At 39.4% G+C, this 144,179-nt stretch overlaps 1 protein-coding gene across 1 annotated transcript; it reads right to left on the reverse strand.

The window, feature by feature from the left end:
* Positions 1-13,624: 13,624 nt before the first annotated feature.
* tcf7l1b (transcription factor 7 like 1b) lies at positions 13,625-77,896 on the reverse strand. Its single transcript, XM_051654218.1, has 12 exons — positions 77,002-77,896; positions 76,838-76,910; positions 76,626-76,753; positions 35,069-35,152; positions 22,669-22,801; positions 22,477-22,579; positions 22,214-22,297; positions 20,420-20,560; positions 18,227-18,386; positions 17,809-17,916; positions 17,554-17,605; positions 13,625-14,973 (listed from the first exon to the last, which is right to left on the reverse strand). Exons 1-12 carry the CDS (start codon positions 77,185-77,187, stop codon positions 14,501-14,503), a joined length of 1,725 nt encoding a protein of 574 aa, XP_051510178.1. The 5' UTR covers positions 77,188-77,896; the 3' UTR covers positions 13,625-14,500.
* Positions 77,897-144,179: the final 66,283 nt, after the last annotated feature.

Raw genomic sequence — 144,179 nt, forward strand, 5'->3', positions numbered from 1 at the left:
AATCTTCAGTTTTTTGGCAATTTCAAGCATTGTATAGCCTTCATTCCTCAAAACAATGACTGGCTGAAGAGTTTCTAGAGAAAGCTGTTTCTTTTTTGCCATTTTTGACGTAATATTGACCTTAAGACATGCCAGTCTATTGCATACTGTGGCAACTCAAAAACAAACACAAAGACAATGTTAAGCTTCATTTAACGAACCAAATAGCTTTCAGCAGTGTTTGATATAATGACAAGTGATTTTCTAGTACCAAATTAGCAATTTAGCATGATTACTCAAGGATAAGGTGTTGGAGTGATGTCTGCTGGAAATGGGGCCTGTCTAGATTTGATCAAAAATACTTCTTTCAAATAGTGATGGTGCTTTTTTTTACATCAGTAATGTCCTGACTATACTTTGTGATCAGTCGAATGCCACTTTAGTGAATTAAGTACCAATTTCTTTCCGTAACAGCAAAATCAGTACATTATTCCAAACTTTTGGCTGCCGGTGTACGTGTGGCACAATTATTGGTACCCTTTTACACAATACTTTGTGCAACCTCCCTTTGCCAAGATAACAGCTCTGAGTCTTCTCCTATAATGCCGAATGAGGTTGGAGAACACATGGCAAGTGATCTGAAACCATTCCTCCATACAGAATCTCCCCAGATCCTTCAAATTCCCAGGTCCATGCTGGTGGACTCTCCTCTTTAGTTCACCCCACAGGTTTTCTATGGGGTTCGGATCAGGAGACTGAGATGGCCATGGCAGAACCTTCATTTTGTTGTCAGTCTACCATTTTTGTGTTGATTTTGATGTTTCTTTTGGATCATTGTCCTGCTAGAAGATCCAGCCACGACCCATTTTAAGCTATCTGGCAGAGGCAGTCAGGTTTAGATTTTTCATCTGTTGGTATCTGATAGAGTCCGTGATGCCATGAATCCGAACAAGATGTACAGGACCTCTGGCATAAAAACAGCCCCACAATGTTAAAGGTCCACCAACATATTCAACCGTAGGCATGAGGTACTTTTCCATATAGCTACCTCTCTGTGTGCACCACACCCATCTCTGGTGTTTGCAGACAAAAATCTCTTTTTGTTCTAACCGACCACAGAACACAGTCCATTTGATGTTCCAGTAGTGTCTGGCAAACTGAAGATGCTTGAGTTTGTTGTTGGATGACAGCAGAGGGTTTTTTCTTGAAACCCTCCCAAACAACTTGTGGTGATGTAGGTGAATTCTGATTGTAGTTTTGGAGACTTTCTGACCCCAAGACCCAACTAATTTCTGCAATTCTCCAGCTGTGATGCTTGGGAGTGTGGAGAAAATAAAGACTCACGTCCTCTTCCAGGCCGATTCATAACATCTCCAGTGGATTGGAACTTCTTAATTATTGCCCTGAAGGTGGAAATGGGCATTTTCAATGCTTTGGCTCATTCTTCTAGGTACTTCCCATTTTGTGAAGCTCAACAAGCTTTTGCCCCACATCATAACTTGATTCTTTAGTCTTATCCATTTTGATGGATGACTAAGAGAATTTGGCCTGTGTGTTACCTCATATTTATACCCATGTGAAACAGGAAGTCATGGCTGAACAATTTCATGTTCCTAGTCACCCAGGTGTACTAACAAATTTAAAATATGAATGGGAATATACTTCAGATATATTTTACTCATAAGAATTGCTAGGGGTGCCAATAATTGTGGCAAACATGTTTGGGAGAAATATATTTATTTCAATTAGATTACTTCAATTAAAGGTTAGATTTTTGTGAATATTTTGAATGAAATATCAAAATTATAAACAATAAAGACATATTTTTCACAGACTTCTTTGCTCATATTTACAAAGGGTGCCAATATTTTTGTCCACAACTGTACATCACATTTATAATCTTTATCTTGCATGACCTTAATGACTGCCGTGCATAATTTGTTACAGCGACTGAAGATCTTGTAAAACATGCAAATAATCATGTTAATCAATGTTTTCCTTCCTCAGCTGGAGACTAAATAACCCCTGCAGCCTCAAATACTCTAACAGGCCTAATTATAGTCCTGACATTTAGTACTGAAAACGATCCCTCTTATTCTTCATCTGCATTTCCTTCGTTAAGTTCAAATTGTTGTAAATTAAACATTAAAAGGCAGTCTTGGGCACACTGCCAAGTGTTACCTGGAGTTGCTAACAGAGATTTTGCCAAATGTAATAAAAGTGTTGACGAAACAATAAATGAAATTGTTAGCAGGAAAACATACTCTCTGTATACACTGTAAACCCTAATGCTCAAAATAATATTTTTAAGTAGGGAAAAATTAATCCAAATTAGTGCAAATTAATTAACCTTGATGAGTATTTTGAACATTCTCTTTCTTTTGAGTTTATGAAACTGACACCTTTTGAGTAACCTGAATTGTTCTATTGTTTTGAGCTTAAAGAACTTGTCTCTTTAAATTTACAGGAACTTAAATTTAGCTGAAACTGGGCATAGGTTCTCTCTCCTTGAATTTATTTACGTTGAGCTTATATGGAAATTATAAGTTCAGCTAGAGTTAAATTAAAAGTGAAGTGCCATTAAAATATATCAATTTGCTTACTCAATATTTCAGTTTAAGAGCAATTAACATGCATGTGTAGTACAAAATAAAAATCTGAAAGTCCTATTTACTTAAATTTTGGAGTTTTATTAACTTACATTTTATGTAACGTATTGGCTCAAATATTTTGAGTTCTGCTAACTTATTAGGATTTACAGTGTACATTGTGTCTTTTAACTGCTGTATTAAAGGGATAGTTCGCACCCCCAAGCACCTCCACACACCTAACCTAAAATCATGTTACAGTATGACATATCATACTACAATATTCATCAGTTTGAAATCAATTATTCCCATCGGCAATAACCACACACGAATGAACTGTTCTGTTAATCAGCAAAATGAAAATGTCATTTTTTTCCTCCTCTTTAAGAGACACACAATCAGTCTATTAATTTTGCACTTCACCCAAGACCTACTCAAAGGGATTTATGTATTCTTTTGTCTTAATATTATTGTCACAGTAGAGGAATGTAAACACAATGTCAAGTGATTCAGAGACATCAAAGGCATAACCTGGCACGAATTCAACATCAAAGCAGGGCCCACCGGCAGAAGCTTGGCCAGGGGCCAGTGCGCTCTAATGAGCTGAATTAACATATTAATTCTGACCTTGTGAGGAGCAGACAGATGTGTCTTATGAGAGAGAGTTCATCACACTATTCTTTGTTCAATACACACATTTAAAGGGGACGGTCTCCCATTGTGTCCCACTGGCTGCATCTGATTATTAAATACAGCCCTTAATGAAAGAGACAACAGCTGCAGATTCATACAGTTTTTACAGTGAATTCCTTTGCTTTTTAAAATAAATGCAGTATATATTTTATTTTTAATTAAAAATATATTAATTCATTATTTTAAATAATAAAACTCAAAGTGATACATTTTAATAAATTGAATAAATATGAAGAGTTAACCACCACTTTAGGTCGACTAATTTGATTAGACAAGCGGCATTCCAAGGACGCTTATATTTTGTGTAACAGCACTGGAACATTTCACTGTTTAAATGTCTCCGCTTGTTTGCGCTGAAAAAACGTGAAAGAGCAGGTTGTCCGATTTACTAAATTATATTATTTGTGACCTACACACACACAAAGAAAATTGTGTTTCTCTTCAAAACTATTTTCTTTGCTTTCGATTAATGTATTTCTCTAAAATGTGCACTCTACTAGATTACATTTTGTAGGGTGAATGTGAACAAAATAAGTATGCTCAACAACATGGGCAACGGGATTTGTAGTTCCCAGCATGTGTTGTATGGAACGAAGAGTATATGTTAAATTAAGCGTCATTTTATTTATTTTTAAGCAAGATAAGGAAAGGGAAAGACTTAATAGTGTTTAATGTTGTTATTTTGGGATTTAGAACTGATTCTGTTTCGCTGGGTTTCCATTGTGGTGAAGAGTGGAGCTTTTGCTAAGGTTGAGGACAGGTACACAAATAGCACTCTGTATGTTGCTTTACTCAAGAAGCAAATACTTTGACTCCAGCCAGGTCTCCTAAGCAACCAAATTGGCCCAGTGCTAGGGAGGGTAGAGTCACATGGGGTAACCTCCTCGTGGTTGCGATTAGTGGTTCTCGCTCTCAATGGGCCACGTGGTAAGTTGTGCGTGGATCGCGGAGAGTAGCATGAACCTCAAGGTGCTGCGAGTCTCTGCGGTGTCATACACAATGAGCCACATGATAAGATGTGCGGATTGATGGTCTCAGAAGTGGAGGCAACTGAGGCTTGAGGTGAGTAACCACGCCACCACAAGGACCTACTAAGTAGTGGGAACTGGGCATTCCAAATTGGGGGAAAAAGGGGATAAAAAAAATAGAAAAAAGAAGCAAATACTTCTTAGCAATAAGCATGCTAATGTGTGCTAATGCTAATTAAATGTTAGCTAATTAGCATAACTTTATAACATAAATCAGTAATATGACACAAAAATATTAAGTAAAACCGAAGAAATTAATAATGTTAGTGACTCATATAAAAACACTTTAAAGGTACTTAACTTGGTCATTTAAAAATAACTTTATTCCATTATGTTGAAATTACATGAACAAATGTTTTCTGACAAAGAAATAATGTGCTAACCCAAGTGGAAAAAATTTGTTGATGTAACTTAATTGATTCATGTGGAACCGATGTACATGATTAAATAATGTAAATTAAAAGCATTTTTTCAGTGTGTACTCTCTGCTTGATCCTGCTTTTTTTGGAACTACACTGAAAAATTGTTGGTTTAACTTAATTCAATTGTGGACATTGGTTCCACACAATGAAAATGAGTTTATTTGATATGAAATTCAAATGTAGGATCTACTCAAAAACTTTGTGTAGCGAAAACCTAAATGAATTGAGTTAATACAACTTAAATTTGATCTGTTCGAATAACTCTTTGGAACCTTGCAGCTTGCTGCTACAAACAACAAACATATTAGCATATTATAAACTATATTTTTTGTACTATATAACAAATATAGTGTTGCTGAGAGTTTACAGATCCCCAATCAGTCATTATACTAATGATTCCTCAGTTTTTGCTTCATAAGAAAAGCAATATACACTGATCTTTCAGTATAATGTAAATTGGGTTGTCACCCGTCCCGTAAAACGGGATTGTCCCATATTTAAAGATGAAATGATGTGTCCCATATCGAACCAATACGGGATGTGATTTGTCCTGTATTGAAGCTGGTCACATGGCATCATGGTGAAATCGCTCCAGATCGCTAATTTAACATTGATTTAAGTTTGAAATTTTCCTATGGTGGGTAAGGGACCATCTGATATTGTGTTAAAATGTGCTAATACTGTGGATGGTGTGGAAAGGGACCCTCTGAGAAGTCCAAACCTTGTTCTAAATCTGTGGATTTTTTTTTTCTATAATGTTCAGTAAGATGTACAGAATTACACAGATCGAACAATGTACGAATACAATCACTGAGTCATACAGACAAGAAGTATAGGTGAAGAAAATTAAAGATTACCAAAAAAATCCTTTTTTCTTTTTTATATGTATACATAAGCTAAAGAAGATAAATAATAATAAATATATATATTTATTTATATTTATACTATATATATATATAAAAGATGATTTTTTTTTTTTTTTTTTATAAGTCATGGGTAAGGAAAGTTCTCATTTTAGCATGTAAGAAAGGATATACAATTTTATTTGAGCGTCCCTTACTTTACAATTTCAAAAATGGCAACCCTAAATGTACACAACCTCCCCTGACTGGTTTCAGCAATGTATTGATGCAACAGTATTATTCACATTGTCCCAGCACAACTGGATTAAGTGAACATAGATAGATTGAACCAAATGCTAAAAATTGTGTTGCGTTAGCTCATTTTAAATAAGTTAATTGAGAAATCAGTAAAAATCACGTTGAGTGAACACCATCCATCCATGATGGTACATTTGAACATTTCATAGCAATGTGATGATATCACTTGGACTTTACATAATATAATTATGTTCTCATTTCAAACATAAATGTATTTAGTTGATTTCAAGTGTACTGGTTTAGTATTTTCAATAGAGCTGCTTTCCCTTTTTTCCTGATCACCCTGTTAGGTTAATTTTATTATAATAAATGACCAGCTGACTGTACATTATCTCGTACTACTTACTTTCAGAACTGTTGTATAAAAGCAATATCACCATCTTAATCATGCTGTTGTACTGTATATCCATCATTGTCTCATGACAACTCAAAGAGTTGTTTTAGCTCATATTTTAGCTAACCTGTCTAACACTATTTTAAGAAAGGAAGCATCAGTGAACAAATTTGGTTACTCATTCCACATTTATATATATATGCTATACAAATGACTGATGTATGTCAATAACCTGTAATATGCTTCCCTCGTCTCCAGGGGCGGTGTTACGATTTCCATAGCACCAAATCGGTGTCCTCTTGAATGTTTCCCTGTCCGTTGGTTTGCATGATGGTTAACACCGCTACTGCTTGTCATGTTCGAAACACTGATATTTTTCTTTCTTGCATGGTACACAAAAGATAGTTTTTATTAAAATCATGATTAGGTTTAGGGTTTGGGTATGGGATTAGACTTTATGGTTAGGTTAGGGGTTAAACTAAAAATCTTTATAACATTGTTCGTTGGTTTGTTTATTCGTCTCTATGGAGTAAAAGTCATAAAATTTTGTTATATGATTTTGCCATCTTGTACTAAGTGTCATGACTTGTCATGAGACCGGGCTGGAATATCAGCACAGGCATGCTGATATTCAGTACAACAGAACTCTTGCATGTGTGATCCTGCTTAAATATTTTGTCTGTGCCCTTTGATGAAATTTTGCTGGTATTGTAGAAACAAATTGTTCCTTGCTCAACAAGTGCAGATAAATAAAAAATATTGTTCATCATTTTATGAGTTTATACATTTATTTTAATAATAAATATTTAATAATAAAATATTAAATAGTTATAATTAAATTTAATTAATTAATTTATTATATACATCATGATATATATATATATATATATATATATATATATATATATATATATATATATATATATATATATAATATATATATATATATATTATATATATATGTATACATATTTTATTTAAATATTTATCATAAAAATATCAAATGTCAAAATAAAATTATAAACACATGAATGATTCAAAAATATTTATTACATATGTAAACAACAAAAACAAAAATCCAGAAAGTTATTTTCAACTTAGAATTGAATTTCAACTTGGACTATTGTAAAATGCTAAAGCAATGAAGTGAACCACAATTAAATAATGTCTGAGCTCATAAGGTAAACACAGAATCCTGCTGTGCCCGCAACTCCAGCGGAGTTAACAAGCACTTTTCCAAGAATTGACTTGGAGAAAACAAGCTTGGGAAAATAATCACAGATAACCTGGCTCCAGCCAATCTCTCTAACAGGCCAGTCATATTAAAGTCACTCACCCTGGCTCGCTGTTGGTCGCATAGCATGCACGCGTGTGTGTTTGTGGGTGTATGGAGAATAGACCAGTGCATCTGAGTCCTATCCTTAAGGAGCCAGGCCTTTTTTGTGTCTGACAACTCATTACCTTTAATTTGGTTGATGGGTCTAGAGCTAAGTGTACACACAGACACACGGGGCCCCAGAGAGCATTGCAGGGCCCGGGATGATGCAAGGCATATTTCTTGCTTCTGTAATGACTGCCGAGCAAAATAAAATATAAGCTTTAGTGTGTATCTGTGTGGGTGTGACTGACAGGCCTGTGCCTCACCTGAGGGCATAGAGGGAAATGAGCACTCAACGTGTGTCAACCTGTCCCATATTAAATCATATGGGAACTAACACACACTGTAAGGCATCATTAAGCAATTAGTGAAAATGATGGATTGAATATCCTAATACTTGACTTGATTGGCTATCACTGTGAGTGTGAGGGAGGTTGTTTAACTTGCTGGATGGAGCTGACCTGAATCTTATCATCACACATTATTGCAGTGCGATATATTAGTGTACACACAGACACATTAATGATTACACTAGGGGAGGCGGGAAGGGTAAGTATTTTAGGACTGTTGAGGCCAACTAACCATTGGTGAGTCTAAGTTCACCATGTTCAAGATGAATTCTGAGGCAATACTTTTTGAATGTAAATTTCATGCAGAGCTGATATGCATCGATGGGGATTTTATGTATTTTAACAGATTTGAGGATTTCAGGGCCATTATTTACCTCGAAAGTGAGGGAGTCTGAATCATTTGGTTTATTTAAACAGTTTGTTTAATGCACCAGTAAAAAAAAAAGGCATTGGTAATTTTAAGTCATTGCATGGTCACTGATATTCCAGCGTGGCATATTGCATGCTATAAAACGTTCTAATAAAGTCAAACATACACTCACCGACCACTTTATTAGGTACACCTGTACAACTACTTATTCATGCAGTTATCTAATCAGCCAATCGTGTGGCAGCAGTGCAGAAAAAATCATTCAGATACGGGTCAGGAGCTTCAGTTAATGTTCACATCAACCATCAGAATGGGGAAAAAATATGATCTTTTTGATTTCGACCATGATTGTTGGTGCCATACATGCTGGTTTGAGTATTTTTGTAACTGCTGATCTCCTGGGATTTTCACACACAACAGTCTCTAGAATTTACTCAGAATGGTGCCAAAAACAAAAAACATCCAGTGAGCGGCAGTTCTGTGGATGGAAACGCCTTGATGAGTTGATGTCTGAAACAGATGGCTTTGGGTTCAATAAATCAGTGGCTGCATCCAAAAGCTAAGAGATCAGCCTCACTGCCTAGTCAGTCAATGACTTCACAGACAAAGTTTTGTGTATGAAGATATCTCATAAGGGAACTAGTTTCAGATAGCATTCCAAGGCACCATAATGTCATGTCTAATGATCTAAACAATTTTAAGTGAGCTTTAGAGATAACCAGCAAATATTCAGTAACTACAATGCTTATTTCTTTGTAGGATGTTGAGTTACAAGTTCAAAAATTGAAAAACTGGACATTTCTTTTCTGGGGGGGATTTTTCTCCTTTTTCTCCCAATTTGGAATGCCCAATTCCCAATGTGCTTTTTTAAGTCCTCGTGGTGGCGTAGTGATTCGCCTCAGTCCGGGTGGTGGAGGACGAATCCCAGTTGCCTCCGCGTCTGAGATCGTCAACCCACACATCTTATCACGTGGCTTGTTGAGCGCGTTGCCACGGAGACATAGTGCGTGTGGAGGCTTCATGCCACCCACCGCGGCAACCACGCTCAACTCACCATGTGCCCCACCGAGAACAAACCACATTATAGCGATCACAAGGAGGTTACCCCATGTGACTCTATCCTCCCTAGCAACCGGGACAATTTGGTTGCTTAGGAGACCTGGCTGGAGTCACTCAGCATGCCCTGGGATTCGAACTAGCGAACTAGTGAACCCCAGGGGTGGTAGCCAGCATCTTTACCACTGAACTACCCAGGCCCCACCCCCCCAAAAAACTGGACATTTCTAAATGAATATAGTTCTTTCAACCACTCCTTTAGACACCAATTGTATTCGTTCAAACATCCAGCGAAACCCATACGCTATTCTGCCTTTAAAAACCGACCAGGTGAAGGCCTCTTGATTGACAGGTTAGTCAAACATTAGATTCGGGATTTGAACATGCCTTGATGCCTTTCTACCTCCGTATAAAACCTGTGAAGGCATCATTTTCCAGCCGTTGGCCACAGCCAGTGAGTCTTTGACTCGAAAACTACTCATGAACGAATTGTTTGTTACCGGTTAAACTGATTCATTGAAAAGATCTGACTCAAAAGAATGATTTGCTGACAAATCAGACTTTGCTATAGAGAGAAACAGTCTGGTTCTGGAAGTAAAAATCCCGTTTGTTTTTTCCATAGACAAATTGATTTTTAATGATCAATTATAAACCTTTAAAGACAGACCCACCGTGAACTCCGTGGTTGTTCATCGATGGTATATTCCTTTGTTGAAGCCATCAGTCCGCATTAATTTAACTTTGTTGCTTAAAAATCATGTTTAATAGTGGAACTGGTGAACAACTACACTAATCATGGTGCGGCAGAGAGAGATCCACCAATCAGAGAACAGCAACAAAGCCTGCCAAATAATTCCAGCAGCAAGCACCTTCCACTTCACTTTAAACATCCACTTGCTAACTTCCCTAAGCACACTTAAACTACCCCACCCCCACACAACTCTAATGTATGATGAAAGTAAAGTTAGGTCAATTAAGCAGTTTAGAAAAGTTATACTGAGATTTAACAGCATAACGCTTGTAGCTACCTTAAACTGACTGTTTGTTGCAAGCCATAGCCCATGTGTTCATTGTAATGTTACCATTTTCATTTTTGTTCAACTTGATCAAACAATTAATTCTAAAATAAATAAATAAATAAATGTAAACATATGAGATTTATACATAAGCCTCTGAAATTACAACTAAACTTTACCTGAATCTGTGATTGCATCAATCTCTGAAGATGCTGTCTTCTCAGGTGCAAAAATCACTAAATAATTCCACAGTTGGACCCTTGGTCCGCATTCATGAAGTGGAAGTCATCTTAGTTGGATAAACTTGAATGGCGGTGAATGGGGGACCACAGCTAATTACATTTTTTCTTACCCATTTGCTCCAACAGCAAAAGAAAAATTCAACTATTATGCTTTCACAGTTTTGCAAAATAAAATAAAAATATAGAGTGCTGGATAACAGCAGTAAGAAGAGAAACAGGACAAATTTTCTGTCACTCCCTCAGCAGCTGTATTAGAAGCCTCATCGCTATAGCTATGGTAACAGATTTTTTAAAACGTATTCCAGCGTAATATAAAGTACAATGTTATAAATGTACATTTATTTAAAATTGGAAATATAAAAAAGTTTGCTACATATACATGTTAAAGAAGGTGCACACGTGTCATAACAGGTCTGTGAAAAGGGTCCACTGACATCAGTCCTCAACGAGCACCAGATGGTCAAGGGCTTTGGCCGTTCCAGTTAAACCCATCGCACGGATTCCGCCAGTATTGGGCACTCGCGCAACGTAAGCAATGATGTACATCCGAGTCCATGAGATGGAGGGAAGTTAGTGAGAGGAGGGCATAAAAATTTGAAGTGGAACGCAGACCATGACGCACTGTGAATGACGCAGTCGAGTCGGTCTCGCCACACTCTCAAACTACATATATATTAGTCAGAATAAATTTAGCAGTAAACCTAAAATAAATAGTTTCTATATTTATAATCAACTACCTAAAATCAATAGTTAATATATTTTCATTTTTTATTCGATTACGCCATTTGCAGTGCTTCATGGGATTTTAGTTTGCACCCTTGTGAAAGACGTTAAAGGAATAGTTCACCCAAAAATGAAAATTTGCTGATAATTTGCTCGCCCTCAGGCCATCCAAGATATATATGACCTTCTTTTTTCATCAGAACAGGATTTAATATTTTTAGGAAAGTATCCCAGTTTTTAGCTTTATCCAATGCAAGTGAATGGACACTGATTTTTGACGGTCCAAAAAGCACACATAGTCAGCATCAAAGTAATCCACACATATCGATATGTTTATGTGAAAAACAAATTGGCAATTAAAACATTTTTAACTTTAAATCGGTGTTTCCGCCAGCTCTCTGTAGCTGTTTGAATTGACCTAACTCTCGCGTGAAGTACTTTCCTCTGTGGTAAAACAGAGCGGAACTTCTGAATTCTCGCGTGATGACGTTACACGACAGCGAGGTGAGGCATTCAGTGTTTACAGGAAGCGATTTTTTTTAAGTTAATAAAGTTTTAATTAGCGATTATTTTTTCACACAAACGTATCGATTCACTTCAGAAGACATTACTTGATCGGTGGGAGTCTTGTGGATTACTTTGATGCTGACTATGTGTGCTTTTTGAATCGTCAAAAATCGGTGTCCATTCACTTGCATTGGATGAAGCTAAAAACCTGGGATACTTTCCTAAAAATATTAAATCCTGTTCTGATGAAGAAAGAAGGTCATATACATCTTGGATGGCCTGAGGGTGAGTAAACTATTCCTTTAAGTAAACAGTGTCGTACATTTATTTTTTTGTCTGATTTTCAGATTTGTATATTTTTGCTTCATATTAAAGTTTGTAATGTTGGGATTCACCTCGGAGCTGGGTAGTTTAGTTCATGGCTTAGAACTCTTTTATGAAGAATTTTATTAAAAACCACGGGGAAAAACCCAGACGGCTAAAAAGTGGGCGGGCACTGTTGCGCTAGACACGGTGCGAATTCCCCACAGGAATACGCGGTCTGTCAGGGGTGACAGCTCCACCCGGTTTCTCTGTTGGAAGGGGGAAGTGAAAGGGAGCGTTCTTGGCATCTCTCCCCGTTTCTAAAGTCCCTATAAAGCAGAGGACTCTACCTTGTGTATTTTCCACTAATTGAAAAGACTAATGAGCTCCCTGGAGCTCCATCCTATTACCTCTCATTTAATTACAGCGCCAGCAGCTAGCCATACCACAAATAAAGACGCGACGTGAGAAAGCGAGAGTGAAAGATTGGGTCTGACCTGCTTTTGTCGTTGTTTTGGGACTTTGCATTCCAGGAAGGAACAGATGTCTATTATTATTTTATTTTTTTCCTAACCGTGTTTATTTTTGGCAGAATATTTCGTTGCTCTGGCTCAGCTGTTTATTTTCCAGTGCGGTTTGCCTAAATTCTACCTATTAAAGATTTAACTCCAATGACGCTCAAATATCAGTAGGGTTCCTCGGTACTTAAAATGAGCTTACACATCCTGCAGCTTACTATGTTATCATTTGATAAAACGTGTCCTCTTTAACAAGGGGTTTCAAACGTTTAGATGTGAAGGACCACTAAATATGTTGCAAGGGACCCTTTCCTAAAATATAAAGGCAGCTGTATCTTTTCACATATAATGACCTATTTACAGTATACTGCTTAAAAATATATTAGTATAGGTCTATTATAAAGACAACATGTTAATTTAAATAACTTGCAATACTACATTAATTATGAATTTGCAATATTGCATTATTTTAAAAAGCTTTTATATTGTCATTGTTCTAAAGCCAGAAATATATTCACATTAACAGCATATCTTGTTTCTGCCCACTATTAAGATGCATTAGAGTACCTATTGCCTACTGTTAGATGTATATAAACTTAAAAAAAAAAAAAAAAAAATCAGCTGAAAATATTTTGTATTTTGCATTTTACAGTAAATATTGTTCCAAAGTAGCTTTACAGAAATAATACTGTAAGCAAGGCAAAAATGGCGAAGAGAAACACAAGTATCAACTATTCTATCCGAAAGCAAGATAAACACTAAACACACAATAATAATAATAAAAAAAACAAAACAAAAAAAAGAAAATAGTAAAAAATAAAAAATAAAAAAAAAAAATCACAGAAACAAATACAGATTTATTTTTTATTTTTGCTTACTGTTGAAAACTGTGACTGTCAGTAGAATAAAATAGGCAAGTATTAAATTAAGTAGAATATTAGATGTTTCGATGAAAAAGTTTCTATGCTTTTAACACAAGAATATACAGGGCTCATATTGTAATGATTTTGTAATAACTTATTGCAATGATATTGTAATATTGTAACTTATTATAATATTGTAATTATTTCATTTCATATGTAAGAATATAAAAATACACAAATTTCCATTCCACTTTTTAATGACTTTTCCAGTTGTTTGTGAATACTGTAAGTAATAATAATTATTATTGCACTCACAAAGACCAATTTTTAGCTGATTAAATATTTTAGAATTCACTTTGAAATATTTCTATTGACAAGAAATTTCCAAGACTTTTTCAGGCCCTAATTCTGGCAATCCTGGAACTTTCTCAGCAAGACAAATTCTGTGATAATGCATAGTTTTGATCATCCATGCCACATAACTGTTTAATTAATAAATGTGACACCAGAAAGACAATGCCATCCTTTTTTAGAAACAATTTACAAGTTTTATTTATCAAGTTCACACACTACAAAACTGGGGTAGAGGGGATGGATGGGTGGGATCATTGCAAAGAGGTCTAATAAATTGCCAGTACTAGGAATTAAACTCCAAAACTACCATTAATACAGGCAAGCGTAAAGTTTTTTGTTCCTTCTCGTCTTTTAAAAGTAGTTTTTAATACATGTATTCTTTACACAAGTTTACTGAATAAATGCATCAAATAAGAAACCAGTTCCAAAGTAGACATTACAAAAAATACATTGTTTTATACAGACACAGAAAAGCACATGATCAAATATTGACCAATAATATTTATTTCCTTTTCACTTATCAAAAACGTTAACCTGACATCTATTTCTCCAAAAGGTAAAAAGCAATATACAGCATTTTTTAAAAAGAGATTAAGAGAGAATTGCTTCAGAAGAGTCAGTCAGCCGATTTGGTTACCAAAGAGAGCGGCTGAGACTGGAACAATGCGTGATGGGACTGTAGGGCGGCATGATGGAACGGGGAGGGTGGGGACAACAGCGAAGCATGCAAGGAAGCGAAGGGGAATGGCCGAGAAAGAAGGGGTGGAGTTGACTGACGGCCCGAGGAGCTAATAGGTCGAGAGATGCTAGGCTGGGAGGAGGAGGATGCTGATGATGTAGATGAGGATAAAGAAGAGGGTTTGGAGAGAAGAGAATAATGAGGGTGGTGGTGGCGGTCAGGTTTGGTAGTGAGTGACAGCGGCTGAGCCTGCTCCGAATGAGTGGGAGCAGGAGCAGCGGGCGAGGCCAGGGCCGCAGAGGGCGTGGCTGGAGAGTCCAGCATGCTGCCGTGGGAGGAGGCCGGGCTGTCAATCATTTGCTCCTGAGGGAGGTACTGTACACACGGCTTCTTATTCCGTGGGGAGAAATCTAAGAGGGAACAGAAAGTCGACAATATGAATATCGAAATAGTTTTGGTGCTTTGTCTTAATGTAATGGTAGCCAGTGAATGATAAAACCACAGCAGTGATAAGATCCGAGTCTTTCAGGGGTTTTTCCTTAAAGACCTGATATTCTATGCAATGACATCATGATACAAAAACCTACTCTGGAATGAAAAAAACAAACAAATTTGTTGGGTAAGTTTGTTGGGAAATAGTTATTACTACAAATGACTGATTATTTCATCTAAAATTTTAATCATATTACTTAATTGAAAAAGTAATCATATTACTAATTACTTAAGTTACTTTCTAAAACACTTTTCTGCTCAACAAATTCAAAATAATGTCTATATTTCTTGTTCATTGTTACAAGCCATAACTCAGCACCTCACATTTCTCCTTCACAATGATTCATTATGGGGCCATAATTCAAGTGTTCTATAGAAATAAGCATTATAAATAATAATCATATACTTAAAAGTAATTAAATTAATTGAAAGTCAGAAACTGTAATCAGATTACAAGAATTTACAATGTAATGGATTAAACTACTTTTTGACAAAAAAGTATTTAGATTACAGTTACTTATTATTTTGTAATTGGATTACACCCAACACTGTAATTACACAGTGGTCAATTACACAAAAACATGTCCAGGTTACATTTCAACCCAAAATTTAGAGGAAGAAAATATTTTGCATAAAGAGAACTTAGTTTTATGACAATAAAGATTGTTTTATTGTGACATTATTTGCATTACAATTAAGCACATTTCCACCAAATTCTCATTACCGTAATTTTTTGGTTGAATTTGTTTTGTATTTCTCCGTCTTCTAAATGTTGATTCTCTTTACTGTAATACAGTTTTTTTACAGATATTAAAATCATTATATTCTCTTTTTTTCCTAGTCATTATTTGTTGTGTTATGGATGCTTTGGCAATATTGTATGTAAACACAATCATGCCAATAAAGTACTTTGTGTGTTTTTTTGATCCAAAACACATTAAAATCACCATAAATTCAAGGTAGTACAACAAATATTACTTTTGGGGTTAAATATGTCCTTGACATGTTCTTGAACGGTTTCATGATACAATACTGATCACAAAATGGAAATGGCATCAATGTGAACTCGTCGACATCACAGTATTCAAATGAAGTGCAAAGATGCTGGTCTTGGATATGACCACAGTGAAGAGTGGGCAGTGTTCTAGAAATTTTTGCCACTGGCTGTCTAAAGATGAGGTCACACTAGATTTTAAGCATGCAACATTATTTTAGACCCAACAACTAATATGCACAAAATATGATGTCATGCTCTAAAGCTTCCGTTTTGAAATGAATAAATTATAAATAGCTAGAAATGTAAATGTTCAAACATTCTACTACACTTTCCCGCAACACTGCAAACCATGCAGCTTTGAAGTTTGTTATTTGTATTGAGCCAATGGTGTTTAAATCTTCTTTATTACATGACTTTCATGAGTACTCGATTTTGATTGGTCAATCACACCATCCAGCGTTCTGATAATTCTGAATAATAACCGCAAGTATTTATTTTGCAAGTAGTCTTGTAATAAGCTGGATAATGAGCAGTCGGACGGTCATTTTCGCAATATAAACACAAACTACGACACAAACCAGAGGTGGAATTCAGCTGTTTCTGAAGACTCCTCAGTTTCTTTCTTCTCACATAATGTAATTTCAACTCAAATCAATATTTCATGTCCATTTATTTATTTTGCGAGTAGTCTTGTAATAAGCTGGATAATGAGCAGTCAGACGGTCATTTTCGCATTATAAACACAAACTCCGACGCAACCCAGAAGTGGAATTCAGCTGTTTCTGAAGACTCCTCAGGTCCATTTATTTATTTATTTTGTGAGTAGTCTTGTAATAAGCTGGATAATGAGCAGTCGGACGGTCATTTTCGCAATATAAACACAAACTACGACACAAACCAGAGGTGAAATTCTGCTGTTTCTGAAGACTCCTCAGTTTCTTTCTTCTCACATAATGTAATTTCAACTCAAATCAATATTTCATGTCCATTTATTTATTTATTTTGAAAGTAGTCTTATAATAAGCTGGAGCAGTCAAACGGTCATTCAACGGTGGAATTCAGCTGTTTCTGAAGACGCCTCAGTCTCCTTCTCACATATCGTCATTATCGCAAAAGAAACCCCTTCAGGGTAATACAAGAATGCATCAGAGTACTGATCACCCTGTCTAGGTTTATTTTGTGATAATGACAGGCTGACTGTAGATTATTCCTTACAATCATATCGCTAAACTAATTCAGTTAACTTAGGTATGCAGCGAAAGACGAAACTTCTATGTATATGCTTGCATTGCCGCTTTCCTGCATTAGCATGAATATGAATGGAGGTGATCGGAACTCAAAGTCTAGTGTGATCGCCCCTCAAGCCTGCAGACATACCTGCCTGTGCTAGCACTGGACTTCATAAGCTGCATGTTACGGAGCAAGGAGGAGAGAGCGGGGTTAGAAATGGACAAGGCGAGACAGAAAGGCTGAGTGTGTGTGTATATATGTCTGTCCTCACCCTCTGGAGTTGAGTCTGTCTTATTATCTCTCTTCCTCTTCTTCCGCTTGCCCTGGAGAGCAAAAATACAGAGAGACAGAGAGAGAGTAACAGATGGCGAGAGAGATGGAAAGACAGATAGAGTCAGAAACAGAGAAGACCAAAAATACAGTAAGGAAGTGTGTAGAACAAATTGTATTTTTTGTTAATCAAAAGCAGTGTAATTAGGCAATGTGAAGGAGGTATTAAATGTGAGTGTGTGGCTGTGTGACTCACGTAGTTATCTCGGGCAGACCAGCCAGGGTAGAGTTGAGAGTGCAGCTGCCTCTCTTTCCTGGCCAGATCATAGTATTTGGCCTGTTCATCTCGAGATAGAGAATGCCACTGCAAACACAAACACCGCAGTCAGCCAAAGGGTGAACACACACACACACACACACACACATATATACTGTACATAGAGATACTGCTTTCACTAGCAAAAACAGTCACTGAATTTACACACAAAACACATACCGTGACTGCACACCCAATATTGTGTATACACGCAACATACATGTAAAAAGAGTTGCGTCAGACCAGACTATAACACACAGGCCCCGTTTACAACTGGTACTAACATCTTCTCAAGTGGTCTCAAGAGACACAAGGTAATATGAGATGTAAACGGGTCATAAACACCCTATCTGCTCACCCTGCGGCCCAAGATCTGGTTGATGGCGGCACTTTCTTTCAGCGTGCATTCGGCCACAACCTTAGCCCTCATCTCTTTCATATAGAGCATGAATGCATTCAGAGGCTTCTTTATGTGAGGCTTCTTCTCCTCTTCCTTCTTAGTCTGGCATGGAGACTTCCTGTTTACATACACACAACAGGTGGGTTAGTCTTTGACACTGAGAAAGAGGGGTGTGAAGGAGAGTGTTTACCATGGTGATAAGTTGCTAGACAAAGCACATTGATAAAACTTTTTTCTTTTTTCCAAAATATTAGTGTCACAGGAGGTGAGACTGTGATGCTAATGTTATTAGCTGCTTGCTGAATGGAGCATCAATAATGTGACTGCCTGTTAAGAAGCAATAAGCCACTTGAGGTTGTGCAGTACAGCGATTTTACTATGGCTTATTGCTATTAAACTAAAACTGTAGCAACATTAATATGATAAAAGACACCCTTGTTTTAGCTGTGCTAAATAAACAATATAGTAACAGCTATGATGCAAAACATACCTCCCTACCCTAAACCTTAAACCTAAACTTAAACAATAGTGATATAAAAGTCAAATGTGCAATTGCTGAAGCAACCACGTCATTTTGTGGTGCTTCTATGACACTTTCTGCTCACGTGTCAGTGAGCTATCATGCAATTTGTTCGCACTTGAATGACCTGACAAACGTAGTTGGTAATATAATGCATACATTAAAAATTATCGTCTTAAAAGTCATGCACTATAGTACAAGAGTTTAAATGCCATAAGATAGCATTATGTAAGAAACAGAAAAAAAATTGTTTATGAACTGATAATTGTTTTACTCAGTGATTTTTGCAAAAGGGAATACAAGTCATTGTTGTAGTGGCAAAAAATGCAAAAATGTAGGTATAGTAACGCTATTCTAGGAGACCAGGTTGAAAATGTGTCTTTTTTACACAGCCTGGCCAACAACAAAAAAAAGTTGCATACTCTAATATTTCGTTGGACCGCCTTTAGCTTTGTTTACGATGTGCATTCGTCGTGGCATTTTTTCGACAACATTATGCAACGTCACAACAATTATTTCCATCTAGAGCTGCATTATTTTTTGGCCGAGATCTTGTATTGTCCACGGGAGAGTCGAACCACTCCATACAGTCTTCTCCAGCACATCCCAAAGACTTTCAATGGGGTTAAGGTCAGGACTCTGTGGTGGCCAATTCATATGTGAAAATGATTCCTCATGCTCCCTGAACCACTCTTTCACAATTTAAGCCCGAGGAATCTTGGCATTGTCATCCTGGAATATGCCCGTGCCGTCAAGGAAGAAAAAATCCATTGATGGGATAACCTGGTCATTCAGTACATTCAAGTCAGCTGACTTCATTTTATTGCTGCATAACGTTGCTGAGCCTAGACCTGATCAACTGAAGCATCCCCAGATCATAACACTGCCTCCAGAGGCTTGTACAGTGGGCACTATGCATGATGGGTACATCGCTTCATGTGCTTCTCTTCTTACCCTGATGCACCCACCGCTTTGGAATAGGGTAAATCTGGACCCATCAGACCACATGACCTTTTTCCATTGCTCCACAGTCCAATCTTTATGCTCCCTAGCAACTTTAAGTTGTTTTTTCCAATTAGCCTCAATAACAAGTGGCTTTCTTGTGGCCACACAGCTGTTTAGTCCCTATCCTAATAACATCTCAGCAATAACATCTTTTCCACAACCAAGGGATACTTATTCCAACATTGTTGTTTAAGAAATGAGAAGCTACACACTGCATCAGTTAGGGTTAAAAGAACTGTTGCCAGCTGAAACATATTAATCACTGCAATAATGATCCAATCATAGGCTCTTAAGTATCTGCTTATTTAAATCCAAACGGTGAATTTTTTTAATTTATTTTTCGGCCAGGCAGTGTATTTGTATTATGTATTAATCTTTTTATGAAATAAATAAGGGACTTGAGAATGTGCTATACAATATAGCTAAATACACTCAATTGCGCACCTTCTTGCTTAAATACAGAATTTAATTTTAGTGCGGTCACAGGTGTGCATATAGTGGCTGTTTTACAACAGCTTTGAAAATGATTCCTCCAATCAGATTTTAGAGTTGGAACTAAAGTGCTCATACATTACATCCTGTACAACTTTACAGTAAAGTAGTGTGTTGTATGCGTGTGTACTTACGTGTGAGCTGCTGGACTGAGTTCTCCATTAGGTTCTTGTTTAATAGCTGGAGAGACGATGGCTGGGTGAGGAATTCCTGTCTGATGAAGACTGTGAGGATGATGAGGAACCATATGAGGGGAAAAGCGACTCGACACCAAACTACAAAGGGTGAAAGAGACAGAAAGGGAGAGGAGTTGACAAAGTGAAAGCGGTAAACTATCATGTTAACTTGACACCATGGGAAAACTAAAATCTAGATCCAAATCTTGAAGACCCCTCCACTCTTGAAGAATCTCTGGACAGACTTGAACCTGGATTTCCCATATGAGCACCAAGGCTCAATGTCTTTGGTCCATGTGTGCTAATCACTACACCACAGCTCCAACTAAGAACAATATTTACCAGCAAGCACGGTTACCTCCTTACACTTCAGCCCATGTGCAAGTACAGACTTAAACCTGATTTCCCATATGAGCACCAAGGCTCAACGTCTCTGGTCCATGTGTGCTAACCACTAAACCATAGCTCCAACTAAGAACAACATTTACCAACAAGCACGGTTACCTCCTTACACTCCGGCCCACATGTTAGTCCAGATTTAAACCTGGATTACCCATATGAGCACAAAAGCTCAATAGCTCTGGGCCATGTATGCCAACCACTATTTCCACAGCTCCAACTAAGAACAACATTTACCAGCAAGCAGAGTTACCTCCTTACACTCCAACCCACGTGCCAGCTCACACATGTTGACCTTTAACCCTTAAAGGTCCCTTAAACTCCCACAGAGATGCCCATGTTATTTCACATTTAGGTCTTTATGCTGCGTCTAGACTTAAACACACTCTTTTTTTCTGTTTATATGTCATATTCAGTCTAAGTAAAGACCTACTCAAAAGCTCCTTTATCCGCTTCTGTTATATTTATAAGTGCCGGTTGTGCAGTAACCTTGGTAATGTAACAGAGCGCGACACCTGAGACCATTTACCCCCCCAAACACACACGCCCTTTTCCAAAATCAATGGAAACCACTTCCTACAATGGGCTGAATGGGACACTTTAGAGACCTCAGTGCCATGCGTTTCTCGTGAGGTGAACGCACAATGAATCATTGTCATCATTGAGCACCGGAAAAAGTGACTGACGCTCTCTCGCCCCCTTCTTCTCTGTTTCTTATTAAAGTCATTTTTTCCATAGAAAGACTGACCACTGCTTGCTCAGGTATAGAATAGCAGACTAGCAGGTATAACCTCCTCACAGCTCAAAACCAGCCCATTTTAGAGGTGAACGTAGAAATGACTTGAGACACAGACAGACATAATATGATATCATAAAGGCTTTTTTGACTTTGTCCTGTAGACTTTGATTGTAGCATCCTGGTGGCAAGTTTTGCATGGGTAAGCACTCTTTTCTTCAAAAATATTCTCCTATGAATGGACCCTAACTATGAATAAGGTCTTCTGTAACAGGACAGAAAAGCATGGTCATTTTTAAAACACAAAGGCCAATGAAGAAACAAGAACGGCTGGGCTTGTGCAAGCTTGTACTGACAATGGTTGTAAAGGTCTGCAAGAGGACGGAGTATTGATCAATATGAACTCTGTATGAATAATTCAACATTCTCTTACACACATAACAAGGGAAGCTCAGTACAGGTTGTTTTTTATTTAATTCAGGGCTATCACTGAATTAAGATCTATTCTTGACCAATTCAGATCTTTAGTGTGTATGAATGAACTCCAAATTGGGGTCAGTGCAAGGAGTTGGAAATAACAGTATGAGAAAATGAATCAGGAAACATAACACACTCACCTGGACATGGATGCATTCATGGCAAGAGCTGGGTAAGGGTGACGGAAACCACCAGCAGTGATGGGGTACATGTGTTGGCCCTGTCTGAGATTGATAGAGATAAATAGAAAGTTCTTTGAGGAATTGAAACACGTTCTTCTGAAGCATCAAACTGTAAAAACCTTTTTGATTCTAATTGGTCCCTTCACTTTTAAAAGTAAATGTTTCTTGAGTTTGTGAGTGTGTATATGCGTATAGTAACTGATGAGGTTTGGGATACTCACTGTGGAACAAGCCACCCCAGAGGGTGAGGGATCTGCCCCATGGCACCTGGTGAAAGAGGGTAGTAGGGGGACAGCTCTGATGGGTGTGGGGTCCGTGGAATACCTGAACAAGTGATATACAGTCACTCACATGATGGGACACACAAACGTCAGTGAACCGAAATGAAGTGTGCGTGAGTTCGTGTGTAATACCTGTCTTTGGATCCAGTATCTCTGGGGAGAGGTGGGATGGAGGAGTCCCTGGAGAGAAGTGTTCATTGCTGTAGGTGATGAGGGGGGTCAGGGGGTGCATGTGAGCATGCTGGACCACTGGGACCTTATTAGACTAAGAAAGGGGGGGGGGGGGGTTAACTATTACATCACTTAATTCTGCAAGAAACATGAAAGATCTCAATTTGTGTTGCCTGTTGAAAATATTTTTGTAGGCAGAAGATAGAACTAATGAAAAATAATCCCTTAGCCTATTAGCCTTTGTCTGACATATTTTTTTGTCTGTTTTATTGTTTTAGCTAGGGACCAGAATATCAGAAATTGGGATGTGATATTTTTGTTTGGGCCAATAAGCAACCATCAAGAACACCCTAGCAAGAATCCAGAACTCTCTAGCAATGGGCTAAAAACACTCAGAACTAGAAGCTGACCAATATTGGATTTTGCCAATTCTGAAAATAACTAAACTCAAAAGGCTGATAAAGGATTAATCTGCTAATAATTTTATCGGCTACGATTTTTTTTTATTGGAATGCTTAAAAAAATAAAAAAATCAGTTCCCTTATGCTCCGTCCACATTAATCTGGATACATTTGAAAACTGTGTTTTCGTTTTTGAAACATTCTCCGTCCACGCCGGCATTTTCAAGCGTTTTCCAAAAGTTTCTCGTCTACACTGAAACTTATGAAAACACAAAGGAATAGTTCACCCAAAAATGAAAATCCTTATGACTCCAGTGGTTAAATCCATGTCTTCAGAAGAGATATGATAGGTGTGGGTGAGAAACGGATCAATATTTTATTCAATGTTTACTATAAATACCCCTCCCTGCTCAGTCAATCTCCTCTTTAACTTTCACATTCTTCTTCTTGTGTTTTTGGTGATTCACATTCTTCATGCATTCTCTACTGGGCAGGGAGAAGAATTGCTAGCAAAATTGGACTTACAGGAATAGTTCACCCAAAAATGATGGTCCAAAAGTTACATTTAGGCAACAGAAAAGTAATCCATGCGACTCCAGTCGATCAATGAATGTCTTCTGAAGCAAATCGTAGGTTTATGTAAGAAACAAGTCGATAATTAAAATGGTTTTAACTTTAAATTGCCGCTTCCATCCAGGGCTCTGATACTCTCTGAAATAGCCGAACACTCATGTGACGTTCGTTCTTCTGCTGTAAATGTTTTAAAAAAGCGCCACTTCCGAATTCTCACGTGGACACGCTTACGTCACACTTCGTATCAGCTGATGGCAGGAAGCGCTTTTTAAAAGTTAATAACATTTTAATTAATGATTTACACAAACCTATCGATTCGCTTCAAAAGACATTCATTGATCGACTGGAGCCCTCTGGATTACTTTTATGCTGCTTATATATGCCTTTTGGACCGTCAAAGTGCTGGCACCCGTGTACTTCTAAAAATCAATCAATGGAGCACCGGTGGAGAGAGTCAGCAGCTTCAAGTTCCTGGGTGTCCACATCACAGAGGAACTCACATGGTCCGTCCACACTGAGGCTGTTGTGAAGAAGGCTCACTCTTCTTCCTGAGACGGCTGAGGAAGTTTGGAATGAACCACCACATCCTCACACGGTTCTACACCAGCACGGTAGAGAGCATCCTGACTGGCTGCATCACTGCCTGGTACGGCAACAGCACCACCCTCAACCAAAAAGCACTGCAAAGTATGGTGCAAACAGCCATACACATCATTGGAGGTGAGCTTCCCTCCATCCAGGAAATCTACACCAGGCGGTGTGTGAAAAAAGCTCGGAGAATCATCAGAGACTCCAGCCACCTGATCCATGGGCTGCTCTCACTGCTACCATCAGGTAGGCGGTATCGTAGCATCAGGACCCGCACCAGCCGACTTCATGACAGCTTCTTCCCCCAAGCAATCAGACTTTTGAACTCTTGATCTCCCACGATCAATATACAGGTGCATCTCAATAAATTAGAATGTCGTGGAAAAGTTCATTTATTTCAGTAATTCAACTCAAATTGTGAAACTCGTGTATTAAATAAATTCAATGCACACAGACTGAAGTAGTTTAAGTCTTTGGTTCTTATAATTGTGATGATTTTGGCTCACATTTAACAAAAACTCACCAATTCACTATCTCAAAAAATTAGAATACATCATAAGACCAATAAAAAAAACATTTTTAGTGAATTGTTGGCCTTCTGGAAAGTATGTTCATTTACTGTATATGTACTCAATACTTGGTAGGGGCTCCTTTTTGCTTTAATTACTGCCTTAATTCGACGTGGCATGGAGGTGATCAGTTTGTGGCACTGCTGAGGTGGTATGGAAGCCCAGGTTTCTTTGACAGTGGCCTTCAGCTCATCTGCATTTTTTGGTCTCTTGTTTCTCATTTTCCTCTTGACAATACCCCATAGATTCTCTATGGGGTTCAGGTCTGGTGAGTTTGCTGGCCAGTCAAGCACACCAACACCATGGTCATTTAACCAACTTTTGGTGCTTTTGGCAGTGTGGGCAGGTGCCAAATCCTGCTGGATAATGAAATCAGCATCTTTAAAAAGCTGGTCAGCAAAAGGAAGCATGAAGTGCTCCAAAATTTCTTGGTAAACGGGTGCAGTGACTTTGGTTTTCAAAAAACACAATGGACCAACACCAGCAGATGACATTGCACCCCAAATCATCACAGACTGTGGAAACTTAACACTGGACTTCAAGCAACTTGGGCTATGAGCTTCTCCACCCTTCCTCCAGACTCTAGGACCTTGGTTTCCAAATGAAATACAAAACTTGCTCTCATCTGAAAAGAGGACTTTGGAACACTGGGCAACAGTCCAGTTCTTCTTCTCCTTAGCCCAGGTAAGACGCCTCTGACGTTGTCTGTGGTTCAGGAGTGGCTTAACAAGAGGAATACGACAACTGTAGCCAAATTCCTTGACATGTCTGTGTGTGGTGGCTCTTGATGCCTTGACCCCAGCCTCAGTCCATTCCTTGTGAAGTTCACCCAAATTCTTGAATCGATTTTGCTGGACAATCATAAGGCTGCGGTTCTCTCGGTTGGTTGTGCATCTTTTTCTTCCACACTTTTTCCTTCCACTCAACTTTCTTTTAACATGCTTGGATACAGCACTCTGTGAACAGCCAGCTTCTTTGGCAATGAATGTTTGTGGCTTACCCTCCTTGTGAACGGTGTCAATGATTGTCTTCTGGACAACTGTCAGATCAGCAGTCTTCCCCATGATTGTGTAGCCTAGTGAACCAAACTGAGAGACCATTTTGAAGGCTCAGGAAACCTTTGCAGGTGTTTTGAGTTGATTAGCTGATTGGCATGTCACCATATTCTAATTTTTTGAGATAGGGAATTGGTGGGTTTTTGTTAAATGTGAGCCAAAATCATCACAATTAAAAGAACCAAAGACTTAAACTACTTCAGTCTGTGTGCATTGAATTTATTTAATACACGAGTTTCACAATTTGAGTTGAATTACTGAAATAAATGCACTTTTCCACGACATTCTAATTTATTGAGATGCACCTGTAAGTACACTGCACTTTATTAATCTTACACTGGACTGTCATAAATTATATTCTCTCTTACAACACACTGGCAACTGACTATCAACCAACAGCCTGAATGTCAATACAGCACAATACAACCTACTGTATATTTTATATATACTATTTTTATTGTATACTGTGTATTCTATATTGTGTGTATTGTATACTGTGCATTGTTTATTATTATTTGTATATTGTGTTGTGTGTAATTATGTGTATAACAGATGTTTAAATTGTGTTGTGTAAATCTGATGTTTATTGTAAATTGGTATATGTCTCATCACTGTCATGACTGCTATGTTGCTCAGAACTGCACCCAAGATTTTCACCCACTATTGCACTTGTGTATATGGATGAGTGACAAAGTGATTTGATTTGAAAAATCTGCGTTTTCAAATGTATCCACTTGAGAGTGTTTTAGAAAAGCTCAGTTTTCAAAAACGCTGTCTAAGTGTAGACAGAAAGCCAAAATGAAAAGAAAAAGATGCGTTTTCTAACAAAAAATAATTAATGTGGACGTGGCCTTAGTAAATTTCCCTGGTCTTATTTTGATTGATTTTCAGAGCATGTTATTCTAAAGAAAAAATATAGTTGGCTTCCTCAAAATGTAACAACTTTCTTCACTTCTGAAATAGGGAAAAAATAAAAATTCACCAAAAATATCATATCCCAACATGTTCTCACTTTTCACAATCCAATCAAATCCAAAATTATTTAATCTAGCTCTGCCTATTTTATTTCTTGTCACTTCACAAAAGTTAAATTGCTTAACATTCTTAAAAACAATGCTGGGAAAACCATTTGATGTTGTATTTAAACCAAACAATTAGTGTGTGTGAGACTAGTGTGAATGTGTGTTGTGATGTAAATGGTAAACGCAATGGTTCTTGGGCAAAAAGAGGCCAGCGATTGTTTATGTATAAGAGTATATTTCTGTATGTGTGTGTGACAAGAAAGCATGAAGCAATCTGGCCCTGCACCAAGGAATGCTGGGAGAACGGAGCCTACACTGCAATACTCCAAATATATCTAATCAACCTAAACAACTGATTACATGACAGTAGATTATATATATATATAAAATCAACTGAACATTTATGTAAGTAGATTAAAACCTAATCTACACAGCAGACTGAATTTATGTGGACTAGTTTACACTTTTTGGCTGTTTGTTAGTGAAAGCGAGGGAGAGATGTTGTGGTTTGGGTTGCACATCAGTAGGACTTAGGAATTACTGCATCAATATTTCATTGTGAAAACATTGCTGAAACCACAGTGAAGTGATTCTAGACTTTGGGTGTAAAGAGAACTACTTTATAAGGTGAGGAAAGAATATATACAGAATTCCTTCATACTTATTATTACTATGCATCACTCTACAAGTTTTTCTCCATGTGCACACTGTATAAATTTTTAAGGTCTTTTACAATTGTTGCTAGTCTGACTGTATGATATGATCCCAGTGAGATGTTGGGTAAAAGCCATGGCACACTGTGCGACATTGTCAGACTGTACTAAACACATCGTAGTCAAGACCCGTTTGATAGCGCTGATTGGGTGTTTTAGCTCATCTGTCGCAATACACAACTGCAATGCAATATTTCTGACACTTACAAGCCAGGATTCTTCACAAAAGCAATGAATCAGCTGTCTGTGAGCATGTCACTTTAAGCATTTAAACACTGTTGATTTTGCCCAACGAAAACAGAAATCTCTTATGATTCCCGAAATTTGTCTCAGACGGCAAAATCTTGGCCAAAATTGTACCGTGTGAGCTTTAGGTTTTTGCAGAAACAAATATTGACAAAGCGGTGCAATGGCTTGTTTTGGTGTAATGTAAACAAACTACCAGGGCAGTTTTAAAGTTTAAAGGTTTCCAAGCCACTAGCCTCATCAAATGGGAATTGCAAAAATGATGACCATTTTCAAATGGGTTTCCCAAACACTCCATCTGCCACTGGTTGGTCAAACAGGTAGTCCTGCACCAAAACTTACACCACTGGTTGAGCCAATTTTTTTTTTTTTTTTTTTTTTTTTTAAGGCCGCTCGACCAACCACAGCAATGTTGAAAGTGCAACATAGCCAAAGTTTGGGAGGAGAAATCAACCTATGAATGGCTTACTTATAGCTCACTCTGCATATTAATCTAGGAAAATATAAATTATTTTAAAGTCAACATCAGACGATGTTCCCAACCCATTTTACCTGTATAATATGATACAATTCTGAGTGAAACACAACATTAAATGAGAGAAATGTAAGAAGGGACTTTATCAATCAGGAATTGATTGAATTGTGAAAAGTGGGCATTACATATCAAAATGGAGTCTGGCATTTGGTGGGGAGGGGTTGAAAAGTATGAGGGCTTAGTGACATCAGCCGAAAAGGCAGGTCGTTTCAGAGGTAAAGCATGTTATTAGATTTTGATTAAAGATTCCAAAGACAAATATTTTTTTCCTTTGGAATAACATGCACAGATGAATCATTCACAATAAGACCAGGAACATGTATTTAAGTAAATAGGGTTAATAGTTTTGATTTCACGTTAACTTTAATTCTAAGTTTGTTTGCTGATGGCTTGATCAGAAAATGTGTAAACTTAAAGTGGGGATGGTAAACCTGTGGTTTTGAAAGACCCAAGTTTTTAAAATTCACTAACAAACTGTCAATGATTTCTAGACAGTCCCTGCCAAGTTGAGGGCATTTTACAAGGTATTCAGCATCTACAGAGGCATGAGAATGAAAGAGCATGGCAAAAATCAGAGCTCCAAAAATGCAAAGATTTGCAGCTAAAAGGCATTTGTGTTAGCCCAGATTTGGTGGTTTTGCACAGATTGCATGGTGGCGGTCTGGCCAAGAGGGCACTACTCTGCTGGGCCAGGCTGAGGAGACAGGCCTGCTGTTGGCCGTGGAGTCCGTGTTAAAGAGGGGAGGAGGACTTCGCTCAGCCAAACATGATTTTGAATGCTTCACATCTGCGATAAATTACTAGGCAAACAGCCCCTGGTTACAATAGTTACCAGCAAACCAAACAACCTTCTCAGCTCTGTGTGTGTGTTGCTTTCTCTTTTTCAGTGGGAGGTTCTGGGTCTTTAAAGAATCTTTTCAAAAATTAAGCAAAAAAAGGAGGAAAAGAAGGAAAAGAGGAGAGTGCATGGCATGATAGCATAGCAGAGGCTTGTTTGTCACCCAGGCAGGAAACGGATATGAGAGTGGGCAGAGCATGACATCAGCATTTATTGGGACACACATTAACACAAAAGCAAATACTCACAGAAAACTCAAGTGATAGTTTGGTTTCTTAGTGTATGTGGGCATGTTTTTGTCTTTTTTTTCCCTGTTCCAGGGATCCCATCAGCTTAACAAAAAGGCAACATTAACAACACACCTGACAATCACACACATTTGTACATTCTATTATGAATCTCGAGTCAACCTAAGGGGTCTAATTCATGAAACAATAGCAAAGAAAATTTGATCTCAGTTAATTAGACCGTGGCATGATTTTTTTGGTGCCAGATGTGCTGATTTAAGTATTTCTGTAACTGCTGATCTTCTGGGATGTTCACACACAACAGTCTCTAAAATTGAATCTGAATGGTGCCAAAACCAAAAAAAACATCCAGTGAGTGGCAGTTCTGCAGACAGAAACGCCTAGTTAATGAGAGAGGTCAACAGAGAATGGCCAGACTGGTTCGAGCTGACAGAAAGGCTACGGTAACTCAGATAACCACTCTGTACAATTGAAGTGAGCAGAACAGCATCTCAGAATGCACAACATGTCAAACCTTGAGGTGGATGGGCTACAACAGCAGAAGACCATGGTGGGTTCCACTTCTGTCAGCCATGAACAGAAAGCTGAGGCTGCAGTGGGCACATGCTCACAGACACTGGACAGTTAAAGACTGGAAAAACATAGCCTGGTCTTATGAATCTTGATTTCTGCTGAGGTACAAAGATGGAATGCCCACTGGATAAACAGGCTTTTTGCCTGCATAATGGCATAGTTAATGTATCTATCAGCAGGGGCTAACAGTCTATGCTAACCATCCAAACACTGACCTCTTGCGCACACCTATATACACAAATGTGTGCAAAAAAGTAAATAAATATTTATGTCTCGAGCATTTAAACATCTTTTTTCCAGGATGGGGCTCTGGGTTATTCGGTACCTTTCGCTACAAAAATCTCACAAGTCTGAAATTGAAGGAGAACATGAATATGTCCTGTTGCTTCTCACCTTAAGAGCCACAATTCTGTACTGTGTTGTATTGAAAAACTCCCAAACAATCAGTGGTTGATTGTGTACAGTATGGAGTCCCAACCTCAACCCACACAACTGTTCCCATCTGAGCCCTCATTGCTAGGCTAACTCAATCAGCTAGCCTAACAGCTAGCCTTTAGTGCATGTCACAAGCTGACATGCACTAAAACAGCGAGGGCCTCGTTGAGTTCTCACACACACGAGCACACACATGCGGAGGTGCAGTAGAATACTAAGCAAACCTCGTCTCCTGAATTATTGAACGTTTTGGAGTGAACAGAATAACACATTAGCATAGAGACCTTATGGGCTCAATCTGACAAACCTCAGCGTGTGAGTGCATCTGTGAGAGGATGAGGGACTGAGGAAGGAATGATAGTAAAAGATGAATACTATACTGCGGAATGGCCTATTTGTTAAATTCAAATCTTGTTTTGGTTATGTTTTGACAAAACTAGTAAAGGTCTATTTAAAAACACCTTGAGCGCAAAATTAAAAGGTGAAGTATATTTCTAACTCCAGCAGCAAGAAAAGACAAAAATCTCAAACTGTTCAAATAACATATTTCAAATCAGGAATGGCATAAATTGTGCTTATTTAGCCCAAAAATGCAACAAAATGCTATACAGTGCATTCATAAAGTATTCAGACCCTTTAATTTTTTCACATTTTGTTATGTTGCAACCTTGTGCTAAAATGCTTTAAATTATTTTTTTTCCCCACATCAATCTACACTACATACCCCATAATGATAAAGCAAAAACCAGATTTTTCATAACTTTGCAAATTTATTAAAAAGAAAAAACTGAAATATCACACTGACAAAGTATTCAGACCCTTAACTTAGTGCTTAGTTGCAGCACATTTGGCTGCTTTTTCAGCCTCAAGTCTTTTTGGGTATGATTCCTTGCACACCTGGATCCAATGCCAGTGTAAAAATAAAGATATTGTGATGTTGAAAAGACTAGTTGGTTCATTATGACAACTGATTTTGCTGGTAAACAGCAGCATGAATGCAGATCACACCGGTTTGATCATACACGTCAGAGCCCCGCCTAGTGTAATCACACCGGTTTGATCATACGTGTGAAAGGGTTAATCATCTGTCTGCCAAGCAATTATAATATTTCATATTCTACCTAGCTTATTTTATAGATATTTTATCTTTTGATTAGCTAAATAGCTAACATGTTTTTAAAAAAAAAAGAGACCAGAGATACATTCCTCATTCAGGCTGTCAAATTAAAATTCTAAATACAAATGGAAGTCGAATTTAAGATAAAAATGCACATAAAATACAAACACTGTGCATTCGACATGTGTGCCAAGCACTGAAAATGAATTTGGCCTTTAAACATTGCCGCATGCTCTCTTATGGGCATTCACACCGAACGCATTTTTGTGTCCATCTGCGCTGTTTTTCAATAGTTTTTCTATGTAAACGTGCTAGACTGACATCTTTGACAGCTGTGGCACATCCTGCTGCAAGAGCGGTAAGTTTTTCAGACACTGTGTTAAGTTAAAAACGCATCCTGAGACACGTGCATTTTGTCCTATTCGTTGCACTGCGTCTAGCTTGTTTTAGCGCAAGAACGCATTTGGTCTGAAAGGTAATGTCTTTTAAAATGCAACAGGAAAGGAGTTCAATTCCGAAAAGAGAGTCTCGAGATCAGAGAGTTCCATTCCATTCTGTCGCGCTCTGCACATGGCGTTACCGTGATGAGGCAGAGTTTAAGTCGCAAATGCCAGTTCACAAACAAAGTTCAACCGAACACCACTACTTTCTGTGACTCTCACTACCGTACATGCACATACAACTGTAATTAATGAAAAACAATGTGGTAAATATTTTGATTTTATAATTTTATGCACTTTATGTTTTTGTTCATAGCCAGGTATGTTCTTTGCAATAAACAAGGTAACACAGTGCTGTTGGTTTTTATTTTTTTTGCACCCTCTAGTGGATTTAAGAGACAAAGTCGATTTAAAAAAATCTGGTGATCACTGATGTCTTGTAGCTTTTTTACCTTAACTGAAATAATGTCTAAAAAATTCTAATATAATTTGAGTTCCAGCAATATTTAAGTAAAAATTGGAATTCAGTTTCTCAATCCTAGTCCTTCTGCAGGATCATATGTGTGATATTTTTCAACTACATGGTGGAGAGTTGTTGTGTGGTGATACTTTTCGCCCACCATAGTCAAGATCAGATGTTGTTCTCAAACAATCCCGTAGCCAACACCAAGGTTAAGCAAATCGCTCCGTTCCAGCTGTCCGTCGTAAAAAAAGGGCCAATGGTGGGTGTCAGGGTGAAGGAATGCCACAGGGAGACAAAGTGCGTTATCATCAAATCTTCAATACTTGCCGTTCAAGTCCAGCTAATTTGATTGCTATTAGCAGTCTTTACATTCACGTTTTCTGCTGTCCCCATAATGCGGGTGCATGCATTTTATAATCTTATATATTAAGCAAATACAATAAAGACCCATTTACAGGGCTGGGTGGTGAAACAAGGCACACTGTGTTTTATAAGGACAATCCCATGTTGTGCTTAAGAGGTTAGAGAGAGTTCAGGGGTTATTGCGACAAAGAGAGTTTGAGTTGGGTTTGTGGAGATTGAAACAAACATCACACACACACACACACACACAAAATGCCCTCTGGCTGCCAAAGAGTCAATGATGACATTGTCAATCATCCCTCTGGATTCATCATGTCACAATGTACGCCCAGTGTGGCCAGAGGGAAAGTCAAAAGTGAAGAAAAATATATTTATCATACTGAATAAGAGCAACAAATTAATCATTAAAAACCACTAATAGCTGCGAGGAAGCCAAAATGTTCTTTTAAGGCTAGGAACGATTACAAAAGATGACAAGATAAAACTTTAATAACAACTTTCATAACATAAATTAGTCATCTTGTCTAATTAAACTTCGATTAACATATTTTCATGTATATTTATACGTGAATGTTCCTAAATGTTCCTGAACTATTGATTAGATAATGTTAGTTATAAACAGATAGTTCCGGTCGTGGATGCTAATTGGTCAATGAAGCATTCCAGTCATGCTAAAATACACAATAGTAACAGCTATTAATTAACTCTCGTGCACAGTCTAGAGCTTAGACTTTCAAAGTACACTCCTTTGACAGCGAGCCCATATTGACGCATTCAGTGCATGTGCACTACGACTGCATTGTCTTTTAGCAGTCAACAGCACACAAAGAATCGGACTGTTCGCATGTCTAGAAAAACTGGGCTGCACGCGGACAGTTCGCACGTATTGTGCTGATGGCAAAATGTGTATTACGTGCAATGCACCAGGGTGTAAAAGGGTGTCAGGGACTACATTTAATAGCGGAAGTATGCCACTGAAAATGTGTAATATCAGCGCAACTGCGATCACCAAACAGAAACGCAAAAAAACATGACCGTTTTCAAACAGGTTTCTCAAACACTTTTCCCTGTTTGCCATTGGGGGAAAAAAAACACCCCAAACTCACATCATTGGTTGAGTCAATGTTGATGTGTCAAGCTTGTCAGGATGCTAAAACAGAAATTTGCGGTAGATTTACCGCCCATCAATAATTTTGAGAGTTTGAAGTGCTGAGGTCTAATGCTTAGCTGGGTGCTGAAAAATCAATCATCCAGAATGGGTCAATATGGGTCAGTTTGACTGACTCATTATCTGAGGTTCCTCGTGTTGTGTGTGTTTGCATGGGCGTGTCTTTGTTTCAAGATGCATTCTCGCAAACACACACTTGCTCCACCATAGCAGGAATGTAACGCTCTGATTAAATTTATCACCTTAACATCAGCAGCGTCTACCAGAGGTGAATCAAACCACACAGATCAGCAGAGGATAAACTACCAACCACCAAACCAAACTGACCTTCAAACCAGCTCTTCTGCTGACTGGAATTCAGCTCTGAACAGGTCTGTGTCAACAGGGAAGTCAATTCTTATCCAGCGATCATTGTCGTCTAAGGAGTGGCGTAGTCATACCACACATTCTTGTTTGAGCCGTAACACAATTTTTGGTTAACAACACAAAATATCTCAGGTGACTTTAGCAGTGTACCCTGCAGGCTACCAAAAAATACTTGATACTTCACAACTTACTGGATACATGCTTGTGTGTCAATAATAGTCTACCAGATTGCATTTATTAAAAAGACAACAGGAATGCATTTGGTGCAAAAAGCATATCCAGGAAGTTGATAGCATTGAACCTGACGTTTGCATGGATGCGAGTCGTATGTTTGTGTATATGTCTACAGTGGCCCCAAAAGTATTTGGACACTGAGACAACACCTACAAATGTATGAATTTCATTGCATATCTCAAAACAAAATATCATAAGATATAAAACCCAGAGGCATCTGAAAATAAATGATGCTAGACCTTTTCTGAGCCATTTTTGCAATTACTTTTAACCAACTGGTCCCGAGGTGATTTTAGTGGATGTATGAAGCCACACAGGTGCCCCAGTAGAGTATCCACAGGTGTAGTTCACATTAACTATAGACATGTTCCACTAACGTTAGTATGTGTGAGAGTGTATTTGTAAAACACTCACTAAATGTCCTGGAGTCGGGGATCGTGAGTCTTTGAGAGCTGCTGTGCCTGGAACGTCCAGTAGAGGCCATTTCATCTGCAGATACTGTGGAACCAAACACACACATTTTAGGGCATTTCTTCAACTACTGCACTTTCATGTCCCAGGGTTTCATTTAACAAACATATTTGATCTTGCAAAGTTTTTACTATGCCTAACTTTAATTTGATATTTTGCAAATGCCATTTATGCTTTTTCCCAGACCAGACTTTCAATTTCAAAATATGACACTTAAGAAAAAATACAAAAAAGCCAATATCCTGTGATGAAATCTGAATTTCTTTCCTCCGTTTTAATGTTTTAATAACATTAAAACTATCTTGCAAAGTTTATACCATGCCTGTATTTAGTTTTGATACTTTTCTCTGTTGTATCCCAGACTCAGATTTTCAATCTTAAAATATGAGAATTGATAAAACTAAATAAATAAAAAAAAGATTATATTTGCATCACAACTATGATACTTCAGTTTCTGTTTGCATGTATGTTCAGTAAATTAGTAAAAGCGTGAAGTCTGTTTTTATTGTTTATTGTCAAAAAAAAAAGAAAAAGAAAAAGAAAAACATTCTACAGGTCAAGAGAGCCCATAGTTGAGTAAACAACCATTAAACTCGTGCGACCCCGTGTAGACATGCATGGAGGTTGAATTTTGGCTTCGCTATATGCAACGCATTTTTAAATTCATTTAAACAGACTGATCTCAGTTCAGAAAACTCTGGGCTGTCAGTAAAGGGTTAAACTTTCGACATAACATGGCGCCGATCACAGCAGAGTTTGTCTTTGGGAGAAACGGCAACAAAACTACATCTGGTAAGAAACCTAATTATGTTTTTACATTGAAACCTGTTTGAGTTAAAAGATTAGAGTCTCTAGTTTCATACCATATGCCATTTTTAAAATCTGAGCGATTTATCGTGAAACACCACACTGCTAAACACAATGTACACCAATGTGTGCATTTTTTCCTTTGAAATCCTACATTTACAGTGCATTATCACATTTACATTCAGAATTTATAATGTATAATTTTATTTTAACATGGTTGGCAGTGATTGGATGATGTCGGCCATTATTTTGAATCAGAATTAATTATGCTAATTTCTGATGTAATGTCTGTAACGTCTCAATGACATGAATAACCAACACTCCTGGAAACATAATAAACAATAAAAAAAATAAATAAATAAAAAACATAAAAAAAATAAATAAAAAAAAAACACATCTGACATTCTATAGCATGGTATTTTTTTTTTTTACAATTTTACAACTTAGTCTCACTGTCCACATATGTTGCCATAAATTTTTAGGAAAACTATTTGCTCTAGAAAAACATATTTTTTAAAGTTTATTAGGTGCTACTAATTACAAATCAAAAGGGAAATGGAAAATGCACACAGCAGTCATGCTTGGGTATCAAGAGGTTAAAGTCTACATAAAAAAGACCAAATTATCATTTTACATGTCTTCCTTTTAAATTTCAATGGAAAAGTTTTGACTCAAAACAGTTGCAACAAAGAAACTTCACTGCAGTGGGTGGCAAAGCTAACCGACACGTTTTGTCAGACCTGTTTACAATAACACCTTTAATATAGTGTGTGTGTGTGTGTGTGTGTGTGTGTGTGTGTGTGTGTGTGTGTATGTATGTCTAGACAGGTTTGTCTGATGACTAACTTTGAATGAATGAGTGAAACAAACACTGAACTTAGAGGAGACTTAACAGAATATTCTAGCAAGAGATCTGCCTCTCAGCAAGAGGGTAATAAATAATCAAATGGTCAGTGGAGAGCAATTCTACTGGCAGACACCTGCGACTGTGTGTGTATTGTGTGTTAAGTCAGTGTTTGTCAGGGAATGTGTTCCTACAAGAGTCCAGCTGTGGGCGCCTATCGAGGGAGGGTGTGTGTATGTGTGTTGCTTAGAGGAAGTCCCATGGAGAGAGGTGGGAAAACTAGACTGCGGTAAAAACACACTCGCATCTATAATATTTAAGCGAATAGCCATGCACTTTTGACCCCTTCCTGTATCACAGCTCACCCTATGGGACGGTCACTGGATTTTTCAGTCTCGACAGCGCAAACATTGAACCACTCTCTACGTGTGCTGATATTCACTGTTGTGTAATGCAATTTGTAAATAAATTCTGAGATTTCTTTCTCTGATTTCTGTCATAGCAGAAGTCTCAATGGAGTTGTGGCTCAAGAACTCCGTTCAGACATCTGGTTTATATATCAGTTTTTAACTGTCGGATACAGCAGATTTTCATGCACATGGACATTTCTTTAGGCTGCCCAAGAATCTGAAATTCATTGCAACACATTTTGCTTAAGCTAATATTCTCACTTATATTTGAAGTGGTTGAGCAGAGCACTTTTAAGTCATTATTAAATCAAAGTTTACCCTTTTTACTGTCCTAATGCATGCTTTAGTTCTTATTGTGCACAATTCATTGGTGCATTGGTTATGCAAAAAGCAAAAGTGCCCAATTCTCATGCCTTAAAGCACTTTTGACTTTATAACTTCCTGTTCACGTGTACAATAACATAACTTTTACATACAAGTACACACAAGAAATCAATGATGCCTCCTAAATTTACGAGCACAAACTCTAAAACACCCAAAACCAAATCCAATCAAAATCACATCCAATCAGAACATATTTGATATTTAATATACAATTATGTGCGTCAGGATTTTTGGACCAAAGAGATCTCACTGTGGACAAAGCTACCTGTCGCAACAGGCTCAAATAATACATGAGTTTTAACAGAAGATTTAAAGTGCTTTCATAAGATTACAAGCTTGACAATTTCTGCCTTTAAACCCTCCATAAGTTGGCTCCATTCATTCCATTGTAAGTTCCTCACTGTAACCCAGATTTTCACTTTTTGTTTTTTTAAAGAAAAGGAGGGGCAAGTCAAAATTAATTTTTGAGGTAATCAATGTTATGCCACAAATGCTGTCAATTGAGCTTAATTTACGTTGAACCCAGAAAATTCATTTAACATGGAAGAAATTCTCCAATTCTCAAAATGCCTTTTGACTTTCTAACTTCCTTTAACCTTAAACAACACCATACAATTATATTAACTTATACTCTGTACACTCAGAGAAGCAATGTTTCCTCTTAAATTTATGAGCCCAAACAGAAAAATACCAAATCTGTCCATGCAAAATCCAAATTAGCAATCTAAACAATCACAATGGAATTGTCATGATTGGTTTAAGTTGCTGCATACTGATTGGATGATGCATTTTTTTAAAATTAAACCAATTGTGTTTCTCCTTAATGCTGATTGGCTTATTGTCCACATTGTTTGTGTAATCAACATTTGACTAAATACAGACAAACTCTCCAAAAACAAAAGAGCAGTCCAGCTGCTCTGATTTTGAACATGTATTTTAACTTTTTTTTTTCTTGTTTAGAGAAATAAATACACTACCCAGACTGTGATAAATGTAAAAAAAAAAAACTTTTATATACTTCTAAAAATGTGCATATACATTCTTTTATATACTTTTACTAAACTTTATAATAGGGCAGTACAATTAATCAAATAAACAATCAAGATTACAATTACAGCTGCCGCAATTAATTAGGCCTGATTTACTCATGTATAAATTAACAATACATGAGGTATATGGCATGCAGATGCCCCATACAATATAAATATTTTACTGTAATTTCTAATAATGCATCGCAATTACGCACTGTTGAGGGGAAATCCACAATAATGATTTGTCGTAATCGTGCAGCCCTACTATGCAATACAGTGGCAAGAAAAAGTATGTGAACCCTTTGGAATTACATGCATTCATGTATAAATGTGTGTTAAAATTTGGTTTGATCTGCATCTAAGTTACAATAATGAACAAACACAATCTATTTTAACTAATAACACATAAATTATTCTATTGTTATTGTACATATTGATTACATCATTAAAAAATTCAGTGTAGGTTGGAAAAAGTATGTGAACCCCTAGGCTAATGATATCAACAAAAGCTAATTAGAGTCAGGAGTTGGCAAACCTGGCATGCAGTTAATGAAACGAGATTGGAAGTGTGGGTTAGAAATACTTTGACTTCTGTCCACATTGTCTATAAATGGAGACAATTTAGTACTGTGGCTACTCTCCCTAGAAGTGGCCGTCCAGCAAAGACGACTCAAAGGGCACACCACAGAATGCTTAGTGAGGTAAAATAATTAACCCTAGAGTGACAGCTAAAGACTTGAAGGAATCATTGGAACTAGTTAACATCTCTGTTCATGAGTCTACTATACAGAAAACAATAAACAGGCATGGTGTCAATGGCTGGACACCACGGAAGGAAGCTACTGCTTTCCAATAAAAACATTGCTGCGTAGCTGAGTTTTGCCAAAGACCACCTTGACACTCCACAATGCTACTGCGAAAATATTTTGTGGACTAATGAAATGAAGGTTGAACTGTTTGGGAAACACATGCAACACTACATATGGTGTACAAAGAGCATCGCATACCAACATAATTAACATCATCCCAACGGTGAAGTACGGTGGAGGGAGCATCATAATTTGGGGCTGCTTTGCTGCTTCAGGGCCTGGACCGCTTGTCATCAGAGTAAAAAATTAATTCCCAAGTTTAACAAGATATCCTACAGGATAATGTCAGGGTTGCTGTGCACCAGCTAAAGCTCAGTAGAAGTTGGCTAATGCAGCAGGGCAATGACCCTAATCATCGAAGTAAATCCAATACAGAATGGCTTCAAAAAAAGAAAATCCACCTTTTGCCGTGGCCCAATCAGAGCCCAGACCTTAACCCTATAGAGATGCTGTGGAATGACCTCAAGAAAGCCGTTCACACTAGGAATCTGCAGCTACCGGAAACACTTGGTTGAGGTTACTGCTGCCAAAAGAGGATTGACCAGTTTTTAAATCCAAGGGTTCACTTACTTTTTACACAGCACTGTGAATGTTTAATGGGATGTGTTCAATAATTGTTTGTGTGTTGTTAGCTTAAGCACATTGTGTTTTTCTACTTGTGACTTTCACATTTTATGACCAATTAATGCAGAAAACCAGCTAATTCAAAAGGGTTCACATACTTTTTCTTGCTTTTACTTATTTATTTTATTATACGATACAGAATATACTGTATTTATTCTCCTCCAATAAATATAATAATCAGATCCTATAAATTCCCACATAAAACTATTTGATAATTCTTGGATGCCGGATGCAGCCTGACAACACAAGAGACTTCAACTGTGCCCATTATGACTAATGAATTAATGTGGGTCTCGTGCACTATTTAACCTTTACAGCTTCGACCTTGCTTTCAAATGCAGCGTTCTGGAGGAAGGAAGTTTACATGACTATGGTTAAAAATGGAAAAGACATTATAGCACAAAAGGAAGACGGGAGGGAGTGGGAAGGCCAGCGAAAAAGAAAAAAAAAAAAAACACTTTCAGGAATGAGTTCTGTCTGAACAGGCCAAGGGTATTGTTTCCTGACAGCTGGGTGACTCGGGGGGGCTGAGGGGGCCCCTTATTCCCATCCAAAAGAGAGGAAATTCTTGGGGCTGACATCAGTCATCTCCTTCAACTATCCCTCACACACACACACACACACACACACAAGCCTAAAGCTGAATGTCAGGGTAAGAATACTGGGTCCACACAACTGCTAAAAAGAAACAGTGGGCTGACATTATTACTCTATTCAGTTGGTCATGTATTATCCAACTAAAGGAATCCAGGCCAAAATATAATCATGCACAGTACTAAATATTAAATCATAAAACGCACTGTTAACATCGCATGTGTTTTATTAAAATGCCTATAGTTCTAATAAAGATCCCTTGATCTGTCTCTCATGATTGCTAGCATTTTAAAACATTTAAGGAATGACTTCCATGGATTCAATATACCTTCTGCTACAGGTTTATCATTATGGAATAATACAATTTAAAACATTTATTGTAGGGGGCCTGGGTAGCTCAGTGGTAAAATACGCTGGCTACCACCCCTGGAGTTCGCTAGTTCGAATCCCAGGGCGTACTGAGTGACTCCAGCCAGGTCTCCTAAGCAACCAAATTGGCCCGGTTGCTAGGGAGGGTAGAGTCACATGGGGTAACCTCCTCGTGGTCGCTATAATGTGGTTCATTCTCGGTGGGGCGCGTGGTGAATTGAGCGTGGTTGCCGCGGTGGATGGCGTGAAGCCTCCACACGCACTATGTCTCCATGGCAACGCGCTCAACAAGCCACGTGATAAGATGCGTGGGTTGATGGTCTCAGACGCGGAGGCAACTGGGATTCATCCTCCGCCACCCGGATAGAGGTGAATCACTATGCAACCACGAGGACTTAGCACATTGGGAATTGGGCATTCCAAATTGGGGAGAAAAAGGGGGGAAAAAAAATCAAAAAGTTTATTGTAGGGACATTTTCAAGTAAAACAAAATATTCAGCACAAATAATGCAGGAAGGGACTTCATTTTATCCATCAGAATTTGATCTGACTGTGAAAAGTGGATATGAAAATAGGATGTGATATTATGGGTTAATAATATTTTTCCCACCCGCACAGCCTCAATTATATCGGCAAAAAATTTAAAATAATACAAATAAAAAATTCCGATTTTTTTCTAATAACGTGCACTAATGAATCGTGCACAATAAGACCAGAGACAATTATTAAGAAAGTTAATTTTACTTTCATGGAGTCTTTAAAACTGCCATTTGTGGAAGTTAAATAAACACCTTCAAACAACAATGGCTCTTTAGACTATCTCTTCACAAACTTCATCCACAACTAATTAAACATTAAGCTTATTTGGATCTCTCGAACCAAGTCTTGGAGCAACAGTAAGGCTGTTTCAACATTTTTGTCTCTACCTAGCACTTGGCTTCAACAATGGTTTCACTTAACTTTAGTGACTCAGAGAGAGCTAGGATGTGTCCAGCCAAGATGAGGAAAACCTTCACCACCTCCACCACAACTTAACCATGACACAAAGTTTACTCCCATAAAAAAAACATAATAATCAAATTTTTGCCTTTCATACCATTTTCATCACCTCAACCTAAAACAATTCCTTTGGCTGTTATACGCTGGCATCCTGTCCATGTAGCACTTAAGCTCTACCCAAACACTGGTGCCGACTACGCCAATGTGGTCAGGCCCTGCCCCACTAAAACTGTCTTCAAGCTGGCACACAGGACCAGCAGTGAAAAGCCCCTCATGCTGGTCAGCAGAATTTATTTCCGAAAGACAAGGGTGGGTACAATTTGAGAAGTGGTTTGGGCGTAACAAGAGAATGGAGCATTTCTTCATTGCGATCCTGTTATAAGTGTTTACAGTGACAGGGGATTGAAAACACACACAAACTCTATTTGCCAATTACATTTTACAGTACACTTCAGGCACTGTGCTAATGCGTTGCAGGTGCCCTTGAGTTGAGATTAAAGCTGGAGAGAACTAACATAAAATATAGACCGAGACAGAGGAAGTGAAGAGGAAAAGGAGATGAGCGCTAACCAAATAAAACAAAGAGATGAGTTTGCTTGTGTTACAGATTGAAGAGGCTGCAAATAATGTAGCACAGCAACAATTTGTTAACCAGTGCATTGATAAGGTTTTCAAATGATGTTTTGTTGTCTATTCTGAGAAGCACTTAAAATTTCAAACGAACCTGAGGAGAAATTACATCAACACTATGTAGCAATATACAACTAATGTTGGTCATAAAACAGATTCCAAGTCTAAAATATAATTAGATGAGTCATTTTAGAAGCTTTTGGAAATATATAGCAATAAGCCACAAGAGGCTGTGCATTCCAGTGATTTTACTAAAGGTAAGAGGTGTTTAGCTGTTTATTATTAGGCTACGACAAACAATGCGCTTTATTATAGAATGACAGTCATGCACGTAATTACCATTTTACAACAACATCGCAGCTCATCCAATTAGAATTTAGAGTCGTAACTATCTGTTTTAATTGATAATAGCCAATATTCGTACAACCAAAATGCAACTACATTGCTTGGAAAACGTAAATGGTGTACTGTTAGGTTCATGAACTGTATTTTGTGGCGGAAAATTGTTTATTTGATCATTATGAATATATGGAATATACTGTATATGCTTTGGCTGCAGTCTGAATACGTTCAAAACTTTCCGATGCATTTGGAAACTAGATTGTTTTCAACTGCTGAATTGGACTTTCTCGTAAAGCTGCACATGCCCTCTATGCAGTGGGTTCCTCCATCCTCATCCTACATAAGAGTCTCTCAACTTCAAAACTAGGCCTCTCGCAGAGCTAGCTGATCCATTTCTCTCTCCTCTCTAATTGTCTTCCAGCTTTCTGACTCGGCCTCCAACAGATCGGACCGAACATCAGTCAATTGCTCTCGTAATGAGAGTGAGGACACAGATGCGACAAAAGGTGGCGAAGAATTTTCGAGAAAAGCCAAGCACCGGGCCCTTTGGTTTGGTGAACAGACAGAATATGGCATATGCTCTAGGGCCTGCTAGGTGCCAGCGCCAGAGTCCAATTGTTTGCTTCCTTTCATGGAGAGAGCAGCAAATGAGGGGGCCAGGAGGCTTTGTCAGCTCGGAGGAGACGAGGCAGCGCTGCCAGGGATGCTGTGAGGCAGATGTGAGGGACATTTGTTACTGAGGGAGAGAGTGCAGCGGCTGCCAACAGCACCCAAATAGAATCGTCCTGACAAACTTGCAGCTCCACTGTCGAGGTAATGAGTGGCTGACATGCTTTCAATTGGGCTCTCAAGATCTGTGTCGCTCCCTTTAGGAAGATGAGTTTTTTTAGGCTAAAAAGTCTAAAAGCCTGGGTGATGATGGAATCAGAAACTGTTTCAAGTTTTAGCCTAAGCTACTTAAAAAGAAATAGTAATTAAAAAAAATTCTATTACATGGAAAACAGTTTTTGCAAAAATACCAAAATTATGTTGTTACAGGGTGTTTCTTCAACTATGGGCACTTTTAGGTCCCAGAGGTTGTCAATTTTTATTTTTTTATTTTTTTGACCTTAAAAGTTTTAATAGGTTTTTACTTTCACGTTAAAATGGTCTTAGAAACTTTTCACCATCTTTATTTTTTCTAAGAATGTGAAATCCTGTTAAAACATTTTTCACACACTCTCTAGTATATTCAATTTGTCTAACACTGTCCAGCAATGTATGTACATGCATCACATAAGATTTGTCCTTTTTTTTATGTTCTAGAAATTTGCAGTGTGTCATTTCCAGTACATCTCAAGCCTTCAAACATCACTTGTCTCATATTTCATCTCAAGCATGCTGTTCACTGACATTTTTGTCAACTTGGATAACAAGTACACTAATTAAAAAAATAATAAAATAAAAATGTATAAGGGGCAAAATTGTTTGGTGTGGTGGAAATGAAAAGGGACAGCCGTAAGTTTTGAAAAATTCATAGAAATATTTTTCACACAATAAATATTCAAATGATTTGTTTATTTTAGGGATGTCCCGGTACCATTTTTTTGAGAACGAGTACAAGTACTGATACTTTCTTTTTGGTACTCACCAATACTGAGTCTGATACCTGTTTTTTTATTTTTTCTGAATTCCATATCATATTTATTTCAATTTCATCATCAAAATGGTGTTTAAATAAATGAACTCCTTAAAACTTTAATCAAACGAAAGTATAACAATTAATCTTCAACATAATATTGTATTATTTTTATCAAATGAAGTGCTTATATACAGAACCTCACAGCACAATCCTAAATACAACATTGGAGTCATTTTTGTCAAATAAAGTGCTGCATAACAGAGCATCGCAGATGTGAGATATTGCTTAAATATAATAACATTACTATTGATTTATAATTATTATTATTATTTGTACTATTACAGTGAATATTACATAACTATACAGTAGTTGTCTATTTCTGTCATACTTTTTCCCTTTATTAAACTGAGCTTTTATTTTTGGTGGTGCTTTTATTTTGAAGTGTCTGTGTTGTTATGACCAAGTTGCTCTGACCTTATGACTTCCCACTCTGGAAAAGTCGCTACATGACTCAGTGATTATTAAACCGCAAAAGGCTACTATTTAATTAAATAAATATGTAGTTTGTATGTGCCTTGCGCTACAAAGTGAATTAGCGCTCTGTTCAAGGTCATCTGCTACAAACAGAGAGTGCGATGCTCATGACGGTGTTTTCCGTGTATGACTCAACGAGCTCTTAAAAGGTATGAGCACGTTGTGTCTTTATGTCAGCACCACACCGCCTCCACATATTCACAACACTCACATTTAAAGCGTGCAGCGCATGCAAACTATATATTTATCTCATTAAATCACAGCCTTTGCTGTTTAATAATCATAGTAGGACATAATGTGATTTTAATTTGTGCACTGAATGTTTACATTACAACATCCGTGTGTCAAATCGGTTTTTGGTACTGGGACATCCCTAGTTTATTTCAAAGTCTACGGTAACTCAGATAACCGCTCTGTACAATTGTGGTGAGAAGAACAACATCTCAGAATGCTATTCTGAGATGCGGGCTGGTGCTGTTTTGGCAGAACAAGGGGGACCTACACAATATTAGGCAGGTGGTTTTAATGTTGTGGCTGATTGGTGTATATATAAATTGTTTTAAAATATTTCCTTAGACTTTCCTTACAGATGCAGTTTATTGTGCTACTCCAATCCCAATCAATAATTACCAGAAGAAAATAAAGTGGTACACAATACAGGACTTTTAATTATAAAGAAGCCTGAAATACACATGGGACATGGGATTTATTTTGAAATACCTGCGCTCCCAGTTGTGAGCTCACTAACGGCTGATTCGCTGAGAAAGTGAATCTGATTCAAACTGCTAACCTGAGCTCCTGAGTTCAAACCCTCAGTTCTTTTCAGGTGATTCATGCAAAAGATTCAAAAGTGTAATTTGTTCATGACACTCTCACGCTAGGTTTGTTGCTGCGTGCGGAGCAGGGAGCTCATAACAACATAACAGGTGAAAAGTGGCACGAGACACACTGTTGCACGCTCTAAAGATGTTTTCAATAACTCACAAGATGATATCTGATGAAACATGAACGAACACAACCTGACTGGATTTTAAATTATTGTCGCAATCAATTATTTTTGGTCACATTTGCAACCATTTTAGTTGCAGTCTGGAGCCCTGCGTTGGTTTCATTCTAGTACAATCCTACTCATCTAAAACCCTGATTTAAGCCTGGTCAAGATTAGATGTCTGAAGAGAGCAATCCTATTCATAACCACAGCTCAGTTCAACTCCACACATGCAGTCAGTGCCAGTGGATAATGCCAATCACCCAGCGTGTTGTCTGTTTTATTTAGGACCCCATGGTGAACCCAAATGGGCCTCCTGTGGCCAGTGTGTTAGTGTTAATCACATCTCTCAATCTGAGCAGCCCAGCGCTGATAACACACACATAGATCTGCCCCGCATGACTTCCCATTGTCAGAACATGCCACCAGCTTAATACAAGCCATTGACACCTACTGTTAGTCCAACCTGACTACACAATCAGCACCTACAGCACACAATAGAGGTGAGAACTGCCCGCCCAGTTCAAACCGAGCTCTTCTGCTTCAATGCGTTGAGGGTAATTACACAATTATATAAGTAATTCTTAAGCAAACGAGAGATGTAATCATGCTAATTGGAGGGAGAGGTGAACTATCACTCAAACTGGGTGGGCCTGATGCAGCACTGCAACAATGCTTTATCAGATCTTGAGGAATGTAACTGAATTTAAGAGATTAAACTTGAGCAATGATAGTGTCTTGGGAAAAGAGTCTGGCATTCAAAGACATGCAAACCCAAGTGTTAAAGGGATAGTTAAACCATAAATAAGTGCTCACTGATTTGCTATATTTTAAACATGGTCTTACTTCTCAGGTTTAATTTAGTCAGGATGTCTATAGATCCATATCCCCTTGTGATTTCCACCATCCCTCTTGGCAACTTGATCTAGACAGCAACATGCTCCCGTAGGTAAACTCTGCCACATTAGCAAGTCTGCTCAACATACAGGTGTGTTTGTTTTGGCTGTGTGAGTTGTTTACAGCTCGGCTAGACCACAACTTTCAGTCAGACTACTTATTTGCGCTTTCAGCACCATAATGTCTGCGTTTAAAATCGACAACCCTGCAAAGGGTTAAACAAAATTTTTTAATAAACTAAAAACCACAAGTCTATGGATCCCCTAAGAGGACAGGATGGGATTTTATTTTTCTGAAATAATTCTGCATGGTCTCACAATAGTTTGCATTCCCTCGCAACAAATTTTGCATTCCCTCGCAATAAATTTACCAAGGTCTTACTACAGTAACCATAAATTAACAATGATATTCACAGCATGGTGATAATACAGGAAAACAAAAATTAAAAAAAATATTGTGGTTTTTATGGTTTTACTATACAAATACCATAGTTTAACCATGGTTTTAAAATAGTAACATTCTAGACTGTAGAAACCATAGTTTTTGGTGGTACAGTCATACTGTAGTAACTATGAAAAATTAGTTAAGTAACCACCACGTTTTTTTGTTTTGTTTTTTGTTGCGGAAACCATGGTTTTAATACAGTATACCAGAGGTCTTCAACCATTTTCAGGCAAAGGACCCCTTGGTGGGTAGAGAGACGGAGCCAGGACCCCTATTATATATTGTATAAAACTTGAGTGTTGCATTTTATGCCTATATAAATGTGTATGACAGTCTACCATATTATTGTATGTACATACTTCATGATGTTTACACTGCAAAGCCATTGATATAATCATTAAATGCTTCCCTGCTGAAAAGACCAGCTAAAACCAGCATTAGCTGGTTGGCTGGTTTTAGCTTGTCGCCCAGCCTGGTCATAGCTGGTCAGTCTGGTTTTAGATGGGTTTTGAACACTTTTAGCGACCAGCTAAAAGCAGCCAACCAACCTAGGCTTGATTTTCAGCAGGGTGTACAGCATGGGTCTGCAACATTTTTAGTCAAGCCATTTTTATTTATATAGTGTTTTTCACAACATACATGATTTCAAAGCAGCTTTACCGAAAATTATGCTTTAACAGAAAAAGCTGTATTATCGAATGTCTTCGGGTCATAATAGTGTGGTTTAATAAAAAACATGATCGTAAATTGCACCTTTAAATAACAGAAAATAATTATATTTATATTTAGACCCCCAGTGAGCAAGCTTAAGGCAACTGTGGCAAGGAACACAAAACTCAATAAGATGTTGGTTAATGAAGAAAAATAACCTTGGGAGAAACCAGGCTCACTGTGGGGGCCAGTTCCCCTCTGGCTAAACAGCATGAATATAATGCCAATATTATTATTTATGTGCAGTGCAAGTCATGGTTTAAAATTACTAAACTAAGTAAGTGTTAAGGGCCAGTGTTTAAACAAAAAGCTTTGTATTAACTGTAAGATTAATGACTAAAGTCTTAGAATTTACATTCATAATTAACTGCGGAAGTGCAAACAGATGCATTGCCTTTTGTTATTTGGTTGATGAAGGCTGTAATTAATTTATTATCTATGTATTCCATTTTAAGAGTGTAGTCCATCATTTGACCAATGTGATGCAGGTGTAAGGTGCATTGCAGGTTGACTGTAAGCTGTTGGCAGATTAATTTCCGGTGGAGTCCATCTTAGGTCCAAGTTTCAATATTTTCATTACATTTTTAATTTTCCTTGTTAATCACTGTGCCAAACCTCCTCCAAAAAAGACAGACAGACAGACCGACCCTGTCCATGCAGAATAAAACAACTTTTATAAGGTTACTAAAATAGTCTTCATCTCATGTGTGATCATGATTTTATAGATATATTTCAAAATTACTGTTCATTTCATTGAGTACAAATTTGTAATGAGGAAAACAATGACTGAGTGCACCTTTAATTATGTTGATTTGAGAGTCATCGTCTTGTGTGTGTGGAACGTTAAAGACCATGAATGCCAGCTTGATCATTTCAGCTGTATCTGTTTATTTACACCAGGCAAGTGAGCTATTGTTCTGAAAGCAAAAAGCAACTAATAATAAAAGAAACCGTAGGCTGTCATCCGCTCAACTGCACAGCGCGACCAACGCAAAGCAGACACGTTTACTTACGCAACCCTCTACTGCAGCGCTGCTAAAACTGATGTGTGTCACGCTCTGAGTGGCTCGTGATGAGCAGTGGTCACATGAATGGTTTGTCCGGGCTGCGTGCTTCTGCTGACTAATGCAGTTTAATCATACTTTATGTTTTGGCATGCAGGTGCGATGGAATTTAACATGTTGATGGATTAAAATACATACTTCTCTCTCACGCTATCGCTCACGTGTGAATGATTATTATGAGTGACAATGGTGAATCAAACAATTATATGCGGACCTCCTGTGGTACCACCCCCTGTTGAAGACCCTTGCAGTATACTGTATCCATATAGTAACCATGGTTTTACTATAGATTAACCATGGTAATTCTTGTGGTTACTATGGTTTTACTACGAATTCTTGTAGTAAAACCATAATAACGACAAAATATGATTTTTATTACCATAGTTTTCATTTTCCTATATTATTATTATGGTTTTACTACAAATATAAAGGTTAAAATATGGCTACTATAGTAAAACAATGGTAAATTTATTGCGAAGGAACGTAAAACTTAGTTCAAGGGCACGCAAAACTATTTTCGGGAAAAAAATTCCCACCCATTAGTTAAACATCTTGGTTAATATTAATGTCTACCTATACTAATACATTTTTAACATTAAAAGTTAATACAGTAACTTACTTATGTATTACAAACACAGAATAAACAATACTGTATGTAAATTATCACTAACTAAGATTAATAAATGCTATATCAAGAATTGTTGGTTCATGATAACCAATCCATTAGCTCTTGTTAAAGTATAGAACCTTATTGTAAAGTGTTACTCCATACTCTATTCAGTATTAAAATCCATAAATCAGGACAGAGTCATTGGCAAAGTCTCAAAAAAACAAACAAAAAAAAACAAGTGAGCTGCCTACCTGGAGAGCATTTTTGCATGCCCAAAAATGCTGTCAAGGCCCACACATGCTGTCTAGATAGGCAGTTTGCAAGGTTTTGAGACATAGCCTTTGTCTACTTACTGTGCACTCAACATCAAACTTTGAGACACTGCAAAGCAGGTTTTTGAGTTCAGGTATGTATCTGTTTGCCAAATCTGATAATCTGATAACTCGTAACCTTGCAAGACCGCTTCAAATCAGCTTTTCGACTGTATGACACCAGTACATTTGATCTAATTTACCACCTTTCTTGATAGAAACTAGAAAGAGAACAGTAAAGACGGATTCGATCTCGCATCTCCCAAATGAGCACCATGGCTCATTTTAACAGAGGATCCATGGAAGAGTTAACTAGCACAACCTGCTTGTAGGGGAAAACAACACAACTCTAAGACCCAAAACATATTCTACACAAGTACGTGGACACAAAAGCTTTTAGCTACACAGGTTCAATTTCACATGTCGGTGTATTCCAAAATGTGTCCAAATGAAATACGCATTGCATTCTTACCGCACAATAAAGTGTATTACAGCTGACATTAGAAGCAGACAGTTTACGCTATAGTCCATTTTTTCTTTCAGGTCAATTACTGTCAAGGTGAGCCTTGCAAACCAAACTAAAGTAATTTAACTGTTGACAGGTTTATAGCTAGCTACTTGAATAATAACATTCAGTTTAATGGCACAGACATTGAAAGGTACTCATCGCCCCCTTGAATATGAAGGTGTGTTGCCACCACAGTAACATAAGGCCACAGCATTGACAATTTTAATCATTTTCAATAAAAACATCCCTTTATGTATGAATGAATGGACAGAAATTAATGCAGAACCCTAAAGTTAGTCTACAGCTATACTCCCAACAGTTTTCTCAAGGTCAACAGGACTGCTGGCACAAGGCTACCACTAGGTTAATGGCTGCCATGTTTGAAGTATTCCTCAGTCTTTGGACTGCGTGAAGTTAAGTGCCTCTGACAGGGTTCTCCTGCTCTCACTGGACATCTATTGTGACCTGCGCGCCTTCCTTGTGCTTCCATTCATTGTCTGACAACACTAAAAACCGGGTCAAAGGTCAACCTACCAGAGTGCACACATCCCCATGGCAATGTGGTCCTATTAAGGCCAGGCTCGCAGGCCTCTTAACACACTCTTGTGCACAAAAGAATTATTAGTAAGGAAGGATGGAGGAGCTTCTATGAGCGTACGAGAAACAGAGAGACAGGGCAAAGGTTTAACCGAACAATTGCCAGATTCCAAGGTCTGAGCAGGGTTGATGGATGGATTTGGCTTTTAAGGTAACCAATAGTCCATCAAACAGGGCTAGGACAGCCTGGAGAGCCCATTTGCTACTCTATTGAAGTCCACTCCTGTTTATTAGCTGCGAAGCAATACAACGACTCTACAATCATTGAGCACGTCCCTTCAAAAATCATTCATTAGACCATTCGTTCAATATATACACTGTGGTATGGAAATAACCATGTACAACTGTGTATTCACACAAGCTGTTAAATGGATGACTGGAAGTTTGCTGTAAAAATCTTAAGAGGTGTGCAAGTGTAAGCATATGAATACACTACAATACACTCCTAAGCTGTTGCAAGGAGTCTACTAACAAAAAAATTATTTGGAGGGAAAAAATAATACACCTCTAAGGCCCGAAACATACCTTTACACAATGTAAACATAATTGCTTCAAGCTATGCAAGCTCAATTCCGACAACTAACCACATAATGCAAGTATGCATTTTTAGCGTGTTGTGTCAAGAAGCGATATAGCGGGTATTACAATAAACTGTCTGCTTTTGCAGTCACCAGGGATTTCCCCGCTTGAGCTATGTGAGCTAAAAGAGTGAATATATGAACTTAAACCAAGAACAATTCACAACAAAGTAACATCTAAAAAGTAGCTAATACTTCAGTATATTTATAATATACTACTATTCTAGGAGCTTTGGTTTTCAGAACAGTTTTCTCATGTAGTTTATGTTCATGTGCACGTACAACATGACTGCACACTTGCAACGTGTCAGACCAATTTTGCCTCTACATTAAACAGACAATCTTAGATGTGACCATATCGTACAATTATTACACAATATACACAAGGTGCGTAAGGGGGTAAAGGCCTCACCAGCATGTCAGGCACAAAGTCAGGTACCTTCCACCGGTGTGTTGATGATTATGGTGTCCACTATATTGGAGTTGACGACATTGGCTACACAAATTATACAAGTTTATATAACTTACACAGATATAACAAGATTACAAAACAGGGCACAGGTATGACTTTTAAACACGGGCTTTTAAAAAAAAAAAAAAAAAAAAGGTTAATTCTGCACTTTGAGGCCAAAAGAGAACATAAATATTTGCTTCAGTGTAAATTTGATCGTGCAGCTCCTCAATAAGGGCTTGTGCTAAGAGAGGCTGAACACACACTGCTACCATTTAAACTGGCCTTTCACTGCCATGACACATCATTTCAGAAAGAAAGAGAGCAAGCGAGCGCTAGAGAGAGAGAGAGAGAGAGAGAGAGAGAGAGATGGTGGAAGGAACAGACAGGGCTAAATTAAACATTTGTTTCTGCTCACACATACCACAAGTATTATAAAAACAGAGCACTGATTGTGTTCACTCTGAAGCTCCTCTGACAGAAACTCACGCACGCGCACAGCTGTCTATAGTATGTTTGGCGCAGTAGAGACAGGGGCTGAACGATTCATCAAAATAAAATCAAAATTACGATATGACAGTGCGATTATTAAACCGCAAGGGCTGCGATTTAATGAAATAAATAGTCTGCACGTGCTGCTCACTTCACCTATTGTATGTGCGCAGCTCTGTTCTCTGTGGTGTATTACACATACTCAAAGCACACAGCTAATGAGCGGAATGCGTTACATTTACATCGCTCTAGATTCACTAATTGCTTATTTTCGTAGTTCCAAACATGCTTGGCCGCTAAAAGTTACTATTCATTGTGCTGTGTCTTGCTTTTTGGAGCACAATAACACATTTGGTCTGAACGACCCCTTTAGTTGTTAAGTTTGATTTATTTTCTGTATCGATTTTAATTCTCTGCTTCAACAATTTGTTTGCGTCACTCAAAAATGTTTAAAAAAGTTTCAGTGTGGCATTTTAGATGTATTAAAACTTATATATATATATAACAAATATATATATATATATATATAAACAAAATCATTGCTGTTTATTACCATTTATTGTTATAATTGTGCAAATTAGTAAAAAATATTACTAATGTGGTCATTTTGGGAGTGGGAAACATGCCTTGATTATTTACTAGACTAGAAAGTAAACTCAATTTTTACTGTATTTTACTTGTTTTTTTTAACTGTTTTAATCACAATTGTTGGTTAAAATGGATCCTCTAAAAAAAATCATTTAAATCCATTTCAGTGCAAATACACTACATAAATACCTCCATATTTATCAAATATCATCAAAAGGCTGGTAAATATTGACATAAAAACACTTTGTAACCATGTCATGACAGAGACAATCTATGTATGTGCACCAACACGGATGCACGCAGTTGAAATATCTAAGCAGCTGTTTCCTGCCGAAAGAGTGAATTATCCATTACCTCATTGATTCATTGCGTTAGTAATGCCTAACTATACAACCACCAGGGATGTGCCTGGTTTTGACTCTTTAATGCTTTAGGTTTAGTCTTTTTAAGCACTGCTATTACAGCAAAGCACTGCATCAATAATACATTTCAAGACGATCACTGTCGAACATGAAATGCTCTGCTGTTAGTAATATTCCCATATTTGTGAGATGCTGTGGAGAAATTAAATTATTTTGCTGATTCTGTCAGACACTGCTTAAATAAATAGCTGCAGTAAAAAAGGTTTAACCTGCTTGATGTTATGAACTAGATGTGTACCCGCAATTTTATTTTGCAGTTCTGTGCTTTTGAATGAGCAGCGAGGATCATCCTGAAGCACTCCGGTTAAGTTGAACCATGTCATTCTGCATTCAGAATGTGCATAAGCGCTGCTGTGCCATTCTGTATTGGAGACTTTCTTATTTCTTTTCTAACTTTGATAGTTTTGTACAATAATATCTTGTTATTTAGCCTATTTATGTGCTGAATATCTGTTAGTCACCATGTTGAGTTGCTGTACTTAGCGTCCAAATATCTCTCTTAAAAGCAACTGACCGGGGTCACATGAACATAATGGAGCCTTATTACACATTATTGTCCTTAACACCGACTAATCATTCAAACAACTGATCGACTAGTCAATTTGCACATCCCTAATAACAACACCCACAAACATTATGCGATTTGCATTTAATACGGCAGAGAGCCAAAATGTTTATATGTTCCACCCTCTGAACTCATCATTCATCGCTATGATCATCTTTATTCGTAATGCGACATTCGAGTTCTTGGGTTGTCAACACCAGTGGGCCTTCTTCAAAACATGTTCGATCATCTGTGTTGTTTTAGAGCAGAGCAAACAGGAAAGCTCACCACACAATGAGAAAAGCAAACAGTATCCAGCTCCAATGACTGTGTGAGGTTTGGGTGAAGTCCACAGAGGAGCTTCGTAGCATGGCCATGGACCAGTTCGAGGGTCTGAGGGGTCAGGAGCCTTCTCACCTCTACACGGTTCAAAAACTTACCCTGAGAATGGGATAATGGAAGGGAAGCCAAACATTACAGGATTCTGCTTTTACAAGAATGCGTCCGGCACTAATGGACCCGACTGTGTGCGTGACACGTTTGAGAAATTAGCAGGACAAGTTAAACTAACAAGCTAACAAAGTCCATTGTTTTTATTTGCGACTGAAGACTTTGAATGGGATTAGAGGTCTGCCGATACGTGGAAATTCATTGTGTTGAGAGATGGATTTGAATGGTGAGAATGTTCTGAACACAAATGTTATTTTGGCCTTATTTTCTCGTCACCGGGGAGTGAAAATAAGTGGGATGTTGAATCACAAAAAACTTTGCAAGTAGTCAAAGAATAAGACATATCCATGCCATAAACTGTAAATGGCTATTAAATACATTTACGTCATTGCACTGGCGTCCTGAATGTCTCGTAAAAGCTCCCATCGCCAGTAGCTAGTACATTGCCTCACACACAACCTCCTTAAGGACAGTTTGCATGCATATAACAGATTGGAATTGAGAATAAAAGTGTATAAAGTGTGTCATTTTTCAATTTTCAAATACTTTCTCCTATCCCAACTTAAACTGAACAGACAACAATAAGTAAGCAATTGGTAGGTTGAGTCCCCCAAAAAGTCTGAAAGGGGCATTCAGTAGTTCTCTAGCTAGCGTTAGCATTGCTCTTCTTTGTGTACTTTAAGTACTGATACGACAGTGGTGTTAGACGCTAAACTGCCATCTATTGACATGGATCAGCATAATAGTCTCTGCTGCCCCCGCCAGCTTTGGAATATCATTTCCATCTGGAAAACGTTGGAGTTTGAGGTAATTTCTTAAGTTATTTATTTCTACTATAATATAATTGCTTTGCCTAAAAACAAACGTAAGAATTCAAGTGAACAGTCTTCTACAGTTAAGGACAGATTATTATTGTCCCTCATATCAATAATCTTCTGCGACTCTCTACGTTTCACGTTATTTCTAAAGACAGTTATTACCTTTATTAGAGAACTGCTTAGTGTAAAATAAACCTCAATTATCCAGAGATACAGAATGTTATTGTAAAGGAATGATTAGAAATGTTTTTGATGATCAAATTTGGACAAAAAGCATGTCCATGAATACTGTATTTGAAGAACTTGTTTTGTTTCCAAGCAAACCAACGTCATGGTTTACTCAAAATCCACAACAATCGCTGTTCAAGATACTAAACGAATGAAGACATATGCTATTTCATAGAGGTGGAGGTAGATGGGGCCCCCTTACTACAGCTGTGATAAAGAAAAGAAAATTACACGTTACTTTCCAGTTGCATTTGTAAACACAGCTGAAAACTGTCCATTACTAACATACGTTGACTACACACGTAATTTTAAAAGTTTGAGGGAAACTTGTACTTGAGTTTTCCACTGATACTATTTTAAAGAGTGGTCTAAACAATTAATAATGTCTTAACCTGTCCAACAAAAAAGAAGCAACATCGGCATCACTACTCATGTTTTTCCTCCGTCATCAAATCTTTCCACCTTGTGTATACCGTACCGATGTTTACTCTAGTTTTTTGCCTTTGCCTTGCCTTTCTGTCTTCTTGCTTCTGAACTTTTTCGCTTTTTCAGCAGTACAGCTTCTGAATCTCGTTGTCTCCGCTTCTAAAGCACGATAATAAATATGTTCCATTGTGTTCTTTTCGCTCTTCGCGTCACCTACATAGGCGGCAGCCAATAAGCACGAGGATTTTCTTCTTCGACGTTTAGTGAAACATCACGGGTCATGTCATTTCAACATGGTGAAACACATTGTAGGAAGTGACCCGTACCATGTATAATAAAAACACTTTTTATAGAAACCTATTATGAGTACAGTCTTCATCTCATGTGAGTGTACACCATTCAGATCACTCTTCACAAAAACACAATTCATTGGTTAATGTGTAAAACTTTAAATTAGCCCAAAATTACTGAATGCACGTTGAACAGTGTGGCAGTATCAAAACACTGAGCATCCCGGCTAGCCCAACACAGCAACATTGGCTCAGCAATGGTGTGAGTTTGGGGCAACTGAAGGCAGGAAGGAGTGTTCGGAGAAATCTGTTTGAAAACAGTCATTCTTTTTGCAATTTCAATGCTAGTGGCACAGAAATTACACACTTTAGGTTTAAATGAATAGTTTACTCAAAAATAAAAATGCTCTCATCCTTTACTCACCATCATGCCACCCCAGATATGTATGACTTACTTTCTTCTGCTCTTCTGCTGAACACAAACAAAGATTTTTTTGAAGAATATCTCAGCTCTGCAGGTCCATAAAATGCAAATGAATGGTGAATGGGAAACTTTAAAGCTCCAAAAAGCACATAAAGGCAGCATAAAAGTAATCCATAGAACTCCACTGGTTAAATCCATATCTACAGAAGAGATCCAATCAGTTTTGGGTGAGAACAGACCAAACTATGACTAGTGTTTCATTATAAATCTTGATATCTGCAGTCTCCTTGGCGATCATGATTTCAAACTCGATTACACTTCCAAATAGCGCCCTCTAGCACTCTGCACATGCATCAAGCATTAGGAAGGGTAATCAAGCTTGAAATCCTGATCATGCCTAAAGACCGCAATGGCAAGATGTGCAGTAAAAAATTAGTTATATTTTGGTCTGTTCTCACTCAAAACCGATTGGATCGCTTTAGAAGACATTGATTAAACCACTGAAGTCTTATGAATTACTTTTATGCTGCCTTTATGTCCTTTTTGGAGAATCAAAAGTTTGGTCACCATTAACTTGCATTATACGGACCTACAGAGCTGAAATTCTTTTAAAATCTTTGTTTGTGTTCTGCAGAAGAAAGTCATACACATCTGACAGGGTAAAGTAAATGATGAGAGATTTTTCATTTTTGGGTGAACGATTCATTTAATGTGCCTTGTAAGGATTATGCGTTTGACTAAATCAACTACCAGAGTAAAGGTGGAATTTCGTACACAAAAGCAGGAATGCGTCATGCTCTATGAAAATGAGGTGTGTACAACAGAGTTTTGATATGTAAATCTCCTCAACACCCTATTACAGCCAAATTACAGCAAAATTATGACAGCACAAGCCCACAGTTATTTACACCAACCCTATCTAGAGTGTTACTGAAAGAAAAACAAAAAAGAGAGAGAGCAAGCATGAAATGAAAGAGAAATAGTAAGAGTCAAATAGAAAAAAGAAAACATTTGATAAACCATTTATATCATATGCCATTTATATCATACACTATCAATGGCCTTATGTGCACGATTCAGCTACACAAGTTATTCCAAGGTTTTTTAAAACAATTGCCTTCGATACATTTTCATGTCAATTTTGTACCTTGCACTGCCTCTGAAACAACTTTTTTGCTGACATCAATCCCCCTTACTTTTTCACGCCCTCCCCATTCAAATGCCTGACTCCATCCTGGTATGTAACGGCCACTTTCGACAATACAACCAATCCCTGATGGGAAAAACTCCCGGCCTATATTTTACCTGCTTCACTCTGAAACAGATTACAAAAGATGTGAATGCCATCTTGTTGCAAATATCACAAACTCTAAACTAAATTACAAAGCAACCAAATTGGCCCTGTTGCTAGGGAGGGTAGTATCACATGGGGTAACCTCCTCGTGGTCGCGATTAGTTGTTCTCGCTCTAAATGGGGCGTGTGGTAAGTTGTGCGTGGATCGCAGAGAGTAGCATGAGACTCCACATTCTGGGAATCTCCATTGTAGAGTGGTGGTGGCGTAGTGGGCTAAAGCACATAACTGGTAATCAGAAGGTTGCTGGTTTAACTCCAAGGCACTTAACTCCAGGTTGCTCCGGGGGTATTGTCCCTGTAATAAGTACACTGTAAGACGCTTTGGATAAAAGCGTCTGCCAAATGCATAAATGTAAATGTAAATCAAGGTTAAGTCAACACTTCAAATGACACCATTCAAACAAGATCAAGATGTATATACGGTGGAGAAAAGGAAAATTAAACCGGTACAGATTTCTGAGGATTAATTTTGCCTTGTTTTGCCACGTAAATACATATACACCTATACAAAACTATAGAGGGAGTATTGTGATTGATCACCAAGGTCAAGGGCCTTTTATTGCAGAAGTGAAAGTTTTTCTTCTAGAGAAGAGTGAATGAGGCATATTTAAATGCAAAGTTTTTGAAAGATCTGGTCGATTCATTGTAAATTTCTAACCATAACGCTTTGTGCCATGGAACAGGCTTTGAGAGAGAGAAATATCAAACATTTAAGATAATCTTCTATGTTAGATTCCAAAAATACTGAAACTCAGGCTTAAAAATGTATTCATTCAAACCTACAAACAAGTCTCAAGAAACCCATTCAGCTTTGTGACACTGAACCTTGACCTTTCACTGTTAAAAGTATTGAGTGACAGCTAAACCAGAGTAAGCTTTTAGGAGTGTGTGCGTTTGTGTGTGTATACAGGCCTAAACTGACCCTTTGGCTCTAGAGTAGTGAGTTTGGACCTCTGTGAATTGTTATGGTTACCATGTGGCCCCAGCAGTGAATTGTGGCCCTCATTGAGTCTAATTCTGGGTCAAAGTTTCTCCCCCATTTAATTGCATTTGTTTGCCAACACCTCCAAATTAATCGTATCATGTCAGAGATTAACAGCTAAAGAAAGGAGAGAAAGGAAAAGCAAAATAAAGGGGGGAGAGGGAGAGAGAGAGAGAGAGAGAGAGAGAGAGAGAGAAATTAGTTTTTATTAAAACAGTGCTGGTATTTAAGAGCCTTTCCTGAGCTCAAACTAATATAAGTAATGCCACAGCAGGGGACGGGAGGGAAAAACTATAAAACACAGCATACCCACTGACTAGGTTAAACTCACACACACATAATACGCATATTCTAAATGCTATATTCTTCTAAAACTGATAAGAAAATACATAAAACAGCCAATATAGCCTCTTGTTTGCTGTATGGAACTATCAATACCTTATTTTGGAAATTAATGGGAAGAAGAATGGGATTGGTAATGCACTACATGCGTCTTTCCTGCACGAGCACCACAACATAACTAATGTGAAACACGAACTATTATTTGGTAATAAGAAATGCAATCCTAATTGGATTTACTGCCCTCAGCAGTCTATCAAGTGATCAGATCATTTCATATTTAAACATAACCGATTCTTATGAATGGTGTGTTAACACAAACTTCAAGATATTTTAGTCATTCATTATATAAAATACCATTAAATAAATCAAAGCTCATAATGTGTCTTTAACCACACGTTAGCCACTTTTCCACTATTGGGCCAGTGCGAGCCAGTCCTATCAACTGGTCAGCCGGGGCCAATAGCGAGACCAAAAGCAATCTGCATTCCCATCATCGAGCCAACATCCCTGCAGCGTTGCCCTAAAATCCACCCTTAATGCGCCCCACCATTTCACAAGCAAGAGGGAAACTCAAGCTTAGGTATCAGACTGGACACTAGCTAGCCCTTTTTTTAGCTTTTTTAATGTTGCCGGTTCTTAATACAAACCAGTTCTTGGTTTCCAACCCTATCCACCAGGAATTGATTGGATGCACGATAAGACCAGGAAAGTGTTTTCAGAAACAAAATAGTTTTTATTTCATTTTGGCTTTAACAAATACTACACCAAATGTAACAGCAACAACTGTAATTTAAAACTGATGTTTTTCACATTTTAACCATTGGTTTCAATGCCGTGGTGCACTGCAAGGACGTACAGGTTTGCAATAATGATGGAGCATCTAACCAAGAGTTGACTAACTTTTACCACAATGCACTCTGACATAAGCAGGTCAAGTTGTGCTTCAAGATTTTTAAGTGATCTGGCTCTTTCCACACCCTCAAAACTGATCTTCCCTTATATCTCTTGCTAGTGTGTAAACGCCCAAGAACGCAGCTCTAGCAGTAATGTTCAAACGAGAGAAAGGTACGTGTGTAGGCCTCTGCTGTACAATTCCAAGCAGTTGCGCTTGGTTTCTTTGTCCCATCACACATGCCAGTCTGAAACTCTCAAAGAGTTCATTCACAACCACTGCTGCACTTGCCAACAGACATACACTGTCCTTTCCTCTCCACAATCAAATGTAACACACACATTCCTTCTAAAATACAGAGCACGGAACAAACCACCAACGTCTCACATCTGTTCAACTAAAATGATCCTTAGAAACTCAAATGCAGGCTAATTCCATTTTAGAAATTAACTATGGAGCGTCATGCGGGCGGGGAATCCCAGGGCCTGAAAAAACACTAAACCAATCTTTGAGTGCTAGAGTCAGCACTGACCACATGTGCGTGTTTGTGACAGACCAAAACAAGGCGTTCTTGTTGATCTTAATGACAGTTTTAGACAGAAGACATCACACTATTACTCACAAGCATGTTAACCAAACAGGGATTGTCATTAATAACAGGAAGTTGGTTAGAAGACCTCTCATGAGTTGGGTTCCAATTTAATCCAGCACAGTGGTGGAACATCGTGACTTGCTAACAAGTCCAACTGATTTAGACGAGTTTACACCAAGGTTGTTCAGAGGTTAGGCTTCTAATCCATTCAGCCTGAGGTGATGGCAGTTTGACTATAAAGATTCTCAAGGCTAGGGTATACTTCAATTTTCTGTAAATTCTGCCCCACTAGTTGTGCCAAATGGAAATGCAATTTGCTTTATTATGCAAAATAATGACTATGCCCAAACAACGCTCCTAACACCAAGCTCCCATCCTGTTAACTGTTCAGACAAACAAGTAGTCCAGTCCCAAACTCACGCCACTGGTTGAGCCAAAAGTTCACATGTTGGACTCTTCAACAATGCAAGGCAATCTTTTGAAAGCCCTTACAAAAATCTAAAGTTAGGGGGGCCTGGGTAGCTCAGTGAGCATTGACGCTGACTACCACTCCTGGAGTCACAAGTTCGAATCCAGGGTGTGTTGAGTGACTCCAGCCAGGTCTCCAAAGCAACCAAATTGGTCCGGTTGCTAGGGAGGGTAGTACCCAGTAGAGAGGGTAGAGAGAGTAGCATGAGCCTCCACATGCTGGGAATCTCCGCGGTGTCATGCACAACGAGCCACATAAGATGCGAGGATTGACTGTCTCAGAAGCGGAGGCAACTGAGACTTGTCCTCCGCCACCCGGACTGAGGTAAGCAACTACTACTACTACTAAGTAGTGGGAATTGGGCATTCCAAATTGGGAGAAGAGAGGATAAAAAAAATTAAATAAAAAAAAAAATGCAAATGAGCTTTGTGCCAAAATCTTCATTGTTGCCACAGGTTTCCCATAGAATTATTTGCCAGTAGTAGCAAATTGTCCATTATTGTCCAGGTTTGATTCACAAATCCTTCACGGCAGGTTCACAACTACTGGAAAAGAGCTGCAAACTTCTTTCCCTAATCTGCAGTTTTGTTCGATGCAAATTTATTTATTGTGTCACAAATAAAAAAAATTTGCCAGGGAGCCCCAGAGAGCATTGGGAAATTAACAGTTATGTCTTGATGGTAACCTTTGTTCTGTGAAAATTTTGTTAGGAGTGCATTTGCTGCTACTAGATTAGGGTTGCTTCTGGACTCCAAATAAACAGTGTATAAATGTCATTTATGAATCTCGACTTTTCGCTGAACGAGGGTTACCATTTGGACACAACGGTAATCAATCTACGAAACCTTGCTTATAGTTGTTTCTGCACATTAACTGGGAAAGTATTTTGACATAGGAAAAAAAGCTTTGATGGCTCACTGATGTGCTCTTATTCACAACAATTTCCCTGAAATGTCACCGACCCAATGGAAAAGGTGACTAGCGAGTTTTGAGGTTTAGGAAAGCTGCGCAGTAGGCCTGACAACTCTGTTTGGGACTGTTGTTGTTGCAAAGCGTCTTGCCTGGAGCGGCCTTGTTAAACAAGCTAATCGTTCACATCTGGAGCTCTGCGGAGGGAGGGGAATGAGTCTAGATGGAGGGGAGAAGCAGGAGAAACAGTGCAGGATATTCAGGAGGTGCTACGCGAGCACAGGGGCATATCCTGTGATGATAGGTCATATGTGACCTACCAACAGCAAGACAAAAACAAACAGAGTGAGAGAAAGAATCGCTTAATTCCTTCTTCTACATGAAACATTGGAGGTGTCATCTTATCATTAGTTTGGTGGGACTGCTGTGCCTCAGCTGTCTTTGCAGAAGAATATCAACCCTGCAGCTCTTGAATGTTTTTTTGGCCTTCTTTTGACCTGCGGGCTGAGGCAGGGCCTTAAAACAAATATGATAGTGATCAGAGATCTTAATCTGGATGTGTCAGTGTCCAGGGGCCGATGGGCCACATGTTTGCATACCCAACGAGCCGCTGCTCTTGTTGGGCAAGGAGTCACACAAAAAACTTTCATTTAGAAAAAATCTTTTGTCTTCTCGAACTCTATGTGACTGTAAAACTTCTTTGTTCAACATTTCTTCTCTCTACACCTTCATTTTTTTTCTCTCCGTCAACCCCAACCAACCCTCCTTCCCTTTTACTTATTTCCTTATCATCACTATCACTTTTCCTCTGTCCACCCACCAACTGTGCAGCATATCAACCCCAGTCAATCTCCTCTCTCCAACTCTCTCTCTCGGCTAAGCTTTAACTAAAACCATCTGCTTGGAATACCAGACTGATGAAGGTCTGCTTGGGAGTTGCCCCCACACTCATTCCCCCCTCCCTTCCCTCTTTCTCTTTCTGCACAATCAGATTTTATTAGCGTACACTCCAGCACTTAGCGTTCTGGTTTTAAGAGCACCGATGGCTCTTAATGTGAAATAAAACCCTGCTCTCCATGTGAGGGTCCAATCATGATCCGGAGGGGCCCCGCTGTAGCTTATGGGGTGGAGGGCGTACGGAGCCCTGCTATCAATCAGCCAAAGACCCCTTATCACCCTGGAGAGAGAGACGGATGACCCCCACACCCCGTCAACCTACAGGGGGTTAACCTTGGCCCAGTGGTTGGGGGCTTTAGCTTGGCCTAACGCTGATACGCACAGCCTAGAGGGGTAAGTGGATATTAGTGGGACATATGATAAGTGCATGCACACATATACTTGTATACTTAATGCAGACATGTGACAAGTCGGTATTAGTTTGACATACGACAAGCATGAACTGCCTGACATACATAGACACACAAACAGGACTATATTTCATCATGGCCAGCTCTACACTTTTGACATATGAGCAGCTGTAATATCTTTCTGGACACACATAGTGCATTACATTGTTTACATGTGTTTTCCACATTATAGCCTATAGGCTACCGCTAGTGCTTATGCACAAATGGGTGTGCATTGCAAACGTCTTAGCTCATGAGTCAGAGTGCAAAATGGCTGGGTCCAACTGCCTAAACTAAACCCTATAGATGAAATGACTCTGAAGTCACACAGCAGAAAACCGTGCTTCTGGGTTCTATTGAGCAGCATATTTCAATGGTGGAAATAGGCAGCACTGCATTTTTAATAATCTTTTAAGTTTTATAGAATGTAATAATGTCTGTTAATGTTAATAAAAGTTATTATAAAGGAATATCTATGGTTTACAGTGAAGACATCATGTGGGTTCTTTTCTGAAATATTGGTAAAACCTGTTTAAACTTGGTTCAATGAGCCAAATGAAAACACATCCTCACATGTTTAACACACTTCTAAAGCCTACAAATTTGGGTACTTTTATGTTTGTACAGAGCGGTTATCTGAGTTACCACAGACTTTGTTTCGAACTGACAGTCTGGCCATTCTCTGTTGACCTCTCTCATCAACAAGGCGTTTTCATCCGTGGCGTGATTGTTGGTGCCAGACGGGCTGGTTTGTGTATTTCTGTAACTGCTGATCTCCTGGAATTTTCACACACAAAAGTCTCTAGAATTTACTCAGAATGGTGCCAAAAACAAAAAAAACATCCAGTGAGCGGCAGTACTGCGGATGGAAACGCCTTGTTGATGAGAGAGGTCAACAGAGAATGGCCAGACTGGTTCGAACTGACAACGTTTACGGTAACTCAGATAACACCCTCTGCACAATTGTAGTGAGAAGAATATCATCTCAGAATGCTATTCTGAGAAGAGGGTTGGTGCTGTTTTGGCGGCACGAGGGGGACCTACACAATATTAGGCAGGTGGTTTTAATGTTGTGGCTGATAGGTGTATAGTGAAATAGGAGTTACATTTTGGTCTGATTCTCACCCAAAATCGATCGTTTCGCTTCAGAAGTTGTATAGATTATCTTTATGCTGCCATTATGTCATTTTTGGAGCTTGGAAGTTTTGGACTCCATTGACTTGCATTGCATGGATATGAATACATCATACATCTATGAAAATATCTTCCATTTGTGTTCCGCAGGAGAAAGTCATACCAGTTTGAGATGACATAAGGGTGAGTAATTGATGAGAGAATGATCATTTTTGGGTGAACTATCACTTGGGTGTACTTGTGTTTTTTTATTAATGGATTATTGTTCGAGAATATACACCCCTGGTTATAACCCTTGAAACTATGACTTTCTAAAAACATGGCAATCAACAAAACACTCTGGAAGACTTGTGTTTTTAAATTTAGACGTGACTTAGGACCATACTTAGAAGTACGACAGTATGACACACTGAACATATTTTTGACATTACATCTTTTATTTATTGACATTTTCGTTTTCATCAAATGGAATGTGGTGTTTTATCAGAGAAAATAAAAAAGTTAAGGTTAATTCTCATAAATAAGTAGTCTCTAAAGGCTGTATACATGTAGAAATATACTTCTGGAATATTCCATCTATGAGACTGGTCCAGGTGAAGTCTATGAGAAAATACGATCACAAGATGTAAACTGTTTGAAAACACCCACTACACCACCGTCTTACAAATACATAAGCTGAACTAACAAATCTGCTCCCACAGTAATGAGGGAACCTCTAAAGTCAATGCATATTTTTCTTTCTTCCTGTTTTTAATGCAATTTCTTAGTTCGATTATAGTGGTTAGTGGGTGTATTTGCAGAGCTAATGTTGATTTTAGCCAGCTCCCCTAAATTGAGCAAATCTAATATGGAAACAACTGAACAGTTAAATGTAACACACTTTTACCACTTTTGAAATCCAGACAACTAAATATAATATCTACCCCTATAAAGAATGCAAAATAAATATAAAAAATATAGTGAGACATTGCATTGTGTTGTTTACGAACAAAAAGCAAAAAGCTAACTAGATCATATAATAAATATTAAGCCTACTCCGTAAAAGGAATGCTACGTAAATACCTTGACCGGAGATTTTGTACTGCTGTATATGAATTTGTTTATGAACAACCAGCAAAAAGTCAACTAGATAATATAATAAAAAATATATCTACCTGTCTAAAGAATGCTACGCAAATACAAAAAACTACCTTCAGATTTTATACTATACGGTTTAAGTACTTATTCATGAACAGCTGGCAAAAAGAGTCCATTACATAACTAATATAATAAATCTAACTATAAGAAACTACCTCGAGACTTTGTAATATCCTGTTTATGAACTTGTTTTTGAACAGCTGGTTTCACACAAAGAAAAAAATTCAAGCTGCAATATCTCTACACCAGTCACTCATGTGTATATTCCTGGGAATAGGCACCATAAAAACAGTCCACCAAGAGTTCGAGAGAGACTTTAAAGATTGCAAAAACAGTTCGCTGTCTTGTCGAAAACATCCCAGTGCGAAATTAAAGTGGGCATCTCCAAGTGCTGTGCTTCTGTTTGAACCTGGCCGACTCCGAAGCGCCTGCCTCAGATTAATAAATTGATGAAAAAAATACATTTATACACATGCTCATCTCAAGTAGCTTCAAAGGCCTTTCATTGATGTCACAGAACGTAGGGATCAGCGTGTGTGTGTGTATAAAGAGGGCTGCTTGGTTTGCCAGTCCTCACAGGGGGTAGCATCTCTCCTGAAGGGCCCTGCTTTTGAAAAGCCAGAGACGGCTATAAACAGAATATGTAATGGCAGGGAGGGAACAGAGGGAGGGTTGATGGGCAAGCTATGGGTGGCAGAGAAAGTGACGCCAACTCCAGCTCTCCTAAGAGAAAGGAAGGAGGAGGGAAGGCCAAGGCTGGCAGTGTTTCACACAATTCAAAGAGTATGGAGAAAGCAAACACACATCCATACACACATACATTGCTTTTCTGGGACAGGAGTTGAGTGGTTTATGGGAGTCTGTGCAGTTTATGTTTGACAAGAACCTTCAACAGATGTACTCCCCAACAATCTAATATAATGTTAGATAAATGTGAGAGGTCATTGGTTACTAAATAGGTCCTGAAAAAGTTCTCCAAAAAGTTTGTCTTTTCAAAGGCAGCCACTGGTCCTGTGCTAAATTAAAATGTATATTCATGTGTGGTAGAATAAATGAGCTATAGTCCTTTCCCATTGAAAATTGAGGCTTTGAGGAATGGAAATCCTTTCCGTTCCATTGGCCTCATTCATGAAATAAGAGCAGAACCAATTCTTACATTTACAAATTCTTCATAAAATAATCTTTACATAAATTGTCCCATAGTTGTGGAAGAATGGACTTATTTACACCAAAATTTGTTCTGCTCATGTTTCATGAATAAGGCTCAACGTCATATAGGGCTGAGGAAAAATTTGATGTTTTCGATTAATTACAACCTTCATTTAAACAATCTAGATATTGATTCTAAAATTACAAGATAACATTTATAGATGTGCAACCCTCTAAAATGTGTGTAACCCTCGCATTTGCAACCAAGTGTTTTGACTAAAAAATCTGCAACTAGCCACTGGCTGGTAAGCTTTCAGATTTCACTCGCCAGTGATTTAGTAGTTTAGAGGCGAAGAGGTTCATCACCAAGACCCTTTCACTGCGTGTTGACAGTAAAAGTTTGGTTTGACTCGTTCTGTGTGTGTCCAAAGATGAGATCCACACAATCCATTTGTCATTTAATAATGTCTCTTTGAATACACTTTGTTCTTTACAGTCAGTTGCTGATCAAAACAACAAAATTAGAATCATTATTCCAATCACACATAGCACGGATTCGCTAAAGAAGCTGTGCGACTCCACTCTCATTAATGTGCATTCGACTGAAAATCTTCTGTGACACACTTGCTAAAATGCCGCTATTCTTAAAGAGACGGCACTGGTTTAGCAGTTTTGATACAGACACTACGTATAGCAATTTAAATTGAAATCACAATATTTTTTTTGGTATTCAATATTTTTGTCCAAATCATTCAGCTCTACTCAGGACCTCGCAACAGTAAAATATACTGTATTAGCCTAAACTGACTATATTTCTTAAGTCTCATTTTCAATTGCAGAAATTAAAATAATGTAATTTTCCTCAAACAGGGGGCCTGTGTATCTCAGTGGTAAAAGACACTGGCTACCACCCCTGGAGTTCGCTAGTTCGCTAGCTCGAATCCAAGGGCGTGCTGAGCGACTCCAGCCAGGTCTCCTAAGCAACCAAATTGACCCGGTTGCTAGGGAGGGTAGAGTTACATGGGGTAACCTCCTCGTGGTCGCTATAACGTGGTTCGTTCTTGGTGGGGCGCGTGGTGAGTTGAGCGCGGATGCCGTGGTGGATGGCGTGAAGCCTTGTCTCCGTGGCAACGCGCTCAACAAGCCACGTGATAAGATGTGCGGGTTGATGGTCTCAGACGCGGAGGCAACTGGGATTCATCCTCCGCCACCTGGATTGAGGCGAATCACTACGCGACCACGAGGACTTGGAAAAAGCGCACTGGGAATTGGGCATTCCAAATTGGGTGGGGGAAAAAAAAGTACATTTTTTTTTTCCTCAAACAGCTTTAGATTGCGGGGGGGGGGTGCAAAATTACAAAATTAGCTGAGACACAAATGAACACCTTTTACATCTCTCTTCTCCAAGGTATGTACCTTTAGTCGAAGGTCTTACCAAATATTTGATGGTTTTTGAGGTGAAATTCTTCTCAAAGTAAAGAAATCCATGTAGAAGTCAGCCAAGACTGTTTACACAGTTGTGATAGCATCATCAGAGAACATTTGACAACTACCTTTCAGATGGCCTTTAACAGATCTGTCTTTCTCTCGTTCTCTGGCAAGCAAACACACATGTTTGGGGTGTAGGCACAATGTTCACTCTGTTGAAGTTACAGTTACACTCATCACTGTAGCAGCAGGAGGCCAGAGGCTTAAGAATCAAACAGGTACAGCCCGTCTTCTTGAATACACACACGGAAATTATCTTTAAAAACACGCACAATAAAGCTATTGACTCAACTCTGTCTCAAAGATTTTAAGCGCTAATAGCTGTGAGCACCTGAATGTGGAAAAATGCCCAGTGGAGGCCTGGAATGCTGTGAAAGACATGTGGCCTGAGCTATGATGACAAGCTCAGGCATTACAAAACTGTGTGTTTGTGTGCGAGTATGCCCTGTGCTATTCTTCTCCAAAAAGACAAGACTAAACAGTTTAAAATGTGTTTCCACTGAGGTGTGTTTGTTTGGCTACGTGGGCGCCGCAACACAAAAGCAGCAGTTACAAGGTTTGGCGAGTCGCTCCGTTCACTACCGTTCTGCAGCCGAGAGCAGCCAAAAATCTGACTGTGTTAAAATAACACGGGCATGTGCTGAAAGGTTTTGTGGCACAGGGAGTTAAGGACGAAATCGAATAAAAAAAAAGGAGTATGAAAACAAATTAGGACAAAGAGTTTCAATCCCTTTTTCAGGAGAGTGGAGAATTTACCAGAAAATCATTTCAGCATGTAAATGTGGATAAAGTACAATGCTAGGAACAGCCACAGGCCAATGAAAAACATTTAGGATTGAATCCATAAAACATGCTTACGACACATTAATATCCTACATATCAAAGCCTGCCATCATAATGGATAGAGGCATTATGTGAAATGGTGCGACTGTTACGAGATTATACTGATAGAACTTTATTTTCACCTTTTGCTATTTTTAATTCATAATATAAGACAGAGGACCAGTAATGATGAAGAGAAGGACAGAATGGAATTGGGGAAATGACAATGTGTTGGGACTTGGGACTATGTCCACTAGCCCCTAACTCCACAGAAATATTTAGGAATTTCCAAGAGGCCCACAACTCACAAGACCATAAAAGGTTGCACTTTGCACATCAACTACATATATGTACTGTATATATAGAAGTACTACACCATACTATAGTACAGAGGTCAACCGATTGTGTATTTTGTTATTATCGATAACTAAGGTGATGGAAAAGTCTGATAACCGATTAATCGTCCAATAGTTTTTCAAATGTATTTATAAAATGTAAAAAAAAACAAAAAAAAAGTAAAAAAAATCTTAGTCTTTCCTTACTATGACTATGAAACATTGAGGCTGCAAGAGTCTAACTAGTTTATTGTTCAACCAAACTCCCATTAACTCCAGAAAAAATGGGGCCTGAGTAGTTCAGTGGTAAAAGATGCTGGCTACCACCCCTGGAGTTCGCTAGTTCACTAGTTTGAATCCTAGAGCGTGCTGAGTGACTCCAGCCAGGTCTCCTAAGCAACCAAACTGGCCCGGTTGCTAGGGATGGTAGAGTCACATGGGGTAACCTCCTCGTGGTCGCTATAATGTGGTTCGTTCTCGTTGGGGCGCGTGGTGAGTTGAGCATGAAGCCTCCACACGCGCTATGAATTGGGTATTCCAAATTGGGTGGGAAAAAACAACTAGAAAAAATAAAGATTTGGAAAACGGAGGAGTAAAAAAAATATTTGCAACTATCGGCATAGATTTTTGCAGATAAACCATAGTATCGAAAAGCAACTATCGGGACCGATTAATGGACCCTTTTCACAGACCTGTTATGATGCGTTTCCGCCTTCTTTACAACTTAAATATAGCAAACTTTTTTATATTTACAATTAAAAAAATATTTCGAGTAAATGTATAACATTGTACTTTGTTCCAGTCAGGCTTTCTAAGCAACCAATTGGCCTGGTTGCTAGGGTGGGTAGAGTCACATTGGGTTAACCTCCTCGTGGTCGTTATAATGTGGTTCTCGCTCTCGGTGGGGCACATGGTGAGTTGGGCATGGATGCCGCGGAGACGTAGCGCATGTGGAGGCTCACGCTATTCTCTGTGGTAATGCGCTCATCAAGCCACATGATAAGATGCGCAGATTGACGGTCCCAGACACGGAGGCAATTGAGATTCGTCCTTCCGCCACCCGGATTGAGGCAAGTCACTATGCCACGATGAGAACATAGAGTGCATTGGGAACTGGGCATACTAAATTGGGGGGAAAAAACCAACAACATTGTACTTTGTATTATATTACTCTGGAATACGTTTTTAAAAAATCAGTTACCATAGCTACGATGAGGCTTCTAATACAGCTGCTGAGGTAGTGACAGAAAATGTGTCCTGTTTCTCTTCTTACTGCTGTTATCCAGCACTCTATATTTTTATTTTATTTTGCAAAACTGTGAAAGAGTAATCGTTGATTTTTTCTTTTGCTGTTGGAGCAAACAGGTGAGCGTAAATTACATTTGCTGTGGTCTCCCTTTCACTGCCATTCAATTTTATCCAACTATGATGACTTCTGCTTCGCATGAAAAGGGTCCATCGGTAAAACCGATATATATTGGTCTACCTCTTCTTCAGTACTCTACACTCACTGAGCAATTTATTAGGAACACTATGATCCTAATAAAGTGTCAGATGTGGTCTTCTGCTGTTGTAGCCCATCCGCCTCAAGGTTCGACGTGTTGTGCATTCTGAGATGCTATTCTGCTCACTACAATTGTACAGAGCGGTTATCTGAGTTACTGTAGCCTTTCTGTAAGCTCGAACCAGTCTGGCCATTCTACGTTGACCTCTCTCATCATCAAGATGTTTCCGTCCGCAGAACTGCCGCTCACTGGATGTTTTTTGTTTTTGGCACCATTCAGAGTAAACTCCAGAGACTGTTGTGTGTGAAAATCCCAGGAGATCAGCAGTTACACAAATACTCAAACCACCCATCTGGCACCAACAATCATGCCACGGTCAAAACCACCGAGATCACATTTTTCCCAATTCTGATGGTTGATGTGAAAACATTAACTGAAGCTCCTGACCCGTATCTGCAGGATTTTATGCATTGCACTGCTGCCACACGATTGGCTTATTAGATAATCACACAAATAAGTAGGTGTACAGGTGTTCCTAATAAAGTGCTCAGTGAGTGTACATATTACTTTCCCCTTCTCCATTTCCAACTCGAGTCCCTCTAACAGATAATTCCTCAGGCCAAGCACAAGCATTCATGTCACTGACAGCCGTTGAGAAGAGCTGAAGAGATGGCTGGCTGACACACAAGGGCCTCAAAAACAGTCCCTCTGGATTATTGAGGAATTTGAGCTCTGAACAGACCCTAAATCAATTATAAGAAATCTGCACGCCTGCATTTCCCCATGTCCCTTCCATCTGTCACTTTATACCTCCGTTTCTCTTCATTGTGCTCTCAATTTTGTCCTTCTCTCAGACTCTTTTTTTCTTTCTACAAACTTGGCTTGATTGTCTTTCTTTTCGGTTTTTACTAAGAACATCTCTTACACAATGCTTTTAAGTTATTAAGATGGGCACACTCACCTCTAGCTGAATAGAAATTTGATCAAACAACAAGTGTGAGGTTCAAGCTTAAATCTGATCTGCTCAATGGCTTTGGCAAATGTAATCATACTGGGATCTGAACATCAAAAAGAGAACACTCAGAATTTGGCAGAACTTGTTTCCTGGTATATTTCTTAATTTTATTAAGGCCTCTGTACACAGTCACAATCACATGCAAAGTTATTTTGCTGAATTAAAGAATAGGTCTGAACACCTTATCCACCTTCAGATATAAACGTGCACACAAATTAAACATCTTTGACACTGATATTTAAATGCCCCAAAGCACCCTAAATATCCAGAATAAGGCATATGATACCCAAAAATAATAGCCAACAATAACAACCTGATAACACGTGACTATGTTTCTGTCCTCTGAGGAATGCTAAGAAATTGATGGTTTCGTTTGAATTGCCTCAGCTAATGCCACAGGTACTCAGAGCTTTGAATTCCCTTTGGCCAATTCTTTGGCATTTTTCTTTAGTTTTATACACAATAAATATTTCATGAAAACTCAGAATTCTGAGGAGTTTCACAACACATCCTCAGGGATATCAGCAAAGTCACTCACAAAATCCTACATATTAGTTTAGAAGCGATACTATTAGATGTTTACTCTATTTGCAATTGCTTTAGGCTTCTCTTTGGTGTTTGAGGGCTGCCTTAGCAACTACTGCATATTCTCAGATACCTGTAATGTGATTTGTGCACTTCACTGTAAGCCATTTGGTTAAGAAAGGTTTAGACAAACCTACTCAGCTAGACCTGAGATTTAAATGCATTTTTGAAACACTCAATCTTTCATCCCATGGTAGAAGTTGAATGCTTTCATTCTGACAAAGATCATTCTCTGAAGTGATTTATTTAATTCAATTCTTCATTTTCCAAAACATTCAGTCTACTGTTAATAGTTGAACCCACTGAATATCTCTAAGGCAAACTGCACACAGTGTCAAATTACTCATATTCTGGATGAAAAAGGGTAAACAGAACAGACATATGCTTTTCCTGGCAAATATCCTACATGTTTGTGCATTTGTTTAAAAGTTGGAGGGAAAACACTGGAGACAATTCACACTCTGAGGGGCTCTTTCAAGTTCCTTAGCTTTTGTTTGGAAACTTTCTTATGTGACTTTGACTACTGTGACTGAGTCTGTCTGAGCGAGAGATTAAGAATAGTGAGTAAATATTTAAAGTATGCCAACCACTCATTGTCTGACTCGCAACTCAGAGGTGTCGATTGACAGGCTAAGCTCATCTGCCTCAGTGACCTCCCTGTCAGAAACACACACACATTTTCCTTGGACCGCACTGGGTTAGATTTGATAGGCTTAAGGACAAGAGAGATATCTTACTCTGGGATAATCTGTTTTCTGGAACTTTCAGATAAAATACAAGCTCCAATCTGCTCGTCTTCAGTAGGTTATGAACTTCTGTGATTCTAATACTGTGAGGAATAATAAAAGAGTTAGGCTAAATGTGGGTGCTGCCTCTTTTTCAAAACAGTATGAGTGGGAAGATAAATCCAGCATAGATATTTGTCTGAAATGTACAACTGGATGGATTGGGCTATGGGGTCATTTTATGAGGGAACATAATTTTTCTACAGTGCCCAATCAGCTAACTAAATAAAAAAAAAGTTAAAATCCTCATCCTGAATGATGTCATATGATTGTTTGCTATAAGCCCATATTAGCCTCTAGCTCCTTATTGCGCATTATATTAGTGATAACAGAAGGCTTCTGTATTTGTAAGATTTGCCTGACATTGGCTTAATACACCAACATTTGAGAGTATTTGATAAGCACAAAGCTGAGCTTACAATGGGTTGTTTCTGCAAACACTTTTCTAACATGTCAAGTCACTTGGGATGTGCAAAATTACCTCATTTTAAAATCGACTAGTCGGTGGATTTCCCTGTATAATTAGGACCATCTGACCACGATCCGACACATTTCTTAAGGAATTTCTTCAATTACATAAGATGCACTCTTGCATTCAAAAACAGCCAGACAGAGCACAAATGGAATGGAGCATGGGGTTTTTAACACATTTATAAAAGACTATTTTTAATCTGACATGACGTCGTAAAAACGCAACACTCGGTGAGGTACTCCAAAAACAGCGCATGTCTCAACGCAACGGTAAAAAAAATCCATCTGAATGAGTATGGCTGTAGCGGCAGTGCTGTAAAGGGGATGAATTTAAATGGTTTTACCATGCTAACTGTCTAACGCTATCAGCATGCTAATTTAAGTACTGTCGCTAAAAATATACAAACTTAAAGGAAATATATAAATAAACTTGCCATTGAATAAACACACAAACAAAAAAAAAAAAAAATCACAAACGAAACACTAAAGTGTACAAAGTTTTAACATCAAAACGAGAATACGAAATTGAGTTGCGTGTACAGGCGATGTTGAGGGCGGGATGAACTAGGATGAACCATGCTGCTTTAAGATAATTTAAGCCAATTGGCTTTTCCCACAACAAAACTGTATAGGGCGAGGAACAAAAGAAGATCTGGGTACTACTACTATGCATCTAGTCTGTAAGGAGCAGCCATTACGCTAATGAGGGCCTATGGAGATCCCAATGAAGCCATCAGCATTCACTCCGAATGACAATGCAAGACTAACGCCCCAGGAACTGAATGGAACGGATTGGGAAGGAGGCAGAGCTCGTACACAGGAGTGAAAAGAAATGGAGAGGCCAAGGAAAACTTATGCGAGTGTGTGTGTGTATGCATCTGGAGGGGAAGGTGGGGGGGACACAAATTTTCACCAATACCTTTGGCCAAATCCAATCAAACTGCGATTCAGGGAGAGGAGGATTTGTGCGTTGAAATAAACAATGACTGTAGAACTTGTAGATGGCTCACAGTTTAGCCAAAAAACAAAACAAAAAAAACAATCACGGTTGAAGCTCTCTCTCTTTTTTTTTTTGCAAATACCCAAACTTTCATTCTCTCCTTTTTTTTCCAGAGCACTGACGCATAGCACGCAGCAAAGCCATACATGAATGCCTGCTGAGTTCTTTGCAAATTGGGTTGAAAAGACTCAATGCTGAGGCTAAAAGGGCAGTCAACCTTTCCCAGACACTGACACAAAACTCAAAACACATCTATAGGGGGAGAACAGGCAAAGCAGGCAAACTCTACAGCTATCTGACAAGAAGGACGAACTCCCAGATATAATTTCAGTTTGACAGACCCCTACTCTCGGCCAGACTAATCTTATTTTAAAGCAGGCTAAACAAGCAGCCAGAAAATACTTAATTACAGCCAAGTGGCGGAAAGCTCTGAATTAGATTCACTGCGTATTAGCTTAATTAGCCAAGCATTTCACAGACAAACACAAGAGATCTTTAGCGCATATTTGGACAACTAAAAGGGCTCTAACCGGGACATTATGAAGCCAAAACACTACAAGAAAACTTACGATTTCGGCAAATCTGATGTAGTAATTGGTGACAATTAGTGGCTTGACCTCACTTGGACCACAAAAATTGGCCACAAATACATTAATACAAATCTGTCAAGCAGCTCGAGCACACAATTTCAACTCATTTAAAAATGACATGACCTAAATACACACTGAAATGCCATCAAGCCCCAGCAATTTACTTGAAAGTTTGATTTGACACTTGCATATTCGCTAAATGTGTTACAATGACAAAAGTATAATCCACACTGAATCAGTAAGCTCAGAACTAGCACAATTTAACAAAGTGAGTACTTAAACATACTTGACACTTTCCAGTTGCAAAATTGTAATATTCTCAACCAAGTGCCTGTACTGAGATAAAGTGTGTTGCTCAAGGAGACATTAGGGTGATAACCATAACCACCATAGACATTGGAGGGAAACAACCCCCAAAACATTCACAATAGTGGTCAAACTATATGGAGACTGATTCTCAAACTTAACCTTTGCTGTAAAAGTTTAACATCATTAATGGTATTTCATTGGGGGGTCTGAACCTTTAAACATTTGGTCACCAGACATGATATGTAACACTAGGCTCCACTAACTTCAAGACTAAGAAAAGGACAATTCTTGTTTGAGGGCCACTATACACTTGAGCATGATGTTTCTCAGTGGTCCCTAAAGAGCTACGCGGATGTACTGAGACAGACAATGTGTTTCAATGGCACTCACCGTTCTCGCGCTGGGAGACAGAGCACCGTTGGACAAGTAAGGATTGGACAGATCTGGAATCATTAGAAACGGGTAGCCTGAATAATGGGGGCTCTTAAAAAATCCTCCATCTTGATGTCTTCTCAAAGCTTGATGGTGGACAGGGAGATAAATTTGTTTAGGTTTCTATTTTATGTAAACAATAAGTTAGTAAAACACAAGTGTGCACTTACCTTCACTAAAATACTCTCGGGCTTTCTCATAACTGTCATCATCAGCTCTCGGTTGAGGACGCCTCTCGGTTTGCTGGAGGAGAAAAACAAAGTAGAAGAGTTATTTTCCGTCAGCAACAACCACATTGGTTTGTTTTGACAGCACGCGCTCGTGTTTGACTCACCTCCGAATCGGACGAACTGCTGTTATTTTCCGACTCGTTCACTAACGAGGACTTCACATCGTCCAGATCTCTTTCCGCCGACACGTTTTCGGAGATTTTCTCTTCTTGTTCGCCCTCATCCTTGAATGGGATCATTTCATCGTTCGCCCCCAACTCATCTCCTCCACCTCCGTTAAGCTGCGGCATGTTTACTTTATGGCAACGGTTATCAAAAGTACAGTTTGTGTTACCAGCCGAGTGAACTCTGAAGTGCAAACGGCGCAGTCCACTCAGTCAACGAGATGTAAACACAAGATCTTGAAGCTTCTTGCCGTTTCAGAAGTAATCCTTTGCACATGAAATGAAATCCAAGTTGTCCATGACTTTAAACACGCGATCGCGCAAAGGCACACCAGTTTCATCAGTATCCCTGCAAAAAAAACTTCACAAACTCAACTCCAGATGCGAAACGCTGTCCGCTCCGCTGCAGCCCGTCCTGAGAAACTTACTAACACAAATAAAATAACTTGTAACGTCCGAAATTCAAACGCGCGTAATTATGAATTTGTCTGTGCATTCCAAAATCATCAAACAACCCGAACGCAAAAGTCTGTAAAACACGTTTTCTGTAAAACACGCGATCGTCACTTAAACACGCGTACTGACTGCAACAAAGTTGCAACAACGGTCGCGTCGCCTTCGTACTTTCTATGCCACCGGCGTGTTTTATTCAAGTAAAACACGGATTCCTCCGCAAATCAGCTGTCCGTTTCTTCCACACCGCGATTTAAAACGCTCATGTTGGATAAACTAAACCGCAAACACTGAAAACGGCGTGTTTGAACGCGAAGAGACTCCGTTTCCCTCCACGATTAGCCGCTGATGGGGAATGCGCAGGCAAGCAGCGGAGAGCGTGTATGTGTGTGTGTGTGTGTGTAGTGGAGGAGCAGAATGCAGAGGAGGAGTTATGCGCTGAAAAACGACACTCCATTCAACATGCATACACACTCTCAGAAAAGTTTAAAGGAACAGTTTGTTCAGGGCTTGATTCTTGAAATAGTTCACTGACACCACGTCCTGGGATTGCGTTATTAATATTTATACAAGACGTCTCAGGAGGTAATGTTCTGGAGTGGTGTGGACCCATAATATGGCTTGATGATAGTTCTAATAGGCCTATTTTGCAGTTAAAATTAGTTAGAACATAAGTTTTTGCTAAGGTAGGCATTGCTCTTGCTCATAATTAGGATTAGATATTTGAACAGCCCTAAACCTAAGTAATAAACGTTTCTGCTAAGACATACTGAATTCGGCGATGATTGATCAAAAGTTCTTCTGCTGAAATTGGTCTGTGCTTAATGAAATTCGAAGCACTGCCCCCAGTGTCTGAAACGGGAAGTGTTTTTGAATGTATGAGTAGGTGTGCGTCCGAGAAGGGTCTGTCTGCGTCCTCCAAGACTACTACAAGGCACGCCCACTAACCTACAAGTTGTGCCCCCTTCAAAAACAGGCAAAATACTCTGCAAATCAAAAATGGGCTTTTCCCAATCAGTGGGCATTTTCAAACCGGGATGGGCATTTTTTTAACCGCTTTGCATGATTTGCCTACAACAATGAGATTCCCTACTTTCACTGGATAGTTTAGAAATGCCCATCCCAGTTTGAAAACTCTCACAGATTGGGAAACACCCATTATTGTTTCGCAGAGACCTACACTTCAGATACTGAAGTCTTGCAACAGTTGAATGTCACATTCATACACTATGTTTGTTGTGTTTAATTGGAGTCCCACAGCAACCCTACACTTAATCTTAACCCTAACCTTAACCCTACCCCATACCTAACCCTAACCACAAAGATTAATAAATTAAAAGTTTATCTTATGCTACAGAAATGGATTCTTAAAAACAACAAAGATCCAAGCGAGTGTAAGAGTTACTGTCCAATTTCCCTGATCCAGCTAGACATAAATATATTGTCAAAAATTTTGGCTAACCGATTAAGTAAAGTTATGACATCTCTGATACATTTAGATCAGGTGGGGTTTATTCGGGGCCATAGCTCTTCTGATAACATTAGGCATTTCATCAATATCATGTGGTCAGTGGCGTTTGTTATGGTAGAATGGGATTATCTTTTTAAGGTTTTGGAAATATACATGTTCGGGAATACTTTTATTGGATGGATTATGTTACTTCATAGACACCCGGTAGCAGTGGAACAAACAAATGGATTAATTTCAGATTATTTTACTCTGGGTAGGGGCACCCGGCAGGGTTGCCTTGGAACCAATAGCAGCCGCGATAAGAAAGGAGAATGATTTTCCAGAGGTGGTGGTGGGAGGTGTGGCTGCATAAGCTTTTGCTTTACGCAGATGATATTTTATTATTCGTCTCCGACCCCACTAGATCTATGCCTTGCCTCCACAGGATTATTAATTCCTTTTCTAAATTCTCAGGATACAGAGTTAATTGTTCTAAATCCGAAGCTTTGGCTCTGACAGCGTACTGCCCAGTAACGGCTTTTCAGCCGGGCACCTTCCAATGGCCCAAACAGGGCATTAAGTATTTGGGAATTTTATTCCAGGTGGGCTTCATTACATTTATCTATGATTGGGAAGGTTAATGTTATTAAAATGAATTGTACTCCAAAATTCAACTACCTGCTACAGACTCTCCCTGTAGATGTCCCCCTCTCTTATTTCAAGCAATTTGATAGCATAGCAAAGTCCTTTATTTGGAATGGTAAATGTCCCAGATTACATTTCAACAAATTACATAGGCCGACTGACAAAGGTGGGCTAAGCCTACCCAAGATTTTGTTTTATTATTATGCGTTTGGTCTCAGACATTTGGCTCATTGGTCGTTTCCACCTGAGAGAGCCCCACCCTGGTTTTGTATTGAACAGGAAGTTCTTGCCCCTATTTTGCCATTGCAAAGCCTTTCTATTAAACTAACCGGAGAAGGTAAGTCACACCCCGTTATCTCGCATTTGCACGCGGTATGGAGAAAAGTGTCCAGAGTGTTTAATTTAGACATTTATTTAAATGTTGCCTCGAGCATATGGCAGAACCCAAAATTATGTATAAATAAGTTCCCTTTCTGCTGATCAGAGTGGATTGTGAGGGAGGTTAATACACTTGGTGACCTATATGAGAGTGGAGTGTTGAGATCCCTTGAAAATATGGTTCAACATTTTAGGATTCACAGATCTCAGTTTTTTAGGTATTTACAGCTGCGCCACTTGCTCTGTACTATTTTTGGGAGTAGTATACACCCCCCTAAAGCGGCAGATACTCTGGGAGAGGTGATTACTGCCTTTGGAAAAGGTCATGAGGCATCAGTGTATTATTCCCTGTTAATTCAGAGTCTGGGGGATGGAGCTTCAACTTCTCTCAAGAGATTATGGGAGAAAGATTTAAACTTGGTATTGGAGGTGGGAGTGTGGGCTAGGATTCTAAAAAAAGTCCACATCTAGAGATGCAAGTTTGTGTCTGATGCAATTTAAGATTTTACATAAATTCTTTTACGTAGATTCAAGAATTTTGGTTGAGGGTTCAGAATTTTATGTGTGATATGTTGGGTGCTCGGGTTTCATTTTGCCCCAGGCTCTGTGTTTTAGGCGATGGGACGGTTATTGATGTAGATGATGGGTTCATGAAGAGTTGGGACCTGGCTGGTGTCATGATCGGAAGACAGGTCATCATTTGGGGATGGAAGTCAGCTGGAGTGCCCTCGTTTCGGGAGTGGTGCACGGAGTTGGGCAGGGTGGCGGATTTTGTGGGGATGAAATATAGAAGGCTGGTCAACATGGGTTTATTTAATAAAAAATGGGGTAGTTATTTGGAGTTTTTGGAGGGCTCCCGGGGGGAGACAGTGGAGGGAGATAGGCAATGTTAAACGTATGTGTGCATTCTTATTGTTTTCTTTTTTGTGTGTTTTTTGTTTCTTAATACTTTCTGTTGATTTATTGTTTATTTATGTTTTATTATTAATTTACTATCAGACCATAGTGGTGTGTGTTTGTATTGAGTGGGGGGATGTTCGGAGGGAAGGGTTTAAGTTAATATAATTTGATTCTGTATTTCCTGTCATGTTTATTTAATCTGTCACTGGAATCAATACAAATTGTTAATAACAAATAAATTAAAATTTGTAAAATTAATAAATATACCGCAACTTAAAGATCTATTAAACACACTCATACCACCGTATCACTAGGTGGTGACAATGAGGAGAAACGTGATGAAAATAAGTGGGGGAGAAGAAGTTGTACCACTGTGTGGCTAGTAGGCTAATTGGCTAGTGGCATGCTAAGCTAATAGGCTAACCAGTTAACTGGAGAAAACAGAACAGAGAAATGTTTCCATTCACCATTATTTCAACATTAGGCTGGATATCTCGACTGCCACATCACCAACCACCAACAAAGGTTGTATCATATTGTGAGGACCCTTGTAAGGCAACCTTGTTTCGCAGCCTTCTTTTGCTTTATTTTGGAGGATGCATCAAGTGTATACTTCGTGGCCTTCAATTACCCACATTCCCTTGCACATGTCCCAAATTATCGCATGACCGTGGAGGCGGAAACCTATATGATGCAGCCATCCGCACTTTATTTTTCTCTTCATGTTTTTATTTGCATTAGCATCAATGACAATATGTAGAAAAATTAAAAGCCAAGTAGTTTAGGCAATACAACAATTTAAAAGATACAGTACAAAGCACAAAAAATAAATCAATAAAAGTTAAAGCTTTAAAAGTTTTATCGTTTTTATAAGTCTTGGGTTCCGTATTTTCATATTGGAAAGGGTTTCAGCATAAATTCTAAGATCAGTGTTGCAAAATGTAGTATATAAAGGCTTTTTTGAGTGACTCTAGCTTTGTAAATAAATAAAAAATCTAAAATAATTTAGAGATTAAGGACATATTTCCCAAGTATATGGGTTTTCTAAACCAGCGTTTCTCAAACTGGGGTCCACGGACCACCGGGGGTCCTTTTCAAATAGCCAGGGGGTCCATGGGAAATCCCTGAATTATGAACATTGTGTTGTAAGCAATAAAAAATAAAAAGCAATAAAAACTACTCGATATAAAGCTATTGACGACTATAAAAATACGACATAACAGAAGTTTTGAACAATATAATCAAACAGCCTATAGGCTATAAGTTGTAGATTCTGGACCGCAAATTTAAGTGTGGGGAAATCTGCCTATTTCCATGGTGACAGTAACTTCTCTTACTGGTGAATGAATATCGCGTTACACGCGTTATTTACAGAAGTTTCTGCAGATGACATTGGATAATATCCACCTGACACTGAGACATGGAGCTGTTGCTCCTTCCAGTATAAAGAAAGGGTTTAACAACATGTATTTTAATTTATTGACTACAATAAGCGTGAATATTCACAAGCCATAGACTAGCACCGGCTTAGCAAGGTCCCCATTTCTGACTGTACATACTTATAATTATTTTGGTTAATCTTACTCGATAAAGTATTCTACTGTCATATTATAAGTTAGTATAATATGACAATTGACGATCCAGCTTCACGCCAAATGCGATCATATATTTCCTCACACAGTGTCCCTTAATTTAAACATATCATCTGTCTAATAGTGGTCAATATTAGGTCATTTCATTGTATTTATGTAGTATATATATTTTTTTCACTTCAGTGTAACTCTGCATTTATGTGAATATAAATTGCATCCCGTCGCTGCCAAAAGGAAGAGAGTTGTAGGAATAGGCCTACTTTGAAAACTTTTTATTCTTCCATCCTTACTTTTATTTGCAGAAATGCAAGAAGTGGCAGTTAACAATGACATAATTTGAAATATTAAATAATGATTAAATTGTGTTATTGTATTATTACCGTTGTTTAATTATCAACAATAATGTGATATTATAGTAACAAATAAAAACAAATTAATCAATCCTCAACTGTTTATTTTTCTTTACTCGTGTTTAAACTCATGCTTTGACTATAGGGGTAAATTATAATAATTATAATAGGCCACAGTTTGAGCTTTGTGGTCATGTGGCCTGTGGATGGCGCTAAAACCTCAGCTGAGCAACAGACTGTCTCCCTAACTTCATTTTATGGTGTTTGTTTGTGCTGTCTTTGATTTGAATCGTTTGTATTGTTGTATTTCTCACTTGTAAATTGTTGTACAATTGCTGGATGTAAATGTAATTGAAACACTTTGCATATAGAAGCCTGACACAAAAGGACAGCAGTGCCTGGCCACTCTTACTGGAACTCACTGAGATCATTTTTATACTTCTAGTAAATAATATAATATTTGTTGTGATGGTGGTGGTGGAGTGGGGGTCCGTGAAGAATTTGGGGTTATGAAAGGGGTCCTTGGTTCAAACAAGTTTGAGAAACCCTGTTCTAAACAAAGTAAAATATCACATGGTTCTAAGCATATGGTTTGCCATGTGCACTTAATAGACAGTCTCATTCTTGCGTTGAATGGAGGAGGAGCCTAGCCTACAGCCTCTGAAGGACTCATCTAGGAAAGACACAGGCACAGCCTTACTAGGCAGCAGCCTAAGAGAAACGTGATGAAAATGAAGAGGAGAAATTGTACCACTGTGTAGCTAGTAGGCTAATTGGCTAGTGGTGTGCTAAGCTAATATGCTAACCGGTTAGATTCCGAGCTAACTGGAGAAAACAGAACCATTTATATTTTCGGTTTAATAATATGATAATTGACATTATTTAATAGTTACTCTTTGTTATAATTACATAGTTGAGACTACATGAATCAACCAGCAGTTGCATAGGAGTTTAAAAGTTCTTTCAGCCAATAGAATCGCTTTGTAATCCAAGGGGGGCGTTACTTGGAGTCGGCATGTTGTGTAGTGATTGTTCCTTATTGTTTTGCGGGACGCAGACAGAGACACTGAAGTATAGGGCTTTTTGTGTTCTTACATTCTTGTGGACTTGTTTGACGTCATCACCCACTTCCAAAAAAGAAAATAGTTAAGAGGTTGTTGAATCTACATAATCGCTGCACATCTCAATACTCAAATAGGTGCATTTTATGTCACAAGTCTTCTGAGTTCGCTCTTTCAAGATAGTTAGACCAGATTTATTTTCACAAGAACAATAACATGTGGGAGAAACACCCCTCATCTCTGTGGAAAAAATATGGGGGTTTCCCAATCAGTGGGTTGTCTTGATACAATTGGGAGAGCTCTAGTTTCTGAGTGAAATGTCCACAGAGGGACACAAAAATAATGCATATTTTATTAACTCTACCCCAACACAAACCCCAACCCTAAACCTAACTTTCAGTGGAGTAAAATGTAATCTTAGAGGGAAAATGGAACCTTGTATCGTATTGATTATGCAAACACAAATACTTTCTGGTTTCAACACAGGACGAGAACCCAAGTCGTGCCATAGGGGAAGGTAAATATACTTGAACTGAACAAAAATGTCTGATGGGAGATGCTGCCTGCCAACATCTCGGCAAAATGTGGTCAAAGTTAGGGTACAGGTCGACTTCCCGTGTGATCATGTTGGTTGAGGAAAGGTGCTCCTTTTCTAAGTTATCGTACTTATGATTTGCAACTTGCTTTCATTAGGGGAGTAACCCGAGCCATATCTAGGGGCCCCATTTTTAGACATTTGACTTGACCCAGTAGGCAACCACCTGGCAATGCTTTAGCAACCACCTAGAGGACCCTAGCAATTGCACAGCAACATGACACTATTCAGGACACCTTAGCCACTACATAACAATACACTGGCATCCCTCCACAACACCCTAGCATTGGGGTGGCACCACACAATTTTTCTTGAAATATGTCAAAATATGCTTTGTTTTCTAAATGGACTCTCAGTTTTTGGATTATGGTCAATGTAGTCCAATGTTGTCCAGAACAATAAAAGTTAGGGTTTTGTTCCCTTGTCATGGTCCAGTGATATCTGGGCGAAAATCAATGATGTCATGATTTCCCAGACTGTCACGTCATGTGTCACTGGTAGCCCCCCATCAATACAGATCACAAAAGAACAACTAGGGCGTAACCATCAATGAAGGAGACGGAAACTAATGTTCACCCCCACCCAAATACTTCACCAAGCTTTAACAGTCTTAAGCACGGCCACACGGAATCCGCACCCGCATAACTCCACAGACCCCTGTGTGTTTGTTTTTTAAAATATTTTGACTTATTTGATTATACTATCAGCTACCAATACGATTGTCACATTCTTAACTTAGTTTTCACATATTGTGTCATATGGAAATCAGTTTAGCTGATTTTTTTTTCTCCAAATTCAGGTCAGAAAATTATGAAAAAGTCTACAGACTCCATCTAGGCCTGGTCATAAGAAACACTAGTATTTCACTGCTCTGTATAACTGTCAAATCCAGTAGCTGGCATGATGATGTGGAATCTGTATTGTTGAGGAATAGTTCACCCAAAAATGTACAATTCTGTCATAATTTACCAGGGTTGTGGACTCGTTATGCATGACTTGGACTTGATTCGGACTCGAGTCATAAATTTGATGACTTACGACTCGATTCAACATAATCAAAGACTTGTGACTCGACTTAGGCTTTGATAAGAGTGACTTGCGACTTGACTTGGACTCGAGCCCTCTGACTTGGAAAGACTTTATACCTTCTAAAACCAAAGATCAGAGTTGTACATTTAAAAATGCAAATCAATGATTAGTTTACCCAATAATCAATTTATTTGATTTTCAAATCTGCATTTCCAATCTCCACATTCAACCGCCAAAATGACATCAAAGGTAAAATCATTTGGATATAAAGAATAAAATATCAAAGGCAACTAAAGGACTACAGTAGCATTTAATTGATCATGTTAGCTGGGTTAGCTAGCTAGCTACTTAGTTCCAGAGAGCTCAGTGCACTGTAACTGCAGTGAATTACTTTTCATGCCAAATTGCTGAAACCAGCTAAAAGATGCACTGTGGACCAACGAAGGTAGGGTTGCAACCTGTCCCGTAAAATAAGGAATCGTTATTTGTCCCGTATAAAACCTGGTCAGATGGTGTCATGGCGAAATCGATAGTTAACTTAACATTAGGTAGGAAATTTTGCCTATGGTGGGTAAGGGACCACTGAAAACTCCACACATTGTGCTAAAACGTGCTAATATTGTGGAGGGTGTAACTACTGTAGTAATTAATACTCAGACACTAAGAGCACTAATGACTTGTTTAAGACTTGACGCTTAAATGGGACTGGGGAAATTCACTTCCAGCACATGTACATTCAGCACTGGTGCCCCCCAGGGATGTGTGCTCTCCCCACTACTCTTCTCCCTGTACACAAATGACTGCACCACCAAGAACCCCTCTGTCAAGCTCCTGAAGTTTTCAGACGACACTATAGTCATCGGCCTCATCCAAGATGACGACGAGTCAGCATACAGAAGGGAGATTGAACGGCTGGCTCAATGGTGCAGTCAAAACAATCTGGAGCTGAACACGCTCAAAACAGTGGAGATGAGAGATGAACACCCCAACATTGACCCCAGTCATTGAGAGCGGTCATCATTCTGAACAGCACTGTGGCAGCAGTGGAGTCATTCAGGTTCCTGGGCACTACCATCTCACAGGACCTGAAGTGGGAGATCTACATTGACTCCATTGTGAGAAAGGCCCAACAGAGGTTATACTTTCTTCGCCAGATGAGGAAGTTCAACCTGCCACAGGCACTGCTGATCCAGTTCTACTCAGCACTTATTGAGTCTGTCCTCTGCACTTCAAAAACTGGTTTGTTTCAACTACCAAGTCAGACATCAGAAGACTTCAAAGGATAGTCCAGACTGCTGAGTGGATTATTGGTTCTCACTTTTCCACTCTCCAAGAACTGTACACCTCCAGAGTGAGGAAAAGGGCTGGAAATATCGCTTTGGACCCCATTCACCCAGCACACTACCTTTTTGAACTGTTGCCATCTGGCTGGCACTACAGAGCACTGAGCACCAGAACAGTCAGGCACAAGAACAGTTTCTTCCCTCAGGCCATGCACCTTATGAACAGCTAAAACTGCCCTCAATAGCCCTAATCAGGCTAATCAAGCCCTCGAGAGGCATAAAGGCGACCGGAGGCGGCAGTTCCGGGAAGAGAGAGTTACGGGCAGCTGCCCGGCATGTGTTTGTGTTTGTTATTAAACTATTATTTATATTGTTACGCCGGTTCTCGCCTCCTCCTTTCCATTGAACTTCGTTGCAATATTAAATCACCTTGCACATAACTGTATATCTGTATATAACATATTTGAACAATATATTGCCCTTCTGTAGTTTCCTCTATATATTTATCTGTTGTATCCTATTTTTTATTCTTATTTCACTGTTTATGTATATATGTTTATATGTATATTTCAATGTTTGTATGTATATGTTGTATATGTATATTTTTTGTATTCTCATTGCACTGGAAGCTTCTGTCACCATGACATATTCCTTGTGTGTGTAAGCATACTTGGCAATAAAGCTCATCCTGATTCTGATTACATTTGAGGACTTGACTTGCCTGTCTTGACTTGGGACTTGACTTGGACTTGTCCGTCTTGACTTGGGACTTGCCTGTCTTGACGTAGGAACAGGGGCAGAGCTAGAGGGGGGGCCAAAAAGAAGCCTGGCCACCCCATTCAGCCACACCTCTCCGTCCCGGGTGTCACTCTATCCACTGTTCTCCATTCTAGTATCCACGCGCCGCATCGCACCCTTTGTCATTTTGGAGCTCAACAGCTCAAGTCCCCATTCACTTTCATTATATGGAAAAGAGAGGCCAGTACATTCATCAACATTTCTCCTTTGTGTTCCACAGAAGAAAGAAAGTCATATGGGTTTGGAACGACATGAGGATGAGTAGATGATGACATAACTATTTCTTTAAACCCATATACTGATAGGCTGATCATGTTTTATGTTGATACTATGATTGCTAAATAGTTAAACACAGACAGGCCCACATCCAGCACTATTCATGGTTTTATTTGTTTGTTTTTTTAAAACTGTATTTCTTATTCATAGCTCCCTTTATTGCTGCCTGTCTGTGAGGGTGTGATAATAGTCTATATAAGTCTCTAATTACACGGTGTTCTCATAATTGCTGGTTGCTGCTGTGTGAGGTAGTGTGTACATGTGAAAGAAAAGTGGAATAGTAAAGGTAGGGCTGTGGTAGGAATAGAGTTCTGTTAGTGAAGGCTTTACCTTCGCTGGGTGATGAAATCCCCTCTCAGAACAGAGTGATCCCCAAACCTCCCACTGAGATGCTGCCCGAGGGCCAGTCACACACACACAAACACACTTGAATCTGCTAGGCACAATTGTGTATTCAACACACGCAAAAATAGTATGAGGCGATAATGAAGTCTTAATCCAAATAATAATAAAAAAAATACTCTGTTATGTAAGCACACCTACTGGGATACTGTATATGACTCACCATACATTCACTGCAAGTCCATAATATGAAGCAAATATGCTATGTCACAATACGCATCTGAAGTTAATGGAATAATTCACCAAACAAATGTCAAGCTCCAAAAAGGACAATAAACACATAAAAAGCATAATAAAACTTGTCCATGAGTCGTGCTATATTCTGAGTCATCTGAAGCCATACAATTGCTTTGTGTGAGGAACACTCCTGAAATTAAGATTATTAGTCATTATCGATTTAGCTGCTCAAAGATCTCGTTTTGTGTAACATATAAAAACAACAGCATACAGTTTTGGAACAGCATGAGTGTGAGTAAATGATGACAGAATCTTCATTTTTTTCATGTGTGAACTATTCCTTTAAGCATGGTCTCAGTTACAGGCTCCTCCTCTGAGCTGCTTTTTATGAAAGTAAATCTGCTTAAGAATTGAGATGATGGGAACTCTCCCATGTGGTTCTTGAGCTTAGAGGCTAAACATAGAGAATAAGCTGGAATAAGAAACTGCCTTCTCGAAGAATGCAACTACGCCACTTAGTTTGGACTAACTGTTGAAAATGAGTATGGTGAGGTGTGTCTGAGTGCATGCACACAAACATGTGTCAGTGTTTGTGTATGCTATTGTGTTCTTATTGTATTTGTGCTTTCCACTGTTTATATCTGCATTGTCGCTCTAATATGCAAATCTCTGCTTCAGGCACATGTCTCAACTTTCTCTCTTTCTCTGCTGATGAGGTGTTTGTTTAAGTTGATTATTCTGTGGGTCGTTAGTTTTTGGAGCACAGTGCTTCCTTAGTAGATCCAGAGGATTCACTGTGTCTGCGGCTCATCGACTAGAAGACGTAGCCTTGGCCCACCAGGTTTAAAGAGAATAAAAGAAGGCCTCCAATGAATTATTAATGTTGTTTGGTATCATGTTATAAAACAGTTCTGATTGTATGAACTGCCTTTGAAGCCAAAGTAAAATGCTCAACGCACATTTGTGACCGCACATTTTATATTAATGTTGTTTGGCAACCGTCAAAAGCGTACATTTAGACTGAATATTATTATCAGTAGGGGTGTAGATTCCAGGGGGATGGGGGGAGGTAACCCCCCCCCCCCAAGTAATCAAAACAAGGAAGTACAACCCCCCCCCCCCCCCCAATATTTATACCATGATCAATGGAAACATGTAAATTCTTCATACTTTTTGGAATACTTGTAGTATAGCACAACAGTCGTATGGATTACGTTTACAGTGCTTTAATGGTGGGTTTTTGTCCTTTCTGGAGCTTACTGAACTTGGAACTGTTGTTGTATGGAGGTGCCTTATAATTTTTTCAAAATCTTCAACAGAAAGAATAACAGCATACTGGTTTGAACAATATGAGGGTGAGTAAATAATGACAGAGTTTTCATTTTGGGGTGTATTATTCCTTTAAAGAAAGTACAGCATGATCTCATTAAAATGACATGAGTGGTGCCATTTTTGCCAAAAAAAAAAGAGGTAATAATAAAGATATTACATGGTTCCTTACACGTATCGTTGCAGTTCCGAGGTGAAGTTTTTAACATAAATTCTTTTCTCTGCCCAGTAGGTGGCAAAAAATGCAAATCTTCAAAAACAAAAGAAGAAGAATATGGAAGTGAAAGGGAGATTTATAGTAAAAAAGTACATAAATATTCATCTGATTCTCACCCACACCTATCATATTGCTTCTGAAGACATGGATGTAACCACTGGAGTCTTATGGATTACTTTTATGCTGCCTTTATGTGATTTTTGGAGATTCTGGTCACCATTCACTTGCATTGAATGGACCATAGCTGAGATATTCTTCATTTGTGTTCAGCACAAGAAAGAAAGTCATACACATCAAGGTTGGGATGAGGGTGAGTAAATGATGAGAGAATTTTCATTTGTGGGTGAACTATCCCTTTAATACACAATCACATTTAAAGTTGAAGTGTAATTTTTTCTGTGTTAAAAATACTTTCTCCTATCCCAGCTTAATATGCAGAGACAACTATAAGTAAGCCATTTGTAGGGTAATTTTCCTGTAAAATGTCACTGCATTTCTGTGACACTACAAAAATTCATCTGTTTGTTTTGAGCGACCCATCCAGCCCCACAAAGCAACATTGATTCAACCAATGACGTGACTTAGGTGTTTATTTTTTCAATCCCGTTCGGTGGTGCTAGTGGTGCAGAAATTACACACTTCAGCTTTAAATCACCAAAACCTACCTCCCAACCTTAAACCCAAACCTAACTGATACTGTCATAAAAAGCAAATGTGAGATGAAAAATTAAATTGCTGAAGCAACCGCATCAGTTTGTGGTGATTTTATGACACTTTTGGCTCACGTGTCGACTTGCGGACTCGTACCCTGATCCTTCACATCGCAAGTGCAAAGCTCTATCAGTTGAGCTACTGCACAATTTGATTGTGCGCAAACAAACTTGTAAATGTAGTTGGTTATGAAATGCAAATGTTAAAATCTATCACCTTAATTCATGTGCTTTAGTATAAGTGTTTAGATGTCATAAGATAGCATTGTGTGTGGAACAGGGTGAAAAGTAATTGTTTATGAACGGATAATCTGACGTTTTACTTGTGATTTGAGTGAAATAAATAAAAGTCATGTTTTTGTAGCGCCTTAGTGGTCATTTTTACCAGGAAAGAGTGGCCATACATATATTGAGCCACAATTTTTTTATTTTTTTTAAAATGTAGGTATAGTAACGTTATTCTAAAGACCAGGTTGCGTAAGTAGCACCCTGTAAATCACTTGCATGTCATAAATTCTTCACTCACAAATCAGTTTATTATTGTCCTCCTTGTGAGGGAGAGAGAGACACACAGCACATTATTAATTGAATTAATTCGGGTGCCTGTGTAATCCTGTCAGTAGTTTTGCTGCATTACACTGAGAGGGAGAGACAGAAGTAGCTCAATGTTTTTGTCAGCCATGTGTCAGCACGGTGCAGTCTGACTGCCAGACAAGCAGGGTCTCTCAGGGCCTCATTAGGACACCATTCCCTGCGCGCGCGCGTGTGTGTGTGTGTGTGTGTGTGCTCCTCTTATTATGTGTATACATACATTTGTGCATGTGTGTATCTTGATGCAATCTGGGAGGTGTGTACACTCACACCTCTCTGCCCAAGGTGGATCATTTGCTCGAACAATACAAGTCAGCTCCAGCTTAAGTTGCAGGCATGTGAAAACTAGCCTGTAGGAACAGTTTCCAATATCTGCTACATTTAGTGCTGAAAATCTAATACCTTTTATTGTATTAAAAATGTCAAATCAGCACGCTCTCGTATTCTGTTCACGTAATCTATCATACATCCATTTCTGTTGTTGATCACACGACTAGACAATTTCATTTACATTAAAGGAACAGCTCACCAAAAATGAAAATATTGGTGTAGCTCCAAACCCATTTAACTTTACTTCCCTGGAATACAAAATGGAAATAAAATGTAAGTCGTTATTTACTCTCAAATGAAATCAAATATGGCGGCTATGTCGATAATGATGCAATGAGAACCAATGAAGTTTAAATTTCATTCTGTTCATCCAACAAAGTGATCGTATTGCTTCAGAATACTTGGAATGCAGTGCATGAGTCGGGTCAATTAGTTTTTATTTGCTGCAAATTTGCGTCAAGTTTTAATTTTTTGTAAGGGAGGATCCTGCAGATGAGTGAACATGTTGGAGGTGTTCCCGTGTTTCACCGCCACTTTTCTATCACATGTTTTACACAAAGGGAAACCATCTCCGACCAGTAACCCAGAATACCCAAAATACTTCCACACTTTCGAATTAACCCTTTTAGAAGGCGGATAAAGGGTCGGCTGCGTTCCTCCTTCAGCCATGCTTCTCATCCATGTTGATTTTGCTTACATCAGAGTGCGCATGTTTTATGTTGCATTTTGTGTTGTGAATCTTCATTCGTTGATGGAAAAAAAAGTACTGTGCGATCAGAAAAATCAAAAACAATTTGGCTAAAAGGTTATCTAGAATTATTTACGGTATTTTGAAGTGCGATAACAATATCTTGCATGTTAATTACTGTGGTTTACCATATTAATGGATATTGTCACATGCCTTCTTTTAAGTTACTTTGTAAAACACTTTTCACAGAAAAGTTTTATTTTTTTCTGTTCATCGAGTTCAAAATCATGTCTTTATTTCCTCCTCATCCATTGTTACATGAAACAGACATTCATATGGGAATAAATTATATTTTAAATGTATTATATATAAATAATATAATTTAAAAAAAATGTTTTAACCCAAGTAATGTACTTAAAATGACCTTAATTTCTGACAGTAATTGAAATCTAATTACAGGAATTTTTTATATAATGCATTACACTATGTAATCAGATTACACCCAAAAACCTGGGCATCACCTGCTGTGATGCTACATGAATCTGAATGCAGAATATGGACTACTTATTCACTCTATCAGTGTGCTGTTTTCTAATCATTGACTCTATCTAATAATATCTAATAATTGTATTCAAAATGTCAAACCACCACATTCTTGTATTGTGTCCACGTATTCATCCTTCAGTTTTTGGCACTCTCTACAACTGTTGTTGATCACACAACTAGACAATATCATTTACATTAAACTGGACTCAGCAAAACCTGCAACGTCGGGCTTTTTTTTTTTTTTTTTTTGCCATTGTCAGCACACAAATAGTATGTAGATTATAACATTAAAATGTAGGTACAAGTGTTTTTGGGTTTTACCGAGGGACACAGTCGCTGTTTGTATGTTTATATAAACAGGTATATTTGCATGCTCATTAAATATTCAGTCCCTACTGACATCATTACCTGCATACACATGCACACACACACACACACACACACACACACACTAAATTCCATGCGAGGGTTTCTCAAACTCTTATATTTTATTCAACAAATTCAATGTTTCGTTCCCCCTCAGGTAGTCACTCATTCAACAGACATTGCTCTTAAATTATGAATGTCTGGTTTGTCTTTTTTACACACACACACTAGCAAGAATACACACCTGCGTCATTGCCAGAGATGTGCTCATAGAGAATAAATAATGCGTTGGTGTGAAGTAACAGTGATGTGTTAAAGTGGATACCATGTACTCACTGCTCTGCAAACTGCTGGATTTGACCTAGAACAAGAAAATCGTACATTCAAACATTGCTTTAATGTGAATGCACCCATTTCTATAAAGACAAAATAACTGATTTGTTATCGTTTGTGTGTTTCTTACACCCTAGCTGTGCTTCAGATACATGCTAAATGTTGTATTCCTAAAGGTGCTGTAATGTTTTATGCTAAGATACTTTCTCCTCTCCCTTATTGTACAAAGAAAATTGGTAGGCTGCATTGATTTGTTTAAGCTAAAAAGTCTTATAATATCTGAAGAAATCTATGCTAGCATTCCCAGTCATCACAACAGCAGATGAATTCAGTATCCCATGAAATCCTGTCCCCCTAGGACCCCGAGGTGATTTGATTGGCTGAAAGAAGTAGTTTTGGGCATTCCATTCAGTGCCTGATAGTAAAGTCTACAATATTGCTTAATATTAGTCTTAATCATGAAAAATCAATTAATGTTGTGCAGCTACGTATGTACTGTATGACATATCAAGGGTTGCCGACTGTCTCGTATAATACGGTATCCTCCCGTATTTGAGGGAACAAAATTGCGTTTCGTATAAAATCCATACGGGATGCCATTTGTCTTGTATTTTGAATGTTTTACAAACCGAGAGAAATGGACCTGAAACACACACCTTTCACATAGGGTTGCCACCAGTCCTGGATTTTCCAAGTTTGTCCTGGTTTTTGGCTATCTTTACTGGAAAAATGTAATTCCATTCTGGGATGCAAAATGTCCTGGAATTTCAATATGTGATGCATTCACATGTTCATAAGTACACTATGCAAGGAGAAGAATCAAACACATTCTTACATCAATCATAAGAAAGTTCGCTTAATTTTAGTGAACTGGTTTGTTTGGATGTTTGAGGTTGAGATTTTTAACTTTTGTGTGAACAATCCTTTAACCTAAATCCTAAAACTTTAGTCTTTACTGCTCTTTCCCACTTGGAAAAAAGGAATACATGTGAGAATGCTGTTTGTGGATTACAGCTCAGCATTCAACACTTTAGTGCCCTCCATGTTTGATGTGAAACTCCGGGCTCTGGGCTTGAACAGCTCACTGTGCAGCTGGTTCCTGGACTTCCTGTCAGGCAGATGTCAGGTGGTCAGAATGGGCAGTGACATCTCCTCACCACTGACCCTCAACACTGGAGCCACGTAAGGCTGTGTTCTCAGCCCTCTCCTGTACTCCTTCTACACACATGACTGCATGGCAACACACAGCTCCAAAACCATCATCAAGTTTGCTGATGACATGACGGTGGAAGGTCTGATCACTGACAGTGATGAAACAGCCTACAGAGAGGAGGTGCACACTCTGACATGCTGGTGTCAGGAGCACAACCTCTCCCTCAACATCAGTAAGACAAAGGAGCTTGTGGTGGACTTCAGGAGAAAAGACAGAAAACACAGCCCCATCACCATCAATGGAGCACCGGTGGAGAGAGTCAGCAGCTTCAAGTTCCTCGGTGTCAACATCACTGAGGAACACACATGGTCCGTCCACACAGAGGCTGTTGTGAAGAAGGCTCACCAGTGCCTCTTCTTCCTGAGACAGCTGAGGAAGTTTGGAATGAACCCCCGCATCCCCACACTGTTCTACACCTGCACTGTAGAGAGCATCCTGACTGGCTGCATCACTGCCTGGTATGGCAACAGCACCACTCTCAACCGCAAAGCCCTGCAAAGGGTGGTGCGAACAGCCAGACACATCATCGGAGGTGAGCTTCCCTCCCTCCAGGACATATATACCAGGCGGTGTGTGAAAAAAGCTTGGAGGAGCATCAGAGACTCCAGCCACCTGAGCCATGGGCTGCTCTCACTGCTACCATCAGGCAAGCGGTATCGCAGCATCAGGACCCGCACCAGCCGTCTCCATGACAGCTTCTTCCCCCAAGCAATCAGACTTTTGAATTCTTGATCTCTCACGATCAATATACATCAGCACTGCGCTTTACTGGTCTCACACTGAACTCTCATACTTTATACTTTCTCTTAATAACACACTGGCTCCTGACTATCAATCGACAGCCCGAATGTCAATACAACACTAAACAACACATTACTGCATATTTATTCCCAAATGATTACATGTGTAAATGGGGGGATACTGTGTATTTTTATTGTACACTGTGTATTTCATATTGTGTATATTGTATACTGTATATTGTATATTATTAGTTGCATATTGTATATTGTGTTATGTGTAAATTAGATGTTTATTGTAGATTGGTATATGTCTCATCACTGTCATGACTGCTATGTATGTTGCTCGGAACTGCACCCATGACTTTCACCCACTGTTGCACTTGTGTATATGGTTGAGTGACAATAAAGTGATTTGATTTTGATTTACTATAAGGCTTTAATGTTCTGGAAAACATGTCCAAAAAAGGAAAGTCTTTGCTTTTAATGTAAAATCTCACAGGTTTATAATGCCCCCCCACCCCCCCCCAAAAAAAAGAAAAAAAAAGAAAAAAGAAAGAAAACACCCTATTTTTAAGATTTACGCATTTCTATTTCCTAAAACATTAAATTAACACAACTTAAAAGATTTAAGATTTTTTTTACTTAATTTTGTTAAAAATTACTCAATTCAATCTGATGGAAATTTCTTATGAAACTGAAACTTAAATCTTGAAAGCATACTGTAAATCTTGAATATATTTTTTGAGTAAATAATTACGTACATTTATTTGATTTCCTTTGGTATAAATTACAAAAAAAAAATTTTTCTTACTTTATACATAACTATATCCTTTAAACATTAAAACATATATATATCTAGGGCGCCATACAAGCTAGAACTGCCACTGTCCTATACTAACCAGCAGTGCTGGGTAGTGTTACTTTTAAAAGTAACTCATTAGAATATCACATTACTCCTTAAAAAAGTAACTTAATTAATTAAAAAGTTACTTTTTATGGAAAGGAAAGTGTTACGTCACTTTTGCGTTATTTTTGCGTTACTTTTCTCACAGCCACTTTCTCTTCTGCTATGCTATGCATTCCATACAAACACAAGAGATATGTAGCGACATTACAGTTCATGCTAGCTACTGTACAACACTCATGTCAAAACAACATACTAAACAAACAGATATTTAGAAAGTAGGTCTTCACGACATATTTATAATAAAGAATCAATAACATGAATATGCATGATTTGTTTTTCCATCAACATCGCAGCCAGTATTAATAATGAAGAATAACCACTATCTTACCTAAAGCAGCAAAGCTCAACACTTGAACCTGCATCATATGTCATCATGTGCTGTGCCCATTGACAATGTCAGAGTCAACTTAAGATGTTTTTCAAAAGTCAGGATAAAATTCAGTGGGGAATGCCGGCCATATTCAAGGAATAAATGAATATTTTTCACTTAAGTCATCTCAGTGCATGCTTGTTTTGAGTTGATCCACGGTGCGTACAGACTGTTGATACAACTTGAATGGAATAGTTTTTAATGCTACCAAAATGCCATAAAAACGGTTTGTTTCATGAATCGAACTATTTGTTTATTATAAAATAGAATATTTTTAGAAACTAAGACATTTTCTCTGCGTACACAGTTGATGCTTGGAGCCACTGATCCAGAGTCAGCTTTTCTCACCCCATTCTCCCAGTTACAGGGAGCTCTAACACAGAGCAGTTCAGCTGCATAAGTCAGTGAATTAAGCAAGTATTTCACCCTGTGTATCATGTCATGGCCAGCGGAAGACTAGTCTTATAATCCCTCTGCCTAAAACATGTTTACTGATTTTTTTTTAATGCAGTGTGTATTAACACATGAATCAATAGTGTTTCACTCAAACGAATGTTGACCTCATATTACACTAAAACATGAAATGCGCATGCGCGTTAGCGAGTTGATTGACAGGCGATGCCTGTATCTAAAAGGTGACTGGTTCTTTTACCTGCAAGGCAGGACTTCCTTTCTACATCCATTGACTGTTGGGTGCTAGAGCTTCTTGGTTGGGCGTTCCGATTTCTCCCATTCATTTAAATAGAAATTTAGTCTCTGCTAAATAGTCTCTGGCCTCACACTCTATAGAACTACAATGCCCATCATGCACTACGTCTCCTTCCTGACGTTTGCACAATTTTACTCCTGATTTCTCGCAATACAGGGACAGCAGAGGAGTACAAAAACAATGCATTACTTTATTTAAAAAATAACTCTGAAATTATGGTCTATAATAAAAAATATTGTGTTACTTTACTCGTTACTCAAAAAGTAATCTGATTATGTAACAGGCATTACTTTTATTGCGTTACCCCCAACACTGCTAACCAATGCAACAAATGTTCAAATAAAGAAATTCTGCTTGTGTTTCCAGTTAGCGTGCTAACCAATTAGCTTGCTATGCTAATAGAACATTCTATCATGCATTCTCTATGGCGTTATCCTACTGACCAAAGCAACAAATGGTCAAATAAAACATTTCTCTTCAGCTGCATCCGAATATGCATACTTCCCTACTATATATAACATATGCCCATAACAGAAGGCCCTATGTCAATAGGGTTGTCCAAATCCTTAATATTCATAAAAGAGTAAGCGAGTAATACTTGGATGATCTACTATTCCTGGTGAGATTCTGAAGTGAGCATCAACTGGACACTTTACTATCCCATCATATCACTGGAACTTTAGAGACATTTAAAATATTGAATAATAAAAAATAAAAAAACGGTGGAGAACCTTGAATCAGGCATTTCTTTTCAACTGTAAATTCTATATATACCAATAAAGATGTTCCTTGTGCTAAAATTGTGCTTGTTTAACAAAACCAGAGTGGATTATTTGAGCGTTATTTGTTACTATGTCACATATTCGATTTGGTAGATTTGGTTTGAACACTGGTGTCTGTGTGTACATCTTTATCTATTTAAGTAAGTACTATAACAATAATTGTGATACCCTAAACATTGGGAAATAATGTATGTGTAGTTTATTCTTGTGCTGTAATAATAACAGTACTGTATCATTATGATCAGAAAAGATTGTTTCATTACAACACATTACACAGTGCATAATAACAGTTCAAATGAGATAAATAGAAATTCACATGCATAGCATACTCATAAGTATTTGTATATTGTGTATAATATCAAACATTCTTCCTTTTCACAAAATTTAAATTTAAATCCAAGAACGTGATCCAAGTTTTCTCACGAAAACGGTACCTTTTAATGCAAAAATAAATACCTCCTCCTGTGTTTGACTTATTTCTGAGTTGTCCCATGTTCTGTGTTCATCTTTTTCCACATTTGTTCATCTCTCTCTATCATTCTCACATGTAGCCATATGGAGCGTCGCACACACAGATATTTACATACCGCGATGTATACGGTATAGAAAAATCTCTACAGGTTGAAACTTTATATCATCACCACGATATTTATCGGCATACCGCATAGCCCTGTTGCACTGTAAGGTTTGCTTTTGGCCATGACACAAAGTAGTGCATTTTTAACAAGGCAAGCTTTAGCCAAATCTGGCCCTGGCACACATAGCTATCTTAGGTCATTAGTTTAAATAAATCCACACATAGCTAGGCTTAATCACTAGTTAAATAAACTCTGGGATTTCCTGGTCTAGTTACACATTATAAGTCAAGTCCAAAGTTGTTTAAGCCATTTGGTAAAGCCGGCCTATGCACACATAGACATTTAGTACATTAGCGTTATGCCATTTGGCCAAGATGGCCAGGCACACTTAGCTAGAATACACTGGATGTACATGGCTCTTCGGAGCAGCAGCAATACACAAGTCTTGGCGGTAGATCTGCATTGTTGGAGGTTTGTGATTTTTGTACGTGTTTGTGCAGCTTTCCTGCTATACTAACATTCTATCATGCATTACCTGTGGTTCAATTATCCTACAAAGCTAACATATTCTGTGCAAGTCCTTTTGCAAGTTTTTATAAAAACTTTGAATTTAGTGCTAGATGGTAAATGGATATGGTAATACTGCAGCAAGATCACACAGGAAGTCGGCATGTTGTTTCCAACAGTTCCAGTACCCCAGGATTGGCAACATTATGCACACTCGCTGACAAGCGCCTTCACCTATCAGACATTTTTACATCGGTTCAAGCTTGTTTACCTTCCCTTGTGGCGTGACCTAAAGTGCATTGCACCAACAACGTGGGAGACCCAGGTTTGTAACCCGCATTGAAACAAGAAAGTAATCGCGTTTGCATTATCAGCAACAAGTGCAATTCGGAGGTTGCATTTTTCCCACTAACATTACATTTTTACTCGTCTGATGGTTAGATTTAGGTTTGGGGTTTGGGTTGGGGAGGATAGTTTATAAAATATGCATTCCTCTTCAATGTATTTCAAACTGTACTGCTGAAAACAACTCACTTTACACATCGCTTTTGGCGCCCCTCTGTGGACATTTTTCAGTGCAGTTGTGTGTGAAAGAAACAGAATTAGTGAGAAAATGTGTGGAAGTGTGCTTTGAAAAGAGAGTGAGAGACAACAGCTGAAGAATCCAAGGTTGCTCTTTCATGTGTTGCCAGGTTGAACTAGTTTTGGTCTCCCCATCAAAGCTCTGTTTAATTCAGTCTTAATGAGGGATTCCTGTTCCTGCCCCTCTGCATACTGTGTCAGCAACTACACAGTGCTCACCTTAATAATTCTAGTCTGTCTAGGTTAACTCAAACTTATTTGTTTATACAGTATGTGTGCATGTGATGCAAATTTTGATTGTGAATGAAAAGAACAGAAACCAATTCGATTTTTCATACTGCAGTTAGTTACATTTAAAAGATTTTGCCACTTTTATTTATAGGTGCAACACAGTATAAATAAAGTAATAGCAAAAGTTAAAGCACAACAATAAGCCACAAAATTTGATATATAATTCACGTCTGTAGTTAAAATGATGCAGACAAGTTACCAAAGTTCAGTAATTATGGTTAGAGGTTGGTTCAAATCCCTAACCCAATGTATAAACAACAATAATAGCGATGCTTGCCTTAGCAAGCACACTGCTAATAAAAAGCCAAAAACCCAAATCAGGAAATAAAAAATGTCCTTTCTTTACACCTGTACACGATCAGTATCTCTTTCATCTGAGCTATGAAGACTTTTCCTTCCTGTCCCTTCCACAGTCTGACAGCCACCCTGAGAGAGAAAATCAACTGCAATCATGTGTTTTATTAAATAGCATCACATCCGTTTTACTCTTGGCTGCGGTCTGTGCTGTCAGACACAGGCTTTTTGAAAATTACAAGTGTCATATTAGATGATGCCGCTGACAATCCAGAGGGTTTAACAGAAACAACAAACTGATCAGAGAAAGAAGAAATTTAATTCCCATGTTTGACTACTTTATCTGTCCTTAATAAATAGGAAATAATTAAATGCAAAAAGACATAACCAAAGAAAGAAAAACACTTTTTAACAAGTAGTTCAATGTACTGTATAAGGGTAAGACATGAAAGTCTAGTTGTACGTTTTTGTTCAGCATCCTCGGGGACTCCAAACCTAATTCTGACCTAATACAAAATTAAATAACCAAAAAAGCCTTTTAAAAGTAAACCAAGCAAATTTGGAACTGAACTTGGCAGTAAGTGTATCACTAAACATTTTCGCTATATAGAAAAGAGCTGCTTTGACATTTATCATCTTTTTAAAATTACAAAACGTCATGGTTACTTGTGTAACCTCCATTCCCTGATGGAGGGAACGAGACGTTGTGTCGATGTAGTGACACTAGGGGTCACTCTTGGGAGCCCGAGACACCTCTGGTCTTTGATAAAAGGCCAATGAAAATTGGCGAGTGGTATTTGCATGCCACTCCCCCGGACATACGGGTATAAAAGGAGCTGGTATGCAACCACTCATTCAGGTCTTATGCTGAGGAGCTGATGTAAGGTCCGGCCATTTCAGCAGGTAGTTCAGCGATGTGGCAGGAGGGACACAATGTCTCGTTCCCTCCATCAGGGAACGGAGGTTACACAAGTAACCATGACGTTCCCTATCTGTCACTCACTCGATGTTGTGTCGATGTAGTGACACTAGGGGTCCCTATACAAAACGCCACAATTGGCTGAACTGTGTTACGTGAACTGGCGGTGTGTGGTGGGCAGACCACTGTGTGCCTCATAGTCAGCACACCAGATTGACACATAACCTCCCCCAACATAGTTATGAGTGTCGAACAGCCCTTTTTGGGGACAAGTCGACTACCCAAGAGACAGAGACAGGCTTACCCAGTCGTGGCCTCTTTTCCCCTTCTCTTTTTTCCACTCCCTAAAAAAGAAGGGGGATTATCCGACTGGGCCGCCAGGTCTAGTCGGGGGGTGTCCCTCCCAAGGGGAAGTCACAGCGGAGACCACACCTCGCCCAAGGGGGGGGGGGGGGGGTTAAGTGGAAGGAAACGTCACATGGTCTTTCCAACTATGTGGAGAGTCTTCAAGGTAGATCCTGCCCAGTGGGGGAGGAACTACTACAAACATGGAGACTGGGGCAGAGGGGCTCTGCCCAAGGAAGACACAGTTTGCTGACAGGGAAACGAATTAGCGGAAGATATATATATCGCATGGGGTTAGCCTTACAGGGAACCGCCACATGCGGAGCACCTACCCCAGAACAGGACTCTTAGTTAGCATGTGTACTGGGCCGGCAGTGAATCTCTCCGAACACTCACCTGCCACAGGGCTCGGAGGAAGTCAACCAGGGAACAAACTTGTGAACACTACTGGGAATTAATGGCGCACGTCTTCAGCTCAAAAGGAGGTGGAAGGCGCTATGTGCAAGCGATACACCCGGCCGGCTATCCTGGGCTTATCCGCTTGTGTTGCGTGCCACTACCTGGGATGAAACTGGTTCCACCCGGAGGTTGTAGAACCTTGCAAAGGTGTTGGGTGTTGCCCAGCCCGCTGCTCTGCAAATATCTGTTAGAGAGGCACCTCTGGCCAGGGCCCAGGAAGCCGCTACACCCCTGGTAGGTGTGACGACCATACACACCGGGTATATGACCCAGGGAGGAAGGAAGCCGCTCTTTTGCTGAACTGTTGGGTACCACAGCCACTTGGGCATGCGGTGAAATCAAACAAAAAGGCAACAAAAGATTTTCCGCCCGGCCCGCCACCGGGGGATGGAGTGGTCTTTTTACCAGCTCCAAGTGAGTGGGTTCCTTCGTCCCTGAGTCGCCCCTCTCAGGGGCACTTTGAGGACCTCCGTGGGTTCTTAGGCACCGGCTGTGAGACGGGTGGCGTCTGCTTCCTGCGGTGGGCTCCACGCCGGGGCCGGGCCGAAGGGGTGGGCTACGGCGGAGCCGGTGCAGTCACCGCAGGGGGACGCCCTTAATGATGAGCAGATGGGGTGTGGGATCTTGAGCCATTCCGGGGCAGGATGTGCCGGATTGCCTCCGTCTGCTGCTTCACCGCCGAGAACTGCTGGGCAAAGTCCTCGACGTGTCGCCGAATAGGCCCGCCTGGGAAATGGGGGCAGCAAGGAACCGTGTCTTGTCGGCCTTGCCCATCTCGACCAGGTTGAGCCAAAGGTGGCGCTCCTGGACCACTAGTGTGGCCATCGTCTGCCCGAGAGACCACGCCGTGACCTTCGTCGCTCGGAGAGCGAGGTCGGTCGCCGAGCGTAGTTCCTGTATCAAATCTGGGGCGGAACTACCCTCGTGCAGTTCTTTCAACGCCTTGGCTTGGTGGACCTGCAGGAGAGCCATGGCGTGCAGGGTGGAGGCAGCTTGTCCAGTAGTGCTGTAGGCTTTAGCTGGCAGGGACGACATGAGCCTACAGGGCTTGGACGGGAGCTTAGGGTGTCCGCACCAGGTGGCGGCGCTCTGCGGTCATAGGTGCACTGCGAGCGCCTTATCCACCGGGGGAATCGCCGTATACGTAGCCCCTGGCTGCCCTGCCATCAAGGGTAGTGAGAGTGGGGGAACTGCGGAATCGGGGCCGGGCAGTAAAAGGTGCCTCCCACGACTTCGTCAGCTCCTCGTGCACTTCCGGGAAGAATGGCACTGGAGCGGGGCGTGGCTGCTTTGAGCGGCGCCGCGAGCCCAGGAACCAATCATCAAGCCGCGAGGGTTCAGGGGAGAGCGGAGGGTTCCACTCTAACCCGACGCTCGTGGCCACCCGGGAAAGCATGTCCGTCATTTCGGCATCGGCCTGTGACTGGGCAATCGTCCCCGAAGGGGGAAGCCCAGCTGAGGCTTCTGCATCCGACTGGACAAGCCCGCTCTCCGATGCTGCGCTCGAGAGCTCATCATCTTCGTGGGCTCCGAACAAGAAGCCAGACTCGCCGTGAGATGAGCCGGCGAACTCATCCGGAAGCCCAATTGGGGCAGACGAGCGTGCTGGGGAATGGGAGATCCACGGGGGATGCCCGGCGGAGACGATCCCATTGGGGTCCCCAAATCGCCCCCAGTGCTAGCCGCGCTGGCCTCATACCCGTAGGTAGAAGGACCGAGGCGGGGAGCGCAACGTTGCCATGGTAATGTTCTCGCAGTGAGAACATGAACCATCCACAAATGCTGCCTCCATGTGGGTCACGCCCAGACACGAAAGACAGCGATCATGACCATCCAAAGTTGAGAGATAACGACCGCAACCAGGAATAACACACAATCAGAAAGGCATCTTTAAAAAGATGCGTCTTTAAAAAGACGTTCCGTGTGTGACGCTCTTTTAGAGAAATATATACTCTTTTAGAGGAGGAAAAGCTCTTTCAGAAAATATACTCTCTTGTTTTTCTGCCGAATCGCCCAGGGGCGACAAATTTGCCATGAACTCTTGATTTTCATAAGGGATGTTCTTCTGGAGCTAGAGGTCTGCACAGGCCTTATAATGAAACCCGAACGTGTCTTGAGATGTGTTTTTGAAAACTGAAGTTCTTTATAACTTGACACAGTGACTAAAAATGTGCCGGTCTTACGTGTGACGCTGAAGAAACTGCGAGATGCAGTGCAACAGTCAAAGACGTCTGTCCAGTGCTTGTTTACATAGGAAAACAGTGTGAATGGCCCCATACTCATCCGTTCGTGCATGTCTGTGAGTAAGATAGATTGGCCTGTTTATTTTTCCATTAATTACACACCCGAACCCAACCCAAACCTGACCCGAACCCGAAGTCATACTTGGAAAAACTGACCCAAACCCGGCCTGAAACCTGGTTTGGTCCCATCGGGTCCGGGTCAGGTTGCAGACCTCTATCTAGAGCTGAAATAAATCATTTGGCCTTTGGTTTCATTAAAAAAATTATTGGAAAGAAATAATAACATTATTAACTGGATACCAGCATTTAAAAATAACACTTTCAAATACACACGTGTTTGTTTGGTTCGGGGTTTGACTGTTGCACTAATGTTGGTATGTGGTCTTTATAATCTTGTTTTTGACACACAATCTATTTTTTCTAATATGTCAAAATGTCAAATGTTAATATGAGTGGATTATCTCTCTCCACGTGGAATGTGAATGGGTTGGGGCATCCCATAAAAAGAAGGAAGGTTGTTTCTTTTCTTAAACATAAGAAATATGATATAGTGTTTCTTCAAGAATCTCATCTTTCCCCGCAGGAAGCTGAAAAATTTGGGAAGATATAGGGTGGGCATGTATTCCTAGTACTGGCTCAAGTAACAGCAGGGGAGTCATTACACTGATAAGTAAACATCTACAATTCAAATGTCTCAAACAGATTAAAGATAAATTAGGAAGAGTCATTGTTTTAGCAGAAATTCGGGGCAAAGGTTGATTTTGGCTAATATTTACGCACCTAATGCTGATGATCAGAACTTTTTTATAGATCTTGAATGGATGTTGCAAACCGCTGGCACCCCTTATGATACAATTTTGGGAGGAGACTTTAATTTATTGATGGACTCAGTCCTTGATCATAGTGAAGCAAAAGTGTGCAAGCCCCCTAGAGCAACACTGACGCTTCTCAGGATAAAAATCTTGGTCTTGCAGATATTTGGAGACTTTTGAACCCATCTGGTAGGGACTATTCATTTTTATCATCAGTCCATAAGATTTATTCTAGATAGATTTTTTTTATTTTTATATCTAAGTCCCTCATTTCATCTGTTGCTGATTGCTCAATTGGAAACATCTTAGTCTCAGATCACGCCCTGGTGAGTTTAGAGGTGTTGCAACATACAGAGAAAAAGAAATCATATAGTTGGCACTTTAATGTATCCCTTTTGCAAAATCCTGATTTCCAACAAATTTTAAAGGCTGAAATCAAGGTTTATATGGAGACCAACTGGTCCTCAGTATCCTCTGCGGGCGTGGCTTGGGAGGCACTTAAGGCGGTTCTTAGGGGCCGGATCATACAGTATGCCTCATTCATCAAAAAATCTGAGAACTCGTGGAGTTGGAAGGGAATATTAAGAGTGACGAGGCAGAGCTGAAGTGCCGAATGTAGCCTGATGGCCTCAGAGAATTGACCAGATTGAAATACAGATATAATACTATTTTGTCATGGAAGGTGGAGTTTTGGCTATTCAGGACAAGACAGTCATACTTTGAGTTGGGGGGCAAAGCAGGGAAGCTTTTGGCTAGATATATAAAGCAGAGAGTCTTTTTCTACCATTCCCTCAGTGAAATCTGCTGGTGGTGAAATATTTACCTCAGCCATTGATATTAATAATGCTTTTAAAGAATTCTATCTTGATCTCTATAGTTCCACGTCTTCATCTACTGATGAAGATATTAGAAACTTTGTGGAACCATTAGAACTCCCTAAACTGACGACTGAGCAAAAAAATTATCTTGATTCTGAGATAACCATGGAGGAGCTTGATGAGGTAATTAAGGCCCTGCCTACAGGCAAGGCTCCGGGGCCAGATGGCTTTGCCGCTAAATTTTTTAGACCTTATGCTACAAAACTGGCTCCACTTTTGTTAGAAGTTTATACAGAATCATTAAAGAATGGAAAGCTTCCGCCAACCATGACATAAGCCGGATCAGTCTGATTCTTAAAAAATGACAAAGACCCAATTTCCCTGATCCAGCTAGAAGTTAAAATATTGTCAAAAATTTTGGCTAATCGATTAAGTTATGACATCTCTTATACATATAGATCAGGTGGGGTTTATTCGGGGCTGCAGCTCTTCTGATAACATTAGGCGTTTCATCAATATCATGTGGTCAGTGGCGAATGATCAGGCTCTGGTCGCAGCCATCTCACTTGACGCCGAAAATGCGTTTGATATGGTAGGATGGGATTATCTTTTTAAGATTTTGGAAATATATGGGTTTGGGAGTACGTTTATTGGATGGATTAAGTTGCTTTATAGACACCCTTTAGCAGCGGTACAAACAAATGGATTAATTTCAGATTATTTTACTCTGGATAGGGGCAGGGTTGCCTTCTTTCCCCATTATTGTTCTGCCTTGCCCTGGAACCATTAGCAGCCGCGATAAGAAAGGAGGATGTTTTTCCAGAGGTTGTGGCGGGAGGTGTGGTGCATAAGCTTTTGCTTTACGCAGATTATATATTATTATTCGTCTCAGACCCTACTAGATCTATGCCTTGCCTCCACAGAATCATTAATTCCTTTTCTAAATTCTCAAGATACAGAGTCAATTGGTCTAAATCCGAAGCTTTGGCTCTGACAGCGTACTGCCCAGTAACGGCTTTCCAGCCGGGCGCCTTCCAGTGGACCAAACAGGGCATTAAGTATTTGGATATTTTATTCCCAGCTAATTTGTCTGATTTAGTTAGAGTTAATTTTGACCCTTTAATAAAAAGATTTCGAGCGATGTGGGCAGGTGGGCTTCATTACATTTATCGATGAATGGGAAGATTAATGTTATAAAAATGAATTGTATTCCAAAATTCAACTACCTGCTACAGTCACTCCCTACAGATGTCCCCCTCCCTTATTTCAAGCAATTTGATAGCATAGCAAAGTCTTTCATTTGGAATGGTAAGCATCCCAGATTACATTTCAGTAAGCTGCATTGGCCGATTGACAAAGGTGGGCTAGGCCTACCCAAGATTTTGTTTTATTATTATGCGTTTGGTCTCAGACATTTGGCTCATTGGTCGGTTCCACCTGAAAGAGCCCCTCCCTGGTTTTGTATTGAACAGGAAGTTCTTGCCCCTATTTTGCCATTGCAAAGCCTTTCTATCAAACTAACCGGAGAAGTTAAACTACACCCCGTTATCTCACATTTGCACTCGGTATGGACAAAAGTGTCCAGAGTGTTTAATTCGGATATGTATCTAAATCTTGCCTTGGGCTTATGGCTGAACCCAAAATTATGTATTAATAAGTCCCCTTTCTGCTGGTCAGAGTGGATTGTGAGGGGGGTTACTACACTCGGTGACCTCCATGGTCACTACAACTAAATTTGGTTCAACATTATGGGATCCCCAGATCTCAATTTTTTAGGTATCTACAGCTTGCTCTGTACTATTTTTGAGAATAGCATACACACCCCTAAAGCAGCAGATACTATGGGAGTGGTGTTTACTGCTTTTGGAAAAGGTCATGAGGCATCAGTGTATTACTCCCTGTTAATTGAGAGTCTGGGGGATGGAGCTTTAACCTCTCTCAAGAGATTATGGGAGAACATTTTTAACTAGGATTTGGAATAGGGAGAGTGGACTAGGATTCTAGGGCTAGGGTGCGCCTTATGCAATTCAAGATTTTACATTGGTTCTATTGGACCCCCTGTAGATTGTATTGGCTTGGTCTTAAAGACACACCCACCTGCTGGCAATGCCATTCATAGGATGGAGACATAACCCATGTCTTCTGGGGGTGTATTAAGATCCAGGAGTTTTGGTTGAAGGTTCTGAGTTTGGTGTGTGATGTATTGGGCACTCGGGTATCATTTTGCCCCAGATTCTGTATTTTGGACAATGGGGCGGTCATCGATATTGAAAATAGACACATAAAGAGTTGAGTTTTAACCAGTGTCATGATTGCCAGGCAGATACTTTTAAGGGGTTGGAGGTTGTCTGGAGCGCTCTCTTTTCAGGAGTGGTGCTCGGAGATGGAAAGGGTGGCGGCCTTTGAAGAAGGGTCATTTAGAAGAATGGGAAAGTATAACTTGTTCGTGGAGAAATGGGGCAGATATGTCATTTATGGATGTGTGATTATTATTATATTTTTTATTTGTTTATTTATTTGTGTGTGTGTGTCTATATCATTTACGACCACTGGGATGTTGTTGGGGGCCAGGGTGGGATTGGGGATTGGAAGGGGGAAGGGTAATAGTTGGGGTTAATGTTGATTCTGTGTATACATGTTTTGTTTTTCTATGTTCATATATGTGAATCAATAAATATTGTTAATCTGAAAAAAATTACAAATAATAATAACTTTCACTCCGGAACAACTGAAAGGGACTTTCTTCCCGTTTTCGGTTATTTTCTGTGAAAAATGTTTATTATTCCTTGAACCATTTCTTGTCCCTGCCTTTTCCATGGCTAAAATCTTTGAATGCGCAGGACGAAGATGAGAGGATCTGTATTTTGCTGGTGGTTAGTGTTTCTCATGCGTAAGTGAGATGCTGGTCAACATGATCACACAGGAAGTCAGTATGTTGTTTCCAAATAGTTCCAGTACCCAAGGATTTAGCACACTATGCAGACTCATTGACAAGTGGCACCTCCCATCAGATATTCTTGCATTGGCTCACGTGTGTTTACTTTCCCTTGTGGTGTGACAGGAAGCATGTTGGGTCAGCAGCGTGGGAAACCTGGGTTCGCATTCTGTATTGAAACTAATTCTGTTCACAAAATCAGTGACAAGCGAGATTCAGAGGTTGCATTGTTCCCCTCTAACATTAAATTTTTTCTTCACTGATGGTTAGGTTTAGGTTTGGGGTTTGGGTTGGTGAGTATAGTTTATAAAATATGCATTTCTCTTCACTGTATTACAGCCTGTAAAGCTGAAAACAACTCGCTTTACACCTCGCTTTTGGTGCCCCACTGTGGACATTTCACCTTGAGCTCACATGTGCCCATACGCACAACAACACTTACTGCTTTGGCCACTGGAGGCACTCTTTCGAGTTTCCTTAAGAACAGACCGATTTTAGCTACAAAAAAGGCAACCTACTGTTTCTGATGCAGCTTTTGGGTGAAAACAGACCAAAATATGATTTTTTTTTCAATATAAATCTTGACATATGCCACACTAATGAATCTCCTTGGCAATAATGATTTCAAGCTCGATTACACTTCCTAGTGCCATTTAGCGCTCTGCGCATGCATCAAGCTTTAGAAAGTGTAATCGAACTTGAAATCATGATCTTGTCTAGAGACTGCAATGGCAAGATGTTAAATAAAAAATGAGTTACATTTTGGGAGTCTAATGGATTACTGCCTTTATGTGCTTTTTAGAGAATAAACATTTTGGTCACCATTCACGTGCATTGTATGGGCCTACAGAACTGAGATATTCTTCTAAAACTCTTAGTTTGTGTTCAGCAGAAGAAAGAAAGTCACACACATCTGGGACGGCATGAAGGTGAGTTAATGATTTTCCTTTAAAGGGATAGTTCATCCCTAAATGAAAATTATGTCATATGTATCATTCCAAACCGTCTGACTTTCTTTCTACTGTGCAACATGAAATAAGAAATTTTGAAGAATGTTCATGCAGATCTTTTCCATTAAATGAAAGCATATAGTGGACCATGGACTGTCAAGCTCCAAAAAGGACAAAAAAGCACCATAACAATAGTCTATATAAAATATTGTGCTGTATTCCAAGTCTTCTGAAGCCATAAGAAAGCGACATGAGGAACAACACAAGTGTGAGTAAATGATAACAGAATTGTCTTTTTTGTGTGAACTACCCCTTTAAGGTTCGTTCAAGAGCAGAAATCTGTGTTGGATAAAACAGTGGCTATACTGTAACAAATTATAATTTTTACGATGATACTATTTGTATGTCCTTCAGTTTGTCTTTCGAGTGCCCACATAGTTCCTGTCAGCACAGACAGTATTGATGTAAATATTCTTGTCTACTACAGCGTCAGCTACATCTGTGTTTTCTCAGCTGAGCTCATTCTATCTGGAAGTTGCCATGGGATGATGGACTGGCCGCTTGTGCGAGAGGTTGTTGACCTTATTTGAAGCCTGTGCAGAAACTCATGAGTCTGACATACACAGGATGTTTGGCATTAACTAGTGGCCATACGTTGGAGTGAAGGCATTGATGACGGAGAACAGCTGGGAGTAATCCTATTCCTCTTTCTCTGTCTCTCTCATTCCTTCACTCTCTCTTTTTCCTATTGCCACACTAATGAATTCCGCCTTTGTCTTTAGGAAACTGTAATAGATATAGGTGAATATCCTCTCTCCCACTCTGAACTCTAAAATGGTAACAAGTTGTTTGTTAGTTGCCATTTAAGCATTAGCATACACTACAAGAGGCTAGGAGCATATCATCCCATTCATTTTTTTAAAAGGATAGTTCATGCAAAAATGAAAATTCTGTCATTGTTTACTTAAACTCATGTTGTTCCGAACCCAAATGACTTTCTTATATGAAATATATAATGAGCTAAATTTAGACTTAAAGGGACAGTTCACCCAAAAATTAAAATTCTCTTATAATTTACTCACCCTCATGCAGATGTGTACGATATGATAGGTGTATGTGAGAAACATATCAATATTTAAGTCCTTTTATACTATAAATATCCACTTTCAAATTCTTCTTCTTTTGTTGGTGGTGATTAAAATTCTTCAAGCATATCGCTTCATACTTGGCATGGAGGAGAATTTATAGTAAAAAAGGACTTAAATATTGACCTGTTTCTCACCCACACCTATCATATCGCTTCTGAAGATATGGATTTAACCACTGGAGTCATATAGACTGCAGCTGGATATATCTCACTGCAATGCCAAGATGTACAGTGAAAAAGGAGTTACATTTTTGTCTGTTCTCACCCAAAATTGTTTGGATGGCTTCAGTGGATTAAACCACTGGAATCTTATGGATTACCTTTATACTGCCTTCTTGGTTCTAGCCAAGAAATGCCCACGTCAACTCACCTTTGAGCTGGTCTGCCCTTCGGCCATCAAGGATGAAAAGAAGAACTAACCAATTGACAAGTATACAAAACAACCAAGACAAGAAAACGAGTTCTCAAGCAAGCAGATTGGAAAAGTAAAACTTCTCTTCAAGCTGTAGCAGCGATGACAAGTGTGTTGTTGATTTGCTCAATGAGAAAGAAAACTTTCGAGACACTTCACAAAGTATTTCTGTTCACCTGCCGGACAAGTTGATTGACAGTATTATCATGTAGACAGAGTGTGAGGGGTGATTAGAAATAATGGAGTGTAAAAAATAATATTAACAGTTAAAACATGTTGTCATTTGGAACAATATTAATTATATGCCACTGACACACATTCTGTATATATTGTGTTATGTACATTTGTTTAAAATCACTGTGTAAAATTACTCATAATGACAAATGTTAAAACAAATGTTTAAAACAAATGTTTGGAGAAAAAAAAAACCTCGCTCTTTCGGCGAGTGAATGTTCACTCTAGGTGGTTCATAGGAATCCACTGTATATATTTAAAATGTTAATCTAGGGTTAGGTTTAGGGGTTAGGGTTTAAGGTTGGGGTAGTGTTAGGTTTAGGGTTTAGGGTAAGGGTTGGGATAGGGTTAGGTTTAGTGTTTAGGTTAAGGGTTGGGGTAGGGTTAGGTTTAGTGGTTAGGGTTTAGGGTAAGGTTTGGGACAGCATTAGGTTTAAGGCCCAGAAATACTGCATACGAAATCGAAAAACGAATGTGTGTGATATCATTTAGAACAAAATCTGGCCAAAAAGGTGTTTTTGCGTTCGTTTTGGTTGTTCGTAACAGCTCGCTTTGGATAAAAGCATCTTCCAAATGAATAAATATATAGCTCGCCTGGGCAAACTTTTAGAAAAACTTCTAACTGGCTGCTAAACACCTTCTTACTGCCATTGGTCCACATCATCGGTAGGTGTGACCTGAAGCGCCACCTACTACTTTGTTTACATTGTTCAGTTAGTATTCATCATGAACACACGTTAGCACATTAGCGAATTAAATTATTATTATAAATTATTCAATGATCCTCTAAACACCTCCCACAGCAGTTTGGCGGGTGTTTAAGCCTACATCCACACTAATACGTTTTAGTTTGAAAACGCAACTTTTTCTATACGTTTTGGCCTTTTGTCCACACAGAGACAGAGTTTTTGTCAGTGAAAACAAAGCTTTTTGAAAATGCTCTCTCAAGTGGATACATTTGAAAATGCCATCTTCACATTGTAGTGTGGACGGGGAAGACGGATATATCTGAAAACTATGACGGATTTGTTGTCATGTGATGCAGTCATGTGATCCATTCAACCCAAAACAATCAAGATGGTGGCCCACATTGTACCGCCGTTATTGTGCCTGTTATTCACTTTGAGAGCGTTGTTAAAGATAAATGTTACTTTGTACAGTCTTCAAAATGCATTCCTTTAAAAATGATGTGAAGTTTACTCTGAATTGCTGTCTGGCGACAAAACACGAGGTCAATTCCATTTCAGCTCGTACATGGAACAGCAATTTTAAGTGTGGATGAGCAACTTTTGGAAAATGTTTGAAAACGGCAGTTTGGACATAGAGCGTTTCAAAAACAAAAACGTGTTTTTTAATTTGTCCAGATAAATGTAGACATAGCCTGAATGTTCGCACACAGTACACTGTTGCTCGGCTGTTTAGAACTTCTTTTTAACCCTGAAAGAAGAACAAAGAAGAACGTCTCAGGAAGTATATCGGTGCCTTTAGGGGTTAGGGTTTAGGGTAAGGGTTGGGGTAGCATTAGGTTTAGGTGTTAGGGTTTAGGGTAAGAGTTGGGATAGGGTTATGTATAGTGGTAAGGTTAACAGTGTAACAGTGTAACTGCAGGAATACAAGATGGCACCACGGATAGCAGCTCTCCAATTCTTTTTTTTTTTTTTGTCTTGTGATTAGTAATTTTTTTCCAATCAGTTTTACCAGGGATGAACTGCTGAACATTCGGCAGCACATACCAGACAATCTTTTCCCTGTTTTGGACTATTCAGACGTTTTGCTAGACATTTTAGGTGGAGGCGCAGCAGTGTTGTTTAAGCGTGCTATGAGACGCAGGCGAGGGAAGCGAGCCAGCACGCCTGTCAAGCTCTGTCAGCGCGGCATTCGAACAGTGCTGCCAAGTATTTATCTAGCGAATCTCCGCTCTCTTCCTAACAAAACGGACTAACTACATCTCCTAACCCGTACAAACAAGGACTTTTCAAACTCTGCTGCCTTGTGCTTCACAGAAACCTGGCTGAGTGAAGCCATTCCAGACAGCGCGTTACGTCTGCCGGGCTTTCAGCTGTTCAGAGCGGATCGCATTGCAGAGTTAATGGGGAAAACGAGAGGCGGTTGAGCATGCTTTTACATCAATGAAAGTTGGTGTACAGATGTAGCAACATTAAAGAAGATGTGCTGTCCTAATTTGGAAGCGCTCTTTATTAACTGTAAGCCTTTCTACTCACCGTGGGAGTTTTCCTCGTTTATTCTGGTGTGTTTAGATTCCTCCACACATGTGCATGAATGCAACACTGCAACAGCTGGCTGATCAGATCACAGACACGGAACAACAATACCAGGACTCACTTATTATTATTCTCAGCGATTTTAACAGAGCCAACCTCACCTGTGAACTGCCAAAATACAGACAGCACATTACATCCCCCACCAGAGACAGATATACATTGGATCATTGCTACACAACAATAAAGGATGCATATCGCTCTGTCCCTAGAGCAGCTTTGGGACTCTCTGATCACTGTCTGGTTCATCGTTTTCCAACCTACAAGCAGACACTAAAATCAGCTAAACCTGTAGTAAAGACTGTAAAGAGGTGACCAATGAAGCAGATCTGGAACTACAAGCCTGCTTTGACTGCACTGATTTGAATGTATTTGAGGCTGCAGACACCAATCTGGATGAGCTCACAGATACTGTGACATAATATGTCAGTTTCTGTGAGGACATGTGCATTCCTACTAGGACTTATTTAACATACAACAATGACAAACCATGGTTTACAGCAAAACTCAGGTAGCTCGTCAGGCCAAAGAGGATGCTTACAGAAGTGGGGATAAAATATTGTACAATCAGGCCAGGAACACACTGAATAAGGAAATCAGAGAGGCTAAAAGAAGCTATTCTGATAAGCTGGAAAACAAGTTTTCAGACCCTGCATCAGTGTGGAGAGGCCTGAAAGACTTTACTAACTTCAAGGCACCACCCCCCAACACTGTAGGGAACCAACAACTGGCTGAAGACTTGAATGTGTTTTACTGTAGATTTGAAAGGCCAAGTCACACACCCCACACCTACTCTGACCATCACTTCACACAAACATCAACACCTCCTGCTATCCCTCTCCTCCCCCCTCCTGCTACTCAATCTGCACTTAAGATCTGTGAAGAGGAGGTGTGCCGTGTCTTTCTGAAACAAAAGACAAGGAAAGCACAGGGCCCAGATGGCGTTTCACACACTTGTCTAAAATCCTGTGCTGACCAGCTGGCCCCCATCTTCACACAGATCTTCAACAGATCACTGGAGCAGTGTGAAGTTCCCTGCTGCATCAAACAATCCACCATCATTCCTATCCCAAAGAAACCCAAAATCACAGGACTTAATGACTACACACCCACCGCTCTGATGTCTGTGGTCATGAAGTCATTTGAGAGACTGGTGTTGGCCCACCTGAAGGACATAACTGGACCCTTTCTAGATCCCCTTCAATTTGCTTATCGAGCAAACAGGTCTGAGGATGATGCAGTCAACATGGGATTGCATCATATGCTGCAACATCTGGACAGACCAGGGACGTATGCAAGGATCCTTTTTGTGGACTTTAGTTCGGCTTTCAACACCATCATCCCAGCTATATTCCAGACTAAATTACATCAACTCTCTGTTCCCACGTCTATCTGTCAGTGGATCACCAGCTTTCTGACAGACAGGCAGCAGCTAGTGAGATGGGAAATTCACTTCCAGCACATGTACGATCAGCACTGGTGCCCCCCAGGTATGTGTGCTCTCCCCACTACTCTTCTCCCTATATACCAAGGACTGCACCACCAAGGACCCCTCTGTCAAGGTCCTGAAGTTTGCAGACGACTCTATTGTCATCGGCCTCACCAAGATGATGATGAGTCTGTATACAGAAGGGAGGTTGAACGGCTGGCTCACTGGTGCAGTCAAAACAACCTGGAAATGAATATGCTCAAAAAAGTGGAGATGATAGTGGACTTTAGGAGGAACACCCAAATATTGACCCCGCTGACCATTCTAAACAGCACTGTGGCAGCAGTGGAGTCATTCAGGGTCCTGGGCACTACCATCTCACAGGACCTGAAGTGGGAGACCCACATTGACTCCACTGTGAAAAAGAACCAGCAGAGGTTGTACCCTGCGCTCTGACCCCAGCTTGGCTGGGATATGCGAAAACTTGGGGCAGTGGTGGCTCAGCGGTTAAGGCTCTGGGTTACTGATCAGAAGGTCGGGGGTTCAAGCCCCAGCACTGCCAAGATGCCACTGTCGGGCCCTTGAGCAAGGCCCTTGACCCTATCTGCTCCAGGGGCGCCGTATCATGGCTGACCCTGCACTCTGACCCCAGCCTAGCTGGGATATGTGAAAAAGAAGAATTTCACTGTATATGTGCAAATGTATAATGTGATAAATAAAGAAAATTATTAATTATAATTATACTTCCTTCGCCAGCTGAGGAAGTTCAACCTGCCACAGGCGCTGCTGATACAGTTCTACTCAGCAGTCATTGAGTCTGTCCTCTGCACTTTAATAACTGTCTGGTTTGGTTCAGCTACGAAATCGAACATCAGAAGACTACAAAAGACAGTTAGGACTGCTGAGCAGATTATCGGTTGCCCCCTGCCCTCCCTTCAGGAGCTGTACACTTCCAGAGTGAGAAAAAGGGCTGGAAAAATCACTCTGGATCCCACTCACCCAGCCCACTACCTTTTTGAACTGTTGCCTTCTGGCAGGCACTACAGAGCACTGAGTACCAGAACCATCAGGCACAGGAACAGTTTTTCCCTCAGGCTATCCACCTCATGAACTGTTAAAACTGCCCCATTGAGCATTAATTATGTGCAATACATAGTTTAGTCTATTTATTTTTATCCAACATACCCTACCTCTTCTGCCATACATTCCCTCGCATCTGTATATTACAGATTTGTATTTTAATTTGTACATATGTATATATGTATTTGTATTAGATTTGCACTATGTATGTGTATATGTATGTATGTATGTGTGTGTCTGTATGTGTATGTTCGTATGTGTATAATTATTTTTTATTTTTTATTATTATTTATGTCTTGCTGCTGTTTTTGTATTGTTTTTGTCTTGTTGTTGTATTGTTTGTACACTGGAAGCTCCTGTCACCAAGACAAATTCCTTGTATGTGTAAGCATACTTGGCAAAAAAGCTCATTTTGATTCTGATTCTGATGTAATTAAATGCATGTACTTTAAATGTCAGTACAGTGCAACAACCCATTTGTACATACTAAGTACATTTTAGAAAATGTTTCAGTACATAGTAGTTAAAGACACCTAATATAAAGTGGGTCCCAATTTTTTTTTTTTTTTTTTTTTTTTTTTTTTTTTTTTTTGACACAAAGGAAAGATGACTTTGTTTCCCAGCGGACTCATAAAATTGTGAATAGCACTTGTGGATCATATATGTGTGAGGGGGAAATGAAAGTATATGTGTAGCACATTAGGGTCTTGCACCTGCCCTTCAGGTCAGCACAAGCACTTGGGTCAACGAGTGGAATTGAGGAACGTCCACCACCCAGCTGGCCTCTTAAAACACACACACAAACACGGAGATTATAGCCGCCAGGCAGCTCTGCTTGAGTAGACAATGAACTCTGCTCCTCCTCTGTGTGGTCCTGCGATTAGTTCTCAACTGAGCTGTTTTAAACCAGGCTTAACTTCCCTTCAGACCTCTATTCTTCTCTTTGCTCCTCTGCTGGGTTTAGCTGTTCCAGGATACATTTGGATGATCTGTTTTAAACACTGAAACAGGAACCCCCCAGGGGGCAGTTAAGGGAATGTCAGGGGGGCAGTTGAGGAGGTCAGGGAGATGCAGTTGGTCTGTTTCCTACTGCTGGCCTTGGGAAATGCTGATCCACCACAGCCCTGTTCCCATGCAGTCTCTCTCTCTCTCTCTCTCTCTCACTCACTCTCTCTCTCTCTCTCTCTCTCTCTTTAGGGCTCCACATTTCATACAAAGTTTTACACTACAATCTTCAAAGACAAAGGACAACTGGCTCTAACATGGACAGAAAGAGATGTGGAAGGCCAGATTTATAACTAAACAAGAGGATAAGTACATCAGAGTCTCTAGTTTGAGAAATAGACGCCTCACATGTCCTCAGCTGACAGCTTCATTGAATTCTACCCGCTCAACATCAGTTTCATGTACAACAGTAAAGAGAAGACTCAGGTGTGCAGGCCTTATGGGAGGAATTGCAAAGAAAAAACACTTTTGAAACAGAAAAACAAAAAGAAAAGGTTAGCGTGGGCAAAGAAACACAGACATTGGACAACAGATAATTGGAAAAGAGTGTTATGGATCTTAACCCCATTGAGCTTTTGTGGGATCAGTTAGACTGTAAGGTGCGTGAGAAGTGCCCACAAGACAGCCACATTTATGGCAAGTGCTACAGGAAGTGTGAGGTGAAATGTCACCTGAGTATCTGGACAAACTGACAGCTAGAATGCCAAGGATCTGCAAAGCTGGCATTGCTGTACGTGGAGGATTTTTTTGATGAGAAATCTTTGAAGTAGTTTAAGAAGTTCTGACATTTTTTTTCAAATTGTAATAGTAATTTTTCATGTTATTAATGTCCTGACTACATTGTGATCAGTTGAATGCCACTTTGGTGAATAAAAGTACCAAATTCTTTCCATAAGAGCAAAATCTGTACATTATTCCAAACTTTTGACAGCCAGTGTATATATACATATACACTACCAGTCAAAAGGTTTGAAACACTTGACTGAAATGTTTCTCATGATCTTAAAAATCTTTTGATCTGAAGGTGTATGCTTAAATATTTGAAATTAGTTTTGTAGACAAAAATATAATTGTGCCACCATATTAATATATTTCATTATAAAATGAACATTTAATTTAAAATAAAAAACTTTTTGAAATTGATGACTTGGACCAAATAATAAAGAAAAGCAGCCAATAAGTGCCCAACATAGATGGGAACTCCTTCAATACTGTTTAAAAAACATCCCAGGGTGATACCTCAAGAAGTTGGATCAGAAAATGTCAAGAGTACATGTCTGCAAATTCTAGGCAAAGGGTGACTACTTTGAAGATGTTAAAATATAACACAGTTTTGATTTATTTTGGATTTTGTTTAGTCACAACACAATTCCCATAGTTCCATTTATGTTATTCCATAGTTTTGATGACTTTACTATTATTCTAAAATGTGAAAAAAAATTATAATAAAGAATGAGTAAGTGTTTTGACCGGTAGTGTGTGTATATATATATATATATATATATATATTTGTATGTTAACTTTCAAAATTAAAAAACAATTACCAGTTCTTAATTTGCAATAATTGCTTAAAATTATTCAGCTATTATTGCTATTACTACAGCTATTATTATTATTATTATTATTATTATAATTCCATGATAATTCATAAACAGGCTTTTGCTTGGAAATGATGACTTTCAATGCGAAACTTTTACTGACGCTTCTATAGCAAGTCATTCTGATAATTTTGACAAAGCATTATCTATGTTATAGATAATGTTACCTTGGTGACATAATTTAAATCAGCAGAATTTGCAATAAAAAAGTTCAATATATAGTGAAACCAAATGTTTAGGTTTTCAAGGCATGACAACACATACATATTATCAAAGAGCATAAGACATGGTAACAACATAGCATTGACTCAATAAGGCAAGTATGCTGCAAAAAATAATTTTGCTTTTAGTTATCATAACTTAAAATGTAGAGTTAGAATAACTGCCCTTGATTGATATCCAAGTTTTGTTGGCTGAACTTGTGATAATTTATTTAAGTTAGAAAAACTATTCAGCTGAAATAAAAAATAAAAGTCAAGAGAACTACGCCCATCACGCTCACCTATTTGGATTACCAGCATGCACTGCGACATGAATAAATTATGCAAATTGCAGTGTTGCTGTCTTAAGGGGCAGTCACACTACACTTCGCACTCCATTCACTCAAATTCAAATGCATCTGAATAGAGCAGACAGGAAACGCAAGCTCATGTGAAGAAATTTCATACTACGCTGCATACCTAACCGTAAATTCGTACGACTAGAGAACACGTAACCAATAGAAGATCGAAACGTCATTAGCTGACCTCTTGGCTCAATACAAAGAACACATATTTTAAAGTTGCAGGAAAGTGAGTACATAATATATTTAAAACATTTTAATATAACATTATTTGTTATTTGTGATGCATTATTTACTTATACCAAAAATTCTCCCACATGATATCATATCCTGGTCCGTTGCGTTGTTTGAAAAAAAAAATTAGCATGCTCAAAGCCTTGTGTGACTGCCCCATAACAATTTTTTTTTTTTTTTTTTACTGTTTGCTGCTTTTATTTATGCTCTTGGATGTTGTGATTGTTGTCACTTTCAGTTATTTGTCATGTAGCAATAATTCAAAGTTCATCTTTTTACTTTTTACTTGTGTTTTTATGATTGTCACCATCATTGTGATTTGCATGCAAATTGTTGAGTGTCATGTGTGTCACCTTGACAAGTTTAAATCTATAAATCTATATAATAGAGGGATTAGAAGTAGATTTCTGATCATCAACTGGACATTTACTATCAAATGGCAGTTTGTTTTACCTCTAGCAATGGGATAGCCCTAACTACTATAATTTAACATAGTAGTAGAATAATACTTCTACTACTATCAGTAATATTGAATTACAATATAAGTAATTGAACTTCTACAGTTTTAATCAAATTAGAATGAAGTTGATTGAACTAAGATAGCCAAGTTTACTTAAAATACATTAAGCTCATTTAACAAGTTATATGTTATGTTTATACAACTTTCACATTTAAGTTGACATAACTTAAAATTTTAAGTTGAAACCATTTAAAAAAAAAAATTTTTTTTACCCCATACTCTCTCACACTGGCTCCGCCATCCTTAATACTGTGCCCTCCCCCAGTCTCTCTGCTGGCTTTGTTTTACAGCATATCATTCTCTACATACAGACAGACCTTCCCTGTAAAGCAGCGTGTCTGGAAACCATCATTTTTACGTGTTGCTGTGTTAAAAGTCAAGACCATAAAATTGCAATATTACAACACATCCTTTTTCAGGCAGTTGGTAGATTAAGGCCTAGTTCTCTTGTGAAAACATGCTCTGTGTTTGTGGCCAGAGCTCTGGGTGAGATTGGGGAAAAATAGCAAAAATAGTGTTAACATCGAGAAAGAACTGACCTTAACATTTTGTTACGTAATAGTAAAATGTGCAGTTTCTGTGCCATTGCGTCACCAAACGGAATTGCAAAAATAATGACTTGTGTTGCTCCAGTATAGAAAGCAAAGTTTTGATAGCGCAACAAAGCCAACGTTGACAGGTTACAACGTTAACAGCTAAATCAACGTTACGATTGACCAATAGATGAGTTTGGAGCAGGACTATCTGTTTTCCGACCAATGACAGAAAGGTTGAGCATTCAGGAAACATGTTTGAAAACAATAATTATTTTTAAAATTCAGTTTTATGATGCTTGTGTCGTAGAAATTTTACAGTTCAGCTTCAATCCTGGTGTTGTGGTCATGAACATAGAAAACTTCATTGATTATAATAGGAGTATCCTATTTATTTTTGCATCACATCACTTGCAATGTGGGGTTCAGGCTCCACACTGGATTCCCATCAGGCAGTTCTGTAAAAGGTAAAGTAACTTCTGGAAATCTTTGGAAGTCTTCTTTGGTTATTTTTGAGGTTGAAGCAGTGTTGTATACTGCAGCACAATCATGATTCTGAGAAATCCTGAGTACCTGCCAATGGATACAAGCCATTTTCATGGGCAAACGTATCTCTCTTTCTGTCTGTCTCTCACTCTCTCCCTCAGTGCAGCTGTGTTAAACAAACAGCCTGGTGCAGCTGGACCCCTGAACATGGCGAAAGGGGAATTTTAATCCCCTGTTTTTCTGTTCTTTGGCACCAGTCAGATTTATGTGCTCATAAAACCAGAAGAAAATCATCCACTCCGTCCACAGCAAAGGAGGGGTAACGGAGCAATCTGTGATTTAATTTGGCAAATTGAGATAAAAAGTAGGACAGATTCAAGGAGGAAGTGTTTTTAAAGGAATAGTTAATCTATAAATTAATATTCTGTCATTATTTACTCACCTTCATGTCACTATAAACCTGTATGATTTACTTTCATCCATGGAACACAAAAGGTAAATATTTGAAGAATATCCTGGTTGCGTGTCAGTTCTCGCGTGAACTTGCCAACACGCTTAGGTCACGCGAGAGGATGTGTGACCTCGACCCTCTTGAATTTTTAGTAAAAAAAGTTTTACAAATGTATCTGTTTCTTACACACATCTAGCGTTTTGCTTCAGAAGACATTCATTAATACACTGGAGTCGTGTGGATTACTTTTATGATGGCTATATGTGCTTTTTTGAGCTTCAAAAATGTGGCACCCATTCACTTGCATTTTATGGACCCACAAAGCTGAGACATTCTTCTAAAAATCTTCGTTTGTGTTCTGCTGAAGAAAATCATACACATCTGGGATGGCATGAAGGTGAGTAAATGAGAAAATGTTCATTTTTGGGTGAACTATCCCTTTTAAGCCCAAAGTATATTTCAATTTTTACGCTCAGTGTCTGAGTACAGTCGAACGCGAGCCTGTCAAAAGTATTCTCCATATTACTGTGCGTACATACACAGGCGGTTGGCGCTAAGACTGCTATGAGAAACAGGACTATTTTTCTTCAGGAGTTTAGACTCGTAAAGACGTCTTTATATTCCTTCAGACTCGGATGCAGGTATCTCCCAACCTCCTCACACACGCACTCTTCACTTGCATATTCACTGTTGTTGTTTTTACCTTTGTCTTCTGTTGTTTACTGGTGATTACATCTTCTTCTAGTGCTTCTTCGTGACAGCAACGACTCAAATGTGAGTGTTGCCACCTTGTGGACCCACTAATTAGTGCAAATAACTCCATGAGCATGCACGTTCTGCACCTTCAAAGACACGCAGTTAAAAAAATCAGAAGACGAGATTTGCGTCACTGACAGAAGTATACTTCGTGATGAAGGGGGACTTTTATTTTTAAATAATCATAAAAAAGAAATCACAAAGTGGGGGTCATCATACATGACTAAAGCACACACAGACACACACGCACACACTGATGCATGTAAGGAAGCCAAGTGCAGATATTCTAAAATACATAATTGTTTGTCATATATAATAGTTTTATTATTGTATTATTATATAAGTATTATTATTATTTATAGAGCCTCTGATTAGGGGCCCAGGGAGAGATAACATGGCTGGCACACATTTAAGTACTGTTTGTTTTTTGTATCAATTTTGCATTTGCAGTTCCCTGTTTCTGAGTGTCGCACCATGGCCCCAGGTAGTCAGAGGCCCGGGGCACTGGCCCCATTGGCCCGATTCATAAGCCATCATTGGTTATTGTATGGCTTCAGAAGACTTATATATATATATATATATATATATATATATATATATATATATATATATATATATATATGTCACGCCCTCGTCAGCCTCTGCTCCTCCAAACCCCTCGCACTCTCCTGATTCTTAATTATTTTCACCTGCTCCCCATCAAATCATCAATCAGATCAATATAAAGTCTCACCATTCTCCCTCAGCCCTTGTCTAGTCTCATTTGGACCAGCCACTAAAGTGACTTACATCTCTAGTAGCGTGAGTTATTTACCTGTCAGTCATCCAATATCTTTGCTTACGTTAATTCTTATTTAATCAGTGATTACTCCTTGTTTGTTCTGTGTTTTCCTTGAGCTCTGAAAATAAACAGCATCTGGGTTCAACTCCTCGTCTCAGCTTTATAACTATATATATATATATATATATATATATATATATATATATATATATATATATATATATATATATATATATTAGTGCACGAGTTATATGGACCACTTTTATGGTATTTTTGGGGGTCATCTTGACAGCCTCAGTCCATATTCACTTTCATTAATGAAAAAGAAGAGCCATGATATTATATAAAAAAATAATAATGGCAGTAAATAATGACAGAATTAAAATTTTGGAGTGTACTATTCCTTCAAATACACGTGTTTCCCAAAAACCTGTACAATGGTTGTTCAGTTTGAAGACGCATATCTGGTGATAAGTACTGTGATTTTTAAGTCTGTTGTCAGAAAACTTAATGAAGTGATAATTGAGTGCAAGCTGAGCTAAACACACACGCAGACAGACACATACTGGTTTTGTGACTTATGAAGTATCCATCATTATCAGAAATGTGTTAAACCAATACTTGCACAACAGCCAGATCTTTTTCCTCAGTCCTGAACTAAAAACAAACTCTGTGCAGCACACCAAACTACTTCCAGCTGTTGTCAAACCCATACAAACACGCGGTGCAATTATGATCTGATGCCAGCAGTGTGAGATTGGGTGATAAATTAAGCCTCCAGCGAGATTCAAGAGCCGAAACTGTAGTGGCACTCATTGTGCTCCAAAGCATCCATATGAAACCACACACTGAGCTTAAAGGTATAGTTCACACAAAAATGAAATTTTTGTTATTATTTACTCACCCTCATAATGTTCCAAACTAGTATGGCGTTCTTTCATCTGTGGAACACAAAATGAGAAATTTTGAAGAATGTACTTGTCGCTCTTCCATGCAGTTATGATGGGCACTAAAGGTTTACAAGCTTCATAGAGGACACAAAAGTATGGAAGCCCTGAACTGCAAGGTAAAAAAACAAATCAATAGGTGACATTTTTTTCTTTTAGGTATCTTAGTGCTTTCCTGAGCCTATGTCCTACAAAAAAAGCTCTGCAATTTTTTTGTTAAAAACTTTTCGGGCAATTTGTTTTTCTCAGAATTTTTTGTTTTCTCTCAGAATTGTTTTTTCTGTAAAATTAGTTTTTTTTTCACATAAATTTTTTTCTCTTAATTTTTTTCTCTTCAAGAGGCAAAACATGATAAAAATCTTTCTAGCTAACCATTATCATGTGGTATCAACCTCAGCCACCAGGTGCAACTATCAGTAAGCATGAAATTTTATGCTTACAAGGTGAAAGAATGTCCGTGGTACTTTATTTGTTGATTTATAGATTTATAGTTATAGTATAAAACAATAACAACAGTGTTTTGCAAATCATAATTAGGATTATTTCACCTTGCAGTTCAGGGCTTCCATATAAAAGCACCATAAAAGTAGTCCATATAAATTGTGCGCTGAATTCCAAGTCTTCTGAAGTCATCCGATAGCTTTGTTTGAGAAAAAGACTGAAATATAAATCACTGTAAATCTTGATATCTGCCCTAGCTCTTTGTTGCATTCATAAAACTTCATGAGAAAAGTAACGATGTCCGATTTGTAAAATAATTGTTCTCGAGTCGGATCTTTTCAATTAATCAGTTGATCTGGTCTAAATGAATAATTCAGATTTGGACTAATACAGTTCTTAAAGGAATGTTCTGAGTTCAATACAAGTTGAGCTCAGTCAACAGCATTTGTGACATAATGTTGATTACCAAAAAAATTATTTCAACATGTTTCTTTATTTTGAAAAAAGCAAGAATTGCAGTTAGAGTAAGGCCCTTGGAAGTGGAAATGACTGGCCAGTCTGTAAATGTTAAAATACGCATTGTTTTAAAAGTTTAGTCACAAAACGTAAACAATATACATATTAACATGATTTTACTGTGATAAAATCACTTACTAGCCTTATCTGTGAAAAGCTATAACCAATATTACAACTTTGTTGCCATGACGACGAAACTGTGTAAACCCTTTAAGCGATTTTATCACATTAAAATCATGTAGCACAAATATTTTTACCACACTAAAATCATTTTAATATGTATAATGTTTACATTTTGGTGTTATACTTTTGTAACAGTGTGTATTTTAATGTTTATATTCTGGCCCATTGACTTCCATTGTAAGTGTCTTACTGTGTCAGCGATTGTTTTTTAATAAAAAAATTTTAATGAATGAGGGATGAGTAAAAATTATTTTCTGGGGTAATCAACATTATGGTACAAATGCTGTACATTGAGCTTAACTTGCACTGAACCCAGAATATGCCTCCAGATTCCATTCACTGACTCCAGTAGCACTGGAGAGGAAGATTATTAGTGAATAATGACTTATTTCGGTCTATATCTCACAAAAAGCTATCATATGGCTTCAGAAGACTTGGGATATAGCACAGAGTAATTTTTGTTTTGTACCCTTGTTCAAAGTGTCTTTGGCAATGTACTGTATAATGCCTAGTATTTTCTGAAGTATGTAAAACAGTATGCAACATCCAAAGATAAACGTTTTAAATAAAAGTATGCTACATTGTTGTCACATGACCTCAATACATAACATGTTTAAATCTGAGAGTGCTGGTGACTTTTAGTCATGTGGACCACTTTTATGATACTTTTTTTTTGGTAATTTGCATCCTTTTTGAAGCTTGAAAGCTCTAGTCCCCTTTCAATGTAATTGCATGGAAAAGAGCAACCAGTAAATTCGTCAAAATTTCTCCTTTGTGTTTCACAGAAGAAAAGTCATAAATAATGACAGACGTTTCATTTTTGGGTGAACTATTCCTTTAAAAACACCATGTCATATCCTTGTGGCATCACAATACCAATCACCTCATGCAATCTTCTACTCTGAGGTCTGAGTTTGTGATTTGCAATGGTCTGATGGAGGGACAGTGGGAGCAAATAATCATGAACACACATACATGCTTAGACTCTCAACAATACTCACACACTATGAAATACAACTTAACAAATCAGGACACGTGTTGCGTTGATCATTGGATAAGCCAGTCTAAGGGTGAGTCTTACAGGAAGCTCCCAACCTCCCCTGTTAAAAAAGCCCATCTGGAAATCAAACAGCTGTCATGCTATAGATGTCCAGATTGAAGAGAGCAGACAGAAAGAAGCTCTAAATCTCTGCCATCTCAGTTTGAGTCTGGAGTGAGAAAATCCAACACTGCTGGAAGTAGGAACTTGGAGATTATGGAGAACATGCTGATTTTGGTAAAGTTTCAGGTGCTTGAAAGTCTATCTTCTGAGACTAAATGCTGATGTATGTTTTAAGCTTACTGTAAGACTGACTCCAGCAGTATATTTTCATGATGACAACATTCATGACAAGGATAACGAATGATGATCTGGTGTGTTCAGGAGTATAATGGAATACACTTTGGAAGCCCAATAGAGAAACCACATTGCAGAGTCTTGCCTACACATGGGATCATTCAAGATTTAGGCCAAGAGAGAAGAATCACATCCCTTATGTGTGTCCAATAAATCTTTTTGTTTTGTACGCTTGTTCAAAGTGTCTTTGGCAATGTTCAGATGGAATGGAACACTAGCGTACTGCACACTGCTCAGCATAAACTGGATTCTGCCAAGTGTTTTTTTTTTTTTTACATTTGTAAAACAGAATGCAGTATCCAAAGAGAAATGTTTCAAATAGTAGGATGCTACATTGTCATATGACCTCAATGCATCACGTTTTATTCCGTGAGTGGTGTTCACTTATTACCTCGGGAAATAAAAACATTTATTTTTAGAGCCGTCAATTGGTTGTATACAGTATACCACATTTCGAGGATGTAGTAGCTCATCGGAAATTAAAATTTCATAGATAAAATTTGAACACAATGCATGGTAGCCTATTCATACTACATACTGTAGGCTACTGCAGAAATAGTAAGAGTAGTATGGTAGTTTGCAATTCTAAACATAGAGTTTTTCTTTACCTCTCACTATGACAATAGAAGTTTCGCCTATTGCTAAAAAAATTATTTTTGTTGTAAAGTAATTTTAAAATGCAAAATAACTGGTAGATTTGTAGATACAAAGCTGCTTTTTTGAAACCCCAAGATGTTAAATTTCATTCAATTCTGTCAGGACTTTCTCTGTTAGGTGCTAAATATCAGGTAGTGTTCAAATGATTAATGTAATATTATATATTTATTCATAGGTTGATTTTTCCAGAAAAAAATTTAAACAAAAAGAAATGCTTGGCAGAATGTAAAGTATTGGCATCCTCAATCACCCTTCACTTTCATTATATGTATAAAAAAAATAAAAATAAAAGATGCAATAAAAGTGAATGGTGACTGTGGCAGCGGGGGCGTGGTCAAGCATCTCTCCGGAGAGAGAAAGTGGTAAGGGCGCTTACACCTGAGCTAAATTATGTCTAACACCTGTCTCTAATTTCAGTGAGCACGGGGAGAGCGGCATAAAGAGAGCGACACAACACTCAGTGCAGAGAGACTGGATACGACAGAGCCGAGCAAAGACTTTTCTAGTAGTAAAAGTTTATTTAAGAAAGCTGTGTGTGTTAGTTTAGTGTGCTGTAAGGTAAGCTGTAAATTGGTGTCGCCAAGAGGGGAAAATAAAGCCTGACCTGAAGAAGGAAAAACTGCTCCTCGCTTCATTTTTTACACTGGTGCCGAAACCCGGGACTGAAGTTTGGGTCAAAGATGGATGGAGGTCGTCCCGTAGAGTCCTCCCATTTGGCGGAGATCCTCCAAGCCCTCGCCAGCCTACATCAGAACCACCAACAAACGCTGCTCGAGCTCCGACAAGATCAAGACCGCCGGTTTGTCGAGCTCATGCATGCTCAAGCCGAGGACCGGCAGGTGATCCGGAGCCTCCTCGGCCAGGGGGCATCCTCAGCCGCGACGCCGGACACACCCACGCCGTTACCCCCGCCAGCATTACAGAAAATGGGGGCGACGGACGACCCCGAGGCCTTCCTGGATTTGTTTGAGCGGACCGCCGAGATCTGGGGCTGGCCGCTCGGCCAATGGGCAGCCCGATTGATCCCACTATTGTCCGGGGAAGCCCAGCTCGCGGCTCAACAACTGCCAGCGTCAAGCCTCCTGGCCTACGGAGATCTAAAAAGAGCCATCTTGCAACGGGTTGATCGCACTCCGGAAGAAAGTCGTCAACTCTTCCGGAGCTTGAAGTTGGAAAGCTCCGACCGCCCGTTTGCCTTTGCCCAGCGGCTCCGTGACGCCTGCCGAAGATGGCTGCTAGCGGGGGATCGCGACGTCCAGGGAATTATCGACCAGGTGGTACTGGAACAGTTTATAGTTCGACTGCCAAAAGGGACGGCGGAGTGGGTCCAGTGCCACCGCCCGGCGTCGTTGGAGGAAGCCATCCGACTTGCATCCGACACCACATGGCGGCGATCCCGAGGGCGGAAGATCCCTCCTACGTTTTCTCTCCTCCCTCTGTTTCTTCCCCCTCCCCTCTCTCTCTCTCGTCTGCTCTCTCTCCAGGTCCCGTTCCTGCCCCATGCAGACGAGGAGGAACTCAGCCCCTGAGACCAGTTCCCTGGGTGTGGGAGGCGACACCTTCCCCTACTCCAATGCCCCGCCGCTCTCCCCCTCGGGGGGGGGCGCCCGCCGACGCAAGTGCGGGCGTAGTGCCTGGGCCGGCCTGCTGGAGGTGCGGAGACCCGAGCCACTTCCGAGATCAGTGCCCTCTGATGGAGCTGGGGACGGTGGTGCGGGTCTCTGACCTCCCACAGGCTGCCCCCGACCGGGCCGGAGCGTACCGGATACCGGTAAGTGTCAAGGAGGGTACTCACCAAGCGTTGGTGGATACCGGGTGTAATCAAACCACTATCCACCAACGCCTGGTTCAACCTGAGGCATTGGTCACAACCAAAACGGTGAAGGTGAAGTGTGTACACGGGGATATTCACAAGTATCCGGTGGTGACCCTGACAATTAAATTTCGGGGGAAAAAGCATAGAGTGGAGGCTGCGGTTAGTTCCCGCCTCACCCATCCGCTGATTTTGGGGACTGATTGGCCTGATTTTAGAGTTTTATTAAAGGGAATTTGCGCGGATGGGTCCTGTGTGAAAATAGGGAGATGTGTGATGTGCGATGCTCTGGCAGGGGAGGCGGAGCCGGGGCCATCCTCGACAGCTCCACGTCATGATGACGAGAGAGGGGGAGAGGCTGCAGCCCCTCCCCTTCTCAGGGAATTCCCTGAGGGGGATTTCCCTTTGGAGCAGTCGCGAGACGAAACCCTCAAACACGCCTTTGACCAAGTGAGAGTCATCGATGGTCAACGACTCCAGCCCGACATCGCACTTTCATACCCCTATTTTGCAATTATAAATGAGCGGTTGTATCGAGTGACACAGGACACTCGGACTAAAGAGGATACAACCCAACTTTTGATTCCAAGGAGCCGTCGGGAAATAGTATTCCAGGCAGCTCATTATAATCCCATGGCAGATCATCTAGGAGAAAGGAAAACACTGAACCGTCTAATAGCCCGTTTCTATTGGCCGGGCATTGGCAGCGATGTCCGCAGGTGGTGTGCGGCATGCCGCGAATGCCAGCTGGTTAACCCACCGGCCACCCCAAAAGCGCCATTGCGCCCTCTCCCTCTGATCGAGGTCCCCTTTGAGAGAATTGGAATGGACCTCGGTCAGCATGCGGACATCGCTTTGTATTGGTCCTAGTGGACTATGCAACGCGATATCCGGAAGCCGTGCCTCTTCGCAACATCTCAGCACGCAGTGTTGCGGAGGCACTCTTCAAAATAATCTCACGGGTGGGGATTCCGAAAGAAATCCTCACCGATCAGGGCACAACATTTATGTCACGAACACTACGCGAACTGTACGAATTATTAAATATTAAATCGATTCGCACCAGTGTATACCATCCTCAAACGGATGGCCTGGTGGAACGATTTAATAAAACCCTCAAAAACATGATTCGTAAGTTCGTGCACGATGATTCTAGAAATTGGGATAAATGGCTCGACCCCCTGTTATTTGCAGTACAAGAGGTCCCGCAAGCCTCCACTGGCTTCTCCCCATTCGAGCTGCTATATGGGCGACGCCCACGCGGCGTGCTTGATGTAATGCGAGAGGCCTGGGAGGAAGGACCTTCAAACAGTAAAAATGAAATTCAGTACGTTCTTGATCTTAGAGCAAAACTCCACACCTTGGGGCAACTAACACAGGAGAATTTGCTCCAAGCTCAAGAACGACAGCGCCGACTGTATGACAGGGGAACTCAGCTAAGGGAATTTGCACCGGGAGATAAAGTGCTTGTATTGCTTCCCACATCGAGCTATAAATTACTCGCCAAGTGGCAAGGACCCTTTGAGGTCACACGACGAGTGGGAGATCTCGATTATGAGGTTAAACGAACCGATAGAGGGGACGCACGTCAAATATACCACCCCAATCTCCTAAAATTGTGGAGGGAGGCGGTCTCCGTGATGTTGGCTACGGTGGTTCCCGAGAAGGCGGAGCTCGGACCGGAGATGAGTTCAAAACATAAACAGTTCACCCCGGTCACTTGCGGAGACCACCTCTCACCGAGCCAACTCGCGGAGGTTGCCAAGTTGCAACAGGAGTTTGCAGATGTGTTCTCCCCTCTACCGGGACGTACAAACCTCATCCATCATCACATCGAGACCGAGCCGGGGGTGGTGGTACGTAGCCGCCCCTATCGACTACCCGAACACAAAAAGAAAATTGTTCGGAAAGAATTGGATGCGATGCTTGATATGGGGGTAATAGAAGAATCCCACAGCGATTGGTCCATCCCAGTTGTTCTAGTGCCTAAGAGCGACGGGTCTGTGTGATTCTGTGTGGATTACAGGAAAGTCAACGCGGTGTCTAAATTTGATGCGTATCCACTGCCTCGCGTTGATGAGTTGCTCGATCAGTTGGGCACTGCTCGGTTTTATTCGACATTGGATTTGACGAAGGGTTATTGGCAGATCCCCTTGACACCAATTTCCCGTGAGAAAACCGCCTTCTCCACACCGTTTGGATTACACCAATTTGTGACACTTCCGTTCGGTTTGTTTGGAGCCCCGGCTACATTTCAGCGTCTCATGGACCGAATCCTCAGGCCGCATTCAGCTTACGCCGCTGCCTATTTAGATGACATCATCATTTACAGCAATGATTGGCAGCGGCATATGCAACATCTGAGGGCGGTTCTGAGATCGCTGCGCCGAGCGGGACTCACAGCGAACCCAAAGAAGTGTGCGATTGGACGGGTGGAGGTACGGTATCTGGGGTTCCACTTGGGCCACGGGCAGGTGCGTCCCCAAATTGACAAGACAGCGGCGATTGCGACCTGCCTGAGACCCAAGACCAAAAAGGGGGTGAGACAGTTGCTGGGGCTGGCTGGCTATTATAGAAGGTTTGTGCCTAATTATTCGGACGTCACCAGCCCGCTGACTGATCTCACTAAAAAGGGAGCTCCAGATCCGGTCCAGTGGACAGAGCAGTGTCAACGGGCGTTCATGCAAGTTAAAGCCGCACTTTGCGGGGGGCCGCTGTTACATTCACCTGACTTCTCTCTCCCTTTTGTTTTACAGACAGATGCTTCAGACAGGGGGCTGGGGGCCGTACTCTCGCAGGTGGTGGAGGGGAGGAGCGCCCGGTGCTGTACATTAGCCGTAAGCTCACGTTAAGGGAAACTAAGTACAGCACCGTGGAAAAGGAGTGTCTCGCCATCAAGTGGTCGGTCCTCACTCTCCGATACTACCTGCTGGGGTGGGCCTTCACCCTCTGCTCGGATCACGCCCCACTCCAGTGGCTCCACCGCATGAAAGATACTAACGCCCGGATCACCCGTTGGTATCTGGCTCTTCAGCCGTTTAAGTTCAAGGTGGTCCACAGACCGGGGGCACACATGGCTGTCGCCGACTTCCTTTCCAGGAATGGGGGGGAGTGGTAGGCAGGCCGGATGTCGCCCCGGCCTGAGTCGGGCGATGGGGATATGTGGCAGCGGGGGCGTGGTCAAGCATCTCTCCGGAGTGAGAAAGTGGTAAGGGCGCTTACACCTGAGCTAAATTATGTCTAACACCTGTCTCTAATTTCAGTGAGCACGGGGAGAGCGGCATAAAGAGAGCGACACAACACTCAGTGCGGAGAGACTGGATACGACAGAGCCGAGCAAAGATTTTTCTAGTAGTAAAAGTTTATTTATGAAAGCTGTGTGTGTTAGTTTAGTGTGTGAAGGTAAGCTGTAAATTGGTGTCGCCAAGAGGGGAAAATAAAGCCTGACCTGAAGAAGGAAAAACTGCTCCTCGCTTCATTTTTTACAGTGACTGAGGCTAACATTCTGCATAACATCTATGTCTTACAGGTTTAGAACAACATGAGGTTGAGTAAACAATGAGAGAATTTTCATTTTTGGTTGAACTATCCTTAAAAGAAACAGTTCACCCAAAAATAAAAATTCTCTCATCATTTACTCATCCTCATGCTATCCCAGATCTGTATGACTTTCTTTCTTCTGCTGAACACAAATGAAGATTTTTAGAAGAATATTTCAGCTCAGTAGGTCCATACAATACAAGTGAATGGTGACTAGACCTTTCAAGCTCCAAAAATCACATTTAGCCAACATAAAAGTACATTTAGATGACACTTTTATCCAAAGCAACTTACAATGCATTCAAGGTATATATTCTATCAGTTTGTGTGTTCCCTGGGAATTGATCCCATGATCTTGGCATTGGTAGTGCCATGCACTACCAGTTGAGCTACAGATCTATGTCTTTAGAATCGATATAAGTGTGGGTGAGAAAGATAAATATTGATGTCCTTTTTTTTACTATAAATCTCTACTTTTACTTTCACTTCCATATTCTTGTTCTTTTCATTCTGAAAGTGAAAGTGGAGATTTATAGTAAAAAATGGTTTAAATATTGATCTTTTCTTACCCAGAGTGATTGCATCGGTTCAGAAGATATATATTAAACCAATGGAATCGTATGGATTATTTTTACTATAACTGTCTGTGCTTTTTGTAGTTTAAAGTGCTGATCACCATTCACTTACATTGTGAGGACCTACAGAGCTGAGATATTCTTCTAAAATATTTCACCCAAAAATGAAAATTCTCTCATCATTTACTCACCCTCTTGACATCCCAGATGCGTATAACTTTCTTTCTTCTGCAGAACACAAAGATTTTAGAAGAATATCTCAGCTGTCACATTCTTCACATTCACATTCTTTCACATTTTGAAAGAGAAAGTGGAGATTTGCAATTGCAATAAACTATGTATTTGTAGCAACATCTCCTAATTTAATTAATTTAGTAGACTAACACTTTGGCAATGTCACCATCAAAGTCAAGTGAAGAAGTGGTGACAAAAAAGACAGTTGTCGCACCGGCACAAATAGTAAAACAAACCTGAAGTTAGCTCACCAACAGTTTTCAAGAAGTTAGCTGTTACTTTTAAATTGTCTGGTTAAGCTAAATGCAATGTCGTGCTGTGCTGTTGGCTGTAAAAAATCACAATGACAAAAACCGAGGGCTTCACTTTTATCGGATTCCGTCAACAGAGCTGACTGGACTGTGATCATTTCCAACTCATGGCTTTTCGGCAAACATTTTATTACAGTTATGTTATTAACTCATATCATTATAATAATAGTATAGCGAATGATGTTTCTGTATTTATGATGGCTCATGATATTGTACCCAAACCTAGCTAAATTTGAACCTGAAGGCTAATTTTATTCTAATTATCTTTTAACGAAATTTTGAGGAGCTAGCTAGCGCTAGCTGTCTAATCTGTCAAATCTAACACAACAGTTTGCCGGCTTTCTTTCACCACTAACTTACGCTGAAATGTTTGTAAACAATGGGATCGGTCTAAAAGACATATTAATACATTTTGTCTTGCACTATTTAGCATAACACCCATTTCTCCTCTATTTTGGCTTCTAGCAGGTAAGGAGACTTTTTTTTATTCCTGGCCAGACAGAAAGCTGCAGGTGTGAGAGGAGGCGGGGGCAGGGAAGTTGCGCAGGGAGCTGCTTGGAGAAAGTTACCTCAATGAAATTGCTGTGAGCGATTTCGTTTTTCTCATGTCAGAAAAACCATGAAACAGAGCTTTAAAACGCTTCTTTAAAGCAATCAAACAATTTGCAAGACTAATTATTGGGACAAAAGTCTTCCCGACTGTAAGTTCATCGGGATACGGGACACGGCTTGTAAAATCATGCCTGTCCTGGTTTTATCGGGACGTCTGGTCACCCTATGCCTGAAACATGGTCACATATATTTCACATGATACTCTCTCTCTCTCTTTCATTCCTAATGTATTGTAGAGGTCAAACTACTCTCCCTGTTCCTCAGTGGGAAGCTGCTGTCCATCCTCATGCTCTATATGCTTTGCCATAATAAAGACATCCAAGCAGCAGGCAGACAGAAGAAAAGTGTTCAGTAGAAATTCAGGATAGGATGCGGTCGGTCAGGAAGTTTATGGTGAATTGGTGAGTTGTGCCATTGTGTCAGAGGAGCCCCTTTTTTGTCCACCTCTAGAAGCATCCTCTTTAAAGAGCACAATCTGATAATCAATAGAGAGTAGAAAAAAAGAGGGAAAGACTAGGCTGAGAGAAAATGAATACATTTCATGTGTTTTTTTTCATGGGGGGCTGGACAGCCTCTTTATCATGACTTGCATCCCACCTCTCACTTCTGTCATTGAGCGCTTTAGAAGAACTCTGTGACCTTTGGCCTTTAGGACAATAGGGACTGGGATGTTTCCCAGTCTGCGCAAACCTGACCAACAACAGGAATACAAAGGTGCTCATGGGAAAGCAACTGTTTACTGTGGGACAGGATGAGAAGATCTCTCTTTTACACACACACACACACACACACACACACACACACACACACACCATTCTAATAATCACAGTCCTATATCAAAATACACTTTTACATATAAATTGTCTAACATAAAAAGGGTCACATGTTACTTATACTTGCAATTTGCTCATAAATGAAAGGAACATTTCACCCAAACAATGAAAGTTATGACATTATTAACCCATGTTGTCCCAAACCCATGGTATTATACACAAAAATAGAAACTTTTGGGCTGTCGAGCTCCTAAAAGGACAAATAAATAAATAGAATAAAACCTGTGCACAACATTCTCTGAAGCCATATGACAGCTTTGTGTGAGGAACACACATGGGCTAGCTTCCTCGATGGCATGATTGCTAGTTAATAATGCCACAAACTTATCATATGACCTCAGAAGACTTGGAATATAGTGTATATGTTGTATGGATTTGGGGTGTATTTAGGAGCTTAACAGCCATGGTCACTATTGTTGTTTAGTAAACAACTATCATTGTATGGCAAGAGCATTTCTTAATGAATCTCTAATTTAGGTTCCACAAAAAAAAATAACAGCATATGGGTTTGGAACATGCGCATGCATAGACTTCTCACGCTTTCTTCTCTGTTTCAGTCGTCTGAAAACATTTTGCAAGAATAGTGTTGTCAATGAGAATGCTGCAAATGATCACAGACCATCTCAGGAGGTTCTCCAAGTTTAGTTCACTTTATTTCCACGGAGCAGTTTGTGTTTTACACGCATTGTGAACGCAAAGTTGTGCAGGTTCACTTTATTTTGACATTACTTAATTCCAAATATTTGTGGCTGTATACATAACCATACATAGCAAATGACATACAACGACACTAGGCGAATTGTCATGTGTGTCATCCTAATTCAGTACAGCCTCAGAAATGGTGCTTGAACAAGAAGTTTCTCTTCTGTGCTTGTCTACCTCCTATGATAATATGGTATTATCTTCCTAAAACCTGAGCATGACTGCTATGTGCATTTTCCATTTCCCTTTTTGATTTGTAAATAGTAGCACCTAATTAAACTTGCACCTAAATAAAAATTTGTCTAGAGCAAATAGTTTTCCTAAAACTTGATGTCCACATATGTGAACAGCAGGACAAAGTTGTGAAATTTTTAATAATACCAAGCTATAGAAAATCAGATTTTTTTTAATCACATTGTTTATTATGTTTCCAGGAGTGTTGGTTATTCATGTTTTTGAGATGTTACAGACATTACAGCTGATTTTCTGTAAAGCTGCTTTGGAACAATGAGCATTGGGAAAAGCACAAATAAAAAGAAAACCGATACAAATAAAAATTATTTTACATGTTTGACTTTTATGTTACAATGTTTTTTTCTACTTTGGCAACAAAATCTCAATATTCTCTCTTTGCACTGTCAAACAAACAAGTGACAGTCAGTGCTGAAGCATTTTACCAATCAGAAGTGAGCATAATTAATTATGATTCAAAGTAATGGCCAACACCGTCCAATCACTGCCAGCCATGTTAAAATAAAGTTATACATTATAAATTCTGAATCTATGTACATTGATTAACATTGTCCCATGTATGCCAAACATGTTGAGAGATCCAAACATCATCTGCAGCCTGAAACAGAACTTTTGGTCGTATTTTAGGAGTGAATGCACTTAGCCGCATAGAGAGCTATAGGATGACCCCTTGCCCCCTATTTAGTGAATGTCTTAAAGGGATAGTACCCCCAACATTTACTCACCCTCATGCCATCCCAGATGTGTATGACTTTCTTTCTTCATCAGAACACATTTCAAGAAAAACAGAAAAATATCTCAGCTCAGTAGGTCCTTTAAATGCAAGTGGATGGTGATACAACCTTTGAAGCTCCAAAAAGAACAGACAGTCAGCATAATATGTCATCAATATGACTCCGCTGGTTAAAATAATGTCTTCTAAAGCAAAACGATCGCTTTTGCTGCGAAAAAGATCAATATTTAAGTACATTTTCTGGTCAGCAGCCCTATGCGCATTCACGAGAGGGCGGAGTTCACATGGTCTCATGTGACGTATTAGCGTTGGCATGTTATGGATGCAATCCTTCGTTTTTCTCTTGGTTGAGACATTTAGTATGAGCACACAAATGCACCATTGTGAGTAAACAAACAGATACAAATACAGATCTAAACCAAAACCAACAAAGCTTCTGTACAGCATTCCTCCTACTCGGTTGTAAACAGCGCCGCTCTTCCGGGTGTGTCGCACATGCATTTGTTCTCACATGAACACGCCAACGCGATTGCATCACACGCAGGTACTTCTGCTGACTTGTAGCGAAGATTTATAGTGTATAGTATTCTGCTGAAGAAAGAAAGTCATACACACCTGGGATGGCATGAGCGTGAGTAAATGATGAGAGAATTTTCATTTATGAACTAACCTTTTAACCTCCAGTGTGCTGTTTGTCTGCACTGGTCTCAGAACAGTTCGAAATGCACCGTATTTTTATCCTAACTCCATATAAAGCCTCTGAAAGCAAAAATGTGAAAATGCACATTAAATATAAGATTTCTAATGAAAACCTTGTGCTTTTGTACACACTAGTGTACATTGTGTTTAGCAAAGTGGCTTTTCGCTCCAATTTTCAAAATGGCATATCGGATGAAACAAGAGACTAATCTTTTGACTCAAATAGGTTTCACTGTAAAAATGTATTATTAGAAAGTTATTTTTTCATGGAAAAGTATTAACTCCCAGAAAGATATTGATGAAATAAGTGTCATGAGATATCTCACCGGTCTCTGGGACAGCTCTAGACTCTGTAAACAGCAAACAAAAATGTGTCCGCTGGCACATTATAATTCTGCTGCTTTGTTGTCCTTTTTTTTTTTTTTTTTTTTTTTTTTTGTTAATTTGATGAGTAAAAAGTCTCTCTCTCTCTCTCTCTCTCTCTCTCTCTCTCTCTCTCTCTCACACACACACACACACAGACACACTCTTTTGTTGGCTATATCTAATAAAGCACAAAAAAGTCTCTCTCCATCCGTTCTGGGTTTCAAGGGCACAGTCAAAAGGGCAGTCATGTCTTTTATCCATGCATAAAGCTTGTTTTTGTACAGATCCCCTCTTCCCTCGGATGAAACGAACAGTGTACAACCCTTTCAGAATACAGAGTACCTCATAAATGCTGGCTTTCACTACAGTACAGTTCCAAATATACCCATGCGTTTAGAGCATGGGGCCAGTTGGAGTTTATTACATTAGAGAGTTATTGCATTTCAGAGTTATTTCAAGGCAAGCATCACTCATACTTAGGGTTAGGGATCTGAATAAACCCTTTACCCCAAGTATTAATCTCAAACTCATCATCGTTTTAGGTATGAATGAGGTATCATTTATGGCTGTGACAAGAATGATGCCTCAAATCATGTGCCTTGTTGAGGAGAGGTGAGCTATTACCTTTCTAAGTGATCAGGCCAGTGAGAAACCACTTTAGTTGATGCACATAAACTTGACTGAATTAACATAAGCACACATTATGAATTCGTGCTAGTGAAGGGCCATGCAAACTTTACATATTCCAATAAAACATTCCACAACAATAAGTTAAGTTATGATTTGTGCTTTATCTTGGGTGTTTGTATGAGTCTGATTGTTAAATGTCCATTGCCCAAAGTGTGTGGTTCTGTCAATGTTTGTGTGCTAAGAAGGATATCCTCCTTTTGTTTCTTAAGGAAGCTCACAGATTGTAAGAACTCTCTGGATGACCTGTCACTCAAACAGCTGAAGGGCAGAAATGCTAATGCTAGTGTTGCTAGCTTAGTAAAAATAAAGCTGTAATTAGAACTAATGTTGAGAAGTCAGATTCATTTTTAGTGTTTTGTTTCATTCGGAAACAACTTAATTTGAGTAATCACGCAGCATTTATAGTAACGTTCTTTTTGTTGTAATTTAAACATTGAAATGCTGTTTATCTCTGTGTCTTCAATTATGATATATAGCTTGTGTCAAATATTGCCCTGTTTATGGTTTCAAACTTATCACCCACTATCACAGTTTCAGTGTAAATGAATCATTAAAAAGAACCGGCTTAAAAGAAGATTTGTTTACAAATGAGACATCACTAATGAGAAAGAAATAGGAGCTACATTAGATTTGGATAGTCATGACTGTAACAGTGGCTGCCAAAACTGAAAACTACTGATTTGAAATGATGCTACATCCAAGCCACTAGATGTCAGTGTAAGTCCAAGATGACACAAAGACAAAAGTTACTGAGTGCACATTTAAAGTGGCAACCTGCAATTGTTACCTTAAAGCAGAAGTATATAATTAGCAGAACTGAACAGAATTGCAAAAATATACAATGTCTCCAAAACAGCTCACCGAATACACCCCTTGTCTGCTGTTGTTCAAAGCATCAGATAGTCCCGCCCCCCAAACTCACACCATTGGTTGAGTAACATTGTTGAGTGGGGTCTAAGTGGGTCACTCAAAACAAACAGAGGAATTTTTATAGCATCACAGAGACAGTGTTTACAGTTTTCGAGAAAATTAACCTATGAATGGCTTACTTATAGTTGTTGTAACACATAAAGGACGGGTAAGGAGGAGGCAGGAACTGGCTGAACAGTAAACCTAAAGTTTAATGGTAAACTTAAAATCAACATAAACAAACATGCAGTGCAGCCGCGTGCGTCTCTCTCTCTTGAACCGGCGTCTCCGGCCGCCCCTTTATCTCATTCTCCCACTTATCAGCTGATTCAGCGCCAGCCATGCTCCATCACGGCCCGGCCATGACCTCCTCCTCGTCACACTCCTCCCCTACCCAATTCAGGCCGGGGCACCACAGGTCTGACTAACTCCCCCCCAGCCGGTGGCCCACCCTGCCTCCTGTGAACCTGGTGGGAGAGACGAGGGGAGAGGGAAAGCACAAGCGGAGACACACAGAGAGAGAGAGGAGAGAGAGAGAAGAACTTACTCGTGCTGTCACCCGGTCCTCAACGGCTCCTCCGCTCTCTGGCAGATGCCAGCTCGCTCCACCCCCGGCAGATGGCAGGGAGTCCTCCGGCCCCTGTTGGACGGAACCGCTCCTCCCCTGCTCGGCAGACGGCCGCAGTTCCTCTGGCTCTCGGTGGCTGGCAGCGACCCCTCCGTCCCCAGGCAGACGGCCACGGCAAGGACTCCACGACAGCGCATCCTTCCTCCCTCCCAGGTTTCGGCACCACTGTAACACATAAAGGACGGGCAAGGAGGAGGTGGGAACCGGCTGAACAGTAAACATAAAGTTTAATGGTAAACTTAAAACCAACATAAACAAGCATGCAGCGCGGCCGCATGTGTGTCTCTCTCTCTCTCGAACCGGCATCTCCGGCCACCCTTTATCTCACTCTCCCACTGATCAGCTGATTCAGCACCAGCCATGCTCCATCACGGCCCGGCCATGCCCTCCTCCTCGTCACAGTTGTCTCTGCATATTATGCTGGTATATGAGAAAGTATTTAACACTGAAAAAGTTACATACTTCAGCTTTAAGGAGATATTTTTAAATGATGAAACCCTTTAAAGGTGCACTCAGTAATTTTTTTCACTAAAAACGTTTTACTATTAAAGAAATAAATTGAATTTTAAAATATATTTATAAAATCATGAGCACTCACATGAGATGAAGGTTCCAGTCATATCTGTAACGTTATAAAAGCTGTTTTATTCTACATGGAGAGGGTCCGCACATGTTAGAATCACATGACCAGCCGAATACTTCTCGCTTAATCTCAGTAACCGTCCTATTATTTGACACTTTCACTCACTGATTAAAGTAATCATGGCTGACTGTGAATATTACTTTTCTACAATTGCATCTGAAACTGAAAACTATTGATTTTAAATGAAACTGCATCCAAGCCGCTAGGTGTCAGTGTAAGTCCAAGATGACACAAAGACAAAAGTTACAGAGTGCACCTTTAAAATGAGCTTTGTCTGTGTTACCTACTGTATTCAGGTTGATTCAGTCATTAAATTATATTTTTGACCAGTTAATTTAGATGTTACCACATGAAGCACATTTTAAGGATCCCTGACTAAACATTTTTTACTGTATATTGTAGTTTGGTGGAAATTATGGCTACCATGGTAAGTTTTTGTAAGGGTGTACAAGGAACGAGCTTGAACAAATTTTCTACTAAACTAACAGCTAAATAAACAATAACACGTCCTCCCTTAAAGCACATACCATTAGATACAATGTAATAAAGCTTATGCTAGAGGGTTTCCTTTTCACATGTTCATACCTGCTCTTCAGTTTAAGCAAAAAACAAAATGATCAGCCTTCTCTAAAAAAGAGTGGGTCACACAGTTCATAAGTCATTGAGTAAATGAGGTAATGAACAAATTAATGAGTGAAGTGTGTGCAAGAAAGAATATTATAATCTCTTCTGATGATGTCAATGATTGTGCAACACTTTGCAAGAGAATAGGGTTCTGTATGAGTCAGTAAGGTGTTAAAAGTGTCCTTATAGCACTGTTTGCACTGGCATCCACACTGAACTTCAATTTTTCTTTACAGTTTCACAGTCATCAGTGGTGTCTCATATTTATTCAATCCAAAATGCAAACTCCAAAAGTACAGGGACCCCTGAAATGATTTGAACACTTAAGCCACCATTCAGAAAAGAACCCAGCTAAAACCAGCCTACACTGGTTTAAGTTGGTCTCCCAGCCTCGCCAAGCTGGTTCTCAGCTGTTTTAGCTGGTCGGCAAGCTGGTCTGCCAGCCTGACCAGTTAAAAAGTGCCCAAAACCCCTCTAAATCAATCTAACTAACCAGCCTGTCCTGGCTCGTAGACCAGCTAACAAATTTTATTAAAAAAATAAGTTTGTTAGGTTTTAAATGACAAAGAATAAGCTACACAGTTCAAAATGAAGATAAAAGTATTAAGACACTTTCTGTTTGTCAAACATAGTGGAACATGTTCATAGTTAATGTGATGAACTACACCTGTTGTACTATTGTACCTGACTTTACATACCCACTAAAAATCAACTAGTTGAAAGCAATTACAAAAATGAAGCTGGTTCTGAGAAAAAGTCTATTTGTTTGCAGATGCCACTTAATTTAATCATTTATTATCTAATGTAATGATTGCATGAGGTATTCATTCATTTTTAAGTGTGACAGCATGTTGAAATATCTTTTGCAACAGCTGTATACAGGAGCTTGTTATCACATTTGTAAATAATCACTATGAATGTTGGTGACTGCAATCAACCAGTGAGTGTGTGTATAACTGTGTATTGGAATTTCCTCCACATTGCTAATATGCTGTTTGAGATAAACCACTATGCAAAATTTTATTTGAAGGTTTTTGTGGCTTACTCATATCAACATTAGTGCATGTTAAAACTATGCTTAATTATTCCCTGTTTATTTTGACTGTGATTCAGATTCAGAAGATTTCACATCAGAACATATCCTAATCTCTTCTAAACAATCTAAGACACTTTAATAAGGGTTATTGATGGCCGATCATCTGTGACAATACAACCTTTATTAAGCACAAAGGCGCTGCTTCACTGCACATTAAATCACATGCATGTCGGAAACTATGACGCATGATCAAGTAGTACGCAATTATCATTAGCAGTCACTAAGTATTATATGAAACACAAGGGTCAGCTTCTTGGCCAAGGCTCTCTACCATAGTGCTGACATTCATAAAAGACCGGCCATCTACATTGCCTCCTTAGAAAGCACATAACTCGTGTTAATTGTGTAAAATGAAGGAAATGAGGAGTTATTAAGTGAAGACCCCCTGCTGCTAAATCAGCTCTCTCTCTCAGCGATAAACTACTTAAGACAATTAAGCACTGGGCAAAATTGGTTCTGATTGTTGTTAAAGCTAAACAATGTCGTTTTAGTGAGCAGTGCTGCCCTGGGCTACATGCGTTTAACTGGCTTGACTCATCTGAATGCTGTGAGAGGGCTGCTGAATCTAATTCGCAATAGCACAGCAATACAGGACTACAATTCCCAGCATGCCTCTGGGCACCAATGCTCTCAATGAAGAAGAAAAATCTGTTGAAATCTAATTCACCAATCTGTTCACGACTTCAACAGACGACTTCTGAAACTACATAAGATTTACAGTACATACATAAGATAAGGCTATAGTTAGTTTAATCTCTTGAGGTTTTTCCATTTATTTTAGTAATTTCCTGTTGGGCCATGACAGAGCAGTCTGTCTGAGATTTAAATCAAGACTGACAAATCTGTTGGGTCTTGAAACTTAAAGTCTTGGTCCGGATCTGGGTCTTGGAACTTTAAGTCTTGGTCTGGATCAGGGTCTCAAAACTTAATGTTTTGGTATGGATCAGGGTCTCAAAACATAATGTTTTGGTCTGGATCTGGGTCTCAAAACTTAAAGACTTGGTTTGGATCAGGGTCTCATTACTTGGTGTCTTTATCTAGATCTGTGTCTCAAAACATACTGTCTTGATCTGGATCCGGCTCTCAAAACTTAAAGTCTTGGTCTTGATCAGGATCTTAAAATTTCATGTCTTGGTCTGGATCAGGATATCAAAACCTAAAGTCTTGGTCTGGATCAGGATCTTAAAATTTCATGTCT

Source organism: Myxocyprinus asiaticus, chromosome 24 (genome assembly GCF_019703515.2).
Source record: "Myxocyprinus asiaticus isolate MX2 ecotype Aquarium Trade chromosome 24, UBuf_Myxa_2, whole genome shotgun sequence".
NCBI lineage: Eukaryota > Metazoa > Chordata > Actinopteri > Cypriniformes > Catostomidae > Myxocyprinus > Myxocyprinus asiaticus.

Bases quoted from the DNA above. Each gene is read 5' to 3' on its own strand.
- tcf7l1b (XM_051654218.1), bottom strand. From the start codon at position 77,187: ATGCCGCAGCTTAACGGAGGTGGAGGAGATGAGTTGGGGGCGAACGAT. The intron at 76,911-77,001 runs GTGAGTCAAACA...TTTCTCCTCCAG, and splicing joins GCAGTTCGTCCGATTCGGAG to CAAACCGAGAGGCGTCCTCA. The intron at 17,917-18,226 runs GTGAGCAGATAG...TTGTGTTTGCAG, and splicing joins ACCAGATCTTGGGCCGCAGG to TGGCATTCTCTATCTCGAGA.